Below are 131,085 nucleotides of genomic sequence, written 5' to 3'. Positions count from 1 at the left end.
TCTTTTTGGAGGAAAAAATAAATATATAAGTTATGCACAATTTAAAAATAGTTTTATTCAGGCATTGTATACAGCAAACTATACATATTTAAATTGAACAATTTGATAAGTTTTGACGTATGTATACAGCCATAAAACTAAAACCACAATCAAGATAGTGAACATATCCATCATCCCCTCAAAAATGTTTCTTTGTGTCCTTTTCTTATCTCTCCCTCCCAAACAATCTTCTCCCTTGTGCCTCCAGGGAGCCACTAGGCTGCTGTTAGTATACCTTAGCTTATATTTCCTATAATTTCATATAAACGGAATCATGTAATATGTATTCTTTTTCATATGGCTCTTTCACTCAGCATAATTATTTTGAGATTCATTGATGGTGTTGCATGTACAAATAGTCCATTCCATTGTATTGCTATGTAGTATTCCACTTTATGGTTATATCATGATCTGTTCATCTATGTACTCTTTACCTGTTGATGCACACTTGGATTGTTTTCAGTTTGGTGTGATTACAAGTAAAGCTGTTAAGAACATTCATATAAATTATTTTAAGGACTATGTTTCCTCTTCTCTTGAGTAAATACCTAGGAGTGGAATGGCTGTATCTTCTGCTAGGTGTATATGCAACTTTTGAAGAAACTGACAAATTGTTTTCTAAAGTGGTTGTTGTATTAGTCAGGGTTCTCTAGAGAGACAGAACTATATATATATATATATGAAGGGGAGTTTATTATTAACTCACATGATCACAAGTTCCCACAATTGGCCATCTGCAGGCTGAGGAGCAAGATCACATTTTTCTGCTCGCTTATATAATATATTATATATATATTCATATTGTATTATATTATATTATATATATAAAGGGGAGTTTATTAAGTATTAACTCACATGATCACAAGCCACAATTAGCCGTCTGCAGGCTGAGCAGCAAGATCACATTTTTCTGCTCGCTTATATTCTAGCTGTGCTGGCATCTGATTAGATTGTGCCCACGAAGATTAAGGGTGGGCCTGCCTTTCCCAGACCACTGACTCAGATGTTAATCTCCTTTGCCAACACCCTCACAGACACACCCAAGATCAATACTTTGTATCCTTCAATCCAATCAAGTTGATACTCAGTATTAACCATCACAGTTGTAATTGGTCTACATTCCATCCACTAGCAGTGTATAAGTTACAGTTCTTCCACATCCTCTCTTACACTTAGTGTGGTTAATCATTTTTAATTTTAGCTACTCTAATATGTGTGTAGTAGTTCATTTTGGTTTTAATTTATTCTGATTTATTTATTTTTAATTAACTAATCCTGATTATTAATGATGTTGAGTATCTTTTCAACTGTTTATTTGCCATGGCATTTTTTGAGGGGGACGAAGTGTCTGTTCAAAACTTTTGCACATTAAAAAATAATTGAGAGTCCTTACTGTAGAGTTTTGAGTGTTCTTTGTGGATACAAAATCTGGATACAAGTCACTATCAGTTATGTGATTTGAAATTTTTTTTTCATTCTGTGGCTTGTCTTTTTGTCTTTTCATTCTCAGATGACAGGGTCATTTGAAGAGCAATTTTTTTTTCTGAAGTCCAAATTTTTCTTTTATAAATCTTATAAATATTTGCTTGTTCAAGTTTACAAAGATTTTCTTCTATAAATGTTATAGTTTCAAATTTTACAATTAGGTTAATGGTCCATTCTGAGTTAATTTTTATATAGGATATAAAGTAATGATCCAAATTTATTTTTGCACATGGATATAAAATTGTTATAATCTCATTTGTTGAAAATTCTTTTATCTGTTGCATTGCTTTTATACCTTTGTTAAAAATAATTTTTCCATATATAAGGATTTATTCCTGTACTTTCTTTCTATTTTGTTCTTCTGATATATTTGTCTATCTTTACAGCAAATTTAGCTGTTTTGGTTTACTGTGACTTTAAAAAAAAATCAGTTACTGTTAGCTCTCCAACTTTGTTCCATTCAAAACAAAGTGGCTGTATTGATATCAAAGTCAGCTTCAGACCAGAGAAAATTACCATAGTTAGAAAAGTATATGTATTATATACATATATATACATATACGTATGTGTATATATGTATATATGTGTATATATGTATATACACATATGTATACGTATATATATGTATATAATACATATATACATACATGTGTATTATTGATTATGTTACTCCAGTCAGGCTACTATAACAAAATGCCATCAACTGAGTAGCTTATAAATCACATAAATTTATTTCTCATAGTTTTGGAGGCTGAGAAGTCCAAAATCAAGGCACCAACAGGTTAGGCATCTTGGGAGGGCCTGTTTCCTGGTTCATAGATGATGCCTTTTCCCTGAGTCCTCATATGGTGGAATGGGCAAAGAAGCTCTCTGGAACCTCTTTTATAAAGGCAGTAATATCATTCATGAGAATGAAGCCCTCATGACTCAGTTATCTCCTAAAGGCCTCACCTCCCAACACCATCACATTGGTTATTAGGTTTTAGGGAACACAAAAACATTCACTCCATAGCATATGTACACTAGAATAGATATATCAGTCACCACATAATAGAGTTATAGCTATATATACGCACACACACACACACGTATACACAAACATGAACATACACGTATATATTTGTTTAATGATGGGTGAATGGACGAAAGTGAAATAAGCACAAATGAATAATCCCGTTGGGCAGCCCCAAATATTTCCAAAATATTTAGAAGATATTTCGAAGATGAACTGGTGTTCCATATTTTAGCCTGTTTGTGACTCACTCTTCTCTACCTGCTAATGCAGCTTGACATTCTTTGAAAACATCACATTTCCCTACTATTTCTGAGAGTCTCTGGAGTGGTTCACATGTTCATGTCAGAGAATATGCAGCTATGACATAGTACTGTAATTGTCTTTTTTGTCTGCTTAACACTCTTCTTTGAGTTCTATGAGGTCTGCAGGACATTGCTATCATTTTCCCTGTTGCATTACTGTTATTGAGACTCTAATAAATCACGTTTGCCAAATTTCTCAATATTAGGTTGTTTCTAAGGAGAAAGGCAGGACAACAGAAGTTTGACCTTCATAAACTTCCTAGGAGAAGCAGTAACTGGAGATTTAGTCTCATTTAAGAAATTTTTCAGCAGACAGGAGGAGACCAAAGCCACTCCAGTGTTTCAGGAAGTGTCCCATCTAAAGTCCCCTAGAGTAGGCAGGAGTTGAGACATTTGAGTCAAGGTAGATACATCACACATTAGTGTAAAGGGTAAGCTTTGTGGCAGCTTCTGAGTAGTGCCACTCTACCTTTTCTCAGGTCCAGATCTAAGGAAATTATTTTAAGTTCCTCAAGAATGGCCCACAGGGTGGGGGTGCTATTAAAAAATGGGAAGGAAAGCTCTCATCACATGTCATCTTAGTTTCGCGGATCATGATAGGCCCCTGCTTACAACCATTCATAGCTTTCCTAGTAACTTACATAGGAAGCTGTGTTTACCAAAGGCCCTGCCTGATTTGGCCCTTTCTAATTCTCCAAGCCCATCTCATTCCACTTTTTCTCCTTTCTCACTAAGCTCTAGCTCACTGGCCTCATCTCAGTTCCTTGAACACAGTGAAATTTTTCCTGCCTAAGAGCCCTTCATCTTACTGTTGCATCTGGCTAGAACATCTACCCACAAATCCTCAGTGGTTGGCTTTTTTTTTTTTTTTTTTACCTTTTAGGTACCTGTTCAAATGTGGCCTCTTCCACAATGCCTTGCCCAACTACCTGACCTAAAATAGTCCCCAATTCCAGTTGTTCTTCATCACATCACCATGCTTATTCCCTTCATAGTACTTATCACTATCTGTAATTATCCTGTTCATGTATTTATTTATGTGTTATTTTCTATCCTTCCCTACCACATAAGCTCTTTGGAATGAGATCCTTGCTATGTATACATTGTTATGCCAAAAACATTGAATGGTTTATTAACTACCATAACGTAGATAGTTAATAAAAATTGTTGAACCAATGAATTGGTCTGTCTTGTGCACCAGGCTAAGATTTCTGAAAGGACTGGATCAAGGTTTGTTTTGCTCATTACTGTATCTCCACACACACAGGACATACTTAATAAATATGTGCTGAATAAAAGTGAAAGAAGAATAATCAGTCAAGAGTTATAAAGCCAGGAACACTGTAAAAAATCCAGGCCAGACACTTTGGACCAGATAGTAGTTAACTGTAGCAGTACACACCATATGTGGGTTCAGAGCCTGCTCTGAGGGACCAGGCAAATGCAAGTGAAATGCAAGTTTGCCAAGGTTTCACCAGCCTGTAGGTACATTCAGGGTCACATGAAGACTGCCTGATTTCAGGACTTATTTCCTTTATTTGCATAATGCTTGTCCTCAGTCCTTAAGTTGGTCCCCTTCAGCATTTCTGAGAGTCCCCAGGGAGTGTCTCAGTTGTGATTAAGAAAAAATCTAGCTTTATTAATGCTCTCACTGCCTTGTAGACACCACATTTATCCTCCAAAGATCACTATTACTCTTCTAGGTCCTGTTCTTCCAATCATACCATTCTTCAGCAAACCCTCCACTGCTGCTCCACTGACCACAAAGGACTTTACCACACTCCATGCATTTCTGAAAATTTCACAGCAATAAAGCTCGGTGATCTATGGCAAACACTCTGCTGTAGTTACCTCTCTCTCCCTTGTAACTTTTAATCTGAGGCGTTAAAAACAGTGCACTATGTGTGCGTGTGTGCCTTAATATTTTATAGTGTTCACTGAATGTTTTTTCAGTTTTTACCTATGGCTCTCAGTTTGCCTAGGACCCACACATGAATCTATGGAATTTGGCTGGGAACAGATATGAATCACAGTCACAAAGTTATACTCAGAATCCATATTCTCCTCTGGGAAGAAACTGGGGGGCTCGTTATGGCTCCCACCTTCCACCCTTAGGATGAGTTCTCTCCCAGAGGACTCTACAGCCCTCCTTCAATTAGACTGCTGTCAGGGTATCTCACAATTTATTCAAAATGCCTAGTGGCCCAAGCAGGAGACAAAGCTCAAGCTCTTTCCTATAGGCTCTTCAGGTTCCAGGAAAATAGGCTGGCTTCACAAGTTCCCTTGACATGCTTGGACGGGCCCAGATTCAAGCTGAAACTGCTATCTTGACACACAAGAAAATCTTCAAATGAACTCAGCTGTAACAAACCTTCAAACCACATAAAGCCATCCCACACCCTTGGCAATAAACACAGCCAACAGCAGCAGAGGCCATGAGGTGGCAGCAGGAGCAACTTAAAGACCATGAAAGGGAATACAGAAGCCAACCACCTCACAAGATACTCTGCCAAGAACAAGAAGGAATTTGGGCTTCGGACAATTCTGCTCAAATTCCTCCATGATACTCCTCAAACTGAGAACACAGGTTACTTGTTATTATACAAGTATATAGAATGACAGGATATATAAATCATTAAAATAGTTGTTGCTTTTGGATGATGAAATTGTGATGCTTTTTCTAAATAAAGTTTAATTTGTATATTTTGCTACTCTGTTTTTACAATTAAAGGACAAGGGAAAAAATGAAGATTGTTATTATATATCTGTGAACCTAACCATTCTAAGGTCGGCAGAAAAGTAACCTCTTGTTCAAGCTAAGAGTTAATAATTAATTACCTCTAAGCCTTGTTCAGTTTGTAAATTTGTATGTTGAATGCCATAACATAAAAATAGCAGAACCTCAGTTCACAAATTCAAAAGTTCAAGAACCATCATATTTGTTTATAATCTGTAAATCACTTGAAATCCAACTCCATGCCCTGTTCCTATAGGCTATTGAGAAATTTAGTAGTAATTGAGGCTCCACCAGCCCAAGGCTGTACCTTGCACCTCATGTATCACTAAGACTCAGGAAGACCCCAGTCATTAATCATTTGCTCACACTGTTTTCTGCTGAAATGCCAGGACATTTTCAGGGGCTCTGCTGCTTTGGTCCACGTTCAGTGACGGGAATCATCAGAAGGCTCATAGTACCTGTGCTGAAGGTGTGGCCTTCTGAGTGCCCCCAGAAGTAAGCCAGCTCCTTTAGTCGTCATGCCACCCTTTGACTCCGCAGAAAGGAAATATAAAGTAACCGGCCACCTGTTTGCAAATAATATTTCTCAAAATGTAATTAACATGAATCTCTACAGAACATTTATAACAACTAAAACACACACGCAATTAACTTTACTAACATAGAGCTGTGATAATAAAGCTAAATAGCATTCTGAGATTCTAAAATAATTTCTGCAGATTAAATAGAAGGCGAGGAATGGTCAAAGCCTTTTCTAATATGTATGTGTTTCTCTTTCCTATTTTAAATTATATTTTAATGGTATCTTCTATGAGGGGCCTGAATTACTTGCCACCTGAATACAAAAAGGTTCAAAATCTTTCCTGAGTTAGCGATAAAAAATACCTTATTTTATCTAATACGTTGAGGCCTGAAGTTTCCTTTTCACATAATGAAATGTGCATCTTTTGTGATAGGACCAATGTCCTAATACTTTCATATTGTTCTCTTTTATTTCAAAGGTATGTAAGAGTTTCATTTGCTTTGAGCACACAGATGCAGTAAGTCATTCATCTGGGGTGGAGGATAGACGTCGCCCACACAAAGTCTTTGCACAACATTAGTCTGATTAGAGTTCCACTTGCGCCATGGACACACAGGATAGTGACAGATGTACCTGTCAGAGGCTCACTCCCTGCTTTATCTGATAGGGAAAGGCTGCCCAGGGAGTGTCCAACAACTGGACTAGTCCTGTCAGAACCCACAGGTGCCTCTGGGGCAAAGAAGGGGGCAACGAGGGTGCCTTTCCTCTAAAATCAAGCAGGCTGAGAAAAACTAAGAAGCTCCTTCTCCATCATCACTGTAGATGAGTGCAGGATGGAGAGACAGAAGAAAAGCAAACAATGATAAAATGGTAATATTTATTTTGACAACATAAGTATCTTGTAGAAAATAAACGATTTGAATTTTAAAAATCAAAGGTGAGGGAAAGAGTAATAGGAATTCAAGGGAAAACAGCATTCCTATATTAGTGAGTAAAATAGATGAGGTTTTAAAAAACAAGGATCTCTGGGACAATACATTAACAAAGTTTTGCTATTTGATAGTTGGTGAATTAGAATTCAAAATTATAGTCATTTAAAAAATATATATCTTATTATATAATCACATCAAATAAACTCATATCAATATATAATGGTAATAGTAACAATAGTAATCAGTCCTAACTTCCTGAAGGAAATATCACAGAGTGAAACAAAAAATGACAATGTTTTATATTTGTAAACCACTTTACAATTTTCAAAGTGCTTTCACTTAAATGGTCCCATTTGATCCTCATATCAGTCTATGAGATAGGCAGCACAATTTTTTCTTTCAGCAGTGTGCAGGTAGGAGATTGAAGCCTAGACCAGTTTAGTGATTTGCCCTGGGGGTATATGGCTTGGATATACCAACACTAGAAATAGAATTCTGGACTTTTGCTTCCCAGTGCATTTTTATTTCTTATCAAATGGTTATTCACAGCTCTACAGTTTCTGTCATTGAAAATAGACATAAATTTCCAGAGGTGAGTAAAGCTTGTCCATAGATAGGTATAATTCACAGTATTTATCCATATTGGATTGATACATTTTAGGGTTGACCCTTTTCATGTATTATTAAAATAATGAGAATCAACCTAATAAACAACTCAGCTTACAACTTTCCTTTGTACTCTCCAAAAGTCTCTTCGATCGTAGTTCCGTTGGCAGATGTAGCTTTTGAAGAGCATCGCTTCTACCTACTCCACCCTTTGACCCAGTTTCTACCAAAAGCTGGCACCACAGCTATTATATTGCATATATTGCAGAAGCTTTGAGCTTCTTTAAATCTGTCTCAGCAATTTTCAACCAGGCTATTTAATTCACCCAGGAAAGGGCAGAAGTAAGGAGACATATATGCAAGGATGTTGTCAGGTTCATTCTCTTTCCCACCTATTTCCTAGGTCCATCCCTTTCCTACCAGGCTTAGGAGTAAAAATACAGATGGGTTAGGAGAGAGACTGTATTTTGTTTCACACAGACCTTGAGAGGCCATACCAACACTGTCAGCTCTGAGGGATCCTCAAAAGCCATGGAAGCTTCAGCTGTGATGCAATTCCATGGAGAACATCTTGTTTCACTGAAAACTTTCTGGTTACCATGGGCCCCGCTTATGATCAGAAAAGATCCATCCTAACATTTGTGAGATCCAGGGCAATAGTGCAAATAGAGGTCCATATACTATTTGTCTAAATATTTAAATGTCATGTAAACGAGCTGTAATATTAAATATGTTCTCTCCTTCTGTGCAATAATGGTACATCTGTAATAACAAAATTGAAATACATGTTTGACACTACAGTTTCATGTTATTGATAGTTGGCAAAAAAGAAAAGTTATTTGAATTTAATTATTACTCTATTTTTGGGATTTTTTTTTTTTTTTTTTTTTTGAGACAAGGTCTTGTTCTTTCACCTCGGCTGGAGTGCAGTGACTCACTATAACCTTGAACTCCTGGACTCAAGTGATCTTCCCACCTCAGCCTCCCAAGTAGCTAGGACTATAGGCACATGCCACCACACCAAGCTTTTTCATTTTTTGTGGAGAGAGGGGTCTCACTATGTCATCCAGACTGGTCTTAAACTCATGAGCCCCCATGTTCAGCTGGGATTTCTGTTGATAAGCCAATCATTTTTGAATTATAACATGAAACAATATAATTTATAAGTTATTTATAAATTGATTTATTTCATACATTTATTTTTCTTACTTTCATTAGAAAAATATCACTTATTATGTTGTGTTAATTAAGACTTTCAGACAATTTATGTTCTATTGAGAGTACTAACCTAAAGGACTAAAAATTTTTATTTATTTATTTATTTTTGAGATGGAGTTTTGCTCTTGTTGCTCAGGCTGGAGTGCAATGGTGCGATCTCAGCTCACTGCAACCTCCACCTTCAGGGTTCAAGCAATTCTCCTGCTTCAGCCTCCCAAGTAGCTGGGATTACAGGCATGTACCACTATGCCCGTATAATTTTGTATTTTCTCAGTAGACATGGGTTTCACCATGTTGGTCAAGCTGGTCTCAAACTCCTAACTTCAGATGATCCACCTGCCTTGGCCTCCCAAAGTGCTGGGATTACAGAGATGAGACACCATGCCTGGCCAGGGCTAAAAATTAATTGTAACCAGGCAAGGTGCCACCAGCCTGTAGTTCCAACTACTGTGGAGGCTGAGGCAGGAGGACCCTTTGAGTGCAGGAGTTCAAGGCTGAAGTTTGCTATGATTGTGCCTATGAATAGCCACTGTAATCCAGCCTGGGCAATCTAGTGAGACCCATCTTTAAACCAAATAAAGCAAAATTAATTATAATTACAAAATTTCAGCAAAAATTATAATAAATATAAAATTAGAATTATTTTTCGTGTTTTTTCAAAAAGTCATTTTTTATATTCAAAATTATTTATTAAACTAAAAGTCAAAATACAAACTAATGCATATACAAAAATTTAATCAACATTATCTAAAGTTAAATTTTAAAATTCATTTTTGAAAATTTAAAACATTAGATATTTTCATAAAAATAAAACTATTCACAATTCTAGCATTAAATGTTCATCTAGTTTTCAATATAAGAATCAATATCACATTTTATATATGTCATAGCTAGATCAGCATTGTCCAATAGATACAGTGCAAGCCACATATACAACTTCTAAATTTTTTACATTAAAAGTTCTTCCACATTAGAAAAATTTAAAAGAAAACATTAACATATTGTTAGTATTTATTTTAATATATTTTATTTAATCTATATATTAAAATTTTTTGCATTTTTTTATACTGTCTTCAAAATTGAAAAACACACAAAAGTATATTTTACAATTATAACACTTCTCAGCTGGACACATTTCAGGTGCCCAAAAGTCACACGTGGCTAAGGTTACCATATTGGACCACAACATGAATTCTTTAATATTTCAAGTATTACTCCGTTGCCATGTGCAACTATTGCAAATACTATCTTAATTGAAGGCTTTCAGACCCACAGATTGACACACAAAGAGAAGCAACAAAACGGATTTTCCACACAACTAGGAATAATAGTAAGAGGAAGAACTTGACATGTTAACATGTCCAAGTAACTTGTCTTTTCTCTTACCTAAGCACTTCTACCACTCTAATCCTCGGAAGCAGTGTCCATCTCCGGTGGTGGTGCAATCCACAAACCATCATGGATGCAACTGCCTTTTGTTCCAAAGGACACAAGACAAGAGGCTGGAAGCAGCATTTCCTTGGGTCCCAAAGGAGGGTTAGGCATAAGAGTGGATCTTTAGGGATTACATGCTACATTGTGCAGTGTGGAACATCAGACAACGAGTAACAGAAATACCATTTGTTCATTAATTCATTTGTTGGTGCATTTATGAAAATTACAGCTGAAGGAAGAGGCTGCACTTGCTCAGGTATGAGGAAGATACTGGATCAGGGCAGTCCCAGAACTAACCTGGTTTCCCAGGAACGCATTAGAAAAGGAAGGGATCAAGACGGGCCAGGTCTCTCAGGACTGTGCTAGATGAGGGAAGATGGGCTGGAATGTGAATCTTCATGTAGTAATAGCAGTGTTCCAAGAATGAGAGGAGTGGCAAGGTCAGGTCTGAGAGAGCAGGAGTACATGGGGTAAGGTTGGCAAACTGCAATGACCTGGAACGCACATACTCCGTCAATTATTGCCAATCTTCTAGTTTTTCCAAAGTGGCCAAAAATCTAGATACAAGATGCAAATATTTCTAATGATCATTATTATTCTGCATACATCTATGGTATCTATTTATCCATCCATCTATTCATTCATTCATTCATCAATTTAATATTTGTTATCTATACTGAGCTATTCATTACCAGACACTGTTCTTAGTACCACAGATACAAGGATGAATAGGATACAATCCCTACCCTTAAATAACTCTTACTGCTTTATAGGACTTAATCCTCTGCTAAGGCCTTCTTTCTTTTCTCTCCTAGTTATTTCCTCAAAAACGTGAACACCTGTTTGTGTTGTCCTCCTCAATGCTGGTGCAGATCAAGGATCCTTTGGGGGCTGTTGTCCATGTCAGCTTTTTCTGGGAGGCTGAAAATTGCTGTGCAGAACCTCTTGGGCTTTCCTTCTAAGACCACTTGATAGAGGAAGTATATATTTCCCTCACCTTCTATATAATATCTGAATAGAAAACATAATATACACTGCCTGTGGTAGAACGTGCCTGTAATCCAAGCACTTTGGGAGGCTGAGACGGGAGGATAGCTCGAAGCCAGTAGTTTAAGACCAGCCTGGGCAACATAGTTAGACCCTATCTCTACAAAAAAAATTTAAAATAGCTGGATGTGGTGATGTGCACTTGTAGTCCTATCTACTCAGGAGGCTGAGGTGAGAGGATCACTTGAGCCCAGGAGTTCAAAGCTGTCATGAGCTATGATTGTGCCACTGTACTTTAGCCTGGGTGACAAAGTGAGACACTGCCTCTATAAAAGGGGGAAGAAACATGATATAGGAAGAAGCGGGAGAAGTATTTGCTCTCAGGGGACAGAGATAAAATACATTTGTGGTGGTCAAACCTGTATGATTCTTTTATATTATTTTGGTATTGGGAGAAATTCTTTCAACATGAGAATATACTATACAATACATAAGATGACTTTAATTTTTCCTCCATGGAAAGAAATACTTATCAATGATTATTTCCCTTTCATACATGCCAAGTAAATTTTAGAACATTACATATGGTTACTAAGTTCAATTATTAATGAAAAGAGAAATATATCTTTTAAATATGTTTTTCAATTTCCAGTGGAGAACTTACTCATTTTTAGGTAAATTTGGTAGTGAACTATGTCAGTGGTAAAAAAAAAAATGCCATGCTTTAAATATATTTTAATATTCATTATCTCATTTGACCCACACAACAACTATATGATGTAGATAGGGAATGCATTATCTTCATTTATCAGATAGAGTTGAGCCATAAAGAGACTAGAGACTTGTACATGCCCACGCACATTAGGGCCAGAGATAAAAATAGAGTTGAAGTCTCTGGATTTCTAGTCCAGGACGCGTTCCATTATAACACAGTACCTTCCTAGTTGCTCTTCATAAAATCTATGATCTGGTACAGACAAAATGCTAAAGGAAAATCCTCATAAGTAAAAAATCCAACCTGCTAGCTAGGATCTAGTAAAATGCTCAGAACATGTTGTTTTCCTTTGTCTTACCCTTATTTATTCTAGATCAAAATGGAATACATAAATATACACAACCAGAAATTTACTGGGACCAATTATTTCACAATTTTATGGCTGTTGTGCCCAACATTAATTCACATGTCATCTCTTATTTGGAAATCTTTTGAATGATTCTGGGCAAAAACTTACTAATAATATAGAAAATCCTGCTGAATTTAATTAGCCTTTGGCAATAAAAATTTGTGAGTTTGCTGATCAGTAAGTTAGCTCTACCAGATAGACCTCATTATTTACAGACTTGATTTAGTTTCTCAGTAAAATGGTCTTCTCGGTAGAGCATGAGGGAATAATATTTCTTTCACTTTCTACTTTGCTTTATAACTAGCGAAGATTTTATAATCATTTAGATCTTACTTCACTGCCAACTCCTGAAATTTAATCCTATGTATGCTCTGCCACAGACAAAACTTTCCACTTTACAAAAAACTTTTCTCCAAAAAATACCCATTGCCCCCAGATAGGAAATTCACTGATGTATTTGTTTTCAAAGAAAAGATAAAAGTTGTGGAAAGCAGCAATGTGGTAGGAAAATCACTCTTGATTAATTCTCAAAAGTGACGGGGTAGTGGGAAATAAGGTGGTAGTGGGGGTGGTGGAGAGGTAGGAAGTAGGAATATATATATACATTATGTATATACATACAGAAAAAAAAAGATCTAACCTTAAAGAGTGTGGTGAGGTACTAAGAGCAAAAAACTGCACAATTAGGTCTCTAAAATAAATTACAAGACATTTAAATTGCTTTCTTCCTTTTGACTTCCTTGGATATAGTAATGTAGATAGCAATATACAGAAAATATACATAGAAAAGCACCTCTTGGAATTCATTTACTAAAGTTTTCAAGTAAACTCAATGTTCTTTGCAGATAATCACAAGTTTTTACAATGGTTGAAATAGGTTGAGTGTTTTTCCAAGTAGCTAGAAAGACAGGTTTCAAAATGATTAAGGATAAAATCTCTCAGTTCAAAATTAAATTCACTTACTGTATTAGTCTGTTCTCACGCTGCTAATAAATACATACCCAAAACTGGGTAATTCATAAAGGAAAGAGGTTTAATTGACTCACAGTTCCACATGGCTGGGGAGGCCTCACAATCATGGTGGAAGGCAAAGGAGGAACAAAGTTACATCTTACATGATGGCAGTCAAGAGAGCATGTGCAGGGGAACTCCCCTTTAAAAAACCATTAGCTCTTGGGAGACTTATTCACTATCACAAGAATAACACGGGAAAAACCTGCCTCCACAACTCAACTACCTCCCACCAGGTCCCTCCCATGACACGTGTGGATTATTACAATTCAAGGTGAGATTTGGGTGGGGACACAAAGTGAAACTGTATCACTTGCTAATTTTATAATTGAAAAATTTTTTAAATTTCAATAATGTAATTAAGAAGCCCAGAAAAATTCAAGTGTAATAATGCTTATCAGCTTCATCTTTTACTCCCTGGCCAAAATTTTATTTGGCTATCTTGTAAAAATTATGAAATTATCAATTAAAATATTATTCATTACTGAGAGGTAAAAAGTTAATATATACAATACAGCATATAAAATTAATATGAATGTAAATTTAGTGTAATAAACTCTTCAGCTTAATATTTCAAAGAAATCTAAGTTCTAAACTCAGTTGTTTCTTCAGATCTATTCTTCCATTCTCTGCTTCGGTTGATTACATTTCTATCTACTCATCATCCAAGTTAAACCTTATAAGTATCATTTATGCTTTCATTCTTCAAATATTTGTTGAGTAGCAGCAATGTCTCAGACCAGATGCTAGGCACAGGAGATACAGAGGGGCTAAGACAGACAAGGAGCCTTCATTCCAGTAGAAAGATAATAAGCTTTATGAATTAGTTAATCAAACAAGATAATTTTAGCTAATGATAAGTACTGTGGAGGAAATAAACTGGGTGATGACAAGTAGAGTTCAATTTAAATAGCCTTCTCTGAGGAGGTGACACATGAGCTGAGACTAGAAGAGCTCAGAGCAGAATATTCCAGGTAGAGGGAATGACGAATAAAAGGATTAGAGTGAGGAAAAGTTCAATGTGTTTGAAGAACAGCCTGGGGAGGGAGGTGGTGTGAATAGGCAAGAGTCAGTATGTGCACAGACTTGGTCGTGATGGTGAATAATTTATTATAAAATGATGGGAAGCCATTTAAAGCATACAAGTATGGGATTGATTGGCTTGATCTGATAGTCCTGGTAGAGAGGGACAAGACTGGGAGCAGAATGACTCATCATAAGGAGTCCAAGCAGCAGATGATGGTGGCTTATTCCAAAGTAGTAGAAATGCAGACCCATGATATATGTTGGAGGTGTAACTGGTAGGTCTGAATAATTAATTAGATGTGGTGGGTAGCAGTGGTGTGCTGGAACAGACTCTCAGTAGCTCATGTGAGCTGAGTGCAAGCATATCCTTCCAACTCTGCATTCAGTGATGAAATGACACCTGGCTTAATCAGCCATGGAGGGAGTATCTATGATGTATCATAAAGATTGGCAAATGCTACAAATAAGGCCTTCCACACCCTTATCCCCAGACTCATTTGAATATCGCCTGCACATCCATGGCAGGGAGGGAAAGGAGAATAATCAACAGTTGATTTGGACACACGTTTGAGTCGCCTGTTGAGTCCTCCTTTTTCTGCTCCTTCATGCTCATCAGGTTTTCAAATTCCACAAGTTACTTTTCAAATCTATCTCTTCACTTTCTCAGCATCTGATGGACTGTTCACAGCCTCATCAACTCTTCCTTGCACTATTGCAAAAACTTCCTGGTTTCTCTGTAAAGAGTGTTGCCGGCTCAAATTCATCTTTCAAACATCAAATCAAAATTATCTAAACTACAAATATAATCTGATTACTGTTAGGTTTATTATCATTTAAACTGTTTGTATATAGGAAAAGTCCAAGCTCCTCAACATGAAGTCCCAAGGCTTTTATCCCTGAATTCTATCATCTGGTACTCCCTGTCTTAAACTTGACCAACATTCAACTGCTTCTTATTCCATATACATATCATGCTACTTCTCACCTTCAGGTTATGTTTTTAAATGTCTCCACTATGGGAACTGTTATTCCATCCTCAACTGGCACACATAGATAATCTCTTTGGGAAGTCTTCCATGATTACTTCCTCCCCACACTGGCTAGATTTTGAGGACTAACATCTGGGCTCTTAGCCATTCACTGCACTTATTTCATTGCGTTGAAAGTGTTGAAATTACTGTATGTATTGCTGTATCTGTCTTTCCCTCTAGATTATGAGAAACTTCAAGGCAAGGATAGCACCTGAAGTACACAGCAAATTCAACATACATAGATACTCAGTGAATGTTTGTTGAATGAACAAATGAATTTGTTAATATTTATTTATGGCATACCTTTTAGCCATTACCTTTTCTAGTAAGCCACAGACATCTCCGGTCAAAATGAAGAGATTCTTCTGTTTTCAGTGCACCCCATCAGATCTCTGCCTTCATGTTGTCATTAAGGTTGTTGTGGAGGTTAATATTGTCAATACCATCATTATTGCTACATGTATTGGGTTCTGGAGGCAGAGGCAGTGAGATTAATTCATTTGCCAAGGTCATACAGTAAGTAAAGAGACATTTATCATCACTTATTACACTTTATTATACTAATCTTTTTACTTATCTTTACTATACTGTCAATTCTTTGATGATTGTGCCTGAATCGGAGTCAGCTTTGAATAATAACAAAAACACTAGCAACCAATATTTATTGAGTACTCATACTACTTTATATGGCTGACCTCATTTAAGGCCTTACAACATGTGTATGCTGTAGGTGCTATTAATAAACCTACTTTATAATAAGATATATATTAAACCTACTTTACAGTAAAATGTATAGTAGTTATTTATCTTCAAGATAAATTCCCAGAATTGAAATTACTGCAAAAGGTTATAACTATTTTTTCACTTTTAATTTATTATTTATGATTTTAAAAATAATCTTCATTTTTAGAACAGTTTTGGATTTAAATAGAAATTGCAAAGATAAAAGAGTTCTCATATACCTCACACACATTTTCCCCTATTATTACCATCTTACATTAGGATGGTACATTTGTCACAATTGTTGAACCAATATTGAGTCTGTACTTTATTCAAATTTCCATAGATTTTACCTAATGTTCCTTTCGTTTCCAGGATCCCCTCCAGAATACTAACTATATTATTTTAGTTTTCATGTTTCCTTAGGCTCCTCTTGGCTATGACAGTTTCTCAGACTTTCTTTGTTTTGGATGACCTTTATCATTTTTAGGAGTATTAATTATACATTTGTAGAATGTTTTGGGAACTTGTCTGATGTTTTCACATGATTAGACTGGGGTTGTGGATTTGGGGAAGAAAGACCACAGAGGTAAACTGTTATTTTCATCAAATCATATTAAGGGTACATACTATCAACATTTTTTATCACTGTTGATGTTGACCTTGATCATGTGATTGAGGTAGTATTTGTCAGGTGTATCCATTTTAAAGATACTCTTCTTTCCCTCTTTTCATACTGCACTTTTTGGGAAGAAGTCACTGGGTGCAGCCTACATTTAAGGAATGGGGTGTTATGTTCCACTTCCTTGAAGGTGGAGTATCTACATAAATTATTTTGAATTCTTTGGCAAGGGAAATTTATCTCTTCTTTCTTTCTTCTCCCCTCCCCACCTCGCTCCCTCCCTCCCTTTTTTGGTTCATGGCTATTTGTTTTACATTTTGGGCTACAGTGCAATACTACCTTAATTTGCTACTCAAAATGTTTCAGCTTTAGGCTTTGGTTGCGGTATCCCTTTGCCATATCCATAAAATTGGGGGGGGGGGTTTCTCTGAGTACTTCCTTACTTTCTGGCATAACTACAGAAAGTTATACCAGGCTCTTCTTACACATGTCCTGCCCCAGTCCTAGAGCTAGTTATTTTTTCAAGGATTTCTGGTTACTTAGATTGGAAAATGGTATTAAAAACCAAAATCTGGGCCGGGCGCGGTGGCTCACGCCTGTAATCCCAGCACTTTGGGAGGCCGAGGAGGGCGGATCACGAGGTCAGGAGATCGAGACCATCCTCGCTAACACGGTGAAACCCCGTCTCTACTAAAAAATACAAAAAAAATTAGCCAGGTATGGTGGCGGGCGCCTGTAGTCCCAGATACTTAGGAGGCTGAGGCAGGAGAATGCCGTGAACCCGGGAGGCGGAGCTTGCAGTGAGCAGAGATCACGCTACTGCACTCCAGCCTGGGAGACAGAGCGAGACTCTGTCTCAAAAAAAAAAACAAAAAAACAAAAAAACACCAAAATCTGGATGCGACGTGTGCTTGTTGCCTGTAGAGTATCATTTACTCTTAGCCCTCTCAGCTGACAGGGCAAAGGAATACATGTGTGTATACTGACCTGTGTATTTACAGACAGTCCCTGACTTATGATGATTTTTTAACTATATCATGGTGCAAAAAATCATGCACATTCAGTATGCTCCCCAACTTACAGTGGGGCTATATCTGGATAAACCCATTATAAGCTGAAAATACCTTAGTCGAAAATGCACTTTTGACTTACAATATTTTTAATTTATGATGGGATTATCTGAATATCAAAGTTCAGGAACATCTGTAAACATCTACATGTAAAACTCTTTGCATCTATATTAAGCCAAACGGGAGTTTATGTTGGTGTGTCCAACTCTAATCTACTACAATAGGGATCATCCTAGCCTCCTCCCTTTGCTTACCTTTAAATTTACACTTTAATAGTAAGAAACCTGGCTTCCACTATTTGCCATTCATTTACTTAATTGTTCAATTCTAGTACACATACACAGAAGTATCAGAATTGTTGACTCATAACACTGTGGGAAATAACTATATCAACTACAGTACATTACCTATGTGCTGTTCCTTTCTCTTTTAGTCTTACAGATTACTCATTTTCAAATGGACTTAGGTCAGCAAATTTTATCCCAACACCTTTCAGTGAGGTTGTTCTATACATTTTGAAATACAATTAGATTATATTGTCACAGTCTATATTTCATCCTGGAACCCTCCAAATTCCAAAATAATTTTGGAAATTTTGCATACATTAAGGTTTACTCTTTGCTGTAAAGTCCTATGGGTTGTGAGAAATGCATAGTGTCGGCAGGGCACGGTGGCTCATGCCTGTAATCCCAGCACTTTGGGAAGTGGAGAGGGGGGTGGATCATTTGAGGTCAGGAGTTCAAGACCAACCTGACCAGCATGGTGAAACCCCGTTCCTACTAAAAACACACACACACACACACACAAAAGCTGGGCGTGGTGGCGCATGCCTGTAGTCCCAGCTACTCAGGAGGCTGAGGGAAGAGAATTGCTTGAACCCAGGAGGCGGAGGTTGCAGTGAGCCGAGATTGTGCCATAGCACTCCAGCTTGGGTGACAGAGCAAAACTCTGTCAAAAAAAAAAAAAAGCATAGTGTTATTTATCCACCATTACAGTATCATACAGAATATTATCACCACCCAAACAAAATCCACTATACTTCACATATTCAACTTTCTCCCCTCCCCTTTAGCCCCTGGCAACCACAAATCTTTTTTTTTTCTTTTTTCTTTTTAAAGAAAGGAATCAGGATTAACCAAAATCCACATATAAAAGGAGAAACCTTGCAGATTTTTCAAATTTCTATATATCCTCTTTATATTATGATTTATAGCCCTCATTATGCTGTACCTTTACTCCATTGATTCTATCATGAGACTTACAGGAAGAAACAGTAAAACTGATCTCCACAGGCCCACTATCATGTTTTTTAGTCTAGTTTGTGCAGTCCTATGCATATGCTGCAGGAAGGGATGACTCTCCATAGTTTCCACTGATAGGAAGACCATATGAATAAGGGAAGAGAAATATAAATGAAACATCCATATAATCTAGCAAGGCTTTCTTGCTCTTTTTAATTTTTATTTTTATTTACTTATTTTTATATTATTTATTTATTATTTTTAACTTTTACTACAGGTTTAGGGGTACATGTGAAGGCCTGTCACATAGGCAAACTCACATCATTTGCTGTACAGACCATTTCATAACCCAAATACTAAGCCTCGTACCCATTGGTTGCTTTTTTCTGTTCCTCTCCCTCCTCCCACCTTCAACTTCAAGTAGAACCCAGTGTGTTGTTCTCCACTTTGTGTCCACGTTTTCTCATCATTTAGCTCCCACTTATAAGTGAGAACATGCAGTTCTGTTCCTGTAATAGTTTGTTAAGGATGATGGCCTCCAGTTCCATCGACGTTCCTGCAAAGAACATGATCTTGTTATTTTTCATGGTTGTGTAGTATTCCATAGCATATGTGTACCACATTTTCTTTACCCATTCTACCACTGATGGGCATTTAGGTTGATTCCATGTCTTTGCTATTGTAAATAGTGCTGTAATGAACATGTGTGTCCACGTGTCTTCATGGTAGAATTATTTACGTTCCTTTGGGTATATACTCAGCATTGGGATTGCTGGGTTGAATGGTAGTTCTGTTTTTAGCTCTTTGAGGAATTGCCACACTGCTTTCCACAATGGTCAAACTAATTTACACTCCAACTAACAGTGTATAAACATTCCATTTTCTCTGCAACCTCACCAGCATCTGTTATTTTTTGACTTTTTACCAATAGCCATTCTGACTGGTGTGAGATGGTATGTCATTGTGGTTTTGATTTGCATATCTCTAATGCTTGGTGATATTGCATTTTTTTCATATGCTTATTGACCACATGTATGTCTTCTTTGAAAAGTGTCTGTTTATGTTCTTTGCCCAATTTTTAAAGGGCTTGGTTTTTTCTTGTAAATTTGTTTAAGTGCCTTATAGATGTGGGATATTAGACCTTTGTCAGATGCATAGTTTGTTAATATTTCTCCCAATCTGTAGGTTGTCCATTTATTCTGTTGATAGTTTCTTTTGCTGTGCAGAAGGTCTTAAGTTTAATTACATCCCATTTGTCAATTTTTGCATTTGTTGCAATTGCTTTTGGCATCTTTGTCATGTAATCTTTGGCAGTTTCTATGTCCAGAATGGTATTGTCTAGGTTATCTTACAGGGTTTTTATAGTTTCGGGTTTTACATTTAAATCTTTAATCTATCTTGAGTTGGTTTTTGTATGTGGTATAAGAAAGGGATCCAGTTTCAATCTTCTACATATGGCTAGCCAATTATCCCAGCATTAATTATTGAATAGGGAGTCCTTTCTCCATTGCTTGTTTTTGTCAGCTTTGTCAAAGATCAGATGATTGTAGGTGTGTGGCCTTATTTATGGGCTCTCTATTCTGTTTCATTGGTCTATGTGTCTGTTTTTGTACCAGTGCCATGCTGTTTTGTTTACTGTAGCCCTGTAGTACAATTGTGATGCTGGATTCAGTTTGCAAGTATTTTGTTGAGGATTTTTGCATCAGTGTTCCTCAAGGATATTGGCCTGAAGTTTTCTTTTTTTGTTGTGTCTCTGCCAAGTTTTGGTATCAGGTTAATGCTGACCTCATAGAATGAGTTTGGGAAGAGTCCCTTCTCCTCAATTTTTTGGTATAGTTTCAATAGGAATGATACCACCTCTTCTTTGTACATCTAGTAGAATATGCCTGTGAATCTGTCTGGTCCTGGGCTTCTATTTGTTGGTAGGCTATTTATTACTGATTCAGTTACAGAGCTTGTTATTGGTCTGTCCAGAAAATCAATTTCTTTCTGGTTCAGTCTTGGAAGGTTGTATGTGTTCAGGAATTTATCCATCTCTTCCAGGTTTTCTACTTTGTGTGCATGGAGGTGTTCGTAGTAGTCTCTGATGGTTCTTTGTATTTCTGCGGAGTCAGTGGTAACATCTCATTTGTCATTTCTGATTGTGTTTATTTGGATCTTCTCTCCTTTTTTTTTTATTAGTCTAGCTAGCAGCCTATCTATCTTTTCAATTTTTTAAACAAGCCAATTACTGGATCTGTTGATGTTTTGAATTTTTTTGTATCTGGATCTCTTTGAATTCAGCTCTGATTTTGGTTATTTCTTGTCTTCTGCTAGCTTTGGGGTTGGTTTGCTCTTGCTTCTCCAGTTCTTTGATGTTAGGTTATTAATTGGAGATCGTTATCCCTTTTTGATGTGGGCCTTTCATATTATGAATTTTCTTCTTAACACTGTCTTAGCTGCGTCTCAGAGATTCTGGCATATTGTATCTTTGTTCTCATCAGTTTCAAAAAACTTACAGATCTCTGCCTTAATTTCATTATTTACCCAGAAGTCTTTCAAGAGAAGATTGTTTAATTTCCACATAATTACATGGTTTTGAGCAATTTTTTTGTCTTGATTTTTATTTTTACTGTGCTGTGATCTGTGAGTGCATTTGATATGATTTCAGTTCTTTTGTATTTGCTGAGGATTGTCTCATGTCCAATTATGTGATTGATTTTAGAGTATGTGCCATGTGGCAAAAAGAGGAATGCCTATTCTGTTGTTTGGGGCTGGAGACTTCTGTAGAAGTCTATCAGATCCATTTGGTCCAATATTGAGTTCAGGTCCTGAATATCTTTATTAATTTTCTGTCTTGATGATCTGTCTTATACTGCCAATGGAGTGTTGAAGTCTGTCACTATTAATTGTGTGAAAGTCTAAGTTTCTTTGTAGGCCTCTAAGAACTTGCTTTTTGAAAGTAAGTGTTCTGTGTTGGGTGTGTATACACTTAGGATAGTGAGGTCTTCTTGTTGAATTGAACCCTTTACCATGATATAATACCCTTCATCCTTTTTGATCTTTGGTGGTTTAAAGTCTGTTTTGTCTGAAATTAGAATTGTAACTCCTGCTTTTTTTCTGATTTCCATTTGCTTGGTAGCTTTTTCTCCATCCCTTTATTTTGAGCCTATGGGTGTTATTGTGTGTGGTCTCTTGAAGACAGCATACCACCAAGTCTTGCTTTTTTATCCAAATTGCCACTCTGTGCCTTTTAAATGAGGCATTTAGCCTGTTTACATTCAAAGTTGGTATTGATATGTATGGACTTGATCCTGTCATTGTGTTGTTAGCTGGTTATTATGCTGGCTTGTTTATGTGGTTATTTTATAGTAGCACTGGTCTGTGGTTGCTTTATAGTATCACTGGTCTTAAGTGTGTTTTTGTATTGGCTGATAATAGTCTTTCCGTTCCATATTCAGAGCTCCTTTCAAGAGCTCTTGTAAGACAGGGCTGATGGTAATAAAATCCTTCAGTATTTGCTTACCTGAAAAGGATCATATTTCTCCTTCACTAACAAAGCTTAGTTTTGTTGCATACAAAATTCTTATTTGAAGATATTTTTCTTTAAGAATGTTGAATATAGGCCCCCAATCGCTTCTGGCTCATAGGATTTCTGCGGAGAGGTCCGCTGTTAGCCTGATGGGGTTTTCTTTGCAGGTGACATGCCCTTTCTTGCTGGCTGCCTTTAACATTCTTTCTTTTATTTTATCCTTGGAAAATTTGATGATTATGTGTCTTGGGATGATCCTCTTGTGTAGAATCTTGCAGGAGTTTGCTGTATTTCCTGATCAACATTCTTTCTTTTATTTTATCTTTGGAAAATCTGATGATTATGTGTCTTGGGATGATCTTATTGTGTAGAATCTTGCAGGCATTCTCTGTATTTCCTGAATTTGGCTGTTGGCCTAATGAGGTTGTGGAAATTTTCATGGACAATATCCTGAAATATGTTTTCCAAGTTGTTTGCTTTTTCGTCATCTCTTTCAGTGATGCCAGTGATTTGTAGATTTGGCCTCTTTACCTAGTCCCATATTTCTCAGAGGGTTGGTTCATTCCCTTTCATTCTTTTTTCTTTATTTTTGTCTGACTGTCTTATTCGAGAGAGTCAATCTTCAAGTTCCAAGATTCTTTCCTCAGCTTGGTCTACTGCTGTTAATACTTACAAATGCATGGTGAAATTCTTGTAGTGTATTTTTCAGCTCTATTGGATCAATTAGGTTCCTTTTTATAGCTGTTATTTTGTCTATCAGCTCCTGTATTGTTTTCTTGTAATTCTTAGTTTCCTTAAATTGGGTTTTGCTTTTCCCCTGAGCCTTTATGATCTTTGTTTCTATCTGTATTCTGAATTCTATTTCTGTCATTTCAGCCGACTCAGTCTAGTTAAGAATCCTTGTTGGAGAATTAGCGTAGTCATTTGGAGAACATAAGACACCCTGGTCATTTGAGTTGTTGGAGTTCTTGCATTTGTTCATTCTCATCTCTGCTTGTATGTGTTCCTTTAACTGCTAGGCTATCCCTGATTGAAGCAGTCAAGTGGGGGCATGGTGGTTGTACTGGAGTCCCAGGTCAGGCGGCCCTGCCCAGTGAGAAGTAAGGACCAGGACCTTCATGGAGAACAGACAAGACACTTTTACATGAGGTAGGTGCTCCTCTGGGGGTCTGGACCAACACCTGGTTTCATGGATGCTCCAGAGCCTGGACACAGCAAGGGTGAGGGCTGGAAGACAGCAAAGATGGCAACCTGCCCCTTCCATTGGGAGCTCTGTCTCAGGAAGCTGAAGAGCTACTACTGGCTCGATAGTCCAATGTGGGGTGGCTGGAGACCCAGGCCAGGAGAACCTGTCCAGTGAGGAAATGTGAGATCAGGGACCCATGTAACAAAGACTCTGGCCACTTTTCCACAGGGCTATTGCAGTATGCTGGGGTTCTGATCCAGTGCCAAAACCTCAGGTTTTCCAGTACCTGAAGGTATCCAATCTTTTTACTGTCTCTAGAGCTTTGCCTTTTTAGAAATGTTAGATAATTAGAATCACATATTATGTAGCCTTTTTAGACTAGTTTCTTTCACTTAGCAATATTCATTTATGCATTTAAGTTTTATTCATGTCTTTTTATGGCTTGACAGCTCATTTCTTTTTATTGCTGAATAATATCCCACTGTATGGATGTGCCAAAATTATTTTATCCATTCACTTATTAAAGGACATCTTGGTTTCTTCCAATTTTTGGTGATTATGAAGAAAGCTGGTATAAACATCTCTGTGCAGGATTTTTTATTTTGTTTTGTTTTACAAGAGAACAAATCCACTTATTTATTTACTTTTCATTAGTTTAAGTCCTTGAGGGGTACAGTATTGTTACTGGGAATTCTGTGTTGGAATGGATTCTTTAACCTAGAAGATCAACAGAGCTGGAGCTCTGGACCAGTAATCTTGGTTCCTGTGATACTGAGCAAAGAATTGCAAACTAACACCAAAATGCAAGCTCAAAGCAGAGTTTACTGAAGAACAGTAATAGACTCTCAGAGAGAGAGTGGGCTGATTTCTGCGAAGTGAAATCAGTCCCTTTTTACAAAACTCAGAGGGCTTTGATGCAGCTTTTGTGGGAAGGAGTTAGGGTTTGGCCTCTGTCTGAGTAGCAAGATGATGTCATTTGATTGTCAGTATATGGACATGTAGCTAAAATTAAATTGTGCATGCTCTTACTCATATTTTGTTAACAAAAGCCCATGGTGGGCGGCTGTAAAAACACATGTAAATTTTATTATAATGATGGTATAATGAGCATGGGGTGAACTTGAGGACACAGTTCCATGTTACTGGGCATGTGCCACTTTAAGTAATTTCCACCTGTGCCCTACTTTCTCCTTCTCCAGGATGTGTTGGCCCACAGACTTTACCACAAACTCCAACTGTTAGGGTGGAGTTACGGCAGTTCTGGGGCTGAACTCAGGTGGGCCATGGGCTGCCTTAGTGACAGCCTTTTGGTTCTCTTTTCTTACCCACTCCCAGCTGCTAATATCTATCTAATTACCTAAAAGTATCACATTGATTTTGTGTTCAATGGCCTTAGCAGGAAAGTTGTTTTGGAATTTATTATGAACGATGTCACTTTTTTCATGGGCACAAGTTACCTTTTCCAGATTACTCTGGTTTTGTTTGGTTTGCTGGCAGAAGCCACTGTGTTCTTTCCTTCGTACACAGAAGCACATCTCTTGGCCAAACAGAATTCAGTTTCATCTTGGACACAAATACCTTCAGTTTTAAGAAGAGCCATGTGCTCCCTTTGGTTCCAGAGATCCCACTTACAGCCATCAAAAGTGGCGTTGGAAAACAGCCTTCCAAACAGATTTATCTTTTAGAAGTCCTTTTCCCAGTAGGCCTCCACAGACTACAAAATGGTGGGAAGAACCATGTGGAGGTTTTGGTATGGATATACATTTTCAAATCAGTTGGGTAAATAAATAGGAGCATGATTTCTGAATTGTTAGGTTTTCTTTTGAAATTTAGCCATTCTCATAAATGTGTAGTGGTATGTCATTGTTATTTTAATTTGCAGTTCTTAATGACAAATGATGTTGAGCATCTCATATCCTTATTTCCCATCTGCAGATCTTCTTTGATGAGGTGTCCAGATCTTTTGATTATTTTTTCAATCGAGTTGTTTGTTTTACTGTTGTTGTTATTGTTGAGTTTTAAGAGTTCTTTGTATATTTTGGATACAAGCCCTTTATCAGATATGTGTTTGCAAATATTTTCTTCAGTTCTGTAGTTTGTCTTTTAATTCTGCAAATAAATAGTCTTTCACAGAGCAGAAGTTTTTAATTTTAATGACATCAATTTTTTTCTTTCATAGATTGTGCTTTTGATGTTGTATCTAAACACTCATCACTATAATGAAGGTCACCTAGATTTTTGCTGATATTTTCATACAGAAGTTTTATGATTTGCATCCTACATTTAGGTCCATAATGCAATTTGAGTTAATTTTTGTGAAAGATGTAATTTTTCTCTCCAGGTTTTGTTTTGTTTTTTTTGTTTTTGCATGGACATCTAATTGTTCTAGACTATTTGTTGAAAAGGCTCTTCTTTCTCCATTGAATTTTCTTTGCTTCTTTGTCAAAGATAAGTTGACTACATATGTGTTGGTCAATTTCTGGGCTCTACATTCTTTCCATCGTTCTATGTGTCTATTCTTTCCCCAGTATAATAAGGTCTTAACTACTGTAGCTTTATATTAAGTCTTGAAATCAAGTAGTGTGAATTCTCCAACTGTGTTCTTCTTTGGTATTGTGTTAGCTATTCTAAATCTCTTACATTTTCACATGAACTTTAGAATCAGTTGGTTGATATTTACAAAATAGCTTGCTGGAATTTTATTGAGATTGCATTGAATGTGTACACCAAATTGGGAAGAATTGGCATGTTAACAATATTTAGTCTTCTAATCAGTGCACATAGAATATCATATCTCTCCATTTATTTATATCTCCTTTGATTTATTTCATTAGAGTTTTACAGATTTTCACGTATGGATTCTGTGCATAATTTGCTAGATTTATACCTAAGTATTTCATTTTCTTTGGTGCTATTGTAAATAGTATTGCTTTTTAAATTTCCATTTCAAGTTGTTCATTATTGATAAAGCAATTAACTTTTGGATATTATCCTTGTATCCTGTAAACTTCCTATGGTCTCTTATTAGTTCTAGGAGTTTTGTTGTTGATAACCCTTTGGGATTTTCCACATAGATAATCATGTTATCTGTGAATAAAGACAGTTATATTTTTTCCTTTCCAGTCTAAATACACTTATTTCCTTTTCTTATCTTATTGCACTTGTTAGGAATTCCAGTATGATGCTAACTAGGAGTGGTGGGGCAGGGTAACTTTGCCTTATTTATGATTTTAAAGAGAAAATGTTCAGTTAGTCATCTTAAGACTGATGTCTGCTGTAGGCAATTTTAGATATTCTTTATCAAGTTACAAAAGTTCCCTTTATCCTTTGTGTGCTGAGAGTTTGTATTATGAATGGGTGTTACATTTTTGCCAAATGATTTTTCTGCATCAGTTGATAAGATCATATTTTTCTTCTTTAGCCTGTTGATGTGATGGATTATACTGACTGACTTTTAAATGTGGTTTTTTGAATTATTTGGAATGATTTTTGAACCAGCCTTGCATAACTAGAATAAATCCCACTTGGTCTTGAGGTTTAATTATTTTTATACATTATTGAATTCAATTTGGTATATTTTATTGAGGATTTTAACATTTATTTTATGAGAGATTTTAGTGTGTAGTTTTCCTTTCTTATAATATCTTTATCTGATTTTGGTATTGGAGTAATAGTGGCCTCATGAAATGAGTTAGAAAGTGTTCTCTGTACTTCTATTTTCTGGAAGAGATTGTGAGAATTTGTATCCTTTCTTCCTTAAATATTGGTAGAATTCACAGATGAAACCATCTGGACAAGGTGCATTACATTTTAGAAGTTAATGAATTATGGATTCAGTTTCTTTAATAGATATAATTCTATTCATATTTTCTAATCTTCCTTGTATGAATTTTGGTAATAAGTATATTTTAGGAAATTAGCCCATTTTACCTACTTTATTATATTGGTGGGCATAAATTTGTTCAGAGCATTCATATAGTATTCTTTTAACATTCATGGGAGTAGTAGTGATGGCCATTCTTTCATTTCTGATGTTAGTAATTTGCATCTTCTTTCTTTTTTTCTTAGCCTAGATAGAGATTTCAATTTTATTGATGTTTTCAAAGAAGCAGCTTTTGGTTATATTGACTTTCTCTGTTGTTTTCCAGTTTTCAGTTTCACTGATTTCTGCTCTGATTTTTATTATTTCTTTTCTTCTGCTTCCTTTGGGTTTACACTGCTCTTCTTTCTCCAGTTTCCTAAGGTGAAGCTTAATAATTTTCCACCTTTTTTTTCTTTTCTAACATGTTAATTTTAATACTATGGAAACCTCACTGCTTTTGCTGCATCCCACAAACTTTGATAAGTTGCATTTTTTAGTTCAAAATATTTTAAAATTTCTCTTGAGACTTCTCTTTGACCCATATGTTGTTTAGAAATATGTTGTTTAATCTCCAAACGTTTCTGGTTTTCCCAATTATCTTTCCATTGTTGATTTCTAATTTAATTGTATTGTGGTCTGAGGACATTCTTTGTATGATTTCTATTCTTTTAGATTTGTTAAGGTATGTTTATAGTCCAGAATGTGGTCTATCTTGGTGAATGTTCCACATGAGCTTGAGAAAGCAGTGTATTCAGCTGTTGTTGGTTGAAATATTTTATGTCCGTTAGATCAAGGTAACTGAGAGTGTTCTTTAGATCAACTACACTCTTACTGATTTTCTGAATGCTTGACCTATCAATTACTGAAATTAGTGTTGAAGTCTCTAATACCGAAGTTGTTTATTTTTCTTCACAACTCTATCAGGTTTTGCCTCACATATTTTGACACTGGTATTGGGTACATGCACATGAAAGATGTATTATCCTCTTTATATCTTGTTGAATTTGATTTGATACATTACTAAAGGATTTGTGCATGTATGTTAATGAGGAATATTAGACTATAATTTACTTTTCTTGAAAAGTCCTCGGTAGGTTTTGGTATCAGATTTATGGTGACATCATAAAATGAATTGAGAAGAGTTACCTTCTCTTTATTCTGAAAGTGTTTGAGTGTAACACTGGTAATATTTCTTCCTTAAATATTTCATAGGATTTGGCAATGAAGCTGTCTAAGCATAGAGCTATTTGTTAGAAGATTAAGAAATTATAAACTTAATTTCTTTCAAGGCTATTCAAATTTTACATTTCTTCTTGTTTCAGTTTTGATAAGTTGTATTTTCTAAGGAATTGGTCTATTATACCTAATTCATCAAATCTTCTAGCATAAAACTGTTTATAATACTTCCTTACTATCCTTTTAATGCCTATAGATTCTGTAATAATATCCTTTTATTCTCTATTTTTTTCTTTATTAGAATATGTCAGGATTTATAAATTTTCTTACTATTTTCAAAGAACCAAATGACGGCTTTGCTGAATTACTCAACTGTCGGTTTTCTCTTTTCCTTTATTTCTGCTCTTATCTGCATTATTTTATTTCTTCTGTTTACTTTTATTCTAATTTACTGTTTTTTTCCAGCTCTTTAAATTAGGAGCTTAGAATATTGATTGCAATTTCTTCTTCTAATTAAAGTATTTATTTTCCTTTAAAGCTTGCTTTAATTGCATCCCATACATCTTAGTATGTTGTGTTTTAACTATTATTTAGTTTGGAAATTTTTTTTATTATTATTATACTTTAAGTTCTAGGGTACATGTGCACAACGTGCAGGTTTGTTACATATGTATACATGTTCCATGTTGGGGTGCTGCACCCATTAACTCGTCATTTACATTAGGTATACCTCCTAATGCTATCCCTCCCCCCACCCACCCCACAACAGGCCCTGGTGTGTGATGTTCCCCTTCCTGTGTCCAAGTGTTCTCATTGTTCAATTCCCACCTATGAGTGAGAACATGTGGTGTTTGGTTTTTTGTCCTTACGATGGTTTGCTGAGAATGATGGTTTCCAGCTTCATCCACGTCCCTACAAAGGACATGAACTCATCATTTTTTATGGCTGCATAGTATTCCATGGTGCATATGTGCCACATTTTCGTAATCTAGTCTATGACTGTTGGACATTTGGGTCGGTTCCAAGTCTTTGCTATTGTGAATAGTGCCACAATAAACATACATGTGCATGTGTCTTTATAGCAGCATGATTTATAATCCTTTAGGTATATACCCAGTAATGGGATGGCTGGGTCAAATGGTATTTCTAGTTCTAGATCCCTGAGGAATTGCCACACTGTCTTCCACAATGGTTGAACTAGTTTACAGTCCCACCAACAGTGTAAAAGTGTTCCTATTTCTCCACATCCTCTCCAGCACCTGTTGTTTCCTGACTTTTTAATGATCGCCATTTTAACTGGTGTGAGATGGTATCTCATTGTGGTTTTGATTTGCATTTCTCTGATGGCCAGTGATGATGGGCATTTTTTCATGTGTCTGTTGGCTGCATAAATGTCTTCTTTTGAGAAGTGTCTGTTCATAGCCTTCGCCCACTTGTTGATGGGGTTGTTTGTTTTTTTCTTATAAATTTGTTTGAGTTCTTTGTAGATTCTGGATATGAGCCCTTTGTCAGATGAGTAGATAGCAAAAATTTTCTCCCATTCTGTAGGTTGCCCGTTCAGTCTGATGGTAGTTTCTTTTGCTGTGCAGAAGCTCTTTAGTTGAATTAGATCCCATTTGTCAATTTTGGCTTTTTGTTGCCATTGCTTTTGGTGTTTCAGACATGAAGTCCTTGCCCATGCCTATGTCCTGAATGGTATTGCCTAGGTTTTCTTCTAGGGTTTTTATGGTTTTAGGTCTAACATTTAAGTCTTTAATCCATCTTGAATTGATTTTTGTATAAGGTGTAAGGAAGGGATCCAGTTTCAGCTTTCTAGATATGGCTAGCCAGTTTTCCCTGCACCATTTGTTAAATAGGGAATCCTTTCCCCATTGCTTGTTTTTCTCAGGTTTGTCGAAGATCAGATAGTTGTAGATGTGTGGTATTATTTCTGAGGGCTCTGTTCTGTTGCATTGGTCTATATCTCTGTTTTGGTAGCAGTACCATGCTGTTTTGGTTACCGTAGCCTTGTAGTATAGTTTGAAGTCAGGTAGTGTGATTTCTTTTGGCTTAGGATTGACTTGGCAATGCAGGCTCTTTTTTGTTTTCATATGAACTTTTAAAGTAGTTTTTTCCAATTCTGTGAAGAAAGTCATTGGTAGCTTGATGGGGATGGCATTGAATCTATAAATTACCTTGGGCAGTATGGCCATTTTCACGATATTGATTCTTCCTATCCATGAGCATGGAATGTTCTTCCATTTGTTTGTGTACTCTTTTATTTCATTGAGCAGTGGTTTGTAGTTCTCCTTGAAGAGGTCCTTCACATCCCTTGTAAGTTGGATTCCTAAGTATTTTATTCTCTTTGAAGCAATTGTGAATGGGAGTTCACTCATGATTTGGCTCTCTGTTTGTCTGTTATTGGTGTATAAGAATGCTTGTGATTTTTGCACGTTGATTTTGTATCCTGAGACTTTGCTGAAGTTGCTTATCAGCTTAAGGAGATTTTGGGCTGAGACAATGGGGTTTTCTAGATATACAATCATGTCATCTGCAAACAGGTACACTTTGACTTCCTCTTTTCCTAATTGAATACCCTTTATTTCTTTCTCCTGCCTGATTGCCCTGGCCATAACTTCCAACACTATGTTGAATAGGAGTGGTGAGAGAGGACATCCCTGTCTTGTGCCAGTTTTCAAAGAGAATGCATCCAGTTTTTGACCATTCAGTATGACATTGGCTGTGGGTTTGTCATAAATAGCTCCTATTATTTTGAGATATGTCCCATCAACATTTTTAAAGAAAATAATTTTCAACCCAGAATTTCATATCCAGCCAAACTAAGCTTCATACGTGAAGGAGGAATAAAATCCTTTACAGACAAACAAATGCTGAGAGATTTTGTCACCACCAGGCCTGCCCTAAAAGAGCTCCAGAAGGAAACACTAAACATAGAAAGGAACAACCGGTACCAGCCACTGCAAAAACATGCCAAGTTGTAAAGAACATCAAGGCTAGGAAGAAACTGCATCAACTAACAAGCAAAATAACCAGCTAACATCATAATGACAGGATCAAATTCACACATAACAATATTAACCTTAAATGTAAATGGGCTAAATACTCCACTTAAAAGACACAGACTGGCAAATTGGATAAAGAGTCAAGACCCATCAGTGTGCTGTATTCAGGAAACCCATCTCACGTGCAGAGACACACATAGGCTCAAAATAAAGGGATGGAGGAAGATCTACCAAGGAAATGGAAAACAAAAAAGGCAGGGGTTGCAATCCTAGTCTCTGATAAAACAGACTTTAAACCAACAAAGATCAAAAGAGACAAAGAAGGTCATTACATAATGGTAAAGGGATCAATTCAAAAAGAAGAGCTAACTATCCTAAATATATATGTACCCAATACAGGAGCACCCAGATTCATAAAGCAAGTCCTTAGAGACCTAGAAAGAGACTTAGACTCCCACACAATAATAATGGGAGACTTTAACACCCCACTATCAACATTAGACAGATCAATGAGACAGAAAGTTAACAAGGATATCCAGGACCTGAACTCAGCTCTGCACCAAGTGGACCTAATAGACATCTATGGAACTCTCCACCCCAAATCAACAGAATATACATTCTTCTCAGCACCACATCACACTTATTCCAAAATTGACCACATAGTTGGAAGTAAAGCGCTCCTCAGCAAATGTAAAAGAACAGAAATTATAACAAACTGTCTCTCAGACCACAGTGCAATCAAACTAGAAATCAGCATTAAGAAACTCACTCAAAACTACGCAACTACATGGAAACTGAACAACCTGCTCCTGAATGACTACTGGGTACATAACAAAATGAAGGCAGAAATAAAGATGTTCTTTGAAACCAATGAGAACAAAGACACAACATACCAGAATCTCTGGGACACATTTAAAGCAGTGTGGAGAGGGAAATTTATAGCACTAAATGCCCACAAAAGACAGCAGGAAAGATCTAAAATTAACACCCTAACATCACAATTAAAAGAACTAGAGAAGCAAGAGCAAACACATTCAAAAGCTAGCAGAAGGCAAGAAATAACTAAGATCAGAGCAGAACTGAAGGAGATAGAGACACAAAAACCCTTCAAAAAATCAATGAATCCAGGAGCTGGTTTTTTGAAAAGATCAACAAAATTGATAGACTGCTAGCAAGACTAATAAAGAAGAAATGAGAGAAGAATCAAATAGATGCAATAAAAAATGATAAAGGGGATATCACCACCAATCCCACAGAAATACAAACTACCATCAGAGAATACTATAAACACCTCTATGCAAATAAACTAGAAAATCTAGAAGAAATGGATAAATTCCTCGACATATACACTCTCCCAAGGCTAAACCAGGAGGAAGTTGAATCTCTGAATAGACCAATAACAGGAGCTGAAATTGAGGCAATAATTTATAGCTTACCAACCAAAAAAAGTCCAGGATCAGATGGATTCACAGCCAAATTCTACCAGAGGTACAAGGAGGAGCTGTTACCATTCCTTCTGAAACTATTCCAATCAATAGAAAAAGAGGGAATCCTTCGTAACTCATTTTATGAGGCCAGCATCATCCTGATACCAAAGCCTGGCAGAGACACAACAAAAAAAGAGAATTTTAGACCAATATCCCTGATGAACATCGACGCAAAAATCCTCAATAAAATACTGGCAAACCGAATCCAGCAGCACATCAAAAAGCTTATGCACCATGATCAAGTGGGCTTCATCCCTGGGATGCAAGGCTGGTTCAACATACGCATGTCAATAAACGTAATCCAATATATAAACAGAACCAAAGACAAAAACCACATGATTATCTCAATAGATGCAGAAAAGGCCTTTGACAAAACTCAACAGCCCTTCATGCTAAAAACTCTCAATAAATTAGTTTGGATACTTTCTGTTGCTGTTGTTGAGACAGGGCCTCACTAGGTGCCCAGGCTGATCTCAAACTTCCAGCCTCAATTGATCCTCCTGCCTCTGCCTCCCAAAACGTTGGGATTACAGGTGTGAACAACTGTGCTTGACCTTAAAATTTTTTATAGATATTTCATTGTTATTGATTTCCCATTTAATCCCCTTGTGGTCAAGTTCTATATTATTTCCTATTTGAAATTTATTAAGAGTTATTTAACAGCCCATAAAATTATAGATCTTTGTGATTGTTTCATGCCCATGAATTTGGCCTCCACCAGGTCAAATGATTTACAGTGTAATACATCTCTTCTATATTATAATTTATCTTTGCCTATTTATTATATTAATTATATAATAGGGGTATTAAATTCTATAACAATAATCTTGAATTTGTCTAATTTTTTTCTTAGTCTGTCAAATATTGCTTTATGTATCTTAAAGGTCTGTTATTACGTGCTTACCTTTTACTGGCTCTTTTATCTCTACTAACTTTGGTCTGTCCACATCCTGACATCCTTTAAGGAAGTGAAAAATAAAAAGCTTCTATTTTGCTTTAGGCACTTTTCTTTTGGGTTTTTCTGTAATATGTAATCATATCTAATGCTAAATGATACAAATACTATGACAAAAAAGTACAAGACACCGTGAACATGTGTGTAACGGGGATCTAACCTTGTTATTGGAGTCAGAGTTTTCCTAGGTCATACATTTAAGGTAAAGTGGGTATTAGCTCTAGTCAGAGGTTGTGAAAGAGTATTCCAAGAGGGAGAAAGTTATGTGCAAAAGCCCTGAGTCAAGGGAAGCTTGGCTCTTTGGAGAAACAGAAGGAGGTCCTGATTAGCTTCCCTGTATACTAAAAGCAGAAGTGGTAAAGGAATGATAGGCATTCTAGATCACACTTTCATTAGGCAAGAAGAAAGATTTACAATGTTCTAAGCTTCTAGATGTGGAGGCTTTGGAGCTTCCTGAGAGTACTAGAAATATTAAGAGATTTTAAGATGAGAAATGCCATCATCTGACATGCAATTTTAAAAGATACTCAAAGTACTGTGTGAGAATAAATTGTAGGAGGAAATAAATGGATGCAGAGAGATCAGTTAAGGGGTGATTGAGGCCAGGCACAGTTACTCACGCCTATAATCCCAGCACTTTGGGAGGCCAAGGCAGGCGAATTACGAAGTCAAGAGTTCGAGACCAGCCTGACCAACATGGTGAAACCCCATCTCTACTAAAAATACAAAAATTAGCCGGGCATGGTGGTGAGTGCCTGTAATCCCAGCTACTCAAGAGGCTGAGACAGGAGAATCACTTGAACCTGGGAGGCGGAGGTCGCAGTGAGCCAAGATCATGCCACTGCACTCCAGTCTGGGTGACAGAGCAAGACTGTCTCAAAAAAAAAAAAAAAAAAATGAGGTGATTGAAGTTTGAAGTGTTTAAGGTGGGAGAGAAATGATGGAATTTTCGGTTAAATTATATGCAGTAGAGCTGAGGGAAGTGGAAAAAATCAAGATATATTTTGCAAGCAGAATTAATAGGAGGTGGTCATGAATTGGATGTGTGTTGGAAGGGAGAATATTATAAAATGTCATTGATCACTTTTGGCATGTGTGGAAATAGGGAAATATGAAAGAAGAACAGATTGTGGGAGGGGGGGAGATAGGTTTTTAACATGTTGATTTTCAAGATGCCTGAGTTACATTAAAGAGAACCACACAAGCTATGAGATACATGAGCTGGAAAGAAGATCTAGGTTGAACACATATATCTGAGAGTTATGAATGCAGATGGTAACCAACGCTATGAGAGTGCATGAAATAATTTAGGCAGGGCTCTCTGCTCCTCCTGTTTGACAGACAGCTGCATCTTCTCTTGCATTGCCAACCACATCCCTGAGACACCATGGGGAAAGTGAAGGTTGGAGTCAATGGATTTGGTTGTATTGGGCGCCTGGTCATCAGGGCTGCTTGTAATTCTGGTAAAGTAGATATTATCGCCATCAATGACCCATTCATTGACCTCAGCTACATGGTCTACATGTTCCAGTATGATCCCACCCATGGTAAATTCCATGGCACCGTCAAGGCTGAGAACGGGAAGCTTGTCATCAATGGAAATCCCATCACTATCTTCCAGGAGCCAGATCCCTCCAAAATCAAGTGGGGTGATGCTGGCACTGAGTATGTCATGGAGTCCACTGGCATCTTCACCACCATGGAGAATGCTGGGGCTCACTTGCAGTGGGGAGCCAAAAGGGTCATCATCTCTGCCCCCTCTGCTGATCCCCCCATGTTCACGATGGGTGTGAACCATGAGAAGTATGACAACAGCCTCAAGATCATCAGCAATGCCACCTGAACCACCAACTGCCTAGCGCCCCTGGCCAAAGTCATCACTGACAACTTTGGTATCGTGGAAGGACTCATGACCACAGTCCACGCCATCACTGCCACCCAGAAGACTGTGAATGGCCCCTCCAGGAAACTGTGGCGTGACAGCCACAGGGCTCTCCAGAACATCATCCCTGCCACTACTGGGCTGCCAAGGCTGTGAGGAAGGTCATCCCTGAGCTGAATGGTAAGCTCACTGGCATGGCCCTCCGTGTCCCCACTGCCAACGTGTCAGTGGTGGACCTCACCTACCATCTGGAAAAACCTGCCAAATATGATGACATCAAGAAGGTGGTGAAGCAGGCATCAGAGGGCCCCCTCAAAGGCATCCTGGGCTACACTGGGCACCAGGTGGTCTCCTCCGACTTCAACAGTGACACCCACTCTTCCACCTTCAATGCTGGGGCTGGCACTGCCCTCAACGACCACTTTGTCAAGCTCATTTCCTGGTATGACAATGAATTTGGCTACAACAACAGGGTGGTGGACCTCATGGCCCACATGGCCTCCAAGGAGTAAGACCCCTGGACCACCAGCCTCAGCGAGAGCACAGGAGGAAGAAAGAGGCCCTCACTGTTGGGGAGTCCCTGGCACACTCATTCCCCACCACACTGAATCTTCCCTCCTCACACATTCCATGCACACCCCTTGAAGAGGGAGGGGCCTAGGGAGCCCCATGTTGTCGTGTACCATCAATAAAGTCCCCTGTGCTCAGCCAAAAATAATAACAATCATAATAGTTTAGGCAGAAAGGATAACATAAGTAAAAAAAAAAACTTGTAAAGCAGCCAGAAATAATTGAATTTTAACATTCACAGGCCACAAAAAGAGGAGAAACCGACAAGGATGAGAAAGAGGGAACAGATATATAAGTGATGTTACAGAAGTCAATGTTTTCCCTCAGTTGTTATTCACATTTGCTTTTGTGTATAGTGTGTATGGATTCTTCAGGTTCAAGACAGTTTCTCCAAGATCAGAGGGGGGTCATTTATCTTTGTATGGTTCACAGGCAGGTGAGTCCTACTGCAAAGTTGCTGAGTCCATAAAATTATGGTTCATTTACTGGAAAGTTTTTAAGCATTTATTCACATATAACCATTTTCCTTAAGAAGCATTCCTGGGTCATCGGGATGGCTGGTAGGAGATAGCTTCTGGAATCAACTAAATGCTTGCCTAGAACCAAGTATTTTTCTGATGTCTTGGGTTTTTAAAAGTAAGTCCTTGAAATACAGCTGGTTTCTTTCCTCTATCATGGTGAGTTTATTTCCCCTCAGGCTCTTTTTATCTTCTCCTACCCTGAAACCAGATTGCTCTTCAGTAATAGGAATATGAGAGCAGGGTGAAAAGGCATTCCCCATTAACACTTGGAATTTATTACCAGATTTCTTGGACCAAAGTTTGTTGATATCCATGAAGACAGATATGTTAGAGTAGTAAGTGAAGGAAATCACAACTCAGACAATACTCAATTAAGAGTGACAAAACTTTTCTTGGTATAGCCAAGCCAGGAAAAACGGGCAGAACCACCATGGTTTGGCCCTCTTATCACTATATGCTTGAATGTATGACTAAAAGTGTGGGATATGGCCTTGAAACATGGCTATGTGAAGAGAGACTGGGCTAATGGCTTTGACCGGTAAAGAATACAGATTGGGTGTACATATTGGGTCACACCAAAACAATGAATATCCAATGTAAGTAATTTGTAGTTGTCATTCTTAGGAAAGGAGTAGCATATGTACCTTAGAAATATGCATCAGGGGTTGCAAAGCTGAGAAGGCATTCTGATATATGATTCTGGTGGAGGTGGTGGCGGGTGAACCTAACTTATTCCCAGCATTCAATATGCCTAGTTGAAAATCATTATAATAAATTTAGTAAGAGACAAATAGCAAACTGGGAAAATATATTTGCAACATATGCAGACAAACTGTTAATAACTTTATTATAAGAAGATGTCTTATAAATCAATAAGAAAAAGTAGACACAACTAATGGAAAATGTCTAAAGAATTCAAACAGGCAATTCCTGAAAGAAGGCTAAAATTGCAATAAACATGATAATCTGTCAAGCAACAATGAAATATCAATCTTTACCTCTCAGACTGGTAATGATTACAAAGCATACATTCAGTAAAGAGAATGGGGTGGGGAAATGAGCACCTTTTCATAAATTTTGGTGGAATTGTGAATTGGTACATTTCTGGAGGTTAAGTGGGCACGATGTGTCAAAATTTGTAAACTTAAAACCCTTTGACCAGGTACAGTGGCTCACACCTGTACTCCCAGCACTTTGGGAGGCCAAGGCAGGCAGATCACATGACACCAGGAGTTTGAGACTAGCCTACCTAACATGGTGAAACCCTGTCTCTAATAAAAATACAAAAATTAGCTGGGTGTGATGGCACACACCCGTAATCCCACCTACTCGGGAGGCTGGGGCATGAGAATCCCTTGAACCCGAGAGGCAGAGGTTGCAGTGAGCCGAGACTGGGCCACTGCACTCCAGCTTGGGCGAGACAGTGGGATGCCGTCTCAAAACAAAAACAACCACCTCTCCACCCCTAAAAAAAGTCCCAAACCTTTGACCCAGAAATTTCCCTTGTAAATATTTATGCTAAGAGTTATTAAACAAGTGCACAAAATTGCATATTGTGGATACTAATAGCCCAATTGATACAGTAGTTCAAATTTGAAACAATCTAAATGCTAATCTATAGGGTAAATGGCTACATAAATGAGTGTGTATCCATATAATGGAATATTAAGTACTTGGTATTACGTTGAAAAGTATTCCTGATGTATTAAATTTTTAAAAAAGCAGATTATAGAGTAGCATTATTTTAAAAAACCATCTGTGTTAAGAAAAAAAGGCTTATATAGGCATGTAAAATTTATTTAGAATGGGAGACAAAATTATAGGGGGGATTTTCATTTTGTTTCTTTTTTTGTTATTTTATCTGTGCTAATGTATTATCAGGATAATCTATGTCCATTTAAATAAAATAAAAATAATTCATACAAGCTAACAAAAAGGTAAACATCTTTAAAAGTTTGAATGAAACATATCTCGTGGAAAACATTGTAATTCCAAGTTAGTCAAGCACCTGTGTTATATGATGGCTATAACGTGGGGGAGGAGTAATGAGCAGAATAAAACAAAAGACTGGAACTAATAGTAGTTAGTGTTATCAACAATTTTCTCCATTTTCTCTAAGTAGCATCCATGTAGCAAAATTTACTTCTAGAAGATTCAAAGTCTTTCTCTACAACTCTTTAATTAGGTTATTTCTTTTTACTCCTGACTCAACAGGCTTCCAGGTTCACTTTTCTTTGAAAGCAGAGGTTGCTGACAATATTACCAACATGGAAAGGTGGACTAGGAAAAAAAAGATGGATAGCTTGATTTATGTTGCTAACCTTGTATGGACTGTAGGACATTTAAAAATATTTTGTACTGGGTGTGGTGGCTCACTCCTGTAATCCCAGTGGTTTTGAAGGCCAAGGCAGGAGGATTGCTTGCAGGCAGGAATTTGAGACCAGCCGGGGCAACACAGCCAGTCCTCCTTCTCTATCAGCTATTTAGGAGGCTGAGGCAGGAGGATGAGGCAGGAGGATAGCTCGAGCCCAGGAATTCGATGTTGCACTAACCTATGATTACACCACTGCAATCCAGCCTAGCTGATAGAGTGAGACCCTGTTTCTAAAAAGAAAAAAATATTGCTATTTTATACAAAAAAATTTATGATAAAATGTCCTCTCCTTTAGGTTTTGTAGGTAACTGTATCCTATTTGCATTTGATCCACATGAAAGAACTCTGTTCTCAAAGTTTGCAGATGCTGTTGTTGCTTGTATTTGCTTTTACTCTGTTATGATGCTACCAAGATTTTGGTTAGATGGCTGTTATTCTAGGTGGCAGACATGCGGGTTTCCCTCCCTTTGCACAACTAAACAAGGTAGGCTTTGGTTCTGGGCAGTCACTGGTATTTACAAACCACTTATTCATGCCAGGTAATAGGGTTCCAGATTGGGTAAGTTTTATGTTCTGGTTCTTGGTATATGTTTAGACAGCTTATAAATGTAAATAAACATTCTACTCTTACAGGTGGAGTGTGGACACGGTGATATCCGTGTGACCGCCATTCCCAGCTGAAGGTTATCTCATCTATGATTTTCTTATACGTGACTGGCACCCCCTAGTGAATAGGGACTTAAGTTGACCTCCACGGTAGAAGAAATACCAGGGAAATACCTGAAGCTGTTTTAACAATTTCTCCTTGTATTAAGTATTATGCTGCAGTTTTGCGTGTGTGAATGGAAGTATGGGTAGAGATCTGTTCTCCCTAAAAACTCCAGGATTCCACAATATAGAAATAGTAATCAAATTTTTAGGTGAAGCTCGAACTAATCCGAACTTTGTTAGATCATCACTGTAAATGAATGGGTATTTATCCACTCCCTAAATGAAGAGACTTGACTGGATTTCTTTTTTTTATATAGCTACTAGAATCTGTTACACATAATTTAGGATTGAGACTTGAGAAATTGTCATTCCAATCCAGAAAACTTTAGATTTGCAAATATATTTGACAAATTAATAAATTAACATTTTATTTGGTTAATTTCAAGAATAGGGCATTTAAAGAAGTCTGTGTTTGCTTTAGTTCGGCAATAAAGTTCCTGCCACTCACAATAATCCTTATTATTCTCTGAAAGACATGTTATATTTTTGTCATCATAAATATTTATTAATTACTGTTTATAGCACTGGGTTAGGTACTCATCAAGCAACCAAAAATAATTCTTACCATCTAGGATGCTTCCAATATAAAATATAGACAATATATAACCAGGTCAATTGGGAAATAGATCATTTCAGTATGATAAAAGATAGTATTCACATTAACAGTGTGAAAGGGCAGGAACAATAAGACACTTGACTCACTGGTCTTTAAAATGTAGCATCCAAAATGAGCAAGTGGAGAAAAGGTTAAACAAGTAGGTGACACATTTAAAAAACAAGTAGATGAAAGGACTATTCTCAAAAATCTTGTTTTATGTGAGAAACCATCAAATTATGAATTCCAAGTACTGTATTTTTTTTACTTTTCAAGGGTAGGCTCTCCTATACCTTATCTAAACAATTTTTCAAAATAGCCACAATTACTTTGTTTTCCTCTCTACACTAAATTGCCCTTTGCCTCTTGAGCGATTATCTTTTTCAGATTCACCTCAACTTCTTCAGGTTCAAGCGGACTTCACCTGTAAGCCCCTCTCGGTTCTCCCTCTTCTCTGAACTACTAATGGCCTAATTTAGCACAATTATATTGCTTTGTTCATTCCATGTATAGTAAAAGAGTCTACAAAACACATGCAAGCATTCATGCAATTATATGTTGATTTGTTCATGGGTCGACCCCAAAGTCTATTCTCCATCGCTGAAGCATGGAAGACAAATACCCTTCACTTCTTCAGAGGCATAACACATGCACTTCTCTTGTCATGGTGACAGGCATGTGCTGGTGGAGGTCAAAGAAACAGGAACACAAGTGAAATCGAGGTGAGTGTCAGGTAAGGACCAAAGCACCACGCCTACCTCATCTTTGCCCACAGAACACCCATTCTTCCCGTGTCCTGTTTCCCAGGACGTATCCGGGGCGGATAAGAAATCACCCGTGGGGAGGCGGTGAACTCCTCCGCAGGGGCCGATGCCCGGGACAGGGGCGGGGAAGGCTAATGAGGCGACTTGTGCGGGGAGGGGCCAAGGAGGAGCCCAGGTGTCCCGCTCCCGCTCGACGGCGCGCGCCTGCGCGAGCCCAGTTGGCGTCGCACCCTTGAGCGCAGCATCCCTACGCCAGCGAGTCCCAATACTAGGGAGGGAGGGAGGGAGGAGGGGCGGCCGGCCCCCCGCCCCCGCGCGCGGCCACGTGACGCCGGCTGAGGAGATTGGAGGGGCGGCTGCGCGAGGCTGCAGACTGGTGCAGCGCACTGTGCTGGCGGCTGGGCCTCCTCCACCTCCTCGTCTTTCTCCCGGGAACCTTGACGACGCCTTCCGCTTGGCCCTGCCTTCTGCCGCATCCCCGCCGCCGCGGCGCCTTGAGGAGCAGGAGAAGACGCAGCCGGGCCGCCGCCGTTAGAGGGGTTCCCGGCCGCCGCTCGCCCCGTCGGCCGCCACCGCCTCCGGGGTCAGCCCTCTCTCTGGGTCTCCGCTTTCTCCTGCCGCCAGCGCCCGCTCATCGCCGCGATGGGGCTCCTGGACTCGGAGCCGGGTAGTGTCCTAAACGTAGTGTCCACGGCACTCAACGACACGGTAGAGTTCTACCGCTGGACCTGGTCCATCGCAGGTAAAGCCGCTGACTTCCCCATCCTCGCTCGGTCCCCCGCGGGGGGTCACCGGCCCCTGGTCTCGCAGCTCCCGGGCCCGGCCCCACAGGCCCCCGCGCCCTGCGGCTTTCGGATGCTGCGGATCAGCGGAGGGGCCGGCGCGGGCACTGCGGTTGAGCACTGGTTAATCTGATCCGAATGTTAAGGCCTCCCCTCCCCCGACACTCGCAGGGTTTTCTTCTGAGCTCCCTCCATCTCTCATCAGCTCTCGGATGCGGGAGCTGACATATCAGATGGAGCCTGTGCAGCCAGGAGCTCCTCGCAGGAGCCGCCCCACCCTGTGCTCCCACATCTCCCGAGCTCGCCTCCCTCTTCCCCGTGCACAGGATTCCTTTTAACATTTAGTCCTATTTTGTATGGAGAGCGGGCTGGGGAGGAAGGAGGGCTTCAGGGGCAGCTGAAGGTACAGGAGGTTTCTTCAGCCTCCTGGTCGCTTTGACAGAACCCTGCTAATCTTTTCTTCTATCTAGCTCCTTCATCTATAGTATAATTCGGACTGAAAAGTAAAATAATATTGTTTGGCTCCTTGAACCTTGAAGAATGTTAGTTTCCGAGGCATTTTCAACAGCAAATATGTTTGAAGTGATTGTCTATAATGGCTTTGCGCACTGCAGTGCAGTCAGGGGGAGGGGGAGGCCAAAACACCGGGGAAGAAATCAGTCTTTAGGAAGGGGGTCTCTACAGCAACACCTAGAGGTTGTCCCAGATGCCTACATATATACAGTTCTTAAATCAGCAAACTTTTCTTTAGCTGTTGCAGTTAATTTGGCAGGGCTGTCAATTGTTTGATTTATGCAGCTTTCCTAGCGTCCAACTGTGATATTATATTTTTACATTGTACTGTTTATTTCTTCATTTGCTTCGCTGCTTTTGATTTTAAAGCATTTAAAAGTCTTTGAAATCTAAAATAAGGTTTAAAGGATTTCAGAAATGATTTTACGAGGTCAATTTTTCTGGTCCTTTTGCAGTATCACACTGCATCCTATCAGTGAAGGATATTAACGTTCCATCTTATGACTCTGCCTTCCCTACTTCGAAATGAAAATGTACTCCTGTAGTTTTTGTGTTCATTGTTGTTAGAGGAAATTAGACAGTGGTTACAGCATGAATGTAGTCCGATACATAGGGCTTATGTTTTGGGAAAAACGTATGCTGGAATTATTTTTGTGAGAGACAAAATGATTATTTGGCATTAATACTGCATTCACTTCTTTAGAAAAGTATGTTCTTTTTCAGAAGATCTCAACTTTGACACTGGGAAATAAGCTATTTAATAAGCCATTACAGCTGAAAATGGTTAAAAGGCAGTTTTCAATGGAGTGTTTCTTCAGTTTTTTTTTTTGTTTCTATGCGCTATTACACTGATGTTACACTGTACCTGCAAAAACTGGGAAAGATGTGCCCTTCCCTTCACGTCTGTGATTTCGGTTCTTTAAACGTTGCATCAGGGCTTCCCATTACACAATTGTATAGAGCTGAACATCAGACAAGTTCTTTAGCAGGTAATTGCACTTCGCACACCTAGGAGTCAGACACTGTTGAGATACTCCAGTCTCCATATAGCCAGAGCCACACCCAGGAGTTCTCGGTCCTGTCATTCCTATCCTATCCCGGAGCTTTCCCATCTCTTGAGTCTCAGAAGGAAAAATTGAGGGCAAAGGTAGAATACACCTTTCTGTGATGGTGAATTCCTTCCTGATGATGTTTGTGTAAAAGAAACCACACACACACAAATGAAACAGGAAATTTTGTGCAGTTGCCGCATGTGAAAGCTTGCTACTAGGCTTCGAAGGGCATATAAAATAATATAATATTGTGGGCCAAGCCTGAGAAGTGAGAGTAGCCTTAGAACACAAGTGACCTCTCACTAGCAGGCCGAAGGAAGGTATTTGCCTATGCTTTGACTATCCACTTACGAAACCTGAGACTGCTTCCTTGCTTTCTGTAATGAGCTACCTTATGTAGGCAGATGGTATTTCTTAACCAACAGAGAGGCTTAGTGGATATAGTCTGTTCTGCTGTACTGCTGTGTGAGGAGGAGTATTTTTCAGGTCCAGGCCGAATAGACCTGAAGTCTGTGGTGTCCCATTTACGTTTACTCTCCCTCATTCTATGCCCCTCGTGTTCCTTTTTTTTTTTTTTTTTTTTTTTTGGACTCATTCACTCTGCTCTGATTCCACCTCTCAGCATAATTTGATGAAAATCTGGGTGGGGGATATCAAAATAGAAAAGTAGCTTATAAGATGAGGTTAAACAAAAGTTGGTGAGTCAAATGTTTGGAAAGAAGGGGAAACAGAAATGGGCGGGATAGAAAGATGGTCTTGAGAAATAGTGATGAGTGTGGTGAAAGGATGCAAATTATTGAGGGAGAGCAAGAAATGAGGTAGGCTCCTTGTCCTTGGCTGCTCTCATTCCTAGTGCTGTAGTTACATGCTTCTTTCATTCTTTTATTAATTCATTAAATGCCATTTTGTGCTATTATATCAAATGGTGCTTTAAATATCCAAACATATCCAAAGCAATGTCTGAAAACTGGGCTTTTCAGAGGCACATATGTAGCAAATACAAAATATGGTCCATAATAATGTTAACAACAAAAATGTTACTTTTACTACAGTATTAACACTTTGTACATTGGAATTGAAAGTTTGAAAGAGCTATACTTTTAGAAAAACAACAAAAATAATTTTTATTTCTCTGTATTTGTAGACATTTTGAACGAGGAAATTAGCGTTGGTTTATGTTAAAGTATAGGCTGGTGTAGGACTTTATACTAGTTGTTAGTATTAGAGTAGGTATTCCATGTCATCATGTTAGTTTTTTTCTTCTATTCTTTCACTTCATGAGTACATTTAAATTATTAGGATTGGAGTCCTAGGCTCAACGTATACATCTAATAAAAGTTGTATATACATTTTTTAAACTGATGAATCTAAATATTCCCCAATCTATGAATACCCAACTTATCTACATTATTCATTTATTCATGCTTTTAATAAATGTTTAATAGCTTTTTTGCATACCTGACATTTAGCATATAAACACCCTAGAGAGTTAGTAGGATGCTTACGGTAAAGCCAGGTGTCTCCTGTGAGGCCATGTATCTTCTGACCATTTGTTTCTAAATAGCTGTTGTTCACAGGGTATGGGTGCTGTCTGTTGGTTGGGGGTGGTAATGATTGGCATTGGCCCTCTTTTCGCAGATATAGTACCCTGCATTTTGGTGAAAAAAATTGTCTACTTGGTAGTTGCAGTTAGAACATAACTTGCTGGGTCCTTGAATTAACTTTGGAGGGGTCAGAAAGAAGGGATGAGTGGTACAGGAAGAGGGAGGAGAGCTGTAGGATGACGAAATGTGGAAGCCAGGCTTATGATACCATTTCTTTCCGTATTTACTTGCCATGTACAGGCACAGTTCTAGGCTCTGGAAAGGAAAGGAGGACACTTGGTCACTGCCCTCATGCATCTTGCAAAGTCTAGGGGGTCACTGTCATTCCCCTTTCCTTGATATCATGGTCTGGAGGCAGTGTGATCTGTCAGACTCAGGACTAGCTGGGGCCTAGGGAAGATCAGAAAAGTCCTTCCCTGCTCTTCTCATCTCTACTTCTCCTAAGTGAAAGGAATATACAGTTGTTTTTAGAATATTTTAGCTGTTTCACCACAGTTTACTTCCCTCTACCCTTGAATGAGGAGTTGATGTGAGTACTGTCAGAGTATTTGGAGAGGCATACTAGGGCAAAAGGTGTCAAAGGCAAGGGGAACAGCTTGACTGAAAACCATGGAAACTGGGAAGGTGCTTAAGGGTCAGGCCAGTGAGTCATCCAGGTTTGATGAAGCTGGGGGCTAGTGGGAGGGGATGTTTAACTCAGCTCAAATAAGCTGAAGTAAAAGCAGGTTTGTCTTAGGGATTGCTAGGTCCCAGAGGAGCATGTATTTTAAGTATTGTACAGTATGCTTACATTAATTTTATTATTCGTCACAGTTAATGTTTAGTTTTTCATCTATGTTATTATCTAAAATAGGTTTATTTGTTTGGCTAAGCCTGGTAATGCAGTTTTCTTTGAATGTTTCTTTGAGAAAAGACATTCTGATTCCAAGTTGTAGGCAGCTAATTAAAAAAAAAAAAGAAAGAAAGAAACATCACCAGCTCCTAACATGGGATCTCCCTTGGTCACTGTTTTCAGTGACGTCCTAATTATCCTTTACTCATAAGCTCCTTGAAGCCTCTGGGATGTCCATGCCATTTTATGGTTTTTTGTTTTGGTTTGGTTTTTATTGTCTTTTCCTTCACCACAGTTTGATTTTTGGTGGTAGACTGCTAGACTTTAATAGCTAATGCTCTTATCCATTCCCCAATGATAGCATAAAGTAAAACATCCTATTGCAGATGGAATTCCAGGAGGGTAAACAATGCAGGTTCTAAAACGGGTGTCAGGACACAGTTTTAACTATTTTAACTTAGATTCTTTGGCTTAGGAAGACAAAGTTTTAAGAATTATGCAGATAATTATATCAGATGGCACTTTTGTAAACTTAAGAGCCACAGAGCACTTGGTCATCCTTTAAAAATTCAATTTGTTTTCTTATTTTTTTGCTCAAGTCCTGTGGATAATGTCACCTGTAAATGCTTTAACATTATTAACGTAAGTATTTTCATTTGTTAAGCCACTTATTATTCTGAATTAGGCATATATTAGCACACCGAAATGAGTAGTGTAACAGTCTATCTTTTTTCACTTTAGATGTTTTTTTCGTCTTCATTATCAGGACATTTTGCCTGTTAACAAACGAAGGTACTATTGTTTTATTTTCTATTAGAATATATATTTTAAAATCATGTGGGTTTGGATTTCAGAAAGGAGATGGGAGGAAACACATGGCCTTTTAAAGCCAAGGTCCACATTAACTTTCTCGCTTGATCCTTCAGTATTCCCCTGCCCAAAGACCTGCAGCTCTAGCCAACTGGGATAACTCACTGACCCTTAAGTAAAATGTGTACATGTCCACCTTTATGTTTCTCATCCCACCATTCCCCTTGCCTTTACCCACCTTTTCCCTGTTTACCTCTCCAGATACCTTTTACCAGAACCCAGTACAATAGTCCTCCTTTGCAAAGCCTTTCTTGTTTATGGTACCCTGGAGCAAGTTGTTGTCTCACAGGAGCTCATTGTCTTTAGTAATTACTCACGTATTTCCTGTGCCATTCCTTCTATGACCCTAGTGTCAAACTGTTTAAACTTTCGTTATTATTTACCACTTCACTCCTTTGTATCTTTCTCTCCAACATCAGAGATTATCACATATATTTGTTGATATGATATGTATCAGGAGATGACCCTCTTAATCTAGCATAATTTTGAATCATGATATATTGTGGTTGCTAAACATGAATAAGGCTTTAGACCACACTAAATTACAGAAGGTTTTTGTTTTTGTTTTTCATAGAGTGGGGATTTCACCATGTTGCCCTGGCTGCTCTTAAACTCCTGGTGTCATGTGATCTGCCCACCTCAGCCCCACAAAGTGCTGGGATTACAGGCACGACCCACTGTGCCCGGCCAGAGAGTTCTTTAAAAGAATGATATTTTTTATGAGTTGGTCATTAATTCAGTTGCCGTTCACTAAATTTAATGAGTAAATCAGGCCATTAAGTCATTTAGAAGCACAAAACAGATAAAAAATGAAGATTCCAAGACATATAAAATCAGATATGATTGTTCTCTTCATTGTCTGTGCAGAAGCATTGCCTTGTGTGGAAGTGAGGAGGGCAGTGTGGTATAGTGAATGGGAAGAATTCTGGACTGGGATTTAGATGACCTAGGTTTTAGTCCTGGTCTGCTGCTGATTTGCTATGAGAGTTTGGACAAGTTCCTTTGCCTTCCCAATTCTCAGCATTGTTCTCTGTAAATTAAGAGGGTTAAATTAGGTAATCTGTAAGGTCCTACCTGACTCTAAAAGTCTAGATATAGATATCACTTTCTTTATTCTTGGAATAGGTAAAGCAATTTCAAATAAATATACATTTATCAGGGATTCAGAAACCTCATTCTTTATAGTAAATAAAATTTTTTTCCAGCAAAACTGTTATCAACACTGCCTAAATAGTACAAATAACAGATTCTTATTTAGTTCTTTTTACTTTTTAAAATTTGCTTTATAAGAAATAGGTAGAGGAATAGAGCAACAAAAGTATACAGATATTTAAGCGTCTGTTTTGAAATAACATTGCTTTTGTTGCTGTAACACTATACCTGTTTAATTATCTGGATTCCTTGAATAACCAAGAGCCAACTATTTTATCGAAAACAGTAGCAATAATATTAAAGAATAAAATTATCTCAATTATATATTACATTTATTTTGTGATACTCAGCTTTTGAGGATGGCATATTATGTCGTTTTAGGCAAGTTATTCATGACTCTTTGGGTCTCTTATTTCTACCTGTGCTGTGAGAGGGTTGAACTACATAACCTTTAAGGCTTAGTTTATTGAATCCTTATAACATCTCCTAAAACAGCAGCCTAGATATCAGTCTAAACTCAGTCTTCATATTTTTCCAATAGAAAATGTGAAATTTTAACATACATCATTACAAATGATTTTCTATTATAAACACTTTATATATGAGCATTTTTTACTTAAGTTTGGAAGTATGGCTTAAGATTTTTGTAAAATTGATAAAAATGTGTAGGTCTTACAGAAGAGAAAACAAAAGAAACTAAATGGTTTTGGTATAAGTATGTTCCTTAACTAATCAAAATACAAATTTTTAAAATCTTTTGCCATATATTTTTCTTCATGAAATATTACCATTTGTAAACAAATACCTTAGAATGATGTTTTATTTATGATTATATTGTATTAGAGTAAAATTTTTGGAATTTGAAAGACAAATGCATTAGTCCACTGAGGAAATCAGTTACTCACTGTCAGGTATAATCACATAAAAGCATTTGTGATTTTGAACTGCAGAATTCCAAGAAACAAGCTTTTCTGTTTTCATTTTTATTCACTTATCAAACAAAAACTTGAGCACAGATGTGTGTTTTTAACTAATTTTATATATTTTTTCACACACGTACATAGCAGCATTATTCACAGTAGTTAAGAGGTGGAAACGACCCAGATGTCCAGTGTTGGATAAATGGATAAACGCAACGTGGTATATACATACAATGGAATATTATTCAGTCTTAAAAAGGAAAGAAATTCTGACATGTGCTACAACATAGATGAACCTTGTTACTAAGTGAAATAGTCTAGTCACAAAAAGATAATTATGTATGTGGCATTATGGTTCCACTTATATGGACCCTCTACTGTAGTCAAATTCGGGCTGGGCCCAGTGGCTCATGCCTATAATGCTAGCACTTTGGGAGGTGGAGGCTCAAGGATCACTTGAGCCCAGGAGTTCAAGACCAACATGAGCAACAAAAAAATATTAAAAATTAGCCAGGCCTGGTGCCATATGCCTCTAGTCTCAGCTATTGAGAAGGCTGAGGGAGAAGGATCACTTGAACCTGGGAGGTGAAGGCTTCAGTGAACCATAATTGTGCCACTGCACTCCAGCCTGGGTGACAGAGTAAGATCCTGGCCCAATAAATAAATAAATAAATAAATAAATAAATAAATAAAGTAGTCAAATTAATAGAAACAGAAAGTAGAAAGATGTTTGCTAGGGCCTGGGGAGAAGGAGAACTGATGACTTGTTTAATAGGTATAGAGTTTCAGTTTTTCAAGATAGAAAAGTTCCAGAGAGTCACAACAATGTGGATATGCTTAATGATACTGGACTGTACACTTAAAAATGATTAAGATGGTATATTTTATGTTATGTGCTTTTCTTTTTACCGCAATGCAAGAATTTCATATATTATAAAATTAATACATTAGCACCTGTAGAAATGATCTCTTTAGTGCTCAATGGTAAAACAGTCAATTCTTCTTTATTTTTTCAATTTAAAGTAAAATGACTTTATAAAGAGACTATATAGCTGTTGGCTTAAAAAAAATCCGAGTGGCTAGAAAGTAGCAAATAACAAGAAAGAAAACTTTAGCTTTGTATTTTGCTTTATGGTTTTACAAACAACTTCACAATAACTCTGGGAGATAGGCCTTGAAGGCATTTTTTCCATATATTTAGAAGTCTTTGAGATTTACAGAAGTTACGTAACTTTTGTAGGTGGTCACTATAGTGCAAATGAATGTGCATGGGTTGTTTTGTCCCTAGCCCAGTGCTCTTGTCTTCCCGTCACACTAGCCAAGCAAGAAAGAAATAATCAGGCCTGTAATCTGTGTTTCTCTTTTATTTTACCTTTTCTTTTATTGTTATCTACAGAGTATCACTGTTTAGAATACTAAATCTGAACAAAGTCATAATATTACCAAAGATCATCTAAAGAAAGACATCTAAATATTCAAAGGTGCTATAAAGGCTGGTGTATGAGATTAAACTACAAAGTGATATTTATTCATATACTATATACATACACAAATATGTGAATATATGTAGAATACAAAATGCGATATTTAGCCTGAGAAGATGGTTAACTTCCATATGACGGTGTAGGATTGTTTAAAAAAAGTGTATTCAAAGTGAATTATGAAAGTATTTGCCAAATTGCATAATACAAGAGCTAGAAACTTGTTAGTGAAAGGATAATGAAATTCATTCAGGACTAACCGTATTTTACCCAGTGGCTATTCAACTTATAGAACTGTTAGAGTCAAGGGAAGATTTTGGCTAAAGTTCCCATTAACTCACACACTCACACACTCTAATGGTATCTTCCATCTTTTTTGCTAAAGGGAAACACCATTTCAATTTTCTTAAAGCTTTGAGTTCATTGGCAGCATTGGGTGGATGGTTGAACTTGGAACTCCCAGATTAAGTTTTATGACTACTTTTTCTGAGAAGCCCAGCAAAATTGGAAACAAGGAGAGAAGGAAACTACTTGTATTCTGATCTTGGCTTCCAGGAAACGAGGCAACATTCTTCAGCTCTCTCTCTCGAGATATATTTTCTCCCTTGAAATTGTCTCCTTTTCCCTTATGAACTGGCTTTTATGAATAGGCCATTTTCTGAAGTCATGAATTTGGACATCACCTGCACTTGGGCATGGTGGCTCACGCCTGTAATCCCAGCACTTTGGGAGGCCGAGGCGGGTGGATCATTGAGGTCAGGAATTTGAAACCAGATATCGTCTGCACATGATGAAACTCACTACCATTTATTGAGCATTTAGTATAGGACCATTTTAAGATGCTGTAGTACTGTATTTGATACACCTTATATTTAATTTTCAGATCATCTCTATAAGTTAGATATTATTTAACCATCTATAGATGAAGAAATAGACTCAAAGCTACATAGCTAGAAAGTAACAGAGTTGGAATAGGATCAAGATCTTTCTCCTTCCCAACAGTGACCTTTTTATAATGCAACATAGCCTACTTATTTATTCAATAAATACCATTTTATTGCCCAGTAATAATAGTGAACATTTATTGGATGCTTACTAAGTGTCAGGCACTGTGTCCAGTGTTTTATATGTATTATCACATTTAGTCCTCATATTCCATTGGGCTCGGTACCGTTATTATCCCCATTTTCCAGGTGAGTAAACTGACTTTCCCTGAACCTGATTCATCTAATACTAACCCTGTCAAATTAAATCCCAGGGTAACCAGCCTTCAGCTCGAATCACACATTGATTCTCTCATCTGTGTTAACTGTCTTTTCTCCTTTACAGCTTCTGAATCTGTTCTTATTTTTTGCTTGCTCTAGGAAATTTTATAATTTCTCTCACTTTCTACCATTATTATGATCTCTATTCAGGCAAACTTGCAATGAAAATTCTTTTTCCCTCTGCTTTTTAACTCTGTCCTCCATTCTTTCAGGCTCTTGGGTAACTGTTATAGAACTGAGTTAGAGGAGACATCTTGTTTTAACCCTGTGCTGAATGACTCTCAGGGCACCTGCTCCCTCATACCTTGAGACATTGCAGCTTTCCCCTCTTTCACTGGTGAAGGTCTCTGTTCCCTCCTGTCTGCCCATCACATTCTGACTTCTTTGCCATTTTTTAGCCCAGCCTCTGCCTTATCTACCCCTGCATTCTGCAAAAGCTACCCTTTCCTCCCATTCATCCAGGTGCTCTTCCAAACTCAAACCTTCCATCCTCTTTTTTGAGTACATAGGGGTTAGAACAGAAATTTTCCCTGCTAATCATGCTGACTATACAGGAAACTGATCATGCTATTCTTCACCCACCACCTTCAGGATCTGTTTGTTTCTAGAGTGTGTCTCAGATTGTTCATTACCTGCCTCATTTGTCCAGTTGTATTTGAAGGGCCCTTCTCTTCTAGTTCTGCCTTTTTCACCTCACTGATAGACATGGCTTGAGGAATATATTAAGCATCACATTTTAGATTTGAACCTAGGAGAGGCCTTTAAGATGTATAGAGTTTACTCCGTTTGTTAGAAATAAGCTCTTTCCAAGACTCTTCTTGACAACCGTTGTCTACAGTTTTCATTGAAAATTTCTTTTAACAAATGTTTTGAAGACTCTTACATACCTGACATTGTTAACAGAGATACAGCAAGGAACAAGGGCTGTAGCATTGGCCCTCGTGACATTTATAAGAAATGGAGGAAGACATTGACTATTTCCTTAAGAAAAAGACTACAGTTACCCTTTGGGGTACTTGCAGTGTACAGTGTGACATACTAATAGGTAACCTTTTTGTGTAATCAGTAAAGGCAAATGGATTTTTAATATCACTTAGTATATTAGTGGTGATCAGTAGCCAGATGTTTAAAAAAAAGGAATTAATTTGCAACTGTTGGTTTTAACAAATTAAAGGATGGATAGTTTTAGGGAATAGTATAGTACAGACTTCTTGGTGTCTTGAATATACTCCTGAAGCTGCTCAATATTTAGCGATTGTTAGACTTGTGTTCTTCTTTTTTTATGGTAGATTAAACAAATGTAGATGGTTTTAGAAGATGAGGAAGTGGCTGATTTATTCGGATAGAATCTAGGAAGAAATCAAGTCAACTTTATTTTGTGACTTAATTGCCTGTTAAAGTAGGCTCACATTTCTGAGTAGACCAGAGCAGTGCTCCTTAGACTTTAATGTGTAAAGTCACTGTGGAATCTTATTAAAATGCAGATTCTGATTTAGTAGTTCTGGGGTGAGGCCTGAGATTCTGCATTTCTTGTAAGGTTCCAGGTGATGCTTTTCTGCTGGTGCATGGACTCTACTTTGAATAACAAGGGAATGGAGTATTCCTAATTTGTTTTGCAATCTACTGCTGTGTACTGTTATGGAAAAAGAAGAAGTTTTAAACATGCTTAAGTTATTAATGTAAAAATCAAATGCTAGATGTATTTAGATTTAATTATTTTTTATCCTAACAGGAATTTTGTGTGTCTTCTGGAACCGTATTATATTGATCAGTAACTGTTGCTCATTTTACCTGAATCAAAAGGGCCAATGATTTGGTTAATCTTATTATCACCTTCACTTTACACATGCGAAAATAGTGGCTCTGAGTTTCAGGTTCATCATCATGGGGCTAGAAAATAAATGACAGAGCTAGAATTTAGGTTTTTAATTCAAGTCTTGTCCCTCTCCCTGTATCAAGCTGCCTCTACTCCATGTGACTCCCCTTGCCATCATCTAAGATGATTTCCTACTGTATTCTTGTATACCTTTTCTTTAGTTCTTCTAGGGGTTTGGGTGTTCTAAAATTTTTTTAATTACTGTTTTTTCTTTTGGGAGATTATAGTAAAACTTTATTAGCTTAGCTTACTTGGGGAAGATAGTTCATTCTGACTGGTGGAGATCCTGATTTGCAAAAAGCTTTAAAAGAAATCAGAAAAAAAATTGGTCTATTAGAGGTTTTTAAGGAAGTTGCTTTAATAAACATACTGATAATTTGTTGTAAGTATTAATTATAGTTGTTTGTGTATTAAGTAGAAGTTACCTGGGTTAGTTGAAAACTATTAGATTACAGGCATTTTATTATTTATTAAAATCTGGTTTATATTGTCATGAAAAGGAGTTTTTAAAAATAGCCTCTCTAAATAATTTTAAAAATCAGAGTGAGAATTTTTATGTATTTTATCTCCTGAATAAATAAATACAGAATTATAAAATGTCTTCTCAGTCTATGTCATAAAATGTTTTTTTATTCTCAGTGTAAACTCTTCTAAGTTTAATTATTCATGGTAATTTTTATTTAATTTGGTTTAACTTTTCTCTTTGAAGATAGAGGAGGATTTAGTGGTTGATCAGTGTCAATAATAATGAAATGCCAAAAATTATTGAACTCTGACACTGTGTCAGATGCTGTATACATGTTGTTCTATTCCTCACAACAGCCCTACTATCATCTATAAGGCCAGGGGCACTAAGTAACTTCTTGGGTTTATTCAGCTGGTAAGTGAAGAGTCTAATGCTGGTAAGTCTGATTTGAGAGTCCATATTCAGAATATAGAACTCTCTAGGTTGAGAAGAAAAATCCTGGAAGACATTGAGGGGCTTGACTTTTAAGGGGAGGGGCTCAGATTATCTCTGACATGAGACATACTTTGTGAAGATGTAAATTTGGGAGAGAATAGGCTGCAGCAGAAGGGAATGCATGACGTCGTGGTATCCATGTGTGCTAGGAACCTTCGCATACTTTGGTTCATTTAGTTATCACATCTTAACCCTATGAAGTAACTATTTCCTCATTAAAAAAAGAAAAAGGAAGAACAGTTGGTTTTCCAGCTATAGATTCTGTTCTGCACCCTTTCCTTTTGGAAATTTCTCGGTCTTTGTGACATGGTTTTCTCTTTTCCTGCCTCTCTGGCTTATTTGCTGCCATTTCACCCACTCATCTTCAACTGTCCTCAGAGTCATTCCTTTTTCATGTTATTCTCTCACTGTACATGCTCCTTCCCTTGTGACCTCAAACTCTGGTGTGATTGTCATTGTCAGTGACCCCTCTGTGTGTCCACAGCCCTGGCAGTTCCTCTGCAGCTCCAGAGGCTACTGGACGCCTCCACCTAGCTGTCCCAAAAGTAGCTCAGATGCGAGATGTTCAACATTCACCTGATCAGTTTCTCCCAGATCTGCTCCTCTTCCTTTACTCTGTTATGGATCATGACTTCACTGTCTGTGTTGCCAGATAGACCAGAAATCTGGGAGTAATCCTGAACTTTTCTTTGACTCTCTTCTCTCACATCCACAACAGTCGTGGAGTCTGTAGATTTTACCCACGAAACCTTCGTATCTACCTATCCTGTTCATTGCCAGTGCAGCTCCCTAACCCAGGTTTCCATCATCTCTTATGTCCTAGTGGTCTCCAAGTCTGCCTGCCTGTCAGAATCACCTGGGGGAGCTCAGATCATAGTGTCCAGTCCCACCCGCAGAGATTTTGATTCAGTAGGACCTGGGAATCTATAATTTTAGCAAGCACATGATTCTTACATGGGTAGTCTAGTGGTAGACAAGTATTGAGAACCACTGATGCAGTTGGTTTTCCTGCCTCTTGACATATCCCCTTCCCCTCAGTCCACACCCCACTGCCTCTACCATGATCTTTTGAAAGCCAAAACTGGCTGGGTGTGGTGGCTCATGACTGTAATCCCAGCACTTTGGGAGGCTGAGGTAGGTGGGTTGCTTGAGCTCAGGGGTTCAGGGCCAGCCTGAGCAACATGGCGAATCCTCGTCTCTACAAAAAACACAAAAATTAGCTGGGTGTTGTGGCATGCACCTGTAGTCCAAGCTACTTGGGTGGCTGAGGCACGAAAATCGCTTACGCCCTGGAGGTGGAGGCTGCAGTGAGCTGAGATCATGCCACTGCATTCTAGTCTGGGCAACAGAGCCAGACCCAGTCCCAAAACAAACAAACAAACAAACAAACAAAAACAATCAAATATCTCTTCATTATCTACATGATAAATTCCAGCATCCTCAGTGTAGTTTGTAAGACCTCCTAGGGGATCATCACAGTCATTTCCTGCCCTCTTCCTTTGTATATATCCTCTTCATCATGTCTGCTTAGTTTCCAGATTGTTTTATTTCTTGCTTCTGGGCTGCTTATACATTCAGTTCTCTCAGGGTATTCAGATATTCTCATTTGCTTATATCTTGTCATTGTACTAAGGGAACTTTTGTAGGTCTTTCTAATTCTGCCCCGTGAAAAAAGACTTTTCTCCCTGTCTGCTTGTCAAATTCCTCTTCTTTGAAAAAAAGTTCAAATGTCTGTGTTTATACCCTGCCTTCTCCCCTTTTCTGTCCTACCACTGTTCATAAGACACTCCTCTGACATAACACTCATCACACTGCATAGCAGTTGAATTCTCATGTCTGTCTCTTCCTCTGCTAGTTGAGCATTGAGAGATCAGGGACCAAGTGATCTGGCCAAAATCACTTTGCTGCAAAGGAGTAGTATATGACTTTGGAGTATATGACTTACCATCTATTCCACCATGCTATGTGATCTTAAGATAAAAATCAGATTAAGAATAAAAACTTATTGGTGGAAGATATTCAAGGGAAACCCCATTTCAGGTGGACTCTATTTTTTTTTTTTGAGAAGGAGTCTCTCTCTCTCTCTCTGTCACCCAGGCTGGAGTGCAGTGCGTGATTCCAGTTCACTCCAACCTCCACCTCCCGGATTCAAGCAATTCTCCTGCCTCAGCCTCCCGAGTAGCTGGGATTACAGGCGCACACCACCACGCCCAGCTAAATTTTTTTTGTATTTTTAGTAGAGACAGGGTTTCACCATGTTGGCCAGGCTGGTCTTGAACTCCTGACCTCAAGTGATTCGCCTGCCTCGGCCTCCCAAAGTGCTGGGATTACAGGCGTGAGCCACTGCACCCGGCCCCCTCATTTTTTATAAAGGAATAATACGCAAATAGTAAAATTGACTCCTTTTAGTGAACAGTTTTTGAATTTTGACAAACACATAGTTACATAATTATTACGTAACCTTTTAATAAAGATAAAATTGTATGATTGCTGAACACATTAAATCAGTCCCTCTTGGCATAAGCTTTAAAAATCAGTCTCAAAATATTTTCATTACAAACTATTTATTAACTCTTTAAGGGTCCGCAAGGGTTAAGGTGTAATGTGCCTTAGTAATTCTCATAATTAAAATAAAGGCTTTTGCTCCTGAGCTCAATTTGCTATGATATTTGGCTTTAGGTTTGCTTAAATTTTGTTCAAAACTATCATGGGAAACCCATTACCAAAGGAGACAACTCCTTCTGTGTACAAAAGGGAAAGACCCACTGGTTAGAAATTTCCTGAATTCAGGTGAAATTTACTTTCCTATAACTTCTGTTGGTTCTAATTCCTCTCTCTGAAAATGGAGATTAAATCTGATTTCTCATAAGTTCTCTTAGTATTTGCTGAGGCCTCTTTCTCTTTTCCAGGCTTTAGTCTTTAGTCTTTTTCCCTTATTCTGTGTCATGGCTTTGAAGCATTCATGATCCTGGCCCAAGTCTGCCAGATGCTGCACCTAATGAAGTATAAGACTTGGCTCCTTTGAGTAACTCTTGTCATTCTTTCTATTGAGGGAACTTTTAAAAGTCTGTCTTATTTTCTTTCCCTTGAAAGAATAGTCTTAAAATATAGCATTTGTATCTATAATTCAGAAAAAAATCGATGGGAAATTCTCTCCCTTAAGATTAAAGTACATGGTGATTGAGTAGTGCCTACAACAGCTGCTAGGTTACATGAGGCTCTTGCTTTACGTGCAGTGGCAAGTCTCTTGACCTCTCTGAATCTCATTTTTAAGATAAAGGGATCATTTCTAAATCTAAAATTTTATGATTCTAGTTTAGGTAAAGGTTTACATGACAACGTGAAAGGCTTAAAATGGTTAATAGGCTCAAAATAAGAGCAAATTTATTAACACATGAAGGTACAAACATGTTAATAAGCATATTAATAGTATAAAATATAAAAATAATTTGATAAACAAATTTGATAATTTGATAAATTTGACGAGTCCATTTATATTTGTGTCATTTTTTCCCCCTCCACCCCACCAAAACTTTCTAAAGAGAAATTCCCAAGAATGCTACATAAAACATATTTGGATCTTTGTACTATTTGGCGACAGGGTTTGACTTCAGTTGGTGGTAGGAGAGGTAGGATTTTAGTCGAAGTTTTTCAGTCTTTTTTCTTAATGAATTAATGACATGGAATCCCACTGATAACTGTGTAGGATTAGGATGTTGACAACATAATAGAAATGTATCTCCTGTCACACTAATATGTATAATCTACATTTGGATTCAATACATAGCCCAAATGAGAGGATTTAATTTAGCTGTAAAATATTAATATATATTTTTAAACATTCGAGTTAATGAAAATATGGATAATTTAATATATTTAAAGTTTACATAAAATACATGAAGCATTAGTATTCATGATTTTCCTTTACTGTTTTAGCCCCCCAACCTTTTTTTGGTTTAAAACTCAGGTGGAACTGTTAGTAATGATGAATTTTCATATCGTTGTATGGCACTATTGTGACACAGCCCTTTTTAGTGGAAAAGGAAACATATGAAAGAAATATAGAATATTTGCATCTCATCAGAAGCACTAAAGGAAATATTAATGCAAATACATGCAGAAAAACAAACATAACTAGTATAGTATTATAACATGTAAAGACATGGAGGAATTTCATCCAAATATTATTAAAAGGTTGGGAATTGTTATGCTGTGGATTAGGGGTTGACAGTTACTGTAGCTTCCATGATAATCCTGGGAGGCTGAATTTTTGAAAGCTCTCTGACCCTGCTGAACTAGAAGGGCTAATTTGAGAAGGGTATGGTGTAAAATGTGGCCTTTTATAGGCTGAAAACAGGGATTTGTTAAGTGGTTGTTGAATGAATGCATGCCTTGCATTGTTGGGCAAAGAAGTGAGGGCATTGCTTTTTTCCCCTGGAGTAAGGAATGAAGTAAAAGGTCATTGAGCTTTGTAGAGCACATATATTCACTAAATACTAGGTTGATGAGTTGTTGACTTGAGGATAAAGTTATTATGCCAGCATAGAGGAGGATCTGGGAAAAGCTCTAGGAAGGGTTCTTGGACACTGAGGAAACCTTGAATATCAACAAATGTGCTTTTGGATTTGGCAGAAAGGATAGAGAATAGAGGAATAGTGTGAAAAAATTATCTACTCTTTATTTATTCATCAAATATATTTTTAGGTACTTTGATAGGCCTTGCAATACAAGAATGAAACACCCAGCCCCTCTTTTCAGGGAGAAAACAGTTTAAAAGAAGGTCACTGGACAGTGTAATGAGTGCTGTAATGGAATAGTAACATGTGCAGGTGCTCTGGTCATGCAAAATGCGTCCCCTGACCAGTTAAAATTTTCTTGATCCAGTTTTCCTCACCATTAGTCTATTCTTCCTCCTAATAATTATTTTTAAAAGTAACAATTTTCAGAAGTTAAAATAAACCTAAATGATCATGTAGTTTGTTACTGCTCAAAAGGGGATGGTCCATGGAATAATGGCATAGCATCAGTTAGAGCTTCCTGGAAAATGTGGTCTTCTTAGAAATGGGCTGCATGGGCTGGGCATGGTGGCTCACGCCTGTAATCCTAACACTTTGGGAGGCCAAGGTGGATGGATTGCTTGAGTTTAGGAGTTTGAGACCAGCCTAGGCAGCATGACAAAATCCTGTCTCTACAAAAAATACAAAAAGTAATAGGGTGTGTTGGCGTGTGCCTGTAGGACCAGCTACTTGGGAGTCTGAGGTGGGAGGATGGCTTGAGCTCAGGAGGCTGAGCCTGCAGTGGACGGAGATCGTGCTACTTTACTCCAGCCTAGGTGACACAACGAGACTCTGTCTCAAAAAAGAAAAAAGAAAAGAAAAGAAATGGGCTGCATATCTGACCCACTGTCTCAAAATCTGCATTTTTACCATGCCCACCCGCCCCCCTCCCCAACCTGGTGATTCGTTTTCTCATTGAAACTGGAGAAGCACTAATCTGGTTCACCTACTTCCCATCCAGTTTTACAGATGGAGGAAATGAAGATAGATTGTGCTCCTAAGGTCCTATGCACAGTAGCAGAGCCAGTGTTAGAACTCAGCCAGTCAGCTGGTCATGGTGGCTTCTTACTAGTGCCTCTTTCCTTCTCTCTTTTGGAAATTCTCTGTTGAATGAGAGAACAACAGTGCACCACACTATATATAAAAAAGAATGAACATTTTTATTTACTTATAATTTGTGGCATCAGCAACTCAGGAGGCTGAGGCAGGTGGATCACTTGAGCCCTGGAGGTGGAGGCTGCAGTGAGCCATGTGTGCACCACTGCCCTCTAGTCTGGACAATAGAATGAGACTCCATTTCTTAAAAAAAAAAAAAAAAAAAAAAAAAAAACCCAGTCACCAGTCTACTTACTGGTAGGGTCTTGTGTGCTTTCTCTGATGCCTCTGTTATTTCCTGTTTCTCTTTACTTTTTTACTCTTCTATTGGCCTCTATTAGTGTTTCATATTGTAAGATCTTCAGCTTCTCACTAGTGTCTCTTTCCCTCTCTCCTGTGGTAGTCCTCTCTTTAAATTTCTCTGTTGAATGAAAACGATACAGCATACCACACTGTACATCAAAAAGAATGAGCACTTTTACTTACTCTTAATTTCTGGCAGAGGTTTGGACCTATTTCTTTAATTTTTTTTTTCTACCCGCTACTCAGAACTTTCTTTGAAGTCAGTAGGAATTCTGTGTGTGGTAAGGGTGAGAGATAATCTATGATGTTAGGAATTAAAATCTCCTCACAGATACATTTATCTTCCTTTCTTTGTTACATGGAGTATGGCATTAATCAGAGTACTTTTGCTCTTTGTATAAGTCTCATGGGAAAAACAGCGCCTGCCTTAAAGTTGGTGGAAAAGAACAGGATACCACAGCAACTCCTTCTCTGTGACCTAGAACAGAGAGTTTGTCTAAATGTTTCTTCTCTAATATAGGGGGTTTGTCTAAATCTTTTTTTTTCTATAATATAGAAAAAGAAATACCTAAGTAGATGCACACCTCATGTTTTATAGGGGGCCTTTAGCATAGAAAGATATGGTCATAGAATGATAATGAACATAAAATGATAAAATGCCATTAAGAAAAGTGAACAGTCACTGATAAGACCTTCGTGGCACAACGCCTTTTTAACAAAAGTCAGCCGTGCTATCTTTTAAGTCATTTCCTCCTTGTGAGAAGTTTACCATCTCTCCTGTGGTTCAAATATATTGGTTTATTTTTAACTCTGAAATGTGTTTGATTTGAGTGATATAGCCATAATCTCTATGAATAGTAGACCTCCTTTTAAAACTATGAAATAAAATCAGTTTTTCTGTTTTCCTGGTTCCCATATGTGTTTTTCTTTCAAGTCATTATCACCTTTTTTTCCCATATCTCGAGTCATCAAGCAATAGCTCACCTTCTTAACAACTCTGATTTCATTAAAACCATAGTTGTGTCATTTCCTGACTTTGCAAATTGTTTGATTAAATATTGTGTTTCGTATCTTGTATCTTACTGTCTATTGACAGTATATAGACACAGATTAATTTTTTAAGTAAGGTATTTTAATACCTAGTTCACTAATCCAGAAGCATTTTGCATATACAGGCTTTAGTAAAAATGACAGTTTAAATAGGGAGTTATTATGATCAACAATTAAGTTAAATTCATTTAGGTTGGTTCTAAGAAGTTGAATTTTCTTTTACTACTTTAAAAATACATTATTTCTTCAAAATACGACATAAAATGTTTTGCATTGCCAAGAATAAACTAGAAATTAGATTTGCAACCTTCAACTGTTGTTTAGCTTTTAGAAATATAAAAATTAATATTAATATATTTTTATAATGTGTTAAAAGATGAATTTTTGTTAATCCCATCCATATTTCATTATCATGCTTGTTTCAGAAATGTTTTACTTGTGGCAACATTCCATTATAAAATTGATTTATGGTTGTGTATTTGAATATGCTGGACAATCAATTCATTTTAAGTAAAATAATGTGTTGCATTTTATATATATAGTTACACATATGTAAGTTATGCGATTTACAGCTCTAGAGAAAAACATTCAAGTTAGTTATTCATGGGAATAAAATAGGTGCATGTTCTCAATGAAAAAGTTAGAAAAATGTCTTGAATATGGTGACTGTTTACATTATAGAATTGTAATTAACCCTAACTTAATCTCTCAGTGCCCCTGTACTCTTGTCTTCAGTGTCTCGAGATATTTCAGCAAATGGCTACCATCGCCCCGTACGTACCTCTCCAGTTACATTCTTGCCTGCTTTAGGAGTGGACACACAGAGCAGCCTCCAAGCTGCCCTGATAAATTTCACGTGTATAATATGGAAGACAAATGTTTCCTTAACATATTTATTTTCTGTGTATGAAGTTTTTCATTAACTTTTCATCCCAAGATAACCACCTCTGTTTTTAGTGCGCTTTATTTCTTGTTTTTGTTCTGTAGGGTCTCTGTAAAACATAATGTGTGACATAAGTAATGAAGCATAATTTTCAAAAGCCACTTGCAGGAGTCAGTATTGTTTCTTTGGTTTTTATACCATGTATTTTTTGTTGGGACTCAAAGGACAGTGATCCGTATTTAGTCAAATTAGGAAATTAAGTTGAAACATCTTGATTCCTAAAAAGTGTATTTTATAAAACATTTACTGATTAATGAATTTTATGGTATTTTGTTCTCTCTATAGATAAGCGTGTGGAAAATTGGCCTCTGATGCAGTCTCCTTGGCCTACACTAAGTATAAGCACTCTTTATCTCCTGTTTGTGTGGCTGGGTCCAAAATGGATGAAGGACCGAGAACCTTTTCAGATGCGTCTAGTGCTCATTATCTATAATTTTGGGATGGTTTTGCTTAACCTCTTTATCTTCAGAGAGGTATGTTTTTAAGATCACTTTAATAATTTTCCAAGGTTATTGGAAATTTAAAAATGAGAATGTGTAAAACCATCATTGTAATATTTTACCCAGACATAACTGTTAGCTACTCTAAAAGTACATTTTTGACATTTTTCACTTTTGAATAACAAAAATATTAAACATGAGGTATAGGAAAGTTGTTTAAAGTGGAATTTTGAATAAGACCAACTGGATTCTAAAGTAACCCTTATTAGCTGTTCTGGCATTGAAAGTTATTTAACTTTTCTTAGCCTCGTTTTCCCCACTTAAATACCTACCATCTCAGGTTATTATCGGAGTAAAGTAAGATAATTTTTGCATAGTGTTTGGCACGTATTAAGCACTCAGTAAACAGTAGCAGCTATTTATTTATAATTCTTATTCAGTAGTTTCTGGTTTGGTAACTGATCAAAATATGCCAATTTCAAGTAAATCCTATTACATAATGTTGTATTTTGGGCTGGAATTAAAATGAATTAACTGCCATATAGCTGTTGTTACTAATCATTATATACTTTTCTGGGCACTAGCAAATTCTCCACAACATTTTCAAAGGAAATCCTAAAGGCTAGATTGACACAGCCATTTTTTAAATTGCATATGTATAAAGAATTTGTTTCCTAAGAGACTCATTAAAATTCTGTATGAAGCCAGAGAACTGACTAGTAATGCTAGGAAAATAAACAATAACTCTTCTTAGAAAAAGAAATATTTCTTTACTTGAAAACTTAGCCTCGAGTCTCAACTTCATGAACACTTTAATTTATTTGGATACCTGTACCTAATTTGTTAGATGCAAACCACTCTGGATCAAACATAGAAACCAGTTAAGGTAGGACAACTTTGAAATCTGAGTCCTAGCAATAAAAATTTCTCTTAATACTGTGAAGTATTTAATAGATAGAGTCAATGTTCAGTATAAAATTTACATGTGATTTTTAATTTAGATTTTAATTATAGAACAAATTAATGCACAGTAACTTCTAGCAATCGGAATGCATGAAATTTTTAATGCATTTGAAATTTTTAAAGAAAATATTGTGTTTAAAATAATTTGAAAGGCTACATTTTGTATATAATTGTGTTTTTAATGCTGTGTTTACTAAAACTTTACTACAAATATTATTACTCTTTTTCCAGTTATTCATGGGATCATATAATGCGGGATATAGCTATATTTGCCAGAGTGTGGATTATTCTAATAATGTTCATGAAGTCAGGGTAAGTACATTAAAAATACTCTTAATCAGTAAAAGTGGTTTGATTTTTATAGGCCCCAGTCTGTGAAAATATAGAATGTACTTTTTTTTAAGAGACAGTTTCTTTAACATTCATTTAGAGACAGTTTCTTGCTCTGTCCCCCAGACTGAAGTGCAGTGGTATGATCATAGCTCACTGCAGCCTCAAACTCCTGGGCTCAATTGATCCTTCTGCCTCAGCCTCCCAAGTAGCTGGGACTACGGGTGTACCCCACCATGCCTAGATATTTTTTTACTTTTTGTAGAGACAGGGTCTTGCTATGTTGCCCAGTCTGGTCTTGAACTCCCAGCCGCAAGGGATCCTCTTGCCTCAGCCTCCCAAAGTGCTGAGATTACAGGTGTGAGCCACCACACCTGGCAAAATGTACTTTAATATGATAGTGAAATTATACTAGATTGTTATGAGTCAGTAAAACTATGCTTTTTTAAAAAGTACTTAATTTAAAATTTGTTTTTGTATCTCAAAAATGTTTTTTATTTTGCAGCATGAGTGAATATGCATTGAATTACTAGAATGCAGTACTTGTTAAAGCAAAGAAGTCTCATGTTTATTTTAAAGACATTATTTTAGATTTTTGTTTGTTTGTTTTTGCTCAAGAGTAGAAACTCTTAGAGTCCAAGTTATGTGTTAAGAAAGTGAGGAAAAGTAAATGTTTTGTGAAGTGTGGAATATTTAGGAAATTAGGCATAGAACAATTTGTATTGGCATAAACTCAGTTTTTTTATATTTGCAGAAAAATAAAACACTAGTAACAAGATGTTATATTTTATTTTCCATTCACTTACATGAGTAAAATTAACATTAAGCAAAAGAAACAACAGATTACCTTATTCTATTACGTATTTATTGAACTCTTCTTATATACTGTGGTTCATACTAGAAATTACATATAAAACATAACATGTTTTATGTTACCTATAGTATATGTAGTAATAATATCTAGTGGCTTCCCTTGAGAAAAATAGTTTCCTGGCATGGGGAGTGGACAATATATAAATATCAGTATTCATCAAGACTGGAGACAAAATTGGTTTAATGTACTTAACAATTTTATGTACGTATCTTCATTTCCCTATTAGAAGACTTATGGACTGATGAAAAATCACCTGTCTTGGTTGTCATGTTGGTTTTATTTATTCATTAAATATGTATTGAGCATCTACTATATGTTGGTACTGGGGACAGGGGTGAAAAGCCCTGCCTTTGTGGGGCTGGCATTTTAGTGAGGGTGAGAAGGCAGACAGCAGCCATGTAAACAAATGACTAAGGAGGAAATAAAACCTAGAAGGTGACTGAGAGAAAATGAGAGACTACTCAGATGTATTGGCTATGAAAAATTTTCTTCTGATAACTATTGCCAAAGAATCTCTTCAGTTGGAGGGCTGACTTCTTGCTTGCCGTAGGGAAGGGAACAGGGATAAGTGTTTGACTGACTGACTTCTGGGAGTATGCATAGAAAAACCCTTGGGTGGGGCAACATATTACTATTTTTAGGATAAAGGTTTAAAAATACCACTCTCACTTACAGATGTAAATTTTCAAGTCTTTAAAAAATGAGCTATTATGAGAACTGTAATCTAGGAGGATAAAGAACCTGAGATTTGCAACAGATTTCATTTGAAATCTTCCTCGTGCTCTCTTCTCCTCTCTAATATGGGATGCAATAGAGTGAATATTTTACGCAGAGACTCATTTCTGTATTCATTGTTACGTAGCCAAGAAGTATCACTTTTTGGTGTAGTTTATTTAAAGATATCTAGTGCAGTTTGCAAACTAAGCAGACTTATTTGTTGTTATTTTATGTGAATTGTGGCAAATGTAGAGGTCCAGATAGAGGAGAAATAAGAGATTGTATCTTTCCTTCTAGTTAAAGGTTACGATGCCAAAATGGTGACAGTTACTTTATTTTAAAGAACTAATATAATAGTGAATATTAACTATAGTGTTGCTGGGAGTAGTTAACTATTTCAAGCTTATTTTCAACCAATTCATATCATTTTTAATGATATTTTTCAAGTAAATTCAGTAAATAATTCTCAGTTTGTAAATACTTTGTTTCTTATATGCTTTCTGTTTCTTCTTTCCCCATACTTTAAAATTATAATTTTGTTTTTCAAATGCAAAAGCCAAAACAAACAAAAATCTCATGACATATACCAGGTGCAGGTATAAAATGCAAAGGGATCCTTCAACTCTAAAACACCTAAGCCTGTCTGTGAATGAATCTGACAGGGCCCTAACACATGAAAGCTTATAAATAGATTTTAGTTATGTACTGCCTTAATTGTTATTTGCACATAGGATGCTTATCATAGAAAATACTTGACATAAAAAATTAAGTTTGGTTTACTGTTACAGTAGGATTCTTGTAAAACATTTTAAAACATACAGAGGTCACCTCTCACTGGATCCTTAATCTCAGTATGTAATGTAATCTTTCTGTACCATCTGGTGCCTTAATTAGAGCCCAGGAAAAGAAAAGACTTATTCATGTAAGCAGGATTATATTTATGACCTGGGAAATATTTGTTTGTTCATTCCAATTTTTTATTTTAAAGATTTAATACCTAATACAAACTGCTGTGATTGGATATTTATGTTGTTGCACATATTGGTGCAGTCGGAGAGGTGAGGGAGAGAGGGAGGTGAGGGGAGAGGGTGGGCAGACAGGCAGACACTTGTAGAGACCAGTTGCTACATGAACTTACTTGCAAGTTTTTCTGAGGTAGTATAATGTAGGCTAAGCATGAACAACTAAAATCATTTTACAAAGTAAACATCTTAGTTCCTCTACCAAGTTGAAAAGCACAGCAGTCTGAATGTGCTTCCAGCTCTGTATTCAGCAGTTTGACACTATGTAACATCTACCTATGGAATAGACAGAAAATGTTCTCTAACTTATTGGCACTGTATAGATAGAGCTTTGGACTCTTTCTTTTCTATTTTTCCCCATGGAGAGATGCTTAGGTTTTTCAAACCTACTTAGCCATTAATGATTCCATGCCTTGTACATTTTGTGCAATATACAAATGTTTATTTTGGACTTACTTACAATGAGTATAAACCCATACAATAGTGTCATTTTGGTGTTTATAACACGCTTTCCCTTTTTACAGATAGCTGCTGCTCTGTGGTGGTACTTTGTATCTAAAGGAGTTGAGTATTTGGACACAGTGTTTTTTATTCTGAGAAAGAAAAACAACCAAGTTTCTTTCCTTCATGTGTATCATCACTGTACGATGTTTACCTTGTGGTGGATTGGAATTAAGTGGGTTGCAGGAGGACAAGGTGAGCATTTTCAGGAATATACTGCTTGCGTTTAATTGCATATATGTGTTCAGTGGAAAGCAATGAGAACCTAGGACTTTGACTTGATCTACCATTTAACTTGCTTTCATGGTTAATCATTTCCATGTTCATTTCTTTTTTTTTTTTTTTTTTTTTTTTTTTTTTGAGATGGAGTCTCGCTCTGTCACCAGGCTGGAGTGCAGTGGCGCGATCTCGGCTCACTGCAACCTCCACCTCCCGGGTTCCAGCGATTCTCCTGCCTCAGCCTCCTGAGTAGCTGGGACTACAGGCACACACCACCACGCCTAGCTAATTTTTTGTATTTTTAGTAGAGACAGGGTTTCACCATGTTGGCCAGGATGGTCTCGATCTCTTGACCTTGTGATCCGCCTGCCTCGGCCTTCCAAAGTGTTGGGATTACAAGCATGAGCCACCACACCCAGCCATCATTTCATTTTTTAAAAAATTTGAGGCAAGTATAACTTTTGCTTTTTATCTGTGACTACTTTAATACCTAAAGATTTGCCCCAGAGATGAGCATAAACCAAGACTAAAGGTAGAAAACAATATTTTGATGGGGAACGGGTCTAGTAGTTCTGATCCAAAGAATACCAAGACACAGCCCCTCAAATCTGAAGATTTCCATCTTAGCCCATAGCTCACTCCTGCCCTAATACAGATTGAACATCCCTAATCTAAACATCTGAAATCCAAATGCTCCAAAATTCAAAACTTTTTGAGCACCAGCATGATACCACAGGTGGAAAATTACACACCTGACCTCATGTGATGGGTCACAGTCAAAACACAAGTGCAGAACACACTTTATTCAGTATACCTAAGGGAAAAAAGACCCTCTTAGCCCTTTTCCATGTACAGCATAATGTTGATGCCAAACAACCACAGATAATGTCCACACGGGTGACATCTTTGCTTTCTGATGTTCAGAGTACACAAACTTTGTTTAATGCATAAAATTATTTTAAAATTTTATAAAATTACCTTCAGGATACATGTATAAGGTGTATATGAAGTTTTGGATTTAGACCTGAGTCCTATCCCCAAGACACATCATTATGTCTATGCAAATATTCCAAAGTTTAAAAAAATCTGAAATCAGAAACACATCTGGTCCTGAGCATTTTGGATAAGGAATACTCAGCCTGTATAGGTCTTGTTGGTTCTTATTCAAAGGAAATTTTATATAGCCTTGTTAATGTTAAAGAGGATCTAAATTCATAGCTTGGCCAAGATCTGCCTCCTGTCTTTTCAGATGCCTGTAGATTAAGGATGATTCACATTGTTGAGCTTGATGCAGATTATTCCTCTGAGGAGGATCCAGGGTACAAGTCATTATAGTATAGTTCACCTTGCTGCTTTCCATTGTCATATTATGATAATTGGCAGCTTAGGAATTCATACATATATTATTGGGGGCCCAGTTTAAAACAATACAGTTAAAGGCAACTTCTGTAATTTTAAAAGAAAATTAGTAAATCTGAACTGACTTAGATCACTTTATGACAAAAATTAATTATTATTACATCTATACCTTGATTAAATTAATATTCTGAAAAGAAAGAATGTCATTGAGTTTGACTGACTGGAATATCTCTGTAGATTTATCTATATTAAATGAATTATTCAATGTGTGTAGTGCTGTCATATTTTAAACTATTTAGAAACCTAAGAAATAAGTACTGTTTTGTTGCAGATATATATATTGGCACATCTAAAGGCAAGAATAGTAGAATTAAAAGTAACATAGGCAACAGTTCTAAGGGCCTATTTAAGCTCACTGGAGTACTCCATTTGAAAACCTACAACTGTGAAAGTCCTTTGCATTTGAACATACATTTTTATTTATATGGTAAAACCTCAAATCTAAACTTTAAAAATATCTAGCTTAATCTGAAGGGAAAACTTTTTCATTAGTACTACTTTATATTTTTCATTTCTAATCTGTACTCAAGATTAAATATTAAAAAATAATGTGTATTCATTTATTGTACATCTCAGTGGCTTACTGCCTAATAAAATTTTCTGTATCTTGTAATTACCTGTTGTTTTTCTAAAGCATTTTTTGGAGCCCAGTTGAATTCCTTTATCCATGTGATTATGTACTCATACTATGGGTTAACTGCATTTGGCCCATGGATTCAGAAATATCTTTGGTGGAAACGATACCTGACTATGTTGCAACTGGTGAGTTAAATGCTTCCAAAGTTTCTTCTGGTAAAATACTGAAATTGTTTAAATTTGATTAATTTTAAAGTGCAATGTCATTTTAGACAATTTTCTATTATGAAATTAACTTTATCCTCCAGCTATATCGCAGTTATGCCCACTTGACTCTAGATGACCTATTCATAGACTTATTGGTCCCAGCAAATCTTTGTTTTTATAATATGCTTAAAAGACTAGACATAGCCCTTACTCCTCTAAGGAAAACATTCTCTAAAGATGTTTGTGGAAAGGATGATTAAAGATCTAAGCACGCTACAAAGTACGTAGTATGAATAGAAAAATAATATGTATTTTTTCCCTACAGGTGATTTTCTTAACTTAAAATTTTATTACCTTTCTTCATCTTGTCCTTGCTTAAAAATTTTGTTTTTTATTTCATTTTTCAGTCTTTAACATATCTCATATATTTAGACTAAACAGCTGAAAAGAAAGCACATAGCCAAGGAAGGGGTGGGGCAAAGGAAGGGAATAAGGGCAAGAGAACTCCTTGTAATTCTCTAAAACACTGTCCTTAAGAGAGCAGAGACAGATATTTTCAAATGGTGGTCTTTAGTCCAGACAGTTTTCAGCACATCCCGCTAGTAAGACTGTTTGTGGCAATCTGAGTGTGTGCATTAGTGTACCTTTCAGATGCTAGGCACTAGCCTGTAATCAAACTGGAAATTCAAAGCCAACCTGGTAACTATTTTTCAAGCTTTAGAATTTATTATAATTTGCTTTAATCATAGCATGTGCACAATTTTATCAGTGGAATCACATTTGGAAATAATATTCATCTTTGCTTTAAGTTGCTAAACAGCTGGCTAACCAAACAGGAAGCACAACTTTTGGGAAATGCTGGGTGCGAAGGATTCATTTGTAACCGGAGTGGTATAGGAAGCTTCCTCCAGTTTTTGTGTAAAAGCTGTTAACACAGTTTGTGTAATTCATTTCTCTCAGTAAGTAGTAAATGGACCTAAGAAAATGAAGAGGTGATCAAAATCATGTGAATTAGTCCTATCTGGTTTGTTGGAGCCTACACCTGGCTCTCCTTGAGTGATGCCATACCCAATCACACCCTTATACACACCCTTTTTGGTGATGCAGCTTCTAAAAACCATTGTGAAACCACAAGTTCTTCAAATTAAAATATTTGCCAAGGAAAATTATAAAAGTTTAATATAGTATAAATTTTTAGCTTACATGGCATACATTATTTTAATATTTAAAATAAGTAATACTGATTATTTTAATCAATAATTAATATTTTAAGAACAATGCTATCCTTAAAAGAGAAACCACAATTGTCCATTTCAAACAGGATGTTGAGTTTGTATTTCCAAGCCAGAAGTTCCCACAACAGTTAGTCATATAAGTTAATTGTATAAAAAGTTAACCCTTGTTAACATTATGTCTTGACCCATTCTTTTATTGATACATCAGAATCTATTTCATTTTAATCATCTCACTTTGGGCTTTTTTCCTTTTAAAAATTCTTAAAGTTGAAAGTGATTCTTTTTGTATTTATTCTGAAATATCTACTAAATTTTATCCAAATATTATTTTTTTCTTTTTTTGGGACGGAGTTTTGCTCTTGTTGCCCAAGTTGGAGTGCAATGGTGCAGTCTGGGCTCACTGTAACTTCCGCCTCCTGGGTTCAAGCTATTCTTCTGCTTCAGCCTCCTGAGTAGCTGGGATTACAGTCATGGACCACCACACCTGGCTAATTTTTTGTATTTTTAGTAGAAATGGGGTTTTACCATGTTGGCCAGGCTGGTCTTGAACTCCTGACCTCAGTTGATCCACCCGCCTCGGCCTCCCAGAGTGCTGGGATTGCAGGCATGAGCCATCGCACCTGGCCATCAAAATATTAGTTTTTAAAGGATAGTGTTCGTTCAAATAAAAATTTACCTGCCTACTATCTGTAAGAAATAAATGAGCCATTTTGATAAGCTCATTTTAAGTATGTGTATCTGCTTGCTGACAATTTGATAGAAAGAAACCAATGTAAAATGTGGGAGGAAAACAAAATTGAAGAGCCTACAATACTATTACTTTACTCTCCTAGGCCATTGATTCCCTTTCATCAGATAACATTATTCAACACATATTCATTGATCCTGATGCTGTGCTGAGGACTCAAGAATCACCGATGGGCAAGACAAAGCCCTGCCTTCTAGAGTCATTTTCTAGTGGAAAGATAGGCAATAAAGAAATAACAAATACAGAAGACAATTTCAAATAGGTATAATTCTCCTTAAAAAAAATGCAGAAAGCTCTTTGGTTAATGGGATTGGGAGGGCCAATTGAAATTGAAGTCTTGTCAGAGAGTCCTTACTGAGGAGATGGCATTTGAGTTGTGAATGAGGAGCTAGCCATGGGAGCCAGAAAACAATAAATTTTGCACAGTGTGGCAAAATTTGGGCCTGTGATAGCTATGTAGAAGATGCCGATGTTGTTAAAAGTTGTTTACTATTCAGATTAAATGTTTTGTGCTGTCATTTCTGTTTTTCAGATTCAATTCCATGTGACCATTGGGCACACGGCACTGTCTCTTTACACTGACTGCCCCTTCCCCAAATGGATGCACTGGGCTCTAATTGCCTATGCAATCAGCTTCATATTTCTCTTTCTTAACTTCTACATTCGGACATACAAAGAGCCTAAGAAACCAAAAGCTGGAAAAACAGCCATGAATGGTATTTCAGCAAATGGTGTGAGCAAATCAGAAAAACAACTCATGATAGAAAATGGAAAAAAGCAGAAAAATGGAAAAGCAAAAGGAGATTAAATTGAACTGGGCCTTAACTGTTGTTGACAGTGAGGAAAAACTCCCATATCATATAAAATTTCAGGGAAAACAGAAGCAAAGGAGAGCTTGGGGGTGGGGAGAAAAGACAAATGTGCTCTATGTCCTAGTAACTCTTAGACTGAGTAAAGTGTTAATACCATACCCAGATGTTTTATTTATGAAGTTTTTATTTTAAACATTTTTTTTAAAAATTAGCCTTGATATTCTCCAGACCAAAGCAATCATTAAGTGACTTTGGGGATTCTCCCCCTGTTCACATCCAGTTGTCTAAAGGATGAGATTTTTCATGTATCTTATAGTCACTCATTCTTCGGTCTGAATTTTAGACGATCACAGAAACGGTCTTTATGAATTATTTTGATAAATTACTAATTATCTTATCTACTGACTGAAATCAGTGGTGTTACATTTTCTTGTCCAAAGCTGAAAATGTGTATACACTTAAACTTGCACATTTGAATTCATTTGCTGACCGGAATGGTCAAATCTCTCCACCTCTAGTCAGAGTATAATTTTGGTTGTAATTAAATTTTTAAAATCTGCTGATCTCTGTAGAATCTTAGAGGCTTGATGATGATGGTGTTGGTGAAAATAAGAAAGAATTGCAGTAAAGTCTTGTCTGGTGACCCAGAGATCACCATGACTTGAGGCACAAATCACTGTGGGGAAACAATTTTTTGTGATGAAAAGGCAGCATTTGAATACTCCTGTTAGTAGCAGAAATATATTATGAAAATTAAGATTATTGTCTGATTGAAACATGAAACAACTCATGTCTTTATTAGTAACATCATAAGATAGTTACATTTATGTGCTGTTAGAATATGTTGATTTTTATCAGGCTTTCCTTGTTTTGATTTATGGCTGTTCCTGATTTTTCATATGTGGAAATATACCTACCTCTTCCGTTGGAAAGAACATTTAAAATTAAATAAATTTTAATTAAAAAATCAAGGAGTCTTCTAATGTAAATTTTAATGTTAACTTTCAAATCCACTAGTATTTTTTTTGCTTTTATGACAAATAGCATACACCAAACATTTCTGTGAAACTATCCTTCTCTTTCAATGTGTTTAATTTTGGAGTAACGTTTTCCTTGTGACTAAGTTGCAAGATCTTATTTATTAACTAGGTATGAAGTATAAACCCATTTTGGTGCAATATTCTTGACTCCTTGGTGCTAAAGATTGTTAAATTCAATGCTTGATGTTACAAGGTGTTGTTAAAACACAAAATGAATAAAAGTGAGAGTAGTCAGAACTATAACATTCAATTTGCTATTTACAAATGAAGTATTTCATGTAATATAAGTGAACAACTGGAAATAAAGTAGGAAAGAATTTGTATCATGTTTTACTACATAGGTTAATTTTTTAAGGGATGTTGCAAAGGGATTACTAGAGAAAGACAAAATGTGACCAAAAAAAAGCATGAATATTTCTTAAGTATCTCAACAACATGTCAAAGCTGCATGTGTAGGATGTATGCTGTTTGTACAAACTATTTCAGAATATTTTGTAAGCTATAACATATTTATTGTGCATTAAAATTAAATACTTTTTCCCCAAAGGCATGCAGTCATGAGAATTACAGAAAATTTGCAACATATAAAGTAGTTTGATCTAAGAGGATTCAACACCTTTGTTTTGTTGCTCAGTGTGTAATGACTGAGATTTGTAAATCTTTGTGAACATTCTGTACTGGTTCCCAAGAGCTATTCATTCCCTGCTACCTGATTTCAGCACAATAAATATACTTCTGCTGTGGGAAAAATATGATTTTTTTTTGTTAATCAGTTTATTATAATGTAAACTGTCTGCTAGATGTTTATTTGATTTAGTTAATTCTAAATTGTTTTCTGCTGCTAATTTCTTATATAGAAAAAATCAAACTAGAACTTGGGTATCTACCATTTCTGGTAAAAAGCTTATTTTCTATAGTAGCATATTTTTACTTTAAAAATTAGCTGCTTTTGGAAGAGCTTTTCATTCAGACATAAAACATACCATTTTCTTCTAAATTATTCTTAACATAAATGGGGAAGTTCTTGTATTCTTTCATTTAAATCATTCAGTCCTTACTATAAGTTTCTTTATAGAAGATGATTATAAGATGTCATAAATACAGCCTTTTCCAGTAGCTTTCATAATTTCTCTATTATCACAGATATGTTGCATGCCTTATATCTAGAAACTGATGAATAAAGATTGTGTCTCCTACTTGGTAAAACTTTGTCACTAACTAAAGTAACATTTTCTTACATAGAAGACAAGGAATTTGTTAAATACTTACAATAACTAGAAATACCTGAGACATGTGAGTTTTCCTCTATAATAGATGACCATAGCTCTTTCTCTTTCCTTTGTTACTTCTTCATTTTTTGGTAGAAATGAGATTTCACTATGTTGCCCAGGCTGGTCTTGAACTCCTCACCTTAAGCAATCCTCCTGCCTTGGCCTCCCAAGTCTGTTACTTTTGACTGTTTTGCTGATGGAAACTAACAAATGACTAGTTTTAGTTTTAACATTATTAATTCATTCTCTTTCTCTTGTTGTGCATGCTCTCAAGGTATTCAAAAATATTTTAACATGGATTATTATGTTTGTACTTTAGAACATGGAATCTAGCAGTGCTTTTAGTTTATTAGGAATATTTTAATTTACAGGCTTGTTTCATATATGCAACTCAGCTACCCTGTAAATGGGAAAGAGAACATAGAGGTATAAGTGATTTTTGTTGTATTATCTATTTGACAATACAAGTCAGATACTATATATTGACTATTGGAGCAGAACTTTTGAATCTCTCTCACCTTCAGAATGAGACACCACACTGAAGAGTTCACACTCTCCCAGTTCTTTCCTTGTTATAGCCATAATCTCAGCCAGCTGTACTCATAACACCGTGCTTACTAAGAAAAAAACAGCTACAGCTAACCAGGATGTGTGCTGGCTGGCCTGCTCAGCATGGACCTGGGTGGCAGATTTCAGCATCCTGCCAGATGGTAAATAGGGCAGCAGAGGTGAGAGACTGATACTGAGCTCTGTACACAGGCACACAACACACAACATCTGAGCAGTAATCATAAAACCTGCTGAAGGAAATTGGTCACCTGCCACTCAGCGTGCAAGTAATTTTGGCAAGTGACCTTAGCAAGTCCTTATTAGTGGTGTAATTTAGAATCCATGCTTAGTCTTTTGTATTTTAGGCAGATAACTTCTGAATGACAAGAATATTTGTGAAAAGGAAGAGAAGTAGAAATGGATTCCTTTTTTGTTGTATTTTTGCACCAACCTAATATTTTTGTTTCAAAATACTACAAATCATGTAAGTGTTAGAAGTTAGTTTTCCTATAAATTACAGAGGGGAAGGCACAGCTGTGAATTGAAAGGCAAAGATCCTTTTGAATTTGTTTTCATAGGAGGCTGTGAATCCTGGAGGAGATTAAAAAACCTAAATTTAAAATAATTGATATATAGAACCACTGCCACATGAAGATTGTAAGATTTTAGAATGTATCACTGGAAGAGCCTTGTGACTTAGCCAGAAGGGGATCCAGAGCTGTCTTTAGATGATCAATGGGAATGCTATGAGTCAGTCACCCCTTGGTGTTCTTTCAGACTTAGAAATGTCGGTTTTGCTGTTTCCTTTGAGAAATTAAACTTTCTTCTATCTTTTTCTTTTAATTAGGGTGTTGTTTTTTTCCTTTTCCTTTTTTTTCTTGTCTTTTTCAATTTACCACACAAAGCATGTTTACACATCAATACACATGAGCAAATTTTTGTTCATTTCTTCCTTGGAGACCCATCTGGTCTTAAATAGAAACTCAACTTAGATTTTGATTTTTTTTTTTTTCCATTCTCATACATGAGGTTATCCCAGGGAATGTGTTAATAAAGTAGTATCTCCTTTGAGAGAGAAAAAGTGCACGCTGAAACACATCACTTAATATCTAATTATAATGCAGCTATCAGAAGGTCACATTGCTTTTGAACATCTATACAGAATATGTCCAAATTAAAAGCCATCCTAAATACAAAAAATCTTGAAAGGTTTAAATAATATGGCTATTTCTAAAAACATAGGATCTTGAAATTATTATTTCTCAATTTAATACAAGATTGTTATAAAGAATATTTCATCAGTCCATGTACATATTCCATGTACTCTGTCAGTCTTTAGGTATTCCTGAATCCCTTTTCTACAATTTTATAGAAGCCAGTCAGATTGCCCCTTTTCTCAGTTAAATTTTATTTTCATTGAATTTGCCATGGGAGAAAAAAGAGAGCATCCAGTTGAAATCCCTTCTTTGTCATTCATGATGCATTATATTTCAACTGAGTTTCTCCTCCCTGTGAGGAAGCTGTCCTAGGAACCAGTCTTGCAAGAATAATGATTAGCTTGCTATTTGGTAATTAGAGGGTGGGTAGATTATGAGTCTTATACGATAGATAGCATTATGTTAGCAACAGTCACACCTCACCTGAGAGTGTGGCTTGTGTTCTAATTAATAAATCTGGGGATCAAATACATTTACAATTTTTATAAGCATATTATATAGTTAGGGTTTGTCAGTTGTACATGATACAGTTAGGTTTCCAATATATTGTGATTTCAGATCTCAGTAAAAATGTCATAAAGACATAATCGCAAAAGAAAAGCTGCTTTTCAAAGCTATATTTATTCAACATTTGTTTTTGTTATGCTTGAATTATTACTGCCAGCCCTTGTAAAGTGGTACCTAATCTTTCCTCCAGAAATAAAAGTAATATGGGAACTCATGAGGAAAAAGAGCAGCCAGATGAATTTGGGTAACAAATTTCTAATTTATCGTTAAAAGTTGAGATTTGGAGCTTACATCCTGAAGTCTACCCCAAATATTAACTACTTCAGAAATCAGGCGTCATCTTTAGGTTAGTGTAGTAGCTGTTTATGGGCACTACGAATCCATTCCTTTCCCTTTGATGTGTTCTCATTCTCCCCTCCTTCAGTATTACAGAGTTTGGGGAACTAAAAATTACATTTCTCAGATTCCCATGTGATCCCCTCGTAAGTTTAGGTTTTGTCAATGTGAGGCACTCGTGAAATTTTACAAAGGCTGAAGGAGGTGGGTGTCACCTTTCTGTAGTAGCACAATTATGTAAGTGGGCTCCTACAGACAAAAGTGTTGGAAACAGTTGGATAACATGTTCCACTATCTTGGCATCAATTTTATGAATACAGACAGTGCTAATGGTGATGGCACTTATGACAGATGTGGTTGTATGAATTTGAAGCTAAAGATTAAGGATAGCCTCCTGACTTTTATTCCTCCAAGTTACCAATAATTTTATAAACATCTACTCTTTTGAATTAAAGATTTTCTGCTTGAATACCTTGAGTGGTATCTATTATATGTGATGAACCTTACCTAGCTCAGTATTCAGTACCAAAATTTGATCAAGAAATTGACTTTTAAATACAATATGACATTGGTTATCTGACTTAGTTGAGTTTATAGGCAGTGATAACTTCATGACCACTGGGAAATGGGATACTGTTTTCCGTGAAGCAAATAGCTAAATGATCACCTATGGCCACATAGGATGGAATAGCTATTGAAGACAAGCCTTTGACAGACTGGCTGCTGCATTGCACTATTGTGGTGCAAATAAGAAACAGAGAAAACTTGAGTGGAAGGATTGCTTCCTATAGCACTGAAGAGCTTACAGAAATAGTGTTTGCTCTTATTTTAAATTCTTGGCTTAGGGCAAGGAAAAAGTTGCAGACAGCTTCTATGACCCGCCCTGACCCCCTGCCCAAGAGACCCTTTTATATATCTTAGCTGCAGACTTAAAATGCCTTAAAACAAGATTTAAAGTTTGCTCCTTTGGATTGCAGAATTACAACTTGATTTCACAGCCTCAGTGGTTTCCTGTGTGAAATTTGTGGCATTGATCATGAAAGGATGGGACCTAAAGAAACAGAATGGGGATATTTGGGTAGATTTGGATGAACCTGAGAACATGAATCTTTAAATTGCTTTGAATATGCCTGTTCATAAAAGCAGTCTGTCTTCCCTATCAGATGACATTAGTCCTTTGTTGCTTGAGATACTATAATGACCTCAACCAAGGTAGTTACCTTCCAAGGGGATGCTGATCCCCTTTATGCCTGCCTTCTCCCCTTTCAGTGCCATCAGAGCTGCAAAGAGAATTAGATCGCAGCATGCCCCAGGAGAACAAATACAAAATCTATCCTGGGAGGAGGCAGTTAGAATGATAGGATTTGGCTAATTTTCATTTGCAGGAATGTGTAGGAATAGGTTCTCAGCGTGTTAAGGCAGGGAGAAACATTTCTTTAGAATGAACTGAAATTATTGATATAGTTCTTATATATTACCAAAAATTCTTATTTTGAGGACATAGCTAAACAGTGAGGAGCAGCTTTACTGGTTTTTCAGTTGTTCAACTGAATCAGGGACTCAGTGGCAGCCTATATTAAACTCAGATATATGTTAGAAACTCTTTGGAATAATGTGGAGGAGAGACTCCAGAGACTTAATGGAGTTAGGAGTGTTGGAGAAGGTCTACCATGTGTGACCCACTTGACTAGCCCCTCTCTATGTTTGAGATATCTATTGGTAAGTTCCACCAGCATCCTTGGAAAATTCTGTAGTGGTTACTTTCTATAGATTGGGATCATGACGGAGGGAGGAAGCTGTCCCTAAAATGAGTCCCTTAATTTCAATTTCAGTGGGAATTAGAGTATCAGATTGGCAGAGGCCAAATGGCAGTATTTAAATGCCAGAGACAAAATAGACATGATTATAGTCATGGGCAAAAGAGCCAGAGTTATTATTAGAATAGCTTGGCCTGTGGGCATCTATGGTGGTGGCCAATTTATTTTGATGTCCTGAGGACTGAAATAGATAGACTAAGGTCCTTCTTGACTAGTATAACTGACTAATCTGATAAACACTGGCCGGACTTGGGTCATTACAATGAGAGACACAGCCCCTCACCAATTCCCATTCTTGTTCCAGTACACAGACCCAGAGTTTTTTAAATGGAGGGAACATCGGATTCCCTTGAAATATTCTTTGGTGATGTCACAGGATATACTATCAGTCCTCTTTCTAGCTTTCACCAAAAGGGAAAGAAAATAAGCACGCTTTGGGAGGATTACTGGGACACTGACTCTGAGCAGATGCTGCTCATTGGGCATCCCCAATTGCTACTGTGCTCACCAGTCAAAATGGAGGCTTATAGAGGCCAGGTGATAAATATAATTTTGATCTGAGTTCATCTCACAGTGATTCAGTGGGTCCTCAAACATACCCTTCCCAGTTCCTGCACGTATAGTTGGATTAGATATATTCAACCTCCAGCTGAACTCCCACATTAGCTCCCTGTCCCATGGAATGAAGGCCATTATGGTATGAAGGACCAAGTTGAAGCTTCTAAAATGTCCCCTTCTTATTGAAACAGTAGACCAAAAGTATTGCCACATTTCTGGGTGAATGTCAGAGGTCCATGTCATCATCCAAGGTCTGAAAAATTCAGGGGTGATGATTTTTTGTCGTACCCCCATTTAACACTCCTGTTTGACCCAAGCAGAAACTGGGGAGTCTTGGAGAGAGTGTATTATTATTAACCATGTAACTCCAAATTCAATGGCTGTTTCAGATGTAGTTAACTGAAGCAAATAAAATGTTCAGAGCTGACTTGTTGCTATGAATCTGTTAAAAGTGGTTTTCTCCCTTCTAACAAAGAGATGACAGAAATCATTTCACCTGGTAGGGTAAGCTGTATGTCTTTGCCATCTTACCTCAGCTATCCAGTTTTCTGTAATAATCTAGTCCACAGGAACCTTGTCTGTCTCATCATGCCAGAAGACATCACTTCGTTCCACTACATGGTTAGCATCATGCTGATTGGCTGTGGTGAGTAGGAAGTGGCAACCATCATAGATTCCTTGGTAAGGAACGCGTGTGCCAGAAGGCGGGAGGAAAAAACAAATCATGTAAATTCAAAGGCCATGACATCAATAAAGTTTATGGCAGTCCATTAGTTTATAGCAAGTTGAGATATTTCCTCCTCCATATACAAAGCTGTATATATGTTGTTTCAAAAATCCAGTGAGGCCGGGCGCAGTGGCTCACGCCTGTAATCCCAGCACTTTGGGAGGCCGAGGTGGGTGGATCACAAGATCAGGAGTTCGAGATCATCCTGGCTAACACAGTGAAACCCCGTCTCTACTAAAAACATACAAAAAAAAAAAAAAAAAAATAGCCAGGCGTGCTGGCAGGCGCCTGTAGTCCCAGCTACTCGGGAGGCTGAGGCAGGAGAATGGCGTGAGCCCAGGAGACGGAGCTTGCAGTGAGCCGAGATCGCACCACTGCACTCCAGCCTGGGCGGCAGAGCGAGACTCCGTCTCAAAAAAAAAAAAAAAGAAAAGAAAAAAGAAAAAATCCAGTGAGATGGTAACAATCATTGTGTCTCTTTAATAGTGGGTGAAAGAAAATCGCTATTAAAATTGCACACTATTAAAAAGACCCAATGATTGTTACCATCTCACTGGACTTCTGAAACAACGTACACACCTTTAAATGTGCTACTTGGACCTATTTATCAAGTATTCCATAAGACTGCTAGTTCTGAATGGGATCCAGAGTAAGAAAATGATTTGTAACTATGAACTGTTGTGCATGCTACTCTGCTATTTGAGATTTAAGATCCAACAGATTAAATGGTGCTTGGAGTGTTTGGCAGAAAGCAATCCTGTAGAGACCCCTGTCAAACCTTGATTTAGAATTACAGTGCAATCCTTTCAGGTTTTAGAGCAAAACCTTGACCTAGTCTCCAAATAAATGTTAAGAAACAGATCTTGGATTGCTTTTGGGTCATGGCAGAGACTTGTGTATCTGACCACAGAATATAAAATGATCATGTAAACAACTGCCCATCATGGTCTGGGTGTTATTTCATAAACTAGGACATGCACAGCAGCACTCCTTCATCAAGTAGAAAGTCATAAAGACACAGGTAAGAGGCATGAGCAATGCCTCAGGTGACCATCGCACCTGCTCTTGCTGCATTGCCATTTCTCCCTCAGCCCACATATTTGACCACATGAAAGTTCCTATGAAATGTTAGCTGGTTGTGTTTGCACACCTCCAATCCATTTTGATCTGTTTTGTGCCCTGAAATGCTGAACCATATGGATTACATCATCTTGGCTCCCTTGCCAGCTGTCTTCCAGTTGGATTCAATCAATAGCAAGTGCCAATGGGAGATCAAAAGTTTCCAGAGTGTGAAGAACACTTCCATGCCCTCTTCATACTTTAGTGTTGCATCTCTGACCCTACATACCTTCCTCCACAACCACAGCCCCTGCTGGGAAGCAGCTTCTCCATAGGTCTAATTCTCACTGAGCTCTGTTTCTTTCCTTGCCCCTCCAGAGAATAATAACAGCTCACACTCTTGCTAGTTTTCTTGCACCTCCCCATCCCTTGTTTGTTTCTTTATGCCTGCCTATATCTCTACATGCAATCCTTTCATTAAAGGCTCTGTATTTAAACCATCTGGGACAAAGTCTAATTTATGATGGGACCCTTATTGAGAAACTGTAAAAGAAAGTAATTGAGCCTGGTTTACAAATTATTCCACATAGTATGCAAACACCAGCTGGAAATGGACTGTGGTAACATTACAGCACTTAGGAGTTGCCCTGAAATGTGCATGGGAGGAAAATCCTCCTTATGAAAGAACTTTGGGCAGTACATCTGATTGCTCCCTTTTCCTAGAACGAAAACTTCCCAGGGTTGTGCATTTACATCAGTTTTTTGGGTAACGGATAATGATTTGGCTAGATGCTCAAGGATTTGGAAGGAATAAAATTGAGGATTGGTGATAAACAGTTCTGAGTGGGACTTTATGTGTGTGTTCCATGTAAATGCTCACCAAAGGCACCTACTGCAGAAGAGGCTGTTAATAAACAGAGGGACGGGATAATCTGTTCTGTGGATATTAGCCTCCTTCCTTAGTTTCCCTAACCATCCCATGTTTGCTCACTGGGTTTATAAACAAAATGGACAAAGTACAGTGTAGTGTGCTTAATGGTGGCTCTGGGACTTATAAATGTCACCCTATTTGAAAAGTGGAGTCTTTATAGATGTGATTAAGTTAAGGACCTTAAGAAGAGAAGATAACTCTGGGTTCTCTGGGTGGACCATAAATGCCATTCCAAGTGTTCTTATAAGAGGGAAATGCCCCAGCACTTTGGGAGGCCAAGGTGAGCGGATTACCTGAGGTTGGGAGTTTGAGACCAGCCTGACCAACATGGAGAAATCCCATCTCTACTAAAAATACAAAATTAGCTGGGCATGATGGCACATGCCTGTAATCCCAGCTACTCCAGAGGCTGAGGCAGGAGAATCGCTTGAAGCCGGGAGCTGGAGGTTGCTGTGAGCTGAGATCACACCACTGCACTCCAGTCTGGGCAACATGAGTGAAACTCCATCTCAAAAAAAAAAAAAAAAAAAAAAGAGGGAAATGCTATACCTGCAAAGAGGAGATGGTGATGTGAAGACACAGGCAGAGACTGGGGTGATGCAGTCGGGAAGGCTGGCAGCCACCAGAAGCTGGAAGAGGCAAGGAGTGGTTTCTCCTCTAGACCCTTCAAAGGGAGCACAGCCCAGCCAACATCTTCATTTTGGACTTCTGGTCTCCAGAACTGTAAGAGAATAAATTTCTATTGTTTTAAGCCACTAATTTTGTGGTAATTTGTTATAGCAGCCACAGGAAAGTAACACAAGTATTATTTGTATTATTTACCAGGGAAAGGTTTACATGGGCTTAAATGGTATGGACTTCTCAGCAAGGTTGGTCTGGCTAGCACTGATGCTGAGTGCCCACCTGCCCACAGCAGAGTCCAGTGCTGACTGACCTTGTGATATGGACTTGGAATAGCCAGCCACTTCGCTCCCATTACAGAAAGGGATCAATTCATTCTTACTAGAATGACACTTACTCTGAAATGAATTTGCCAGCAATACGATCCATTTGTAAATGTATTGAATGTGTTACCCAATACGATGTTATGCCACAGAACATTGCTTCATATCCCCAAAAGTCATTTTGTAATAAAATAAATAAGGCAATGGTTTCACATATATGGAATTTAGTTATTGTTCCATGTATTAGCCTGGATAAGATAATTACTATAACAACCCCAAATTAAAGGGTTTAATATAATTAATATGACAGAACACATAGATAATTTTTAAAAATTCGATTTCCATTTTCACAGTGTAATAGTGGGCAGAGTGAAAGGCTCTGTCCACAGTCATTCAGAGATCCCAGGCCTCCCTCCCTCAATTTGTTTTCTGCACTCAGCTGAGGAGATGAAGCTACCGAAGGGCTTCTCAGAGGATTTCATGGAGGGAGTAGGCTGTCAATGACCCAGGTTTAGAGGTGATTATCATTAAATTTAACCCATACTCTACTGACAGGAACTCATTCAAATTATTCCACTTAAGAGCAAAGGATACTGAGAAATGTAATCTAAGTTTGTCTCCAGGAAGATAGGAAATGTGTTTGTGAGCCTCTAACTATTATCTGCAACCTACCATATAGACTATCTCCCTGAAGCATGTGGCTTTTAAGTCAGTGAAATGTCTTATTAAAGAATGTTATGACGTTAGCTTACAGACAACAGTTTGAAAGCCTATGATGCTTTCCTACAAGGTATACTATATGCTCTGAAACCAGCCACCAATGTATGATCTCTCTCTCCCCAAGCCAGGATGCTTGGATTTGGGAACCAAGGGATAGATTTGGAAGCAGATTCTTATACTATTAATACTGTACCCACATGCAGAAATCTTTTGTTTTTATCATTGTGGCTTTTTGCTGTGCTGGTTTAGAGATTTTCAGTACCCAGAGAAGGAAAGTTTCTACTGGGAGATAAAATAATGGTTTCACTTAAAGTCAAAATGACCACTTAAAATTTAGGGATTCTTTTGCCATTCAACAAAGAAGAGAACTATATCTGCTGTGGTGATTGCTGGGGTTAAAAAGAGAGGTCTATGTCTTGAATTAGATCCTCTTTGGTGCCTCCAAGTATTTGCATGGGCAGTGATAAAATTTCATGGATGCCTTTAGTAATCAGAAGGAGACAGGATTACCGAGGCCTCAACTCTTTCAGCAATGAAGGTTAGGGTTTCTCTGCCATGTGAAGAATCCTCTCCAGTTTAAATAATAACTGAGGCAAAAGACAATTGGAATAAACAGTGGAAAATTAGGTTAACCATACTACTTATGATTTTGTGACCAGTTGCAAGAACAAGATCTGAGATAGTTTTGCACATTTTCCCCTGCTTGGTGTTTATATTTGTATATATTAACCCCAAATCTCTTCTCTCTCTATTCCTTTCTATTTGATATAAGGCATATTATTGATGGTAAAATTTATAGTTTAGCCCTAAGTTTAAAAGATATCGGCCAGGCGCGGTGGCTGACGCTTGTAATCCCAGCACTTTGGGAGGCCAAGGCGGGCGGATCACGAGGTCAAGAGATTGAGACCATTCTGGCCAACATGGTGAAACCCCGTCTCTACTAAAAGTACAAAAATTAGCTGGGCATGGTGGCGCTCGCCTGTAGTCACAGCTACTCGGGAGGCTGTTGCAGGAGAATTGCTTGAACCTGAGAGGCGGAGGTTGCAGTGAGCCGATATCGGGCCACTGCACTCCAGCCTGGCGACAGAACGGCACTCCAGCCTGGCGACAGAACGAGACTCCATCTCAAAAAAAAAAAAAAAAAAAAAAGATATCAAGGTGGAATTATAACTGAACTAGAAGAGAAATGAACAATATCACTAGAAGGATACAATTAACAGACTTTGGATTTTCTCTTTCAGGAGACAGTGAGCGTATTTTTGTTTCTAAAAAGTCCTGTTGTAATATGCAAGGTTGGAGCATGTTGGTTTTGCTCTGGTTTTTCTTTGAAAGATAAATGTAGGCAAAAGATTGTGGATGTTGAGTAGCTGCACAGCACACTGTGTTCAATATTGTTCAATGCACTTGACATGCATTCCCACTCCTTTCTTATACCCTCCCACATATCACTATTGCAAGGGCTAGAGTGCTAAAAACTGTATTTCCAACCTTCCTTGAAGCTACAGCCTTGGATCCGGTTATATTCTACCAATGAAATGTACTTGAGTGAGTGGGTTTTTTGGAGAGAGAAGGTAATTCAAATAGCTCAGACAGTTAACTCTGATAATAGCTGGATCCCATGTTTCATCATTTATCATCAGCTTCATTGGCATGGGGAAAATATGATGTTATCAGTGATGGTAGCAACGGCAGAAGCAGTTTTCTGACCTCCAAACTTTTAAAAAATGTTAAAGAAATGTTTCTCAATGTTTGGATGAGTGCCAAATAATTGGCCTAATTTGGGCATCCACAGATCTCAGCATAGGCCTGATTCCTACACCTCTCCTCTCTTATTTTGGGGGTTTCTTAAGAGTTGATGACAGGTTTTAAATACAGACAGTTTATTTGAGCGTTGCTTCGAGAAATCTGGAATGAATGAGTAAAGGGAGTAAGATAGGGAAAGAGGGAATGCCAATAAAGGGTATATTCTAGGTTGGTTACCGCTGTGAGCCACGAAGTACATCTGCTGCGAACCCTCTGGGGAACCATAAAGAGACCACCTAGAATCTTATATCTGGAGGATGAGAGAGGCTGGACATCTATCCACAGATTTCTGTCTCCCGTTGGTTACTCAGGAGCATTGTCTGTACCCTCCTCCTGATGTCTGGGATATGCCTATTTTCAGGCTAAGTAACTCTGAGACAGAAACAAAAAGAGAAGCAGCAAAAATTAGTTTGAGATGGGACATTCACTGCCAGTGATCATGGAACTGTCCATTACAGCACTGAAATGAGCAGCAGGCTGAGGGAATGTAGTTTTGAGCACCAAACACTTAATACAGCTGATTTGACTCTCAAGAACCACTCCCCACTTAAAAAAAATAAAAGACTGCGCTTACTCTCTGGCTTGTAGTGTAATCTCTAGTGTGTCCAGTTGTTTGCAATATTCTCTAGACACCAAATTCATTCTGTAGTCCATGGAGTTATCCAGGTGATATTTATTATTAGCTGATTTATTAGCTGATGCCCTAGTTCTCAACATAATTTTTAACAGAACTTTCTTTTTTTCAATGACAATAAAAGAAGTAAAGCTTAAGTGCTATAATGGTATAAATTTTGTGGATGAGGGAATTGGGAGTTTGTTCTGTATACAGGCTTTTCAAACTGCCTTTTTTTTGACCCAACTTCTCATTCCAAAAACAATTCATCAGTCTGGCATTTCTTGGGGGCTGTGGTGGAAAACCTGGTTACCGCCTTCACTACAGCTGCCTCTGCATATAACTTGGTGGCAGTTTCCTCTACTTCGCTTCATGAGTCTATAATTTAATTGCCTACTTTCCATCTTGCAGAAAATTATTGAAATATTTTATCTGCTGAGGCCCCTTCATATTCTTCCCATTGTTGTGGGTTTAGTCATTTTTGCTAATCTTTGACTATTTTTTTAACAGAGCCTTGAGAGGGATAGAAAATAAATAGTTGAGCTTACACTACCATCTTGAGTCAGAAGGCTGTTCAATATTCCTAAAAAAGAAAACGTTTTTGAAGTCATCCTTGAACCAATGAGGATTCAATCTGAGCTTTGTCACTAATACAACCTTGAACAAGTTACTTAATCTTTCTGGGTTTCTTCTTCAAATGTAAAATGGGGATATAACCTCTAACTTGATTAATATTTGGAAATTAAATTTAAAAATGCATACAAAGTATTTAGCACAGTGTATACTTCATGGAATTGCTTAATAAATGTGATTTCCCTGCATTTTTCTTGGCATCCCCTTAAAAGTTCATTCATCCTCAGATTTGGTTAAATTGTTTTAATTTCATTTCTTAATTTATTATGTGGCAGTAATGGGGAAGGTTAGGTAGTTTGCAGGATTATTATTCTTTTCACAGTAATAGCTGTATGTGTGGGCCCTGTATGCCCTTTGTACAGCTGAGCCCTGCTCTCCCAGCATTTTTATTCACTCTTGTGTAGGAGAGGCTTGTGCTTTGATTTTCTCACCCCCTTGACTGGTACTTGGGAGGGGACTAACCATGCGTGGACATTTGGTCTGTAAAGGAGAAATGGTGGTCCAACATGGAGCATTCTCTGGCCACAGTGGTCATGTTGGATTGTGCCATACTCCCTGTGCCACCTACTCAGTGACCCTGCACTGTGTTCTATGGTCAGGTGTTCCCTTAGTTGTATAGAGGAAGGAGCATAAGTTTGCAATTAACAGAATCCACTTGAATGTTTTTTGCAAATTGGCTGCTGAGTTATTAATAGTGAGGTGGCAGGATCCTTATAGCATGTGCTGGTATTTAATTAACATTTCCCATTGTCGGTGCTAAGTGATTAAGGAGCATGAGTTCTGGGGTGAGCTGGCTGTGGTTTAAGTCCTGGCTCTGACACCTATGGGCTATATAAGCCAGGGCAGTGTCACTCAACTGGGCTTTAGTTCTCAAGTTTTTGGTGAGGATTCAATGAGACATTGCTATAAAAACAGTTAGCCCAGGAACTGGCACATATTAAATATTCAATGAGTAGTATTATTGTTACAGGGTTTCCATCATATTATTGGCAGAATAATAATATTTCTTATTGTTGTCATATAATTGTAACACTACATAGTAATTACTTTGGCTTGTAACTTGTTTCATTTTCATTTATATTTATCAATAATCACGGAAGGCAGGGCTTACCTGCTTTGGGCATTCACAGTGCCACATGATCTGTTTAGTTCAGGAAAGGGATCACCTTCATTACCCACTGGACTGGAGCCTGTTTTAGGCAGTGGCCTTAGGGACAATTAATGAGCATGTGATATGCAACCAGAAAAAAATTCCGATTTTCCTATTCATGGGATTTATAGAAAGTCGGTCACACTGAACTAATGGGACTCTTTACTATTGTGGGTGTGGTAGAGTATATGTGGTATAAAGCAGACATGCATATCATTTAATGTTTTTTGCATAGATCTACTAAATATTTAATATAAATTAATTGCTTTAAGCTTGGTCCGAAATGTTTTCTTATATACATCATTATGGTTTACGTGCTTCTTAAGATACCTGGACATGGCTATGGAATTGTACCACTGCCTGAAAGTCTTTCAAAGACTTATTTTTGAACAACTTCGGTGGTGATTAAGGTTACAATAATTTATGTAACATTTATCCTTCCATATTCAGATTTTATGTCAGAAGTTTCCTAATTGTAACTGAAATTCATATAACTATTTGGGGGACAGTGGTATAATTTTGGAAACAAGACATTTCCTTGTCAAGAAGTAGTGAGCTATGCCTGTAATCCCAGCATTTTGGGAAGCCGAGGTTGGCAGATCACCTGAGGTCAGGAGTTCAAGACCAGCCTGGCCAACACAGTGAAACCCCATCTCTACTAAAAAATATGAAAATTAGCTGTGTGTGGTGGTAGGCGCCTGTAATCCCAGCTACTACTCAGGAAGATGAGGCAGGGAGAACTGCTTGAACCCAGGAGGCAGAGGTTGCGGGGAGCTGAGATCGGGCTGCTGTACTTCAGCCGGGGAGACAGAGCAAGACTCTGTCTCAAAAAAAAAAAAAAAAAAAAAAAAGAAGTAAAGAAGTAGTGTACTTATGCCAAAACCTAGATAATATAAAAAGAGCTTTACCTATCATTTTTGTGGTAATTATACTTTATACCCTCAGCTTACTGTTGAATATATTCATTTAACATATATTTAAAGAATTTCTTATATGTAACAATTATTGTGTTAGCCTCAGGAAGATAATAACATACATCCCAAAACTTTGACAAAGCCATTGACTTGTGGGGAAGATTGGCAAAGAAACTAATAATTACATGATAAAAGGTGCTGAAGTCAAGCTCTAGACAAAGTGAGAAAAAGTTAGAACCACTTCATAAAACCTTACTTCTCATTTACAAACAACTTTTATGAATATATATACACATTCATAGTATATTATGTATGAATACATATTCATAATAATACATATATTTTCTTGCCTAGACATGCATAGATTTGTGTTTAACATTTCTGGTGGCCAGTGCAGTCTTAGATGTGATACTATTGGAAACTCTTGAGATAGTATTAACAGAACATACGGCTTTTCTATAAACTAATTGAGTCTGAGGCAGGAGGGTAAATTGAGCCCAAGAGTTAAGACTACAATGAGCTATTATCGTGCCACTGCACTCCAGCCTGGGCAACAGAGCTAGACCTTGTCTCTTAAATTAAAAGAAAAATTATCAGGGAACAAACTAGGAATTATTTGACCAAGTTTTTATGGTCAGCCAGAGCTTGAACTAGAATCCAGGTTTTTTTTTTTTTAATTAGTTTTTATTGTTTTTTCTTTTGAGACAGAATATCTGTCACCCAGGCAGGAGTGCAGTGGCATAACCATGGCTCACTGCAGCCTCAACCTTGTGGGCTCAATCAGTTCTCCCACCACAACCTCCCTAGTAACTGGAACCACAGGCACACACCACCATTCCTGCCTAATTTTTGTATATATTTATTTTTTATTTTTTGTAGAGACAGAGTTTCACCATGTCTGCCAGGCTGATCTCGAGCTCCTGATCTCAAGTGATCCACCTGCCTTGGCCTCCCAAAGTGCTAGGATTACAGTCACGAGCCATCACCCTCAGACTATACTGAATTCTTTAACAATTGGAAGCTAATTTTATACATGGTATATGTCAAAGAAATAGAATAATAGGTTGAAATAAGTGTGTAATTTGTCAGCTTGTTTCATCTCTACTGGAAATGAGGTTATGGTTTAATATAAGAACACAGTACAATTTAAAAGAAGATTTAAAATACAGTGAACTTTTACTATTAGTTACAAGTTTTTAGAGTTAATGTTGCAGAGTTAAGATTATTGATATGGTGCTTGAGAGTGCACTAAATTTTAATTCATTCCTTTAGTACGCAGTTGTGGTAAAATGGTCAAATGCCCAACATATCACAATGCAAGGGTATGTAATAAATGCCTATGAATATTAAGAAAAATGTTAATCATCTTAAAAATAAGAGCTAGTTGAGACCAAGCTGAGTTGACATGTTATAAGTGTTAGTTTATGCAATAGTAACTAAATAGATGTTTGACATCCATAAAGAATGATGACAGAGTTTGCCTTGCTAAGCAAGTTTGGATTCATTGCTGCTAGTTTAAACTGCTATTATGAGAATGTTCCCCAGGCATATTGTGATATTACACAATGCACCTAGTATCTATATGGGTAGTCTCCCAGTTATTGTTGTATTGTGTTCCAAAAATTTGTTGATCATTCATTCGTCTGACCTTCCAGCTGAAACTATGTCATACATAAATATTAAGCCTCAGGCCTACCCACAGGGCCTATTGAACTTAAAGTTCACCTGAAATAAAAAAAATTTGTATTTTAATCTAGCCATCAAGTAGAACCAACAGTATTTTTCTAAGAAAGGCTTTCAGAATTCTAACTCAGAGAGCTATTTTGGGGGCAGGGTGTTGCAAAAGTAATTGTGGTTTTTGCCATTACTTTTGCACCAACTTAGTATCATAGCTGACACTCCCAACACAATAGAAGCAGGAACCACTCAGCTCCAAGCCATTGCTAATAGCTCCAAAATCTTGGAGCTGGACCACTAAAGGCAAGAATAGGAGATGAGGAGGCAGGGAGGAAACAGGTCTGTGGGAGATAAACTCCTCATTGGGTTATAAACCTCCCATCAGATGGCAAGTTCTTTCAGGGCAGAGACAATGTCTTACTTGTCTTGCAACAGGTGTTTAAGGGCTTGAAGTTAGGCAAAAGTAGAAGTTTTTAAATGGTTGTTTAAATAGTCTGCTAGTAGCTAAATTCATTGACATATAATTCATCCCAGGAATACATTGATAGCTTGGATTGCATCCGTGAACTAAAAGATAAATAAGTGCTACCTTTTGAGAAAGCTGCAGATATTAGAAATAAAATCAACATTCTCTGAAATATAACAAATAGTTGGTAAACATTACCTACTATTATTACTTTATTGAGTACTTGCTATGGCCCTCTCAACACTGCCTGTCTATGTCTATCCCAGCAATTTTGAATTATACCTATAACTTAACAGCATTTTATTTTTGAAATATCCCCAATTAATTAAAAATTTCTTTCGGATCAATAAATACTTATTGTGCACCTTCTTGGTATAAGATAAAGTTGTAGGAAATAGGTATGGTCAGCCAATAAGACTCAAAAATGTTGATTCAGTGTGTTTGGCTGCAAGTAACAGAAGGCACAATTAATAATAGTTTAATCGAATAGTTTTGCTTTTTTTTTTTCCTTACATTATCAGAAGTCTGGAGGCAGGGGACGTAGATTTGGTATAGTAGCCATTTTTATCAGATTGAAGAATTATATTCATGTAATTACATGTATGTAATTTTTATCCTTTTTCTCTACTGATCCCATCTTTATTCAAAATTTTAATGTGTTGTTCACCATGGAATTTTTGCAATAATTTTTATTCTTTTAACATAAGTTATATTAAATTGCACTTTAACTACATTAAAATATTCGTCTTGATTACTTTTTTTTGTATCCCCTTAAATTTTGTGCCTGAAGCAAAGGCCTCACTCATTTCACCTTACTCCTGGCCCTGCCTATTTCAATGACTAAAACAACTCTTGTTAAACACATGTACATTGGCCATTTTCTGAACTCAACCCTTAAATTACTTTTCAGTGCTCTGAAGCTTCAGAATGAGGGAAGCTCACAAACAAATTGGAGTTTGTGTTTTCAATCCTTAAAATGAGAATGGAAGAACCAAACCATCTTTAAGCCGTTATGTACTGGGGGGCATGAAATGTGGTTGCATAGAATGGGGAACGACTTACTAACAGTGTGGCTCCTAACCCTGGCTTCAACCATTAGAAGCCATGAGCCAATGAGCAAGTCAAAAATCCTCTATTGGCATCAGTTTCTTCACCTATAAAGCAAAAGTAGTAAAATCTGCTTTGCTTCTCACTCCAACTTGCTATAAAAATCTAATGAGATCAAGAATGTGAAAGGCTTTTTAAAACATAAAAGTATGGAAGAGCTTTGTAAACTCTAAAGCACCCATTGAGGAGGTCAGCTAGGGCAGAATAAACGAGAACAAAGAAAGAATCAGATTCATAGAATGTTAGCTATAATCCAGACCAGCCCTCTTATTCTGATGGTGCAGAAAGTGAGAACAGGGAATGCGCATCTTTCACCTACTCAGACGGTTAAACAGTGGCAGAGATGGAGCAGGGCATAGGCCTCCCGAGCCCAGGCCAAGGCCACGGCTCTTCCTCTTGCTCAAATTTATGATCTCTAAATCTTCAGATTCAGGGTATTATCTGGACAACTTCTACCAGGACAGATTCTTTCTTCAGGAAGAAAGAGAGATTTTTATGTCTTTTGTGGAAAAGGAAAATAATAGGTACACAGAGAGAGAAAGGAGGTAGGAAATTGAGATGATCTGTTTCTGAAGTGTAGCTAATTTGTACTGAGACTAGCAAAACTGGCATTTCCAGGCTCCCATCTCAAGGTGTGGCTACACAGACAAACCACAGTGAGTTAGATTGACCATGTTTTTCAATTGTGGTTGGTTATGCCTGTGGTATATAGACACTAGTTTAACAGGAAAACTATGATGTAAGAGTTAATCATTTCTGTTTACAAATAAATGATCTCTGAAAAAATTATTCACATTAAAATAATGTGGCTCTCATAGAATAATAATTTACTTTAGAAACTAAAGAAAAACACCTAGAAAAAGACCCCACTTCCACCCTCCTGTTTTTGGTAATAAAATTCCTTCTCTAAATTTCTCCATTCTGATGGAACTAAAAATTTTGCCAAGCTCCACCCAATTACTCATTGCCATGCCTGATTCATCAACCTAATTATTAGTTTTTACATGGTACAACTTACTCTCTAATGGCACAAGTATGAGAGTTTTATTGACATTAGTCTTAAAAAGCAAAAATAATTATAAAAGTTAAGAGTAAGAGACACAAAATTCAGTTAGAGCCATGTCTCAGAACACAAAGTAATAGTATAAAAATTAAAGATAAGTGACATCACATCTCTTTTGTGAACAGTGGTAATTTTTAAGGGAATGAAGTTCTCTGCATCTTCTCTAAGTCATTCCTAAAATCTCATTGTTCCTTGAAAGTATTTATAACATTGCTGAAAAATCACTCAAACTGTTCTCTGGTTGGCAAAACCACTCAACTTGTTTCTGCTGGACTTCATCCAAAAGATGAATGAAATTCTAGGGACTTGTTTTGAATAATTATGCTAAGCCTCCAGCAAAATTACTACATCGCCTTAACACTGCCAAATTTCCTAAAGCCTGGCTACTCCTCATGAAAATATTAGGAATCCTACTCAAATTGTTGTGTCACAGATTAGTTGTCACTATTCTTCATTCCTAGGAAGGGTGGGTCCACCCCATTTGAAGGGAAGTGTTGGGATCTACACTACCTTTGCTGAATAGTCTCTTCAAAATTTAAGAGAGATGTGCACATCTTTTTCAGTCCTAAGATAGGAATTTAAACACACACACACACACACAAATTTCAGTAGTATATACTTTCTGAAAAAGTAGGCTTACATGATTGCTATAGTCCTGTGTAAATGAATAGAGGATGTCCAATGTAATGACAACCTTTTTCTCTTCCCCAGAGCTTGGGAATCTAAAGCAAGAAAAATTTCATTTTGTGGAACAAATATTTAAGCCAGAATTCATACAATGTTGTTGATGGTAGTAATCTTTGGATGCCACAATGAGTGAAAGAGGAGGAAGGAAAGATCAAACAAACCTAAGTGCAGTCGGGAGATAAATCATCTGAGATTCTATCCTTTGCCAGGTTATACAACTCAATGCAGGATATAAATTTTGTTTAAAAGAATATCTCCTCCTAGAAGTCTAAATATAAAGATTGGATTTCTAGGATTTGTTCCCTACATTTTCTGTCCCCATTTTCATCATTTTTATCTCTTTTTTCCCACTTACTGAGTTCTAGGTAAAGACAATGAAATCTCATCTTCATTGCCTTCGCCGTGGGTTGTTTTATTTTTTCAATTTTTAACTCTATTAAGGCATGATTTACATCAGCAGTCCCTAAACATTTTGGTACTAGGGACTAGTTTTATGGAAGATAATTTTTCTGTGGTGGGTGGGGGAGGATGTTTTTGTGATGAAACTGTTTCACCTTAGATCTTCAGGCATTAGTTAGATTCTCATAAGAAAAGTGCAACCTAGATCCCTCACATATGCAGTTCACAATAGGGTTCCTACTCCTCTGAGAATCTAATGTCACCATTGATCTGACAGGAGGTAGACCTCAAGTGGTGATGCTTTCTCACTCACTGCTCAACTCCTGCTGTACAGCCTGGTTCCTAACAGGCCACAAACCGGTACAGGTCCACAGCCTGGGGGCTGGGGACCCCTGATTTACATAACTGAATGCATCCATTTTAAGTATGCAGTTGGCTCCAAGGGACCGCTGATTTGCTTTGTCAATGTACATTAGGTTTGTCTTTTCTAGAGTTTCACATAAATAAAATAATATATTTTGTACTCATTTGTATAGACTTTCTTTTGCACAGTATAATGTTTTTGAGTTATCTATATTGTTGTGTAACACTAGCTTGTTCCTTTTTATTGTTGAGTAACATTTTATTGTGTGGACATAAACACAAATTGTTTATTTGTTGACCTGTTGAGGGACATTTGGATTGTATTACGGTTTCAATGAGATTTATCCCCATCAAAATTCATGTTGAAATTTACTTGTCAATATAGCGGTGTTGGGAGGTGGTTCCTTGAAAGGGTGATTAGGTCATTAAAACAGATTAACACTTTTCTCATGAGACTGGGCTAGTTCTTGTGAGAATGGATTAGTTTCCACAAGAGTGGGTTGTTATAAAGGCTACTCCTCCTGTTTGGTCCCTTTTGCACATGCCTACTCACCTTTCTGCTTCTTTGCCATGCTGTGATGTAATATGTGAACCTCACCAGAAGCTGAGCAGTTGCTGGTGCCATGCTCTTCGACTTTCCAGTCACCAGAATCATAAGCCAAATAAACCTCTTTTCTTTATAAATTATACAGCCTCAAGTGTTCTGTTGCAGCAACACTAAACAGACTAAGACAGTTTGCTTCCAATTTTTGACTATATGAATAAAATTGCTGTGAACGTCCATGCACAAGTCTTTGTGTGGCCATATATTTTCATCTTTCTTGGCTAACTTCCTAACAGCAGAACTGCTAGGTTGTATGGCAATTGCATGTTTACCTCTTCAGGAAACTACTAAACTGTTTTTGCAGATGATTATACCATTTTACCTTCCCACCAGCAATGTATAAGAGTTCTACTTCCAGGCCAGGCACGATGGCTCATGCCTGTAATCCCAGCACTTTGGGAGGCTGAGGTGGGCGGATCACGAAGTCAGGAGATTGAGACCATCCTGGCTAACATGGTGAAACCCCGTCTCTACTAAAAATACAAAAAATTAGCCAGGCGTGGTGGTGGGCACCTGTAGTCCCAGCTACTCGGGAGGCTGAGGCAGGAGAATGGCATGAACCCAGGAGGCAGAGCTTGCAGTGAGCCAAGATCATGCCACTGCACTCCAACCTGGGCGACAGAGCAAGACTCTGTCTCAAAAAAAAAAAAAGAGTTCTACTTCCTCTATATCTTCACAAACAATATTGTCAGTGTTTTGTCTTCATTAGTTTATGTTGTTGTTAATTTAAGCCATTCTAATGGGCTTGTAGTGGTATCTCATATTGGCTTTAATTTGTATTTCCCTCATGTTAACAATATTGCACTTCTTTCATGTGCTTCTTTTGTAAAATGTTCAAATCTTTTGCCTATTTTTACATTGGATTGTTTATCTTAGTATTAAGTAGTGTTGTTTAAAATAATCTGGATACAAATTTTTGTCAGATATATGTGTTCCAAATATTTCCCTCAGCCTGTAGCATTTGAAGAGCAGTAGTTTTTTATTTTGATCAAGTTCATTTTATTGATTTTTTTCTTCTGTGTTTAATGCTTCTCGTGTTCTATATAGAAAATCTTTCCATACCAAAAGATCACAAAGACTTTCTCCTATATTTTCTTCTTAAAACCATAGGTCTATAGTTTATTTACAATTAATTTTTGTGTATCATGTGAGATAAGAGTAATTTTTTATTTTTCCTCAAGTAAATATTTAGTTGTGCCAGCAGTATTTGTTAAAAAGACTCCCTCTTCTCTATTTAGTCATATTAGGACCTAGCATACAAAATAATTGAACATATACATGTGAATTTCTACTAGACTCTATTTAATTCTATTGATCTAAATGTTAATCTTTACATCAATACCACAATGTCTTGATTACTATATATTTACAGTAAGTTTTGAAATCAGATAATACAAATGTTTAACTTTTTCTTTTTCAAAACTATTTTGGATATTCTAAGTTCTTTGATTTTCTTCATATACATTTTAGACTCATCTTGTCAGTGACCACAGATAATACTTCTAGGGTTTTTATTGCGATGTTGTTGAATCTATAGATCAAATTTAGGAGAATGCCAACTGACATCTTAACAGTATTAAATCATCTGCTCTAAGTACATTCATATCTCTCCATAAAAATGTGTTTATTAATTCTTCAAGTATCAAACCAAACTTTCCTGATATTAGAATGTGTTGCAGGAAGTCAGGGACCCCGAATGGAGGGACCAGCTGGAGCCACAGCAGAGGAACATAAATTGTGAAGATTTCATTTTAATGTGGACAAATTTTAATTTATCAGTTCCCAAATAATAGTTTTATAATTTCTTATGCCTGTCTTTATTTTAATCTCTTAATCCTGTTATATTCATAAGCTGAGGATGCGCGTCACCTCAGGACCACTGTGATAATTGTCTTAACTGTACAAATTGATTGTAAAACATGTGTGTTTGAACAATATGAAATGAGGGCACCTTGAAAAAGACTGGAATAACAGCTATTTTTAGGGAACAAGGGAAGACAACCATAAGGTCTGACTGCCTGTGGGGTCGGGCAAAAAGAGCCATATTTTTCTTCTTGCAGAGAGCCTATAAACAGACGTGAAAGTAGGGAAGGTATCTCTAAATTCTTTTTCTGGCAAGGAATATTAATATTAATACCCTAGGGAAGGAATGCATTCCTGGTGGGAGGTCTATAAATTGCCGCTCTGGGAATGTCTGTCTTATGCAGTTGAGATGAGGACTGAGATACGCCCTGGTCTCCTGCAGTACCCTCAGGCTTACTAGGGTGGGGAAAAACTCTGCCCTGGTAAATTTGTGGTCAGACCAGTTCTCTGCTCTTGAACCCTGTTTTCTGTTATTTAAGATGCTTATCAAGACAATACGTGCACCACTGAACATAGACCCTTATCAGTAGTTCTGCTTTTGCCCTTTGCCTTGTGATCTTTGTTAGACCCTTACTAGTAGTTCTGCTTTTTGCCTTTTGAAGCATGTGATCTTTGTACCTACTCCCTGTTCTTACACCCCCTCCCCTTTTGCAACCGTTAATAAAAACTTGCTGGTCTGAGACTCAGGCAAGCATCACAGTCCTGCTGATATGTGATGTCATCCCCGGCAGCCCAGCTGTAAAATTCCTCTCTTTGTACTGTCTCTCTTTATTTCTCAGCTGGCCAACACTTATGGAAAATAGAACATAGAACATATGTTGAAATATTGGGGGTGGGTTCCCCCAATAAGAATATTCTTTACTTCATGATCTCTCAACCCATTTTCACAAATACACTTTTGTCTCAAAATTTGTCTCAGATTTGTACTTGACAAATTTGTGTTTGAGACAGAATTTGTCAAATTTGTGTTTGACAAATTTTGTCTCAAACACAAATTTATCTCACCCTAGTTTCACAAATAAATTTTTTTCTCAATTCATTCTTAATTTAGAAAATTCAGAAATTTTCTAAAACTGTCTCTTTTCTTCTTTGAGTAAATCTATTTAAAAGAAAGGCATTTCAATTTATCATGCAAAGCCATTCTCTCCTTCAATCAATATGGAAGTATTTCTGTTTGCTCATTCAGAACAAATCCCATTATGCTGGATTTCTGCTAGTTAAAGCCATGTGTTCTGGGAGAAGGAAGGGAGAAGTTCCTCCTTGGTGTTGGATTTTTCTTTGTTGTGTTTATGTCCTCTAGGATGAAGCCCACCACAACAATTTTTTGGCTTTTCATTGCCTGCCGTTATATACTTGAGTCTCATGGTATAAGTGGAGTGCTTTAGAGTCTGTATCACTTAAATTTGATGCACTTTGTTCTTTCACAAGAGGGAAATTGAGTTAGCCCTTTATGTCTCCATACTTGTATTTCATCCACATTATAATAAAAATGTAGTCTTTCCTCTAACATTGTTTTGTTTGTTTTGTTTTGAGACAGGGTCTCACTCTGTCACTCAGGCTGGAGTGCAGTCTCACTGCAGCCTTGACCTCATGGGCTCAGGTGATCCTCCCACCTCAGCCTCCTGAGTAGCTGGGACTACAGGCATGTGCCACCATGCCTGGCTAATTTTTTTAGATAGGAGATTTTGCTATGTTACCCAGGCTAGTCTTGAACTTCAAGACTCAATCAGGCTGCCCACCTCAGCCTCCCAAAGTGCTGAGATTACAGGTGTGAGCTACCATGCCTGGCAATAACATTGTTGATCCAAATTTACTTTTTATTACTGATAGTTGGGATATATAATATATGCAGCTTCACACACAGATATACTCACTGCTACAATCACAGAAATTCTGTTAAGTTACATCTTGTACAAATACCATCAAGAAAGAAATTAATGTATGGCGTGTTCTCTGTGTTAGCAAGCATATTATTAACAGGAATGTACTTCCATTTTTACTAGTATTGAATCCTTGGCTTATAATTTTTATATCAGTTTTATGCTTCTGAAAATTAAAATAATTTTCCTCTGGCTTGCTTTTGGCTTCATACAAACTTTGTTTTACTTTCCATCCCAAAGGTACTGTAATATATGTTTCAAAGCTTGTTGTAACGTTCTGCTCTACAGCTTCAGTCATAAAACTCAGTAAGCCAGCACAGTGGTAGTAGAATATCCCTGAAAGCCATTCCTACACAAGCAGAGCTAGCAATAACTACACCTTAACTCATCCTCTCCTTAGCCATATCTCCAAAATGATGACAGCTTCTTCAACACTACCCTCAGTGGTCAGGGAGAAGGTCAGAGTGGAAAGAGAGTGCACTTAACCTACTACAGCTAATTTTTTAAAAATAATATCAACTTATATTTTAGATTCAGGGGATACATGTGCAGGTTTGTTACGTGGGTATATTATGTTAGGCTGAGGTTTGGGGTACTGTTGAATCCATCACCCAGGAAGTTATCATTGCACCCAACAGCTAGTTTTGGGAGTTTTTTGTTTGTTTGTTTTTTAAATTAACAGCTAGTTTTTCAACCTTTGTCTCCCTCCTTCCCTCCCCCCCCGTCTAGTAGTACCCAATATTTACTGTTGCCATCTTTATGTCCATTGAATACTCAATGTTTAGCTCTCACTTACAAGTGAGAACATGTGTATTTGGTTTTCTGTTCCTGCTTTAATTCACTTGGGATAATGGCCTCCAGCTGTATCCATGTTGCTGCAAAGAACATGGCTTTGTTCTTTTTTATGGCCAGCATTGTAAATATTTTTTACGTTTACAAGTTTTACCAAAATATATAAGCATGTAAACACATCTCTAGGGTTCCTCCAGGCCTTTGAAAAGGATATAATAAAATAATAAAAATTAAGCTTCATTCGCTTTGTGATAAATCTGCCTCAATATTCAATAAACAATTTGTTGAATAAGTGAGTGAATAAATGAACAAAATAATTTTCCTTGCAGAAGGCAGCCAAACTTTTGTGAACTGTATAACATTAGCAATGAAAGAATGTTTGGCGAAGTCCTTGGGACCCTTTCTTTGCTGACATATATGATGTTTGTTTTTAATCAATGTCATTTTAGTTGGAAATGATAAATTTCCTCTCACCTGATTGAAATAATTGGGGCTGTTATTTTTCCTTTCAGCACTTTCAGCAATCCAAAAAAGGAGGAAATAAAATTAGTCCACCTGGTTCGATAGAGAAGAAATGTTTCAAATACTAAGACTAACATCTATCCCTTAGCAAAGGAAGGTGAAGAAGCCATTCAAGATACCAACAGTGGATACACAGACTTATTAAAATGTGTACATAAAAACTCTAGTCATGTTTAAGGTGTAAATGGCTGACAATAGTCATTATTCATCTATCAATAATCTATCTTCTGTCTGTCATCATCTATCAATCCATCTGTCTATCAAACGTTAATCTGTCTTTGTATTCCCAGCTTTCCTTTCCATCCACTTGTTTATAATCTAAGTAACTTCTGAGTATTCACCCATCCTCCTCTCCCTGCCCCCTACCCCCTCACCAATTTATATGTTTCAAGTGGAACTTGTGACCCCTTTCTGGCTCACCAGGTTATTCTGTCACTCCTGTTATAGTAATTGGTCTACAAATGGGCATGAAGACCTAGCTGGGCCAAGCAGAGTCAGCCCTGTGACTTTCTGGCACTACTGGGGAAGAGGAGCTTTCTGCTAAAGTTGTTCATCTGGTAGAATATAAAGCAGACACTGAGAAACACTCTTGCCACTATGTGGAGAGAGGCTGCCTTAGGATGAAGTTAACACAAAAAAATGCATAGTTGAGAGATGGTGTGTAAGTCCATTTTACGTTGCTCTAAAAGAATACCACAGACTGGGTAATTTTTAAAGAATAGAAGTTTATTTGGCTCATGGTTCTGAAGGCTATGAAGTCCAAAAGCTTGGCATGGCACCTGGTGAGGGGCCTTTCTGCTGTATCACCCCAAGGTAAAAGGTGGAAGGGCAAGACAGCGCAAGAGTGAGCAATCAAGAAAAGGTTGAACTTGCTTTTATAACAACTCAGTCTCAACGTAACCCTTCCCTGAAATAACAACAGTAATCCACTAATGAGAGCAAAGCCCTCAGCCCTCATGACCTAATCACCTCTTAATGGTCCCACCTCTTTTTTTTAATTTTTAATTTTTGTTGGTACATACTAGGTGTATGTATTTATTGGGTACGTGAAATGTTTTGATACAGGCATATGCAATGTGAAATAAGCACATCATGGAGAACAGGGTATGCATCTGTCAAGCATTTGTCTTTTGTTTTACAAACAATCCGATTACACTCTTTTAGTTATTTTGAAATGTACAGTTAAATTATTATTGACTATAGTCCTGCTGCTGTGCTATCAAATACTGCATCTTATCTATTCTTTCTATTTTTTTAACCCATTAACCATCCTCACCTCTCTCTCACTCCCTGACCACCCTTCTCAGCCTCTGGTAACCATCCTTCTATTCTCTATCTCCATGAGTTTAATTGTTTTTATTTTTAGATCCCACAAATAAGTGAGAACATTGAATAGTTGTTTTTCTGTGCCTGGTTTATTTTACTTAACATAATGATCTCCAGTTCCATCCATGTTGCAAATGACAGGATCTCATTCTTTTTATGGCTGAATAGTAGTACTCCATTGTGTTCAAGTCCTACATTTTCTTTATAGATTCACCTGTTGATGGAAATTTAGGTTGTTTCCAAATCTTGGCTATTGTGAACAGTACTGCAACAAATATGGGAGTGCAGATATCTCTTTGATATTCTGATTTCATTTCTTTTGGTTAGATACCCAGCAGCGGGATTGCCAGATGGTATGGTAGCTCCATTTTTAGTTTTTTGAGGCACCTCCAAACTGTTCTCCATAGCGGTTGTACTAATTTACATACCCACTAACAGTGCTTAAGGGATTCCTTTTCTCCACATCCTCACCAGCATTTGTTATTGCCTGACTTTTGGATAAAAGACATTTTAACTGGGCTGAAATGATATCACATTGTGATTTTGATAGGCATTTCTCTGATGATCAATGATGTTGAATACCTTTTTATATGCCTGTTTGCCAATTGTATGTCTTCTTTTGAGAAATGTCTATTCAAATCTTTTGCCCATTTTTTGATCAGTTATTAGATTTCTTTTCCTATAGGGTTTTTTTCCTTATATATTCTAGTGTTCAATCCCTTGTCAGATGAGTAGTTTTCAAATATTGTCTCCAATTCTGTGGGTTGTTTCTTCACTTTATTGATTGTTTCCTTTGCTGTGCAGAAGCTTTTTAACTTGATGTGATCCCATTTGCCCATATTTGCTTTGGTTGCCTGTGATTGTGGGTATTGCTCGAGAAATTTTTGCCCAGACCAATGTCCTGAAAACTTTCCCCTATGTGTTCTTACAGTAGTTTCATGGTTAAAGGTCTCAGAGTTAAGTCTTTAAGCAATTTTTTTTTTATTTTTGTATATGGCAGGAGATAGGGGACAAGTTTCATTCTTCTGCTATATAGATATTCAGTTTCTCCAGCACAATTTTTGAAGAGACTGCATTTTCCCTAATGTATGTTCCTGGCACATTTGTCGAAAATGAGTTCACCGTAGGTGTATGAATTTTTTTCTGGTTTCTCTGTACTGTTCCATTGGTCTATGTATCTGGTTTTTTGTTTGTTTGTTTGTTTTGTTTTGTTTGTTTGAGACAGAGTCTAGCTCTGTCACCCAGGCTGGAGTGCAGTGGCACGATTTCGGCTCAATGCAACCTCCGCCTCCAGGGTTCAAACGATTCTCCTGCCTTAGCCTCCCGAGTAGCTGGGATTATAGGTGCACACCACCACACCTGGCTAATTTTTGTATGTGTCTGTTTTAAGCCAGTACCATGCTGGTTTGGTGACTATAGCTCTCTCATATCACTTGAAGTCAGGTGATGTGATTCCTCTAGTTTTGTTCTTTTTGCTCAGGATAGCTTTGAGTATTCTGGGTCTTTTGTGATTCCATATAAATTTTAGGATTATTTCTTCTATTTCTGTGAAGACTGTCCTTGGTATTTTGATAGAGATTGTATTAAATCTGTAGATTGCTTTGTGTAGTAAGAACAATTTAACAATATTTACTCTTCCAGTCCATGAACATGGACTCTCTTTCAAATTTTGTATCTTCTTCAATTTCTTGAATCAATGTCTTATCGTTATCATTGTAGAGATCTTTCACTTCACTGGTTAATTCCGTCATATTTTATTTTATTTGTAGCTATTGTAAATGAAATTACTTTTTTGATTTCTTTTTCAGAATGTTCACTGTAGGCATATAGAAATGCTACTGATATTTGTATGTTGATTTTGTATCATGCAACTTGACTGAATTTGTTTATCAGTTCCAATAGTTTTTTGGTAGGGAGTCTAGATTTTTCCAAACATGAGATCATAACATCTGTAAACAAGGATAATTTGCCTTCTTCCTTTCCAGTTTGGGTTCCCTTTATTTCTTTCTCTTGTCTGATTCCTTTAGCTAGGACTTCCAGTAATATGTTGAAAACAATGGTGAAAGTGGGTATCCTTGTTGTGTTCTAGACCTTAGAGGAAAGTCTTTCAGTTTTCCCTCATTCCATATGATACTTGCTGTGGGTCTGTCATATATGATTTTTATTATGTTAAGGTATATTCCTTCTATACTCAGTTTTTGGGGGTTTTGATTATGAAGGGATATTGAACTTTAGCAAATGTTTTTCAGTACCAATTGAAAAAAATCTTATGATTTCTGTCCTTCATTCTGTTGATATAATGCATTATATTGATGATTGATTTGCATATGCTGAGCCATGCTTGAATCCCTGGTATAAATCCCACTTGCTCATGATGAATAATCTTTTCAATGTATTGTTGAATTGAGTTTGCTAGTATTTTGTTGATGATTTTTGCATAAATATTACTTGGAGATAGTGGCCTGTAGTTTTCTTTTCTTTTTGATGTGTCTTTGTCTGGTTTTGGTATCAGAGTAATACTGGCCTCACAGAGTGAGTTTGGAAGTATTCCCTCCTCCATTTTTTGGAATAGTTTGAGTAGGACTGATATTAGTTCTTCTTTAAATGTTTAGTAGAAATAAGCAGTGAAGACATCAAGCCCTGGGCTTTTCTTTACTGGAAGACATTTTTATTATGGCTTCAATCTCATTACTTGTTATTGGTCTGTTCACATTTTGGGTTTCTTCATGGTTCACTCTTGTTAGGTTGTATGTGTCTAGGAATTTATCCTTTCCTCTAGATTTTCCAATTTATTGGCCTATAGTTGCTCATAGTAGCCACTAATGATCCTTTTGATTTCTCTGGTATCACTTGTAATGTCTCCTTTTTCATCTCTGATTTTATTTACTTGAGTCTTCTCCCTTGTTTTCTTTACTAGTCTGGCAAGATGTCAATTTTGTTTATCTTTCAAAAAACCAACTTCTTGTTTCAATGATCTTTTGTATTGTTTTCTTCATTTCAAAATTACGTATTTCTGTTCTGATCTTTATTATTTCTTTTCTTCTACTAATTTTGGCTTTGGTCTGCTCTTGCTTTTCTACTTCTTTTTTTTTTAACTTTTATATGTGGGTGTTATATAAGTAAACTCATGTCATGGGGGTTTGTTGTACAGATTATTTTGTCACACTATTACTAAGCCTAGTACCCAATAGTTTTTTTTTTTTATACTTCTCTCCCATCTTCCACTCCCCACCCTCAGGTAGGCCCCTGTTTCTGTTGTTTCTCTTTGGGTTCATGCGTTCTCATCATTTAGTTCCCACTTATAAGTAAGAACATGTGGTATCTGGTTTTCTGTTCAGGCATTAGTTTGCTAAGAAGAATGGCCTCCAGGTTCACCCATGTTTCTGCAAAGGGCTTGATTGCACTCTTTTTTATGGCTGCATAGTATTCCATGGTGTATGTGTACCACGTTTTCTTTAACCAGTCTATCATTGATGGGCATTTAGGTTGATTCCATGTCTTCGCTATTGTGAAGAGTGCTGCAATGAACATACACCTGCTTGTGTCTTTATGGTAGAATAAGTTTTATCCCTTTGGGTATATACACAGTAATGGGATTGCTGGGTCAAACAGTAGTTCTGTTTTTAGCTCTCTGAGGAATCACCACACTGCTTTCCACAATGGCTGAACTAATTTAGACTCTCACCAGCAGTATATAAGCATCATTTTCTCTGCAATCTCACCAGCATCTGTTATTTTTTGACTTTTTAGTAATAGCCATTCAGACTAGTGTGTGATGGTATCTCACTGTGGTTTTGATTTGCATATCTCTAATGAATGGCGATATTGCACTTTTTAATATATGCTTGTTGGCCACATGTATGTCATCTTTAGAAAAGTGTCTGTTCATGTCCTTTTCCCACTTTTTAATGGGGTTGTTTGTTATTTCTTGGAAATCTGTTCATGTTTCTTACAGGTGATGAATATTAGACCTTTGTCACATGCAGAGTTTGTGAATATTTTCTCCCATTCTGTAGGTTGTCCATTTATTCTGCTGATAGTTTCTTTTGCTGTGCAGAGCTCTTAAGTTTGAATAGATCCTGTTTGTCAATGTTTGCCTTTGTTGCAATTGCTTTTGGCATCTTCATCATGAAATCTTTGCCCATTCCTATGTCCAGAATGGTATTGCCTAGGTTGTCTCCCAGGGTTTTTATAGTTTTGGGTTTTACATTTAGGTCCTTAAGCCACCTAGAATTGATTTTTTTATATGAATTAAGGAAGGGTTCCTGTTTCAACCTTCTGTATGTGGCTAGCCAGTTATCCCAGTATCATTTATTAAATAGGGAGTCCTTTCCTCATTGCATATTTTTGTCAGTTTTGTCAAAGATCAGATGGTTGTAGGTGTATGACTTCATTTCTGGGCACTCTATTCTGTTCTATTGGTCTATGTGTCTGTTTTTGTACCAGTGACATGCTGTTTTGGTTACCATAGCCCTGTAATATAGTTAGAAGTCAGGTAGTGTGATGGCTTTTCTACTTCTTTAAGATATATTATTAGGTTATTTTTTGAAGTTTTTCTTTTTTGATGTAAGCACCTATAACTAAAGATTTCCCTCTTAATACTCCATTGCTATATCCCATAGGTTTTGGTATGTTGTGTTTCTGTTATTATTTGTTTCAAAAATTTTTCAATGTCCTTCTTCATTTCTTCATTGACTCATGGGTTATTCAGGAGTATATTGTTTAATTTCCATGTTTTTCTATAGTTTCCAAAGTTCCTCTTGTTTCTGATTTTTAGTTTTATTCCGTTGTGGTCAGAAAAGATGCTTGCTATTATTTCAATTTTTTGAATGTTTTAAGACTTGTTTTATGACCTAGCATATAGTCTATCATTGAGAATGATCCATGTGCTGTGGAGAAAAATGTTACATAACATCTGAATGAAATGTTACGTTTACAATTGTTATATCCTATTGCTGCATGACCCCTTTATCATTATATAATAACCTTCTTTGTCTCTTCTTACAGTTTTGGTCTTGAAATATATTTTGTCTGATATAAATATAGCCACTCCTGCTCTTTTTTTGGTTTCTATGCATGGAGATCTTTTTTAATTCCTTTATTTTTAGTCTATGTGTATCTTTATGGGTGAAGTGTGTTTCTAGCAGGCGAGAGATCGTGGTTTTTTTTTTTTTTAAATCCATTCAGCCACTCTATGTCTTTTGATTGGAGAGTTTAGTTCATTTATATTCAATGTTATTATTCATAAAGTAGGGACTTACTCCTCCCATTTTATTATTGGTTTTCTGGTTGCTTTGTGGTCTTCTCTTCCTTCCTTCCTTCTTTCCTGTCTTCCTTTTAGTGCAGATGATTTTCTCTGGTGGTATAATTTAATTTCTTACTTTTTGTTTTTAGTGTATTCATTGTATGTTGTTCAATTTGAGGTTACTGTGGAGATTGCAAATACTATCTTATAACCCATTATTTTAAATTGATGGCAACTTAACATTGATTCTGTAAATAAACACACAAAAGGAAAAGTAATAAAAACTCTACATTTTAACTTTATCCTCCGCTTTTTTTTTTCTTTTGAGACGGAGTCTCACTCTGTCGCCCAGACTGGAGGGCAGTGGCATGATTTCGGCTCACTGCAAGCTCCGCCTCCCGGATTCACGCCATTCTCCTGCCTCAGCCTCCGGAGTAGCTAGGACTACAGGAATCCTCTGCTTTTTAACTTTTTGTTGTTTCTATTTATATCTTATTATACTGTCTATGCCTTAAAAAGTTGTAGTTACTATATTTGATTGGTTCATCATGTAGTTTGTTTGTTGGTTTGTTTGTTTGTTTTGAGATAGAGTCTTGCTCTGTTGCCCAGGCTGGAGTGCAGTGGCACGATCTCAGCTCACTGCAACTTCCGCCTCCCGGGTTTAAGCGATTCTCGTGTCTCAGCCTCCTGAGTAGCTGGGATTACAGGCGCCTGCCACCACGCCTGGTTGATTTTTGTATTTTTAGTAGAGACAGGGTTTCACCATGTTGGCTAGGCTGATCTCAAACTCCTGACCTCAGGTGATCCACCTGCCTCGGCCTCCCAAAATGCTGGGATTACAAACATGAGCCACCACACCCGCCCTATCATGTAGTCTTTGTACTTAAGATAATAGTACTTTATACATCAGCGTTACAATGTTACAATATTGTGTTTTTCTGTGTGCTTATCATTACCAGTAAGTTTTGTAGCTTCTTATGATTTCTTCTTGCTTGTTAACATCATTTTCTTTCACACTGAAGAACTCCCTTTAGCATTACTTGTAGGGCAGGTCTGATATTGATGAAATCCCTCAGTTTTTGTTTGTCTTGGAAGGTCTTTATTTCTCCCTCATGCATGAAGGGTATTCATACTGGATATACTGTTCTAGGGTGATTTTTTTTTTTCATTCAGAACTTTAAATATGTCATGCCACTCTCTCCTGGCTCTTTTTAGATTTCCACTAAAAAGTCTGCTGCCAGAGGTACGGGAGCTCCATTGTATGTTATGTTTTCATTTTCTCTTGCTGCTTTTTGGATTCTTTCATTATCATTGACCTTCAGGAGTTTGATTAGTAGTGCCTTGAGGTAGTCTTCTTTTGGGTTAACTCTGCTTGGTGTTCTATAACTTTCTTGTACTTAATTGTCAATATCTTTCTCTAGATTTGGGAAGTTCTGATATTATTCCTTTGAATAAAGTTTCCATCCCTGTCTCTTTTTCAACCTCCTCTTTAGGGCCAATAACTCTTAGATTTGCCCCTTTGAGTCTATTTTCTAGATCTTGTAGGCATGCTTCATTGTTTTTTATTCTTTTTTCTTTTGTCTCCTCCGACTGTGTATTTTCAAATAGCCTTTCTTCAAGCTCACTAATTCTCTCTTCTGCTTGCTCAATTATGCTGTTACGTTACTTTGATGTATTCTTCAGTATGTCAGTGGCATTTTTCAACTCCAGAATTTCTATTTGATTCTTTTTATTTATTTCAATCATTTTTAAATTTATCTGATAGTATTCTGAATTCCTTTTCTGTGTTATCTTGAATTTCTTTGAGTTTCCTCAAAACAACTATTTTGAATTCCCTGTCTGAAAGGTCACATACCTCTGCTTCTCCAGGATTGGTCCCTGGTGCTTTATTTAGTTCATTTGGTGAGGTCCTGTTTTCCTGGATGGTGTTGATACTTACAGTTGTTCAGTATCTGGACACTGAAGAGTTAAGTATTTATTGTAGTCTTCTCAGGCTTGTTTGTGCCTGTCCTTCTTGAGAAGGCTTTCCAGGTATTTGAAAGGACTTTGGCCTTAAGCCCAATTTTGCTGTGGTTTTTGCAGACTCATAGAGGTACCACCTTGGCAGTCTTGAATAAGACACAGAGGAATTTTCTGGATTACCAGGAAGAAACTCTTGTTTTTTTCCTTTACTTTCTCTCATATGGAGTCTCTCTCTCTCTCTCTCTCTCTCTTTCTGTGCATGTGTGTGTGTGTGTGTGTGTGTGTGTGTGTGTGTGCACACTGAGCTACCTGGAACTGGGGATGTGGTGATGTAAGCATCCCTGTGGCCACACCACTGAGACTGCATTGGGTCAGACCTGAAGCCAGCATAGCACAAGATTTTGCCCAAGGCCTGCTGTAACCACCCCCTGGCTACCATCTTTGTTCACTCAATGACCTAGGGCTCTAAAATCAGCACATGGCAAGGCCAGCCAGGCTGGCTCTTCAGGGTGGTGAGGTCCTCTAGGCCCAAAGCAGATCCAGAGATGCTCTCTAGTGGCCAGGGATTGCAGTTAAAAACCTTAGAAATTTGCCTGATGTTCTATTCTACTATGGCTAAGCTGGCACTCAAACCACAATATAAAGTTCTTCCCATTTTTTCTTCCCCTTTCCATAGGCAGAGGAGCCTCTCCTTGTTGGCACCATCCTACTGGCCCATGGGGGTGGGGAGTGGTCTGACAGGCTACTACTGATGTTCACTTAAAGCCTAAGGGCTCTTCAGTTAGCTTGTGGTGAATGCTGCCAGGCCTGAGACTCAGCTTTCAGGGAAGTGGGTTCCCCTCTGGTCCAGGGCAGGTCCAGAAATGCTGTCCAGGAGCCTAGGCCTGAACTCGGGGATCTCAAGAGTCTTCTAGTTGCTCTATCCCATTGTGGCTGAGCTGGCACCTAAAGTGCATGACAAAGTTCTCTTTATTTTTGCCTCTGCTTTTCTCAAACAGAAGGAGTTTTACACTGTAGCCACCACAACTGGGGCTGTGCTAGGTTACACTTGTAGTTAGCATGTTTCAGATGCCTTATCTTACTGAGTCTGAGCTGGTATCCAAGATGCAAGGCAAAGTTCTCTTTACTCTTCGCTCTCCTCACCTTAAGCAGAAGGAAGGAGACACATTTGTTGCTGTGAGCTGTTTTGCCTCAGGTTGAGGGAGGACTGGCGCAAGCATTCCCTTAGCTACTCCAGCTGGTGTCTCTCTAGGTCACATGCCACCCCAGTCCTCTGGCTCTAAGCCCAGCCCAGCACTAGGAGTTGCCTAGGAATTGCAGTCCCTGTGTCCTAGACTGTCTTTCAAGTTTACCTAGAGCCCCAGAACCCTCTGGCCTGCTGTGGTGAGGCTTGCCAAGAAATTTGAGTTCTGACTTATGGAATGTGTGATTCCCCTCTGACTAGGTCTGCTCCAAATGCACCTTCCATGTGCAGTCAGTGGCTGAACCTAGCATGGCTTTGCTTTCTGCTATGACAGGTCAGCACTGAGTTCAGGGTAAAGTACGCCAGTCACTGCACTCTCTCTCTCTCCGAAGTGCATAGACTCTGTGCTACACGGCCACTGCCAGGGCTGGAGGAGGAATGATGTCGGCAACTCAAGGCTGTCTCTTCAACCCTTTTCAATGCCTCTGTCAACAACATGAAGTTAAAACCAGGTACTGTGATTGCTCACCTGATTTTTGGTTCTTGTGATGGTGCTTTTCTGTGTGTAGACAGTTGTGAAAATTTGGCATACCTGCAGGGGGTACATATGTTGCAGGTTTCTATTCTACCATCTTACTCTGCCTCCCAGCCCCGTCTCTTAATACCATCACAATGACAACTAAATTTCAACATGAGATGTGGAGGGAGCATTCAAACCATGTCAGATGGCAATAGAGAGAAAATATCTTGCTAACATTGTCTTGGATCAAACTGTGACTGAAGTCAACTGCACTCTGGCCATACCAGTTATGTAATACAATGATTCCCTTTCCTAACTTCAAACTTTTCTGTCACTTGCCACCAAAAGTTAGCTAAATAATAAATTGATTTTATACATGTGAGCATGAGAATGTTCAAGTATCATGCAAAAAGCATAAAGGTCTTAGGGGAAACTGTGTCCTTATTCATTATCTTTTACTAAGATTTAACACTGGGCTGAGAACCAGGGTCATTCATTTATTACCAAGGGCCATTCTAATAGAAACAATTGGTGACCTGGCATTCCCACGAGTTTGAAATAGCATAGTCCAAATATGTTAGTGTATACATGTGTGCACATGCATGTGTATATGTGTGTACCTCAATTTTGAAACAGTCCTGGAAAGTCTATTACAGTGGAAAGGTAAGGGGATGTCTAAGTTTGAAATGAGGGGTAGAAGCATATTTAACAATTTGCCTTGCGCCTAGTATGACTGGAATATAAACTCTAAAAAGGATTTCTTTTAATTATGCTGAAATTGCTTACTGTCAAGCAACAAGTTCCCCCCCGGAGATAAATCTTAAAGCCTTAAGCTACTCTCACTCTTAAAACAGGTTTATAATTTATTCCTTTCATTCTTAGGCCTCCTTACCTCCCCTTTACCAGCTACCAACAAGTTGCTTCCTTTCGGATGCCTTTTCCTAGGGTCCTTTGGAATTCCTCAAGTTTTTTTCCAGCCTGCTGTTTCCAACGCAAACACACAAACTCTTTTCTTCCTGCAGGAGTTTTTTGTAGTAGGTTTTCTTATAGACTATAAGAAAGTAGGTGAAAAAGCACAGAAAACATTGGGTTGGTTCCTGCAAAACCATGGGAACTCTCAACAAGCATAAACAGCATCAGTTTCTCCACTTCACTGGCATGTGGGCAGAATTGGCTGGCTGTGTCCTAGCTTCTTCCTTATCTTCTTTTCTGGATGGTCCCTTTACCCTCATTTCACAACTCTTCCATGTCTAAGGCGGGGATGTGATATCATTTTCCCTCCTTCCTCAATGAGCACCAGGTCTTTCCAGATGATTGTGTGCTCTGCTTTGGACCCCGAGATCTGCATGGTGCCTCAGAGCTTACTCTCAAAAGGGGCCCATCCTGGAGGTGTCTGATGTCTAAGTGCTCTTTGCTATCCAAAGGAAAAGAAGCCCAGTTACTCCCTGACATATATAGGAAAACCATTGCCTTTCTTTCCAGGTAGCAAAAATACTGTTATGCTCCTTTGGAGATGGGGATTTTTAACCTCCATTTGTCTCTGCTTCTAAATTTCCAAAATAATAGTACTGACATTAGATCATTTTTGTGAGGATTAAATGAGTTAATTTAGATAGCATGCCTATCCTGTGTGCTCTCTCTAGGCTAGCTCCTCTGTTATTTTAGTGTCTTCTTTTCTTCCAGGGAAGTATGAATTAAAAAGCATTGTTTCAGATTTCCTTTTCTGGCTATGAGTTTCTAAAACAAAGATTTTTTTTCTTCTTTTTTCTTCTCTCCTCTGTATTCTTTCCTCTTGACCTGACTCTGTATCCTTTCCCCTTGACCTGACTCTAGATTGTGCTGGCAATAGAGTTGTCCACACCCAAAAGGCTCTCCTCCTCACCTATTAATAAGGCTTCCATTGTGCACCATAAGAATGTTTTTATTAGTATAAGTAGTATCCTCAAAGGTATTTAACTATCAAAGCTATCAAAACTGCAAATGAATCATTTATTTGTGTGACCAATATGTGCAGAAATGCTTGCAGAGAAAAGACTAATCTACAAGGAAATTTAAATGACACCACCACTCCTTTTACTGGGGAAAAGACATTTTGGTTTCTGGTGCTAGTTGTTGTATTACAAATTATATATATATATATGGCAAAAGACCTTGAACAAGATAACTTGTGGCGTTGGAATACTGGTTATTTGTGACATTAAAAAATAACTTGACTTTTTTGGTGTGCAATAATGTTATTGTGATTGCAATTTTAGACTGATCCTTAAACTTTTAGAAACACAAAAATATGTATGAGTAAAATGACACAGTATCTGGTGGTTGCTTTGCAATATCCAGTGTGTGTGTGGGAAAGTGGGTGGAGGTACACACAAAACAAAATTGACAATGAATTGATAATGGTCCAACTTGGGTGATGACTACACTGGAGTTCATTACCCTTCTCTCCCTACCTTTGCCTATGTTTAAAATTTTCCATGATTAAAAGCTTAAAAAGAACCATTCTATGTCAAAATGAGAAGAACCAAGTTAGATCTCTGGTTTCCTCCTATTATGGAGCTTATTTTAAGTTTAAATTCCAACAATGTGTGTATGTGTGGGGTACGGGTGGGAGGTCTTCCTTCTACACAGGCTGTATCATCCACATCTCGGGCATGAGGGCTTTGGACCCTGTAGTCATGCTGCTCTTCTTAAAGCATAGCTAAAAGAAGTGATATTTACGGAAGATAAGTCTCATTCCACTTGATCTCCCAGAATCATTTTATATCATTGACACCCAACTTCTCCTTTCTTTCCGATCCTTTTGCAAAACACTCATTTCTTCTTCAGTCTCTGACTCTGTTTTCTCTAGCTCCTGCCAGCCATCAAATAAGTTGTACCTCTTTGTTTTGTCCTTGGTCCTCTTCTTTTTCTCCATGCACCTTTAATTGTGGATCTTCCCAATTCCAGGGGTTCAGCTATCATTTCATTCATTTAACTGGTGTTTTATTCCACTTCGGTTATATGGCTTGGAATCTACTTTGATTTGTTAGACTTGCAGTTAATTAATTTGTTCATTGATTAATTCATTTGTCAAACTTTTAAGACCTTCTACTACGCACCAGACACCAGGTTGAACACAGAAGATACGGAGCTGAATAAGAAATGATTCTTCTCTCAAAAATTTCACAATAATATGCTAATGTTTCCTGTTTCACAAGCTCTGAACTCTTTCCTAAGATCTAGATAAATGAAATTGCCAACTGGATGGTTTGTTTGCTCTTCAAACTAGCATGTCAGAAAAGAGTCTGGCTTTACCCCTCAGCCACCCCTACTCACATTTGTTTTTCACCATTTCTATTAGTGTCCTCAGCACCCCAGCACCAAATTATCTTCCTCCTTTTCTCGTCTTCCCAGCCTTGATTCCTCATCTTTCTCTACACATACCTCACACTTTAGTCAATAGCTCTGTCCTGAGCACACCCAAACTCTTCCCAGTCTTCCAGTATCAAGACTACTTTTAAGATCTGCTTCCTTGCAATGAGTTTCGTGTAAATTAGAATGCACATTGTGACAATATTAACTTTTATTGTCAACTTCTGTTCCTACCGTAAATGCATTTTGTAATGAATCTTCTCTCTATGGCTGTCCATGGAGGATATATTATCATTTTGTTTTACATGTGAAGAAATCAAGTGACTTGCCCATGATTATACTACTGGCAAGGGTCAGGGTCAGAAAAACAGTTTGCCAGTTTCCCAAGTATGAATCCTTTTCAGTGCTTGACGATCGTGAAGCAAGTTCTTAGCTTCTCTCAGCAGCATTTCCCAAAGGGTGTTCCTTGAGATGCTACTTGATGCTATTCAACAAACAAAGAATCCTACAGACAAATGAATTTGGGAAATGATAAGAAATTAAAACCGGCTTCTTTTCTGCTAGTATTCTCTGAATTTTTAACATGCTAATGAAGTGCATTGTGAATATATAATGCATAATATTTTATATAGCACTTTCTGAAGATGACCTAATTACCACAGAACCATTACTTCACAGCCTCTCTCAGACTTGTTTTATTCAGAATAAATCAGAGAAAATGTCTTTTAAAGAAAGGGAGCTTGGGGGTCACAGCACTAGTTCATATTCTCTTAATTTCACTTGACATGAGAAATCTTCACCTTAATATTTCCTGGTTGACCATTCAACAAGCTTGTTATGAATTCAATTACACATCAGTTTCAACCTTTGTCAAAAGCTTTTCTTAGGAGGCTCAAGGAGGTGCCTCACCTTCTGGCAGAGAACTAGTGAGTCTGTGTTTACATTCTCAGGAAAATCATATTATTAATTAATAAGAACTTCTACTTTTTTAACACTGCTAAATTCAAGACACTGGAGCACTTATCTCACTTAATCCTCAAAACTATTCTGGGGAGTAGGTACTAATGTGACCTCTATTTCACAAATGGGAAAGCAAAGGCTCAGTAGTACATGCAAGTAAGCCTATGACCACCATAATAGTGATAAGCTTAAGGCTCATCACCAAGTCTCTCTGATCAGAGCCCGTGCTTTTAGCCTTATATTCTTATATCCTGACTCATTATCAACATATTTAAAAATAGGTGAATGTGATTGAATGATAGAAAAAGAATGTACCAGGAGACAGCCATGTCTGTATCCACCTCATGATATTTATAGCTCCTAGCACAGTGCTTAGCATGTAGGAGGTGTTTAAGAAATCTCTGTTGAACAGAAATTAAGTTGAATGACAGTATGGAGCCTTATAAGGGAGGTATATAGAAACAAGAGAACACACTTTGAAAAAGAGCATCAATTAAACAACATAGTATCTTCATTGTGAACATGTGAAGAAAAATCACATCACTCTTTGGAATGACTGGAATGATTCTGAGAGCTACTTGTTTCACCAGGGTCATAGTTTCCCTGTTGGCTTATTGAGCTAGAGAACAAGATGCTGCAGCTAAGCTGTCATCATCGCCTCTCTTTGTTGTTGCTCTTTTATTACATGTTTCAGTTGCAGCAGCAGGGATGAATCAGGCATACTTACACAATCTTGAGTTTCCTGAAGGAGAATTGCCTGTTAGTCGTATATCAACTACTCACCTGCCCAACCAGTGAAGATTTAACCTTAGATATTGGAGCATGTGCACATGTCAGAAATGTAGACAGAGGATAAGTAAAGAAATAAAAAGAACATGTAAAATCATCTTCTAAGTAACTTATTCAGCTACAACCGAGAAAAATTACAAATGTTATGATCGTGTCTGCAAAAGGAAGTGGATAGGTGTATTTAGATGAGTTTCTTACACTGAGATAAGTAAGATAAGTTAAAGATAATGAAATTTATATGCTGGGGTGATGACTAAAGAAGGAAATCTTAATTACCCAAAAGAGTATGGATGGTATAAATCAACAAGGAGGGATAGAATTGGAAGGCCTAAGAGTTAAATAATTAGGAAAAACAACATATGATAAGAGAGAAAGGAGGAAATATCTAGTCAAACAACTTGAAACCGTCCTTGTTTGGTCTTAATATTAATCCTATTCAGTTGACTCTCTGATTCAGCAAGATGGGGCTCAAAGTTGAAGAGGTAACACAGCCTCTCTACCTCCTTTCAGTGTTCTGGATTTCTCATGAGTCAGTTGATGATACTCAGAGTGTGGTGCTGACACCATTCCCATTCACGTGTCCATTAAAGTAAACACCAGTGTGCACAGTGATCATTTTCACTGTGGGAACATCTGTAATCTGTTTTATTTTTATGTATTGACCTTAGTTTACCCAGACTCTTTATTCACAGGATTCAGAAGGTGTATCACACTAAAGTTAATGAAACCAAGCAGCTCTTATTCCCCCTTCTTCATAGCTCCTAGCATAGCATGAAACATGGTAAGCACTTAAAAAATGCTTGTTCAGAGAATGAGTAGAGGATCTAAATGACTGAAAGAACATAGAGTTAAAACAACCACTATTACATTTTGGTTCCAAAATTTTTCTTTTCATGAGATTAACTGTTCTTTGTACGGTCTGAGGTTCTTACCCCACATAACCTTTTATAATCCAATATAAAGTGGAATTACCAGATTTAAGGAGTTTACATCTCCACTGGGGCTATGTTATAAGCTGCCAAATGCCAGTGAAATGGCATAGAAAACACCATCAGAATTCTGACATATTGCTCTCTAGAAATACACCAGTTCATTCAATGAGTGCCTTATGTTCCTTTCCTAACATAATCTTATACAAATAATAATACAAATACTTGTTAGAAAATTACCTTAAGAATTTAGCCTAAGTGGTTGATTGGAGGAGGAATTAACATCAGATAACATCACATCTCCTGGGTTTCAAATTTGCCATGTTTGCTAAAAATTCAGATTCCAGGGCCCCATCCCAGTACTACTAGATCAGAATACCCAGGAGCTAAGGCCTGAAAGTGTGTGCATTTTAAAAGCTGAGAAAGATTTTGGAATCACTGCCCTTTCCTTTGTTATCTAAAGAACGTTATTTCTTTTTTATATATATTTTTAATTTAAAAACATTATACTTTAGGTTCTGCGATACATGTGCAGAACGTGCAGGTTTGTTACATAGGTATACACATGCCATGGTGATTTGCTGTGTCCACCAACCCATCATCTACATTAGGTATTTTTCCTAATGCTATTCCTTCCCTACCCCCCAACCCCCTGACAGGCCCTGGTGTGTGATGTTCCCCTCCCTGAGTCCAAGTGTAAAGAACCTCATTTCTAAAGGAATGAGCTATTGAGACCCAGGCTTCTGAGCTCAGACCTCCAGCGAAGAAAGGACAAAGCCCATTCACCCTTTGGTTGACCCTTCCATATTTTCCTTTGATGCTTCCTTTTTATTTCTAGCAAACATTTCCTATTTGATTCTGCTCGGAGGTATACAAACAGGCCTCCTCATATACTCAAGTACCAGCGCTGTATGTTGGAAAGAGTTGAATAAGGCAGATGTGCATTTGCATATTGGCTGTCTCTATGACCTTCGCCTAGTTACTTCACTTCTTTAAGCTGACATTTCCACATCTGCAAAAATGTGGGCAATAATAATAACATTACAGGGTTACAGTGAAGATTAAATTAGATAACAAGATATAGAGCCTGGAACATATTATCTTATGTAATTATTATTGCCTTCCTTATGTGTTATTTTTAAAAGTGTGAGTACCTAATGTCTCAATTTCCTGAGCAAATACCTGCCACCCGACTTTGTGAAATTACAGATAAGGGCTAACATGGTTACAGGATCCAGTGTATTTGCGTAGCAAGGCTAAGGGACAATCTATTTAAAAGGGGGCAACTTCCAGGGGCTTTGTCTTGAAACTGTAAAGCAAGACATTTGCTTTTGCTTAGATTCTGTGATCTTTGTTTGCGTGGCTTGAAAGAGACTAAAAGCTACCCTTCTCCCTAATCACCCCTTAATACTGCCATTGGTGGTAGGGGCCCCTATCACCAGAATTCTGTCATTAATATCTCTACCTTGCCTTGACTCCACTAAAGCCAATGAGTGTGGACATGGTTGTGATAGATACTCCTATTCATTCATTCAACAAGCAATCATGGAACACCTACGTTGCAGAAACTGTCCTTTAAGGAACTCAGATGGAACCTGCGAGTCATCTCTGGATTCTAGAACCCATGTTCTGGCTCCATGCCACTGCTGTAGACACTATCCTGTGTCATTAAACACTAAAAGCAGTGTTTTGTAAAGCAATCTCAGGTGTATCAATCCCTCATCGGCTGGCGCAGACCTCCAGCCATCCATTTCCTAAGTTTAACAGAGGAACTAAAATTCCAAGACCCAATTCCACAGTCGTTGATGAGCATAAGCACTTCAGCCATCATCTCCTCTGCGATGAAGTGGTCATTCTCTGAGGGTAGGAATAGGTTTCTTCTTTGTTTTTAATTCCAAGCCTGTAGTGTATTTCAATGTCAATTCATTTAAACTTATTTACTAGCTATCAGGCACAGGCACATCACAGAAGACAGATAAGCATCTCCACCTTCCAAAACTTGCTGTCTACATGAGTACTCTTTGACAAATTATTTGGGGTGAGTGGGGTTTCTTTAGCATGAAAATGACAACATCTATCAGTGTTTAGTGGTGAGTACAGCCCAGGGTTAGACATCAACTGTCAGCTTAGGCTGTTGTACAGAGGCATTTTTTTCCATTGTATTTTTAAGTGAAACAAGGGAAACTCCATTTCCGCTATTGGGAGTAAGGCCACTTTCTTGTGCAGGCCCCCACCGCAGCCCCTCCAGGAGAAAGTAGGTGAGCTCTCTCGGACGTGGCCTTTCCGGGGTTGGAGCCGGCAGCACCGCCCAGCAGGGCTTCCGCTCGGCGTGTGTGATGTCCTTGGCGGCCGCTAGAGGGAGGTGAGAGCCTGAGGCAGCAGCGCGAGGAGCCGCACCGCCCAGGCCACCTGGGCTCCAAGGCCCAGGACCTCGCGCCCTGGCTCAGCAGTCACTCAGCTAGATTTCGAATGCCCTGGAAAACAGCGTGAAAACAGAGTTCAATCAAAGATAGGGTTGCCAGGTAAAGTACGACAGCCCAGTTAAATCTGAATTTCAGATAAACAACAAATACAAATACTTTTTAAAAAATCGTTATCTGAAATTCATATTAAAATAAAATCCAGACTGGGTGCCCTGGACTTTTATTGACTAAATCTGGCAACTCTAACCAAAGAGCAAAGGGCCCTTGGAAAGACTGAAAGCCCTTTTAAGGTACAGAGGAGGGAAAGACAATATTTACTACCTGTTAACTGAATATTGGACAAAGTATTGCATCCCGTAGACTGGAAGAGGCTGTTCTTGTCACAGTTGGCAGAGACGCAGCCCTGCAGCCTGTGGCCTTGTCTAGGACAGACGTGAGGAAAGGTCCTCCCCACCTTAGAAAATTTCCTCCTTTATCTTCTCCAAGGCCGAATGCGTTGCTAAAGTCCTCTCTGTGTTCATTCAGGAATTTCTCCTAAAGATGCAATTATCAGAAGAACACAAACAAAGCAAAGAACACGAGCAAAATGCAAGCAAACACACACACACAAACACACAAAGAAAAATACACAGAAAAAGAAAAACACAAGTAAAGAACAGAAAAAAAAAAAAAAAAAAAGTCCGTTGACTTTTCCAGAGAGATTACTTGGCAGCTTGTTGGAAATAAGTACCAGCCTAGGAAAAACACATTAAAAGCCCAGGTGGAGAGGCAATAAAAAAGAAGGGAACAAAGCATCAAGATAAAAATGAGGGCCACAGAAAGAGTCTGCCGTTACTAATGCTACATCCCTGGTTAACAACAATATTGTCCAGGGCTGGAGCCTTTCAGAGGGTAGCTCACACCAAGTTAACAGAATGACATCTGAGCACCTGGAATGCCCCATCGTGATTGCTATTCATTGGTGGTAATAGTTTTCGCAGACTGAATAAACTCCATCAGTGAACGGAGCTCTACTGTCTTTTGGTCCTGAAGTGGAGATTAATTACAAGGGGCGTGTGCTCACCCGCAACCAGCTCCTCTCTCTTCACTGCTTGCTCGCTTTCCTTATTCAGAGTCACCAAAGGTACGGGGAATACTGAGAAGGTTCTTAGAACAAATATCTCCAGAAAGCTCATAAAAGGAGTCATTCCTCCTTTGCTTCCTTTTTCCCAAGGTCACGATCAAGCAAAAACTTCCTATTTGCAAGGAGAGGCTGCCTTAGCCTCGAGAGGAGGACATGTAAATTACTGACCTTGAAGACACTGCACTACCCTGCGGCACTGCAGACCTTTAAAAAAAAAAAACAACCCAAAAGACCAATGACGCTAATATCAAGTTAAATCAGCAGGGGGCACAATTTCTCCACAATGTGGTAAGCTGCTTTTTCTGATTAGAAGGAAAAATGCCTAAGCTGTTTCTTTGTGCTGTTTTGAATCGGCGTTACCTGATAATCCAAACATTAAAATGTCGTGCACAAATTCATTTTCCACAGAAACAGGCAACATAAGCCATCCAAAGGGAGTTGGCAAATTTACTGACAGTGCCTTGCTGATTATATCATTTCTGCATCCGTGAGTTTTTATTTTTTAAAATAAGCAACCATGGGGTGGGTGTGTTCAAAACTGTAAATACAAGCAGTGCTATGGAACCTGTGGCCACATATTTATTTAGAGTCTTTCTCTAGAAACTCCCAGCCTGACAGCGACTCCCGTTTTCTGGGTATCTAGGAAAGATGTCGTCTATTGATTTCATCAAGAATTGCAGCAGATACTTTCAGGGGCTGTGTTTTATAGCTGTCTTGCACATCTTCCAACACTTTGCGCACTCATAATGCCTCATAATCCAATTTATTATATTCTCTTTTTGATTTGTTAAAAAGAAAGAGAAATCAATGACCTTGTTTCTTAGGGTTTCCATATGTGTGACATGGAATGATCTAGCAATGCCCAAGTGTCGGCTCCTGTATTTGTACCTGGCCCTGGCTCAGTGCTGTTTGATATTACTGTATTTCTCTTGGCATTCATTTTACCACCTTTGGGGGGAAAAAAGTTAGGAATATCAGAAGAATTCAGGAAATCTTATCACTAAAGGGTTAAAGTGTTCTTCAAAATTATTACTGTTAAATGCAGTATTAATAACAGACTACAGTCATGTAGAACTCACTGTGTTTTAGGCTTGATTCCTTTGTATTTATTAACTCATCAACAAAAAAAGAAAGGGGTTAAGAAATTTGCCAAAATTCACTTATGTAGTAAGTGAGGCAGAAATTTAAACACATGCAGTTTGGCTGTAAACACTATGTGCAAGGTGTATGATTTAAAATTTTTAATTTTTAATAAGTAATAATTCACAGGTAGATTATTATTTTTAATTCATGGATTTTTAAAATAAAAATGTTATACGTTGAGTTTTGCTTCTATTCTATCCACCCGGTCAGCCCCCCTCCTTACAGTATACCTTTCCAGTACTTTATGCAGTTGCAAACCAAAACAAATACATATTCTTTTCCTCTTCTTTATGACACTATGGGCATCATAATGTGTTCACTATTCTGAACTTTTCTTCTGAGCCATCTATCCTGGATACCTTCCCACAATGTAACAGAGAGGCTGTCTTCATTCTTTTTCAGCACCTAGTGTTCCATTTTGAGGACATACTGCACTTTATTTAACCAGTCCTCTCTTTATGGAAATGGGTTGTTTCTTAGGCTATTACAAACAATACCATAACACATCACTTGTGCATGTCATTTTGTAACTGTGCAGAGATTTCCATAGGATAAACTCCCTGTTATAGGTTAATTGAGTTAAAGGGTGAAAGCATCTGTAATACTGTATGGAAACTGCTACATGGTCCCCTCTCAGAGCTGTACCACTTGGGTTCCTACAGAAATGTTGAAAGTGCCTGCTTTCCCACAGTCTCACTAACAGAGTATATTACAGAATTTTTGGATTTTTGCCAACACGATAAGTGAGAATGGCTTCTCACTTATCATTTCTTTGCATTTTTAAAAGTATGGGTAAGGTTGTGTGTCATCTCACTAAGGGTCATTTTTATGTGAACTGTCTGTTCATGTCCTCGCTCATTTATCTTTTGGCTGATTGATCTTTTTCATCTCAATTTATAACGGTTTACATATTAAGGAAATAAATCATATTTATATGATAAGAGTTGCAGATATTTTTCCTGGTTTGAATTTGCTTTTTACCTGTGTCTTTGTTTTGGACCATAAATGCACTTTTTATTTTGATGTGCTTCAATGAAGATATAGAACTTAATTACATTATTAATTATGCATGTTTTAAATAGTTTTTTGACAGCCATCAAGGAAGGTATAAATAGATTTTATTCAACAAAAACATGTTAAGAACTTACTACTGTGCATTCTACTTTGTGCTAAGTGTTTGGAACAAAACTGTTCCCCTGGAAAATTTCCTAATGTAGTGGGTAAGACAACTGTCTCAGTAAATAATTCCAGTGTGCCAGTGGTAAGCATTATAATAAACACATGAAAAAGAAAATTATTTTTAAGCAGCATCTTGAGGGATATTTAGGAGTTAGGTAGGAGAGAAGGAAAAGGTAGGCTAAGTTCTCATAGCCTAGCTCCTGAGGGATTAGTTCCTATCTTAGCATTTGAATAACTTTCTACCCTCCAGACAAAGTAGGTTGGCTTTTTCTTGTATCAATTTCCCAAACGCAGGCAATAATCCCAATTATCTCTTACTTAAACAAGATGGGATATAGTAGTACTCTTACCTGAAAGAAATTTATTTTATTTGGAATACTGCAAAGGTGGGTAAGCTTATGGTGGCATCAGACTCTCAATGTTCACATAATGTCATTTTGCTTCTAAACATTTGATGTTGTCAGGTAAGAAAAGGAAGGAGTTCAGGTGCTGGTGCATTTATAGTCCTTGATCGTGACAACTCTCAACTGTTTTCTTTCAGATTGGATTTACAGTTTCTGAAGAACTGGAAATTGTGTTTGCAATGCCCCAGTTATTCACTGGTCAGTTCAAATATGAGATATAATTGATGTGCAAGCAAGAAGAGATAGTAGAGTCAGCGACTGACAGGTCTTCCCTACTGAGCTGGGATAAGAGGCTGGGACTGGCAACACTGGTTCAAATGGCAGATACAACTTGTTGCCTATCCAACTTATACTCTTCTTATGTCCCACCAATGAAACTCATGTTTGGTTCAGAAAGGTAAGGAGACCAGCCCAAATGTGTACTCTGACGAGTCTGGTCTAGTGTAGGCCCATCATGCTGATCTAGCTCCTCTTTTTCAGAAACTATTTTTTTTTTTTTTAAGCTCAGGGTATTATGATCCTGTTATGGCCAATGGTGCACAAGGTGAAGTCTGCTGGAGTATTTCTGAGAGAGCTTTTGCTTTCATAATAAAGCAGACAGATGATGATTCCTGCTTTCACTGCTTCATCTTGCCTTAAATGCAGATGTGATTTGATATCCAGAACCAGAACAGCCATCTTAGGACGAAGATGACTGAGAAATTTTCGCAGTGGATCAGCCCTGACATCATGTCGCTGACTTAACAGTTGCCTGTGTCCTGACTTCTTGGCATGTGAGGAAAGGAGACATCCCTTCTTTCTTAAGCTGGTTGAGTTTTCTACCAAGCAGCCAGGCAGTCACTAAGCAATAGCATGGGGGCGGCTGCTAGCTTTGCTGGCCATATTTCTAGAGATTCGGCTGGTAAGGAGACAACAAGCCAAAATGGATTTAGCCAATCTATAACTCATATAGACAGCATAAAAGATCAGCATGGTGTCAGCTACCTGCCACCATTGTTCCACAGGATGACACCAAGCCAAGGAGGGAGATGATGGGGAGCACAAGCAGTGGGTCACTCCTCACCCTGTGACTGAGAAGTCAACAACTCTAGGCTCCAGCCAAGCACTTTTATAGTCTGCAACAGTTCCTGAAGAAGGGGGACAGATGGAAAGTCCCATACCTCACCAGAACCAGGAAAACAGATGGGAAATGACCTTGTGACAACCTCCCACAAGGTAGGGAGGTGAATGGCAACAGCCTTGACAGCACCGCACGGAACTGCCACTCATGCCAAATTCCTGAGAACATGACAAGGTGTTCGTTCACCAAGCCAAGTCAGGCTGCAGCTGAGCCTCACCTCCAGGGCCTGTGTGGAGACCTGCAAGGGTGCCAGGAAGCCATTCCCTTAAAAATTGCAGATAAAAACATTTCTAATTGAGAAAACTCTTATCCCAAGGAGGTATGAGGGAAAGGAACTAATCTTATGGAAGAACAAAGGTTTTCCAGAGGAATAATACCTTCTCTTTATTTTTTTTATTTTTTGCTGAAATAGTTCCCAGTATCTCATAAGACTGATTACCAGGACACTTCACTGTATACAAAGGCAGTGTTGAAAGCATTTCCAGACATTTCCAAGGGCAGATGCCAAGGTCATGCATGACTGTGTCTGTGTGTGTAAATGTGTGTGTGCTAAGCATTCATTAGCAACCAATCTCATAGACCCCAGAGCAGCGTATCAACATGCTTCCTGCAGCTGCCCTTCAGAAGTGATGTGTATAATTACACATTCAAATTCATCCCCAGCCACCCACACTGGTTTGTTTCACTCTTATTTCCTAAATATATAATGCAGGTTTTGAAATATAAAATTCCAATGTTAACAAGCCTTAAAAGAAACCATTTTACAGCCTTTGCCTTTTCATGCCTGACAGAAAAGCTCACATAACTACAAGTGCAAAGCACAGGTAACACTGCTTCTTCATTTATCCCTTCAAACCACAAGATGTGGGAGATGTTATTGTTATTTGTGACATTCATGTCATATCACCTTAATGTCTTGAAGTAGAATTTATGTCTGTATATGATTCATCCTAGCTATCTACAGGGATAAAAATGAGATGACTTCATTACTGTGGAATAGAACAGATGATCTTAGAGCTGAAGGGAACCTAAAGATCCCACACTCTAACCCTCTAATTTAATTTCACTAGTGAAGGTAAAGTGATTTACCCCATAGTCTCCTCTTATGAACCCAAAACAAGACACACGTGGAAGTCCCTGGGCTGCCCCTCCACTCCCACCCCATGCCCTGTCCTATACCCTAAAGTGTCTGGGAGCATGCATGTGAATATCCTAGCCTGCACAATCAGGCTGTTCTATTACTAAGCTCTTAATGATTTTTTTTTAGCCCCTTTTAATCATTGTCCTCAAAAGGCGATGCCTGAAAAATGTCTTTAAGTTCTGATTTGCAACCCTGTAAAAATGATCCCACTGAGTAAGCTATTCCTTGTGATCTTTAGAATTTGCTAGAAAGACTTGATTAACTTTCTGAAGTTCCCAAAGAAGGGACAGATTCAGGAACACCAGTTGGGAGAAGTGGAGGAGGTGAGGCAAGAGGATGGAAGCAGGGAATTCAGTGAAAGTCTACATACCAAGTAGTGAGCCCCTGCCTAACTCAACCTCCATTCTCTGGTGACCAGCCTTAGCTCTCCAGCTAGGAGAGTGGAGGATGCTCTCTGGATAAACAGATTGAGCAGGAGAACAGACCTACAGATGCCAGTATTTGAGGGTCACTCAACAAAATGGCCATCTCTACCCATAATCCCACAGTGAAGCTAACCAGGAAATAAGGACTAGCCTTGAACACAGAGCTTCACTCCACTCTCAAGGGGCTCACTCTTATGAGTAAGGACTGACAAAGAGGAACAGATGTCAAGGAAGTCTTCGAGAAGCAAGGCAGAGACAAAAAAGGAAAAACTAAAGAGGAACTCAAAGGATTCAGCAACTATACAGGCAAGAAAAGTAACAGCCCCAAACACTTTATAACCACATTCCTCAGAGGGAGATGAGAATACACTATATCCATAAAACAAGAACTGGTAGGATCTTAGAAGTTAACATTTGAAAGCTGAAATCAGTAGAATTGCTAGGAGATAAATTTAAGGAAATAGACTGGTAAGCAAAACAAACAAAAGCCCCTACAGATTTCTAACAGGAAAACAGAAAAAGAAATAATAAAAAAGTTAAAGGATCAAACTAGGAAATAGATTTAATTAAGAATTTCTGGAAGAGAGAAAATGGAAAGGAGGTAATTGCTAAAGAAGTAATAAGTGACATTTCCAAGAACTAAAGGATGTTGGCTTTCAAATGCACATGAAAGCCCAGCCCCCTAAATGAGGAAAGACCAAAACCAAGGGTTTCATGGAGACTGCAATATGGCTGCAGACTGCAGTGCACACTGGTCACTGATTCGTTCTCCAGTCTCCTGCTGGCACTGGACTCTGTTCTAAAATACAGGTCATGTGTCTGGAGCTGGAGAACGTGTGAATTCTTAGTCAGGCCCAGACTACTTCAACTGTGAACTTCCTGGGAGTTGAACCCTGAGTCAGCTCAGTTGCTGACTAAGGACTTGTTTCAATTCAAATGGGTCCTTTTGCCCCTCCATTTAGCTAGGACCAGACCTGATGATTACCCCGTCTGCAGGGTGCTCTGTGGCACTCTGTTCACCACAGAAGACCCTGGATAAAGCTGCCAGCTTGGTTGGATCCCTTTTATTTTGTGATTTGGAAGGCAGGCCACCCCTCCCACGCATGTTCAATGGCAAAGTTGGTTCCTGATCTCAACCCTGACTGTTCCTAACTTATCCCTTTTCCCCGCTGGCCTCTGTACCCAATGGCTTAGCCTAGAGTGGTTATTTAAATGACATCTCATTATCTTATAGTTGAAATACACGCTGAGTATTGTTTCTGGGCCATATATTTGAGTCAGGAGACACTATAGGCCTTCAACTATATGATCTTAATAAATGAATTAATGAATGAATGGATTAACAAGATTACATTCCTAGAGAATTTGTTGGCATAAAATATTTTAATGAGTTTCTAACTAAACACATAAGCCAGATCACCCAAATGAGGTCATTTGAGTAAGAGAGGAGAGAAACCAGGAAAGCAGCACAAAAGAAGCAGACAGTGCTCCCAGCCTTACCTTCTGCAGGTATTTACTGAGGCCCACCATGGGCCAGGCACTGCCATAAGCACTGAGGGTACAATAGAGTGTAAGATAAGGTGCTTCTCTTGTGGGGCTCATCTTCCAATAGGGCACATGATAAACAATGAATACATTTTGCTCACCTGTTTTATTTCACAGAGTATGACTATTTGCCAGACAGTGCTCCCAGGGCTTTCAATAGTAACTCACTTAATTCTCACAATCTTATGAGATAGGCACTATTAACATTCCTATTTTCCAGAAGAGGAAACGGAGGAACAGGAAAATTAAGTACCTTATCCAAGGTCTTCCTCCTCCCCACCCCGCCCCCCAGCTGTCAAGTCACAGAGTCAGGCTGCACATGCAGGCCGCCAGCTTCAGGTCGTAGGCCTTACCAGCTGCCAGCCTACTGTTCTCGGGCAGTAATAGGCTCTGTGAAGACAGCAGAGTGAGGGGCTGGAAAGCCATGCGGTGCATGTGTTGCTTTAGATAAGAAGGTCAGAGAGTGTCTTTCTGAAAAGATAGCATGCCTGTTGCCCTCTGTGTGCTTTGGAGCTCAGAGGAATCTGGAAAATCGAGGACAGTGAACCTTTTCCCCTTTCCATACTCATGATTAATTTAAAAAGAAATTGGAAGTTTCTTGTTTAGCAAATGATGTCTAACTTCTGAAATTATGGCAGGGTCACAGTTGCCAGGAGTGGCATCCACAACAGCTTGCCAGGAACAGTTGCTTCTTGGGAATATTTTTATTTCCTCTGATGACTATAAATTAGATTCTGTAGGTGACACAATTCTCACCCATTTCAACTATGTGATACACTTCTTTACTTTTTTTAAAGGTGTTAGTTTATTACTCTGTGACTGTTTCTATCCTTACATTTATCCTCCCTATTTGGATTTTTTTATGGTTGCTCTAAAATATCACATCTGCAGGAAACCAGTCTCTACATTTCAACTTTCTGGGTTCTCATCATGCTGACCAGTGTCTAAATTTTATTTACATCACTTGGTAACAAAACGGCAGAACTAAAGTACCCCATCTTTCTTCAGCTATAGTGTGCTTTCTGCAGTTGGAAGACCCTTAAAAATGCACTGTTACAGTAAATATGATGAAGGCTTTCCTGGAAATGGCATGAGCACAGTGGTAGAAGCTAGCATCGTTATGTAAACTGATGTTTTCACTGTTAAATGCCATAAATTTTCATTAGGTGATCAATAGAAATGACAAGATTGCTCAGTGCTCAGCTCTGATATTTAAATTCTTTCTCCTTAATCTTAATGAAGGCATATATCACAGCAGTGGAGTGGGGTGACATTTAAGACACTGATACTCTGTGATTAGATATGGATCATTCAGAGGTTAGGCTTCAGGCTGGCCATGATTCTAACATGTTCAATATAGCAGTCGTGGTAATTGCAAAACTTATAATAATAAGAATAACAAATGATATATTGGTTTTTAGACTGCACCTTGAGCTTCTTCTCAGTTAGCCTTGCATTACATAATTGGTAGTGGGGAGGAGCTTCTATTACATATCAGGCCCTGAACACAAGGAGTGGGAGGGAGGGTAAGGGGCTTCTGGGAAGATGAAGAAACAGCGAAGAATATTAGGAGTTGCATGGAGGCAGCTGGAAATAGAATCTAAGCTTATTAGTCAAGGTTCACCAGAGAAACAGAAACCATTGATTTAAGTATTTGGCTCATGTGATTATGGAGGATGGCAAGTCCAAAATAAGCAGGATAGGCTGGAAGACTTGAGACCCAGGGAAAAGATGATGTTGCCATTTCAGTCTGAAGACCGTCAGAAGGCAGAATTCTCTCTTCCTCTGGGACTTCAGTGTTTTCTCCTAAGGCCTTCAATGGATTGAATGAACCTTACCCACATTGTGGAGTGTAACCTGCTTTATTCAAAGTCTACTGATTTAAATGGTAATCTCATGTAAAAAAAAAATACCTTCACAAAAACATTCAGACTGCTGATTGACCAAATATCTGGATACTGTGGCCTAGCCAAGTTACACATAAAATTAATCATCACATTAAGGGTCAAAGTGAAATCATCCAGTCTCATTTTATAAACCAAGCAAAAATCCCTATTACTCAGGAATTCATCTAGTCTCTACTTGAACACCTCTCAGAAGAGAACTCTCAACATTTTTTAAATTATCCATACACTTTTATTCTGAAAGAGAATCAGACCTACCAAAAATCTGTAAGATTATTACAATTGACATTCATATAGCTTTTACCTAGATTCACCTACATTTACACATATTCCCTCTCCTCATATATATATGTATGTATATATATAATTTCTGTTTTTATTCATATATATTGCTGAACTGTTAACAAGTCCAAGCTCATATCACTTGCTGCACAATAGCCAGTAAGTCAAGAGACAAGGTGTTAGGGGAAGGAAGGCGACTTTATTTTGGACAGCCAGTAAACCAAGAATATTGTGTACTGATGTCCTAAAGAACCATCTTTAGTTAACAGAATTTTAGGCCCTGTTTATGTTGGGGAAGGTGAAGAGGGAGGAGGTTGAGATCAAGAGGTGATCAATGATCACAGACATCTGGGTGGCAACAAGGATCTCAGGGAGGGTTGTGAAACTGCCTTGTCCTTGGTCAGGTCACAATGCTCCTATAAATCTTTAACATAACATGGTTCCTTGTGTGTACACCATCCTTATCTCCTCAGGGGTTTGTTTTGGGAAGGGACTATTATCCTTGCTTTAAAGGTAAACTGTAAATTCCTCCCATAATTAGTTTGGCCTATGTGCAGAAATAATCAAAAGCAGTTGACCTAAATGATATCATTGTTTAGGGTGCTAGGGGCAGTGGTGGGGTTAGGAGCAAAATGGAACTAGTCATGCTAGACTTCCTTTCACTACTACAATTTCTGCACTGTCAAAGGTCATTCCACAATCTTGTGGGATTGCAGACAAAGGGATTTTTTTCTCTCATCTGCCTATTTCTTGCTGGACAAGGTTGATGAGGGGCGACTGTAGAATAAAATAGTTTGACCCGCCTAAGGAAATAGTCCTTAG

The 131,085-nt window shown here is 37.8% G+C and overlaps 2 protein-coding genes, 2 long non-coding RNA genes and 2 pseudogenes across 4 annotated transcripts, besides 3 other annotated features; 4 read left to right on the top strand and 2 right to left on the bottom strand.

The window, feature by feature from the left end:
* Nucleotides 1-9,654: 9,654 nt before the first annotated feature.
* Nucleotides 9,655-41,896, bottom strand: LOC124901351 (uncharacterized). The gene is made up of 3 exons (XR_007059656.1): nt 41,774-41,896; nt 15,788-15,940; nt 9,655-10,848 (listed from the first exon to the last, which is right to left on the bottom strand). It is a non-coding gene; the product is annotated as an uncharacterized LOC124901351 (long non-coding RNA).
* Nucleotides 25,179-25,486, bottom strand: RPL35AP18 (ribosomal protein L35a pseudogene 18; annotated as a pseudogene).
* Nucleotides 35,619-36,895, top strand: GAPDHP63 (glyceraldehyde 3 phosphate dehydrogenase pseudogene 63; annotated as a pseudogene).
* On the top strand, nt 40,068-42,314 carry LOC124901350 (uncharacterized). Its single transcript, XM_047419628.1, has 2 exons — nt 40,068-40,133; nt 41,690-42,314. The coding sequence occupies exon 2, from the start codon at nt 41,886-41,888 to the stop codon at nt 42,312-42,314; it is 429 nt and encodes a 142-aa protein (XP_047275584.1). The 5' UTR covers nt 40,068-40,133; nt 41,690-41,885.
* Nucleotides 42,039-42,088: a silencer, noted in NCBI's record as "silent region_17349". NCBI's record gives its function as "represses an Ori minimal core promoter by ATAC-STARR-seq in GM12878 lymphoblastoid cells {active_cell/tissue: GM12878}" and the evidence as "EXISTENCE:reporter gene assay evidence [ECO:0000049][PMID:35858748]".
* On the top strand, nt 42,148-74,887 carry ELOVL4 (ELOVL fatty acid elongase 4). Its single transcript, NM_022726.4, has 6 exons — nt 42,148-42,521; nt 63,320-63,507; nt 64,669-64,749; nt 67,905-68,076; nt 70,154-70,281; nt 72,818-74,887. Exons 1-6 carry the CDS (start codon nt 42,422-42,424, stop codon nt 73,091-73,093), a joined length of 945 nt encoding a protein of 314 aa, NP_073563.1. The 5' UTR covers nt 42,148-42,421; the 3' UTR covers nt 73,094-74,887.
* Nucleotides 118,311-126,959, top strand: LOC107986614 (uncharacterized). Its single transcript, XR_001744216.3, has 3 exons — nt 118,311-119,437; nt 121,211-121,408; nt 123,984-126,959. It is a non-coding gene; the product is annotated as an uncharacterized LOC107986614 (long non-coding RNA).
* Nucleotides 119,728-119,837: an enhancer, noted in NCBI's record as "active region_24771". NCBI's record gives its function as "activates an Ori minimal core promoter by ATAC-STARR-seq in GM12878 lymphoblastoid cells {active_cell/tissue: GM12878}" and the evidence as "EXISTENCE:reporter gene assay evidence [ECO:0000049][PMID:35858748]".
* Nucleotides 119,826-120,003: a silencer, noted in NCBI's record as "fragment chr6:80579415-80579592 (GRCh37/hg19 assembly coordinates)". NCBI's record gives its function as "represses an EF-1alpha promoter that drives an FKBP-Casp9 reporter gene in an ReSE screen in K562 erythroleukemia cells {active_cell/tissue: K562}" and the evidence as "EXISTENCE:reporter gene assay evidence [ECO:0000049][PMID:32094911]".
* Nucleotides 126,960-131,085: the final 4,126 nt, after the last annotated feature.

Source organism: Homo sapiens, chromosome 6 (assembly GCF_000001405.40).
Source record: "Homo sapiens chromosome 6, GRCh38.p14 Primary Assembly".
Lineage (NCBI taxonomy): Eukaryota > Metazoa > Chordata > Mammalia > Primates > Hominidae > Homo > Homo sapiens.
This window is presented reverse-complemented; position numbering and strand designations above follow the sequence as displayed.

Coding starts and splice junctions, on each gene's coding strand:
- LOC124901350 (XM_047419628.1), top strand. CDS start 41,886: ATGCCCGGGACAGGGGCGGGGAAGGCTAATGAGGCGACTTGTGCGGGG.
- ELOVL4 (NM_022726.4), top strand. CDS start 42,422: ATGGGGCTCCTGGACTCGGAGCCGGGTAGTGTCCTAAACGTAGTGTCC. Junction 68,077..70,153: donor GTGGGTTGCAGGAGGACAAG/GTGAGCATTTTC, acceptor GTTTTTCTAAAG/CATTTTTTGGAGCCCAGTTG. Junction 70,282..72,817: donor ACCTGACTATGTTGCAACTG/GTGAGTTAAATG, acceptor TCTGTTTTTCAG/ATTCAATTCCATGTGACCAT.